Source organism: Macaca fascicularis, chromosome 10, assembly GCF_037993035.2.
Source record: "Macaca fascicularis isolate 582-1 chromosome 10, T2T-MFA8v1.1".
NCBI classification, from domain to species: domain Eukaryota; kingdom Metazoa; phylum Chordata; class Mammalia; order Primates; family Cercopithecidae; genus Macaca; species Macaca fascicularis.
In genome coordinates, this window is record NC_088384.1 from 22,357,768 (window position 1) to 22,497,753 (window position 139,986).

General features: G+C 50.7%; 5 protein-coding genes across 53 annotated transcripts in view; 2 read left to right on the forward strand and 3 right to left on the reverse strand.

The window, feature by feature from the left end:
* RASL10A (RAS like family 10 member A) overlaps positions 1–2,711 on the forward strand; it is a 2,747-nt gene extending 36 nt beyond the window's left edge. The window contains exons 1-3 of one of the 2 annotated variants that reach the window (XM_005567674.4): positions 1–633; positions 1,691–1,815; positions 2,099–2,711. The exon at positions 1–633 is cut by the window's left edge and continues 36 nt beyond it. In XM_005567674.4, the coding sequence (XP_005567731.1) occupies positions 415–633; positions 1,691–1,815; positions 2,099–2,366 (612 nt within the window). In that variant the 5' untranslated portion in view covers positions 1–414 and the 3' untranslated portion in view covers positions 2,367–2,711. Of the gene's footprint in view, positions 634–1,690 lie in introns of both variants that reach the window. The other variant, XM_015457325.4, reaches the window with a different exon arrangement.
* Positions 2,712–2,858: 147 nt separating this feature from the next.
* GAS2L1 (growth arrest specific 2 like 1) lies at positions 2,859–8,593 on the reverse strand. 2 transcript variants are annotated; one of them, XM_005567675.4, is made up of 6 exons: positions 8,462–8,593; positions 6,881–7,532; positions 5,098–5,205; positions 4,910–5,006; positions 4,644–4,815; positions 2,859–4,181 (listed from the first exon to the last, which is right to left on the reverse strand). In XM_005567675.4, exons 2-6 carry the CDS (start codon positions 7,511–7,513, stop codon positions 3,146–3,148), a joined length of 2,046 nt encoding a protein of 681 aa, XP_005567732.3. In that variant the 5' UTR covers positions 7,514–7,532; positions 8,462–8,593; the 3' UTR covers positions 2,859–3,145. The 2 variants fall into 2 exon arrangements, with proteins under 2 accessions (XP_005567732.3, XP_045219791.2); XM_045363856.2 differs by having other exon boundaries at positions 6,881–7,560.
* A 6,094-nt stretch (positions 8,594–14,687) lies between these two features.
* On the reverse strand, positions 14,688–47,465 carry EWSR1 (EWS RNA binding protein 1). 12 transcript variants are annotated; one of them, XM_045363857.3, is made up of 18 exons: positions 47,398–47,465; positions 43,585–43,621; positions 43,406–43,457; positions 41,977–42,100; positions 41,546–41,560; positions 36,997–37,183; positions 32,798–32,965; positions 28,878–29,089; positions 27,206–27,386; positions 24,411–24,448; positions 23,836–23,868; positions 23,407–23,525; positions 19,348–19,477; positions 17,441–17,563; positions 16,246–16,408; positions 15,811–15,947; positions 15,287–15,539; positions 14,688–15,086 (listed from the first exon to the last, which is right to left on the reverse strand). In XM_045363857.3, exons 1-18 carry the CDS (start codon positions 47,408–47,410, stop codon positions 15,047–15,049), a joined length of 2,025 nt encoding a protein of 674 aa, XP_045219792.1. In that variant the 5' UTR covers positions 47,411–47,465; the 3' UTR covers positions 14,688–15,046. The 12 variants fall into 12 exon arrangements, 10 of the variants coding, with proteins under 10 accessions (XP_045219792.1, XP_005567742.1, XP_015312435.1 ...); XM_005567685.5 differs by having other exon boundaries at positions 15,811–15,908; positions 24,411–24,445; positions 41,546–41,563; XM_015456949.4 differs by having other exon boundaries at positions 24,411–24,445; positions 41,546–41,563.
* Positions 47,466–47,765: 300 nt separating this feature from the next.
* On the forward strand, positions 47,766–55,517 carry RHBDD3 (rhomboid domain containing 3). 19 transcript variants are annotated; one of them, XR_012418878.1, is made up of 9 exons: positions 47,766–47,999; positions 48,169–48,321; positions 48,921–49,115; positions 49,352–49,501; positions 50,071–50,260; positions 51,374–51,757; positions 54,526–54,692; positions 54,778–55,065; positions 55,156–55,517. XR_012418878.1 is itself a non-coding variant. In XM_045363869.2 (9 exons), the coding sequence occupies exons 4-9, from the start codon at positions 49,352–49,354 to the stop codon at positions 55,331–55,333; spliced, it is 1,353 nt and encodes a 450-aa protein (XP_045219804.2). In that variant the 5' UTR covers positions 47,766–47,999; positions 48,169–48,321; positions 48,921–49,115; the 3' UTR covers positions 55,334–55,517. The 19 variants fall into 19 exon arrangements, 12 of the variants coding, with proteins under 12 accessions (XP_045219804.2, XP_045219805.2, XP_045219806.2 ...); XR_012418879.1 differs by having other exon boundaries at positions 54,925–55,065; XR_012418881.1 differs by lacking the exon at positions 49,352–49,501 and adding an exon at positions 49,823–49,878.
* Positions 55,518–55,802: 285 nt separating this feature from the next.
* Positions 55,803–109,332, reverse strand: EMID1 (EMI domain containing 1). Of its 18 annotated transcripts, XR_006690073.3 has the most exons (17): positions 109,119–109,332; positions 99,757–99,870; positions 99,163–99,266; positions 89,611–89,694; positions 88,288–88,349; positions 84,803–84,923; positions 84,436–84,528; positions 84,262–84,351; positions 83,540–83,686; positions 82,506–82,595; positions 82,308–82,360; positions 81,763–81,825; positions 81,617–81,661; positions 72,552–72,596; positions 61,138–61,222; positions 60,075–60,165; positions 55,803–56,584 (listed from the first exon to the last, which is right to left on the reverse strand). XR_006690073.3 is itself a non-coding variant. In XM_065522310.2 (16 exons), exons 1-16 carry the CDS (start codon positions 109,217–109,219, stop codon positions 56,457–56,459), a joined length of 1,389 nt encoding a protein of 462 aa, XP_065378382.1. In that variant the 5' UTR covers positions 109,220–109,332; the 3' UTR covers positions 55,803–56,456. The 18 variants fall into 18 exon arrangements, 16 of the variants coding, with proteins under 16 accessions (XP_065378382.1, XP_045219795.2, XP_045219796.2 ...); XR_012418877.1 differs by lacking the exon at positions 72,552–72,596; XM_065522310.2 differs by lacking the exon at positions 61,138–61,222 and having other exon boundaries at positions 84,436–84,486.
* Positions 109,333–139,986: the final 30,654 nt, after the last annotated feature.

Below are 139,986 nucleotides of genomic sequence, written 5' to 3' on the forward strand. Positions count from 1 at the left end.
CAGAGGCTCCGGGAGGCACTGCTGCCCCCCGCGCCCCGCACCGCTGCGGGACCCGTGCCGCGAGGAGGGCGGACTTCGGGGCCCCGCGCGGCCGCCGGCGCCTGGGTTGGCGCTGCGGGGCGGAGGCAGTGTCTGAGCGCCGCTCCGGGTCTGCTCTCTCCCGAGCTTCGGCACCCGCCCGAGCCGCTCGCGAGTCCGCCACCTGTCTGCCCACTCCGTTGTCTGTCCGCCCTCCCGCCGCCAGCTCCGGCCTCGGGCCTGCCCTCTCCGGTCTCCGTGTTCCGGGGTCGACGAGAAGCGCGGCGGGGCCGGGGCGCACCGGGCAGGGCGCGCGGGGCGCACGGCCGGGGGGCGCACGGCGCGGCGCCGGCCCATGAGGCTTTCCAGAGCGGAGAGCGGCAGCGCCGGCCGGCCATGGGGGGCAGCCTGCGGGTGGCCGTTCTAGGCGCCCCGGGCGTGGGCAAGACGGCCATCATCCGCCAGTTCCTGTTCGGTGACTACCCCGAGCGCCACCGGCCCACGGACGGGCCGCGCCTCTACCGACCCGCGGTGCTGCTCGACGGCGCCGTCTACGACTTAAGCATCCGCGACGGCGACGTCGCTGGCCCCGGCTCGAGCCCTGGGGGTCCGGAGGTAGCGGCTCGAGGAGCGGGCAGGGGCGTGTGACAGCGTGAGAGGTGTGCGTGCTCGGTGCACACGTGCGTGTCCGCGTGGAGGCCTCGGGCGCCTGGCTGTGCTCCGGTATGGAGGGATGTGTGTGCTTCCTGGGATAGTTGAGTTTCAGCCCTTCCCGCCGACATGGAGACTCCCAAGCCCAGGCTGGAGGCAGGGCGATTTTGCCCAGGGGCGTTCCCTTGCTCCTGAGAGCGACTCCACCTTTGCCTGCCTCGGCTGGGGGGTGTGGAGCAGCTCGTGGTGGTGCATAGCGGTGCCTTTCCGCGAGTGTGGCGTTTTGTGTTTGGGGCCTTGAGCAGAGCTACAATGGGAGAGACTGGGGTCAGGAGTAGGGGTGTACTTACTACGGGGGCTGGTGGAGGGGTTCATTCTCTGCCCCCTCATTCCTGTGCCCTGGAGCGAAGGCTCGTTTAGTAATTTGTGCAAAGTAAAGGACAGACCTCCGACCCTACAGCAGTGAAGAAGAAAGAGCAGACAGGATTAAGCAGGGCTTCCTGGAGGGGGTGGCATTTGAGCTGAACCTGGAAGACCGAGTGAAGTTCTGAGTAAAGGGAGTGGCAAAAGCATAGCAGGTGGAAAGACCAGCAGGTGCTTACGCCAGGGGTATAAACGGTTACAGCTGACAACGTGGGGGCGTGGTGGACCACGGGGCTCCGGGCGGCCACGGGCTTTGGAATTAGTCTTAGAGGCAGTGGTAAGCACTGAAGGCATCTAGGGAGGAGAGTGGCCTGAGCCGAGTTGGGGAAAGCTGAAAAGAGGAAGATTCTGGGTAAACAGAGGGGAGACCAAGGATGTAGGAGGGTGGCTGACAGGCTCCAGGCACGATTTGGAAAATTTTACCCTGGTGGTCATGAGGAGACAGGGCCCGGGAAACTTGGGGGAGGGGCGCAGAGGGCTGGATGGAGGTGATGTTGGCCTGAGGATGAACTAGGTTTAGCGTGCAGGCCCCTGCAGAGGGTTCGAGAGCGGGAGAGTGGAAAGGAGGCTTCCGCAAACCCTGGCCTCCTGTCCCCAGGAGTGGCCAGACCCTAAGGACTGGAGCTTGCAGGACACGGACGCCTTCGTGCTCGTCTACGACATCTGCAGCCCGGACAGTTTCGACTACGTGAAGGCCCTGCGGCAGCGCATCGCGGAGACCAGGTGGGGGCGCGGCAGGTCTGGCGGTGGGGAGCTAGGGCAGGTCTGGCCCGGCCTTTGCCTGAGGGGAGTGTGTAGGGTCTCCCAACGTCGTGGGCCGGGTCTTAGGCCTTCGCCCGTGGGAAGGTCTTCAGCTGTATGTGCTCTTTTGCCCACATGGGCCTGGAGTTCGGGGAGGGCCTCTGGCTGTAGGAAGGGAATGCGCCTGCGTGTGTATACCCACTGGGGGAATTCTCCGGCCGTGGGGTCCCCGGCACCGCGTCTCTCATCTCCATTCGGCCCCCAGGCCGGCGGGCGCGCCCGAAGCGCCCATCCTGGTGGTAGGCAACAAGCGAGACAGGCAGCGGCTGCGCTTCGGACCGCGGCGCGCGCTGGCCGCCCTGGTGCGCAGGGGCTGGCGCTGCGGCTACCTCGAGTGCTCGGCCAAGTACAACTGGCACGTGCTGCGTCTCTTCCGCGAGCTGCTGCGCTGCGCTCTGGTGCGCGCGCGCCCTGCACACCCGGCCCTGCGCCTGCAGGGGGCGCTGCATCCAGCGCGCTGCAGCCTCATGTGACCCAATTGGACAGTGCCATCCATGGGCCCCACCTTGTGACTGGGACAACCCGGGACGTGGATTGGACAGGATCGCCCAACTTCACTGGGACTGGACAGGGCAATCTCTGCCCTGATTGGATGAGGCCTAAGCGACGGGCCTCTTTTTGAACCTCATTGGACCCAACCAGGTCCCAAGCTCCATTGGAGATGACCAGTCCTTTCTGGGACCTCAGTGGGTCACAATCCCACTGGATGGAAAGGATTTGGCTATGAATTTGGAAACGCGAGGCCTGCTCCTGGAGCTTCACTGGACATATTCTTTATGCCACTCCTATCGCAGGATAATAAACGGGAAAATAATTGAGTGCACCTGGGATTTCTGGGCTGGGCGGGATAACGCTTTAAATCTAGAGGTCAGAGCTGCCAGGCTTGACCTCCAGGCAGTTAACTTCAGGGTCCTCGAAAAGGTCTGAACGGCCCCAACGCGGAGTCCCCAAGAAACAGACAGGTGGCTGGAGCAAAACTTTACTGTCAGAGGCTCTGCTGGGCCACAGGTCTTCAGGACACCGGGCTGGCCCGGCCTCCTCTAAGGCATTCAATAATATTAGTAATTAAATAGCAACGCTCATCCCCCAATCGGAATGTACAACAGAGGTCCCATTGTGCCATGTGGTCCCAAAGGATCTGGTCCCATGAGGTCTCGTACTCAAGAGGCAGAGGGGGCTCCCTGATGCAGAGGGGTTAAGGCCACAAAGGAAAAGGAGAAGGGATGGGGTCTGGGGACAGTGAGCTGGTCCATCACATCCAAGAATCTGGCTCAGCCCTTGGGGTGACTGAGTGCAGGGCATGCCAGGTCCCAAGCTCTGCGGGTCCGGAGGGGCGGCGGGGGCCCCGAGGCGTGGGGATGCGTGAGGGTTTACGGTCTGGCTGTGTGTCCATCCGACCCCGTGCCCAGGTCCTCAAGGGTTCGGGGCCAGCCAGGGAGCTCCCAGGTGCATCTAGTGGCCCCCCCATGCCAGGGCAGGGGCTGCCTTCATCGGAAGAGCTGGAAAGGGCTTGGCTTCGCGGCCCAGGCAGGCCATTGGCCGTCCGGCCAGAGTCCCCAGGTTGGCCACATTTGCCACCCAGGACGCTGAGGGACGAAGAGGAGGAACTGGAGGAACAGTAGGCAGAGTCAGGAGCTGGAGGGTCAGGGGCCCGAGCTGGGTCAGGGGCTGGTCCAGTGGGGGTCACGCTAGCAACAGCCTCAAGAGCCCGGGCATTGGCCAGGAACTCCTCTTCCAGGCGCCGAAACAGCTGCTGCTCCTGCTGCGGGTCGAGCTGCAGGGGTGTGCGGAAGATGCTGGCCGGTGTGGTGCCCAACTCTGGACTGGGGCTGGAGACCCGTGAAAGCCGGGGTGCTGCAGGGCTGCGGGCACGGGGAGTCTGGGGGGTGCTCCTGCCCGAGCCCCCAGTGCCCCTGCCCCTTGGCACCCATGAGTGCTGCCCGTCTCGATCCCTGCGCACAAGCAGCACAGCCTGCTCCTCGCGGCTCTGGCTCCGGGCCCGCCGGGCAGGGCTGGGGGCTGACAACTGGGCTCCCCTGCCTCCTGGGGCCCCCCGGGGCCGGCCCCGATCCAGCCGGTCTCGGGACTGGCTGCGCAGGGCAGGAGGCCGTCTCGGAGAGGCCGGGGTGCCTGTGGTCAGCCGCCGGCTGGGTCGCTCCCTCCGGGGGCCAGTGCCTGTGTCATCACTGCGGGTACCAAGGGGGCCGCTCTGGGCGGAGGAGGCTGAGGAGTCACTGTCCCCGGAGTAGCGGCGGGAGCGGGGATGGGGGGGCAGCTGATCCCGGGGCCTGGGGCAGGGGGACAAGAGAGACAAATGGGGTACCACGGAAGGACTGGCATGCAGAACAGGCAGGGAGAGGAACAGCAGGGTATGTGGCTGGTGGACGGGGCTGTCAGGGGCATCGGTCTGTCCTGGGGACTTCCAGGGAGAAGTGAGCAGCTTCCTCCAGCCACCCAGGGCCCCAAAAGCCACGGAAGAAGAAGTTTCCTGGGCTCTAGACACCCCCCTTCCCAGAACGGGCCAGAGGAAGCAAGAGCTGGACTGGCTGCCGCCCAGCCACAGGGCCCGCCCCAGCTGTGTTGTTGGTTTGGTTGTGTTGCCATGGAGATGGGAAGCTAGGCCCGCCCCCACCCACGGGAACTTTTCCCAGGGTGTGAGTCACTCTGGCGCACAGGCAACCCGTCATGCAGGCCAGGGCTGACGCCCCCCAACCCTCTGGACCCTCACCCCTCGTCCTCCTGCATCTCACCTGGGCGGGGTCTCAGGCCCCTCCTTTGTGCTTCGTAAGCTAAGGGGAGTCATCTCAGGTCGGGAGCCCCGACGCTCACTCCCGGGAACTGGGCTAGCAGGGCGGGGACTGGGAGTGGGCGACAGCCTCTGCGGAGAAAAGGTACGGACCCTCGGCTGGGGTGGGCGATGAGCTGCAGGGAGAGAGAACAGGCAGCATGTGAGGGACGTAGCCACACAAGCGAGTCCCCTGCCCATCCACCCCCAGCCCCACCGCGGGGCACTGACCGGTGGAGGAGCAGCGGCACGGGTCGTGCTTGTCCAGGTAATGCTCCAGCGTGTCCCAGCCACCACCCACTCGCACCATCACGTGGCTCCTCAGCACCTGCAGGCGTGGGCAGGTCATGGCTGTGCCCTGGGCACCCGGCAGCCCACCACCTTGGCTGCTGCCCACTAGAGGGGCCCCTGGCCCTTACCCGCACAAAGATGAGCAGGCTCGAGTCCCCCACACGGTACTTCCCCTCCGAGACCTTGATCATGGGGAACTGGTCGGGGCAGGTGCAGCGGCCCAGGATCTCCCTCACCTGAGGCCAGAGAGAGGGTAGGGGTCAGAGGTCAAGTCCTCTTCCTGGGGCTTAATGTCAGCCATTCCAGGATCAGGAGGAAGTCAGGCCTTCCAGGGAAGTGGATGGAGGCAGTGTTACCCCAGATGGGGTACAGCTTCTACACATGACCAACCTTTTCTTTCTTTCTTTTTTTTTTTTTTTTTTGAGACAGAGTTTCACTCTTGTTGCCCAGGCTGGAGTGTAACGTTGTGATCTCTGCTCACTGCAATCTCTGCCTTCCAGGTTCCAGCAATTCCCCTGCCACAGCCTCCTGAGCGGCTGGGATTACAGGCGTGTGCTACCACGCCTGGCTAATTTTGTATTTTTAGTAGAGATGGGGTTTCTCCATGTTGGCCAGGCTGGTCTCGAACTCCTGACCTCAGGTGATCCACCCATCTCGGCCTCCCAAAGTGCTGGATTACAGGCGTGAGCCACCACGCCCGGCCTTTTACCAGCTCCCCCTTCTTGGCTCTCTGGGCCCAGGGAGCTCCCAGGATGAGATGATGGGGCTGTGGTCACGCCATGGTCTGAGACCCGGTGAGGAACATCCCACAGCTCCTAGAGCTGGGGAAACCCCAGAGCCTGTCCTCACTCCCCCTTCACCCACTTCCCAGACAAGAAGGCTGGGGCCCACAGGAAGGCCAGGCGGGCTATAGGACACAGGCGCAAGGGGCCCCATGCCCCTGGGTGGGCACTGATGCGGAGGGGTACCACAGACACGTGGGACACACAGGCCACTGGCTGGGTGAGCACGCACCACATAAAGCGCCCCACCAGAGCCAGAGCTGCCAAGCTGGCTATGTGGGCAGCCCTGCCCGCCTCCCTGCCCACAGCGGCAGTGGTGCCGCCAAAGGAAATAAGCAGGTGGAGCCTTGAGTGACCCTAGCCCAGGACAGGGGGTGGGGCCCCAGGCTCTGCCCACTGCCATCCGCTATCCGCCTCCCAGGCAGGCACATTGTAGTCCTGACCTTCTGATAAGAAGGAAACTCTTGGTCCAGCCGTTGGGGGTGGCAGGGGCCACCCACATCCTGGGAGAGGAGAGAGTTGGGGGCAGGGCCCGGCACCTTCTATGCTTAGAATCCTGCAGCTCCAAACAGGATCCCCATCCCAGCAACAGCAGCAACCTGGCTAGGCTTCCCAAGGATGCCTGGGGAGTGGGGAGACCTGCAGAGCCCCCCAGGGTACCTACTGTGTGGCAGGCACCTTGCCCAGGGCTTTCCATGCCTCATCTCAACTGAGCATCACAGCACCCACTCAACCTCGAGCCTCCCTGAGGTTCTGGGCACATCTGCCTAAGACTAAGTGCAGGGAGGGCACCGAGGAGGCGCCCCAATCATGCAGTCCCCCAGAAGAAGGAATGCACAAGCTCAGTTGAGGCACAGTTAGCACACAAAGTGAGGGAGGATCGTGCCAGGAGCCCGCATCCTGTCCCAGGCCCGGCTGGGCTGTGTCATCTCCCCAGCACCTCCCTCACTGTGGGCTACCCATTTCCTTGGGGTCAGGTATACATTCCTTGATTTGGTGCTCAACATGTGCACTCTTTGTGGGGCAGGCTGTTCTGCAGATAGCAGGGTGGACCCTGGGAGGTTCAGGGACAGATCGCAGGCACTAGCTGGGCTGTCGGGTCCCTGGCGCCTGGTGCTGGGGGACTCACCAGCTCGTCGAGGTTGCGCAGGTCGCTGGGTGTCATGCGGGGGGCACGGGCAGGAGTCCCTGGTGCAGGGGTGGTTTCAGTGGTGTCCTCCCCAGCAGCAGGGGCGTTGGGGGCTGGGGGTGCAGCACGCAGTTCCCGCTCAATCTCCTGCTCGAACTGCACGAGGCGTGGGGCGAGCAGGCCCAGGCGGGCCCCACGCCGTGCCACCTCCAGCAGGCATAGCACCACGCTCTTCTCGTTCTTGCGAAGCACCAGGTCCTCAGTCTCAAACATGAGCACCTCCGGCACACCCAGCTCCGTGCGGCACCAGCCGATGAAGGTGGCCACGTTGTCGCGGGCCATGAAGGAGCCAGGCACTACACTGTGTGCCTGGAAGGCCACACCTCGGGCCGGTCGGGCAGCTGCCAATGCACGGGCAGCCTCGGTCACGGCGTTGGCATGTTGGCACAGGGTCGTGCCCGTGGCCAGCCCCGTCAGGAAGCCATCACCACCACCCGGGAGACCCAGGCCGTACAAGGCATTGAGCCACTCGGCCAGGTCCTCCTTCATGGCCTCCACGTAGGCCTCACTGGAGCGAAATGGCCGCACGCTCTTGGCCGCCGAGCCCGCGATGCCCGCCACCGGGTCCGCCATGCCCGGACCGGCCGAGTCACTGTAGGCAGGAACACAGGTCAGGATCGCTGTGGGGACCCAGTAAGGGCTCAGTACAAACTAAGCTGCTGGCCACCTGCACCAGTCTGTCACTCAGGGCAAATGCCTGGTTTACATGTTGGCTCTGGGAAATGTCGGTGCTCCAAGTTTCCTCATCTGCGAAATGGGTACAGTAACATTCCCTGCCTCATGGGACTCTATGGGATAATTTTTATAAACTTAAGGTCCATTAAGTGTTTGCTGTGTGACTTTTTGGGGTGCAAACTGGGGCTTGGCTGGGGCCTCCCTCTCAGGCAGGGAGGTGCCCATTGTGAAGGGCTGGGACCTAGAGAAGTGAAGGCAATGGCTAGGGCCCCCAGAGGACACGAAGGGAACCCAGGTCCTGACCTCAGAGTGGGTTATGTGCATGGCTCAGGGCTGGTGCCCATCCCACGTCCTGCGGGAAGGTCCCCGCACCTTCCTTGGCCCCCCTTCCATAAGGGCTGTGCCATCATTAACAACGACATAGCAGCAGCAATAGTGTAACAGCACGACCGCACTAGGGCTGAGCGGGCGGAGGCATTATCTCCATTTTACAGATGAGGAAACTGAGGCGCAGAAAGGGCCGAGCTCGTGAAGGTCGCAGAGCTGTGGGTGGAGGAGCCCGGGCGTCCAGGCGGCACAGCGTGGCCGGTCTCGGCGATCCAGGGCCACGGCCAGGCCCCGCCTCCTCCAAGAAGCCTCCCTAGCGCCCCAGGCCGGTGCCAGCTGGGCCAGGACTCAGAGCGGCCTCCGCAGGCCCCGCCGGTGCTCGGGCCTGGGCCCAGAGAGGGCGCGGGGCCGCCCAAGGTCACACAGCCCCGGGGAACAGAGGCCGCGGACGTCGCTTCCCGGCCCTCCGCCCCCGTCCATGCGCACCAGGCAGGGAGTGCTGGGGGTCCCCGCGCTCACCTGGCTCATCCCGCGGCTCCGGGGAGCATCGCCCCGGCGGGGGCCGGAGCCGGGCCGGGCCCGCCGCAGGGAGGCGCCGCCCGAGCCGCAGCTCGATCTGTCCCGCGCCGCGGCCTCCTCCTCGCCGCCGTCTCCGCCCCGCCTCCCTGGAATTCGGATCCGGCCCGGAGGGGGCGGGCGGGGCTGCGCGCTCTTAAAGGGGCCGCCCCTTTCCCGAGTCGGCGGGGCAGACAGGGGAAGAGCTGGGGTCTCCCCACGCGATCGGGCCAGGAATCCCGGGTCTTCAAGCGCTCTCGACGCAGAGGGCCCCAGGGTCCCCAGACAACTGCGACCGGCCCAGGCGCCCCAGCCCCACCCAGCCTAGTACCCGGGGCCCCGTCCAACCTCTTTGATCCCCTGGGGAGGAGGTTGGGACCTTTTAATCCTCCACCTCCCCGGACGGTGGGCTCCCCGGGCTGGCGCACAGCACGGCCTGTTCCCAAGATGAAGTCAGGAAGCGATAGCGGCTGGGCGCTGCGAAGTCACCTCCTCCCGGGTGGATCTCCCCTGGCCAGATAACCGGCACCGCCGCGGGGAGGGGAGGATGGCCCTGGTGACTGAGGGCTCCTTGTGCTCACGGAATGCTCGGTTTTGACCTTGAGATGAGGGGAACCGGTTTTACAGATGAGGATACTGAGGCTTAGAGAAGTAGGCAGATGGCCAAGGCCAGAGTTCCGCACAGAACAGGGAACGGGGGCATCGGAGGCCGGCCGGACACGGGAGGGTTAAGCCCCACTAGGCTCTTTTTAAACTGCAGAGGACAGACCGCCGGGATCAGCGGGAAATCCTGCCCCCTGCTGCTGCCGGCTGGGTTGGGCGGGACGCCGGGCGGGTCTGGGCGGCAGCCATGCTACACGGGTGGGGCCGGCCTGCAGGGAAGCGCCGCCGACCACAGCCAGGCTCAGAGCTCCAATAAATCTCCTACTGTGTGCTACCAACACTGCTCTGCGCCCTTGACCTGGACTGGCGTGTCACCTCTGTGAGGGACGCTCATGCCCAACCGGGGCACCGTCAGGAGAGCAGCTGGTGGAGCCGGGATTTGAACATGATTATGATGACGCCCTGGTCCACAGATCAGCAGCATTGGTTGAGCACCTGTTGTTAGCCAGGCCTCTTGGTGCCAGGCACTCACAGACATCATCCCAGAGTCCTTGTGATTTTTTCTTTTCTTTTTTTTGAGACAGTGTCTCACTCTGTCCCTTGCTCAGGCTGGAGTGCAGTGGCTAGATCTTGGCTCACTGCAACCTCCACCTCCCAGGTTCAAGCGATTCTTCTGTCTCAGCCTCCCGAGTTGCTGGGATTACAGGCGTGAGCCACCACATCCGGCTTTTTGTATTTGTAGTAGAGATGGGGTTTTACCATGTTGGCCAGATTGGTCTCGAACTCCTGACCTCAGGCGATCCGCCCGCCTCCCAAAGTGCTGGGATTATAGGCATGAGCCTGTGTGACTTTTTCAAAGTTGTTTTCTCACCTCAGTGCCTGGCATGGCACTTCCTCCAGTGAGGAAGGCAGAAATTAACAATCCTCGAGGCTGACACCTGCATGGCACCTACTGTGTGCTGGGTCGCTTTGGGCACTGGAAATCAACAGCAAAACAGCAGGGAACCAAGCAGTGCCAGCTCTCAGGGCCTGCTGTCCCAGTGGCAGGGAGGCAGCTTCAGGGCAGAGACAGGGATGAGGTGCAGGGGAGACGGGGAGGGAGCTGGGTGAGGGTGTGTGTGTGAGGGGGGCTGCAACTTAAAATCCCTCATCAGGAAGGGAGATGAGGGAGGAAGCCCGGGGATATCTGGAGGGGAAGAGGGAATGGTCAGTGCAAAGGCCCCAAAGTGTGCATGTGTCCAGCATGCTCAAGAAGACTGGGGAGGTGGCTAAGGCTGGAATACAGGGAGGTGGGTGAGGGAAGAGGTAGAGAGATTAGAGAGACCCCAGGGCTGGTTAAGCAGGGCCTTGCGGGCTGTGCCTCTTTTGAAGGACATGGGAGCCATGGAATGATTTAGAGCAGGGGTGGTTGGCTTAGGTCTTTTTTTTTTTTTTTTTTTCTGAGACTGAGTCTGGCTCTGTCGCCCAGGCTGGAGTGCAGTGGCCGGATCTCAGCTCACTGCAAGCTCCGCCTCCCGGGTTTACGCCATTCTCCTGCCTCAGCCTCCGCAGTAGCTGGGACCACAGGCGCCCGCCACCTCGCCCGGCTAGTTTTTTGTATTTTTTAGTAGAGACGGGGTTTCACCGTGTTAGCCAGGATGGTCTCGATCTCCTGACCTCGTGATCCGCCCGTCTCGGCCTCCCAAAGTGCTGGGATTACAGGCTTGAGCCACCGCGCCCGGCGGCTTAGGTCTTAACATTCCGTGGGGCTGCTGTGGTTGGCCAAGGCAGGAGCTGGAGCCTCAGAGGAAACCAGGTGGTGAGAGGGTGTTGGATTCTGGCTGTATCGTGAGGGGAGAGCTGATGTGCTGGTGGATTGGTTGTGTGAGAACGGGGTCCAGGACGACTCCCAGGGCTGAGCACTGGGAGGGCGGGGGTGCTAACACCTGGGGAGGGGAGGGCTGCTGGAGGTGGAGGAGGGTTGTAGGTTTGGGGTGGGGGTGAATCAGGGTGTGGACACTTAACAGTTTCATCTTCAAAATACCCCGATGAGCTATGATACTCTTAGGTGTTCTCATTTTACAATTTGGGGAAATTGAGGCCCAGAGAAGGCAAGGGATGTGTGTAACCAGCAGCTGTGCAGGCATTTGACTCCTGCTTATACCTACCTTGCTCCATTTTGGGGCTGTGGACACGGGTGAAGTTGGACTGAACCCAGGCTCTGTCATTGGTCATTAGGTGGGATAGTGAAGCTCCCTGAGCCTCAGTGGCACCATCTGTAGAATGGGACAGTAGTAGTAGTCACATCATGGGGTTGTGAAAGATAATACCACTACCCAACTCAGTGTGGCCCGGCTCAGCATGTCCACTTCTCTGGGGAGGAGGGATTATAAAGAGATTCCTTCCTCCCTCTGTGGCCGGTGATAAGAGGCCTGTTCTAGACCACAGCCTCCACCTGATTGTAGGACATGTAGTTGCTATGGTGCAGACCTCACTGCGGGGTCAGACCCCTGGCCCAGGGCATGGTGGACCCTAGCTTTGACTCCCTCTGTCGTATGGTGGCCCAGGGCCCGTGGGGCCACGTCTGGGAAAACCTCAGCCTCTGCATGGTCTCCCTTGTTCCTTGCAGGACCAAGAGAAACCACAGAAACTGCTGGAGGCACAGGAGGTTTGGGCTATAGGGACGGTAAGCCCATCTGTACAGATCCTTGAGGCCACCCCCCTCTGTGCACAGAATGCTGTGGCTCCCATATGGGCTCCTTCCGGCCTTTGGCCAGAGGGTACATAGCCAGTTTCTCGCACCCACTGCTGGGTGCCAGCCAGCAGCCTGCTTGGCCTTGGTTGCCGCTAGAGGTCAGACGATGGCTGTGGAGCTTTCAAGCAAAACTCGCATTGTGGGCTACAGCCCTGCTACCAGGCAGCTCCAGGAACCTCTGGCACTGGTTGGATTAGAACTCCTAAGTTCTCCAGCCTGGACTGAGGCTCTGAGCACAGCCCAGGATGAGGGAGGGACTCACAGGAGGCTTCCGGCTGCTGTGTCCAGGTGTGGGCTCAGCTCCAATGACTGCAGCTGGTCAGCTCCTGCTCTGGCTGTGGGACAGGTGACCCCGAGCTGCCTCCAGTGCCCTCCACAAGAAAGACGCAAAATTGGAAAACCCAAGTGGGCTCTTTCCAACCTGCCTGCATCACAATGTCCTCACTGCCGGCCGTACGCCCAGCAGATCTGTCAGGAGTGGGGCAGGAGGGGACAGCATGAGGACCAGCTGTCGTCCCTGTCACAGACTGCACTGTTGGCCCCACAGCTGCTGCTGCAGCCCTGTGCTCTTTCCCGTCGAGCAGGGGAGCCACTCCCTGCGGGCATAGATCAGTCTCCCCATGGACCCCACCACCTTTGCCCAGGCCTGTGCCGTATGGCCTCGTGGGACCTCAAGTTTGTGTTGGAAACTTTTAGTCTAGGTGCTTTTGAGGAGTTTGAGCAGGGTGTGGGATAGATGCCAGCCTTTTGACCTGCTCTGTCATCTGCCCTGCCCACCTCCTTCATGCCCTGGCACCAGCCAGCTTCATGCAGGCCTTTGAGACAGGCTCGGAATCCATGCTGCCTGAGGGCATCTGTGCCCAGAGGAGTCCAGAAGTTTCTTTGGGCTGACAAAAATAGACTTATCTGCTGTAAACGTCTCTACCAGGGCTATTTAATGCCGGTGACAAACCCCTCTCAAGGTAGGGACTAAGGGTCCTCCTGGGGAGCCTATGCAGCCAGAGTCTGACGGATGCTTGTGCAGCAGCAGCTTTCAGAGCAGGCTGCTTGTCTTCCCTTAGTGCTGGCAGCGTGCGGGTCATGTCAGAGCACCCATCCTATCAGAAGCAGGTGCCTGTGTACAGTGGGTGGTGGGAGGGTGAGTGTGCGGGGTCTGGAGGGCAACGACCCTTAGCTCAACTCGGCCTCTCAATGGCAAGTCCTCCCTTGACCTCTCTGTTCCCATCTCAGCTGAGGTGTGGCTGTCCTGTGTTACCTGCCTTGAAGGTTATTAGGAATTAAACACATGGAGGTACTTAGTGCAATGCCTGGCATGACACAGGGGCCCAGTGATTCCCTAGTCAAGTTTGGGCCTCATAAGTGTGTGTGCACCTTGGCTCTGACACATCAAGGCTGAGGTGAGAGCGTCCTTGGCCCCTTGAGGAACAGTGCTGGACTGGCGAGCAAGGCAGAGCAGGGCAACTGGGCTCCCAGGGGTCTTTTGAAGCATGGCAAGCATGCTTGGAGCCACCAAATGGTTTTGAGACTGGAGACGACCTCCTGTGTCTAGCTGGTTTGGGCCAAGTGTGGTGGCTCACGCCTATAATCCCAGCACTGGGAGGCCAAGGTGGGATGATCACTTGAGCCCAAGTTGAGCCCAGCCTGGGCAACAGTGAGACCTGATCTCTACAAAAGCATCAAAAAAATTAGCCGGGTGCTACACCTGTAGTCCCAGCTACTCAGGAGGCTGAGGTGGGAAGATCGCTTGAGCTCAGTTGAAGCTGATTGTGCCACTGCACTCCAGCCTTGGTGAGAGCAAGGCCATTTCCAGCCACAACAAAAACCACCACAAACCTTGGTCTGGCTTCTAAGGAAGGGCTGGAGACACTGAGAGAAGCAGGGAACCCAGTGAGGTGGTGTCATGGGGGTGGGGGGCTGTGGTGGTTTGCACTGTCCTGGATTTGGAAGAGAGTTAGGTTGGGGGCTGGGGTTTGAGAATAGGTCATGGATGACCACAAGGTTTGGGGCAAGTGTGTTTGCTGACCTGGGGTGTAGGGAGGATGGGGCAGGAGCAAGCCCTGCTCTACACCCATCATGCACCCAAGCCGAGTTGCCCTAGGGAGAAAGGGCTGAAGCCAGAGTATGGGAAGGACAGCCAGGCAGTGTGGGGCTCAGGGAACCCAATGCTAGCCTTGGGACCATCCCACATTTAGGGATAGAAGAAAAAGGAAGCAATGAAGGAGACAGAACAGAGAAGGAATGACCATTGATTTGGCAACATTAGAAGTCGTTGGTGACTGAGAGGTGTTTTAGTGCTGGCAAAGAATGAAGTGGGTTCCAGAAAGGGAGGAGGCAGACATGGCTCTTTCCATGTGTTTCCTGTAGAAAGAGCCAGGAAGATGGTTTGGAGGGAGGGGTATGATGGCTGGTTAAGAGAGGGTTTTCCAAATGCAGAGAATCAAACACATACTAGCACAGGAAATGACCAGGGGAACAGCAGAGGTGTACGCAATACTTGTCCAGAAGTGCTGGGATGAGAGGGCCCGACCCAGTCCGCCTAAGAGGGATTGTCCCTCACCCGAGGGAGCAGTCCCTTAGACGCTCCTAGTGCCTGATACCACGGAAGGCAAAGTTATTTCCAGGTCTTCCTGTGCCTCCCTTACCTGGGTCTCTCCTTGAACCTTTGGACACTAGTGGGTCTCTGAGGGTGTGTCAGGGCCAGAGTCTGTTTCCATGTCACAATCGCTTTAGATTTCACCTCACACGACCCCTGAACAAACCATTTATCTGGAAAGCACCCCTCTCCTGGGTGGGGTGGGAGCACGCTCCCAGCAGACACGCAGTGACTGTGGAACAGAGGCCGAGAAGGATAACTGTTTATAAACATTTTGAATTTTATTTAAAAAAAAAAAAAAACATCACAACCATGAACATTGTTACAGTTAGAGGCCCTCTTGGTTCTCCACAATGATACTGAGCATGCTCACAAGGGGTTCCCATTGTTAAAGTCTTAGTTAAACAACCATTTTTAAAAGAAGGAAAAAAAAACTCCGCACACTACCATTTAACTTGTTTTAATGTTTCTTCACAAATGGTGAAAAATACTAAAGTACAGACAAGGAATAATCATAATGTTGTGGCCAACATTATAAATATGGAATTATAAATTTAAAACATTTTCTGGTTTAAAAAATAAATCTGGTAGTCAATGCAGCTCTGCGGGGTCTCTGCATCTAGTAGGGCCGATCTCTGCGCTCCTGACGGTGCTCGCCTCTGCAAGGCAAAGAGGGCTCTTTGGTTAGAATGGGGAGGGGTGAGGAAGCCCTTCCAGAGCCCCCAGGTGCCCCTTCCTGACTCCTCCCAAGCACTGGCACAAGCTTCCTAGTGCCATGGGAACTTGCTCCAACCAAGCTGGGAGGGGCTGTCCTCTCACTGTGCCTGGTGGCCCACAGCTGCTTTTCACCAGCACTTACTTATCCATTTTTCCAGGTCCTCCACGTCCTCCTCTTCTTCCTCCCATCTGTTCCATCAAAGGTCCAGGGGGCCCTCCAGGGCCACCTCGTCTTCCTCCACCAAAGCCACCTCGGTCCATGCCCCGGCCACCACGGAAGCCACCTCTGTCTCCACCACGGCCACCTCTGAACATTCCACCGGGACCACCACGATCCATGAGGCCACCTCTTCCTCCCCGCATGCCACCAGGGCCACCTCTGCCACGATCACCACCTAAGGTGAGAAGAGCAGGGCGAAAGCAGTCAGTGGGTGGCTGCAGAGGCCCTGTGGACACTGGAAGCTGCTCTGCTTCCTTCTCTCTCACCGCAGAAACAAACCAGACACTTCACTCAATCTCAGCATCACGCTGACAATTTAGAAATGACGACAGGACGACAACTCAAGGTTCTTAAGCAGACGGCAGCTGTAGTTTACCAAGCCCACAGATAAGAAAAGAGGTTTAGCATCAGGAAGCTGAGGGGACACTCATGAAACCTGCACCTACCCGGGGGCGGGAAGGGTGGCGGGAGGAAGCCTTCAGGCTTTGGGGCCTTACACTGGTTGCACTCTGTTCTCCAGGCGAAGTTCTGGTTTCCACAACCCCTGCATACAATTACATCACAGCAGAAATCACCAATTGAACTAAGGAAGATAAACAAGGAAAGGTGGTGTGTGAACAGGTACACACACTCACTATCAGGATCTATGTACACCCAGGTTTTAGGGCACAGCCTAAGGCAGCAGTGCGCCCACAACACAGGTCAAATCAATCTTCAGAAGGCTCTGAAGCATCCAGGGAATGGCTGACTAGTGCCCCTAACCAGCCATCAGGGTCATCATTCTGTTCCTCTAGACAGAGCAATCTGCTCTAGAGTGGGGATGGGATGAGGGAAGAGTGGCTTCACTCGTAAGGTATCAATTTGCCAAGACAAGTACATACGGATTGGGACACTGCCAGTCTCCAGCTCGGTGCTGGACGTTTCCTCCTCCGGAGGGGTTCCCTCGGGAACCCCGGGGTCCTCTTGGAGGAAAGCCTCCTCTATCTCCTCCACGGCCTCCCATGCGACCCATGGGTCCCCCAGGACCTCCTGGGCCTCCTGGACCTACAACAAGAAATAGCAGATCATTTCTCTGTAGCACCAGATTTGCTATGGGAAATAAAAATCACTAAGTAAACCCACAGATATCACTGTTGTCATTTCCCCATCACCCGTCCCATATGTTTCCGAGTGGCTCAGGCATCAGCCCCTTCCCTGTGATGAGCGTGTTCCACGTGCTCTACAGGAAACAGAGCTCCAATTCTTTTTTTTTTTTTTTTTTTTAGACAGAGTCTGGCTCTGTCACCCAGGCTGGAGTACAGTGGCACGATCTCAGCTCACTGCAAGCTCCGTCTCCCAGGTTCACGCTGTTCTCCTGCCTCAGCCTCCCGAGTAGCTGGGACTACAGGTGTCCGCCATCACGCCCGGCTAATTTTTCTATTTTTAATAGAGATGGGATTTCACTGTGTCAGCCAGGATGGTCTCGATCTCCTGACCTTGTGATCCGCCTCCCAAAGTGCTGGGATTACAGGCATGAGCCACTGTGCCCGGCCTTTTTTTTTTGAGATGGAGTCTTGCTCTGTTGCCTGGGCTGGAATGCAGTGAAACAAGATCTTGGCTCACTGCAACCTCCACCTCCCAGATTCAAGCAATTCTCCTGCCTCAGTCTCCCAAGTAGCTGGGATTACAGGCATGCACCAACATGCCTGGCTAATTTTTGTATTTTTAGTAGAGTTTCACCATGTTGGCCAGGCTGGTGTCAAACTCCTGACCTCAGGCAATCCGCCCGCCTCGGCCTCCCAAAGCGGTGGAATTACAGGCATGAGCCACCACACGCGGCCAAACTCCCACAATATATAAGGAGCAGGCAAATCTATACAGACACAACCAAAGCCTAATAAATGGCAGTCTGGAGGTGAGAGGCAGTGTGGCTTCCAGCCTCCCGTGTTCTTCTCCTCTTCCTTTTACACCCACAAACGTTCAAAGTATTGACTCTACACACAATTTTGTATTTCTTCACTCTAGTAATCAAGTTTCTCAAGGGTAGGGAGTATATTGAAAACCTTTTAATGCAACATAGGAGATCAAAGAAAGTACCTCCGCGGAGTGGTGGTGGCATCCCTCTGCCCTCACGGGGTGGCATACCCCCCCTCATACTGTTCATTGGAGGCTTCTTCCGAGCAAGAGAGACTTTAAGTTTGCTCCCTTGAAAATCTTTCCCTGGAATAAGACAACAGAACATCAATTACTCCCCTATATTCCCTGTTCACCAACTAAACGACATCATCAAATGACCACTCCCAGATGCATTAGGTCTGCCCCTCCTGTAATCTTCTCTAAGATCTTTACTGACAAGGCCAGAAAAAGGCTTTTTTGAGATGGGGGTCTCACTCTGTTGCCTAGGCTGGAGTGCAGTGGCAAGGCTCACTGCAGCTTCAATCTCACAGGCTCAAGCAATCCTCCAAAGTAGCTAGGACTACAGGCACGCATCACCATGCCTGGCTAATTTTACAAAATGTTTTGTAGAGGCAGTCTCTTGCTAGGTTGCCCAGGCTGGTCATGAACTCCTTGGTTCAAGCAATCCTCCTGCCTTGGCCTCCTAAAGTGGTAGGATTATAGGCAAGAGCCATCGTGCCTGGCCAGAAAAAGGCCATACACTTAAATATACTTAAAAACCTCTCTGCAGCCTGGCCAACATGGCGAAACTCCATCTCTACTAAAAAATACAAAAGTTAGCTGGGCAGGGTGACATGCACCTGTAGAGTCCAGCAGCTACTCAAGTGGCTGACACACAAGATTCACCTGAACCTGGGAGGCGGAGGTTGCAGTAAGCTGAGACTGCTTGTGCCACTGCACTTCAGCCCGGGTGACAAAGTGAACTGGCTCAAAAAATCAAAAACACAAGCAAAAAAATACTGTCTACCAGAAGGAGGAAAATAAGCTGGTGGGAAGCTGACTGTATGGCGAAGAAAAGAGAACCAGGACTTGTTATTTGACGCTTTCTTTGAGACAGAGTCTCGCTGTTGTCCAGGCTGGAGTGCAGTGGTGCAATCTCAGTTCACTGCAGCTTCAAACTCCCCGGGCTCAAGTGATCCTCCCACCTCAGCCTCCTGAGTAGCTGGGACTATAGGTATAGGAGTGCGCTACAACACCTGGCTAATTTTTGTTTTTTTTTTTTTTTTTTTTTTTGAGACGGAGTCTCGCTGTGTCTCCCAGGCTGGAGTGCAGTGGCGTGATCTCGGCTCACTGCAAGCTCTGCCTCCCGGGTTCACGCCATTCTCCCGCCTCAGCCTCCCAAGTAGCTGAGACTACAGGCACCCGCCACCACGCCCGGCTAGGTTTTTTTTTTTGTATTTTTAGTAGAGACGGGGTTTCACCATGTTAGCCAGGATAGTCTCGATCTCCTGACCTCGTGATCCACCCGCCTCGGCCTCCCAAAGTGCTGGGATTACAGGCTTGAGCCACCGCGCCTGGCCTAATTTTTGTATTTTTTGTAGAGACAGGGTTGTGCCATGTTCCCCAGGCTGGTCTCAAGCCCCTGGATTCAAGCGATGCACCTACATTGGCCTCCCAAAGTGCTGGGATTACAGGTGTGAGCCACTGGACCTGGCCAAGTCGTTCAATGCTTTCAAGTTGGTTTTGTCTGAAGTGAAATCCCAGCATTAATGTCAAGGCCTTATTTAAATATATATATTTATCTATATGCAAATGTACACTGGCTAAGATGTTCTTTTGAAGGGTTTTCTGTACCTTCTGATAATCTGCGCTTAGAGAAGTGTTTGCCACTTTTAAACAAGGTTGATTTGTAATACTAAAGCCTGAAAATAAAGGGATCTCCAAATCCAGGGTCAATGGCTGGGTCCTAATACTACTGAAGGGAGATCAGCAATCTACTTCCCCCAGAAAGGGATGGAAGGTCTTCTTGCTCCCGTGGTTCACAAGTTCCTCCCTCCTGCCATACTCTATAGCCAGGGAGATTAAGAATGCCAGTGAGTACATCTTACCGTCAAACCATTCCACGGCAGCCTTGGCCGTAGGTGGGTCTTCATAGGACACTGTGGCATCGCCTTTGGGCTTTCCTGTTTCCTTGTCCAGGTAGATGTGGATCATGGGTTGCCCAGTTCTCTTGTTCATCTAGACATAGAACACCATAGTTAGGCATGACTAGAATATACTAATTTGGGAGAAAAAAGTTCGGCAAAATCCAGGAAGAGTACCAATTTTTCACATGTAGTAGTCATTAAATGTCACTGTTTCTCCGCTTTAAGTTTTTCAGAATTTTAAGTTATTTTCTCTTCTATCCCTGCTTTATCATAAAAACCAAAGTAGACCCAAAGTTACAAAGTGTGGAAGTGAACAGGATAGGCCCCACTCCTTCCTTAGCCATCTTCTGATGCTGGTTCGCCTGCCCTGGCATTTTCTTTTTTCTTTTTTGAGACGGAGTCTCACTCTGTCGCCCGGGCTGGAGTGCAGTGGCACAATCTCAGCTCACTGCAAGCTCCACCTCCCGGGTTTACGCCATTCTCCTGCCTCAGCCTCCTGTGTAGCTGGGACTACAGGCGCCCGCCACCTCGCCCGGCTAGTTTTTTGTATTTTTTAGTGGAGATGGGGTTTCACCGTGTTACCCAGGATGGTCTTGATCTCCTGACCTCGTGATCCGCCTGCCTCGGCCTCCCAAAGTGCTGGGATTACAGGCTTGAGCCATCGCGCCCGGCTGCCCTGGCATTTTCTATGCCCAGACAGGTACCCACTGAGCACAGCCACCTCGTAGGGGTAGTCAAGCTTTGATACCACCACATAAGACAAGAGTGGCACAAAGAAAATTATCCTTAAACCATGAAGTATAGTGTACAGGCTGTGAGTGAACTACAGGGATTCTCGGTTAGTCTAACACAGCCACTACTTCCTCCAGTTAGAAGAGATGATTGTCTTTCAGCTGAGTATCAGATGTGGCTGACTTGAATTCAGGAGCCACCTTGTATAAGAATCTTCATGTGTACTTTTTTGCATTAAATATGCACACCACCAGTTTAGTCTGTAATTGTTTATATATATCCAGTAACATGTGAGAGCAATCTAATTATAGGGCTTAAAAAAGATTACAACAGGATATATATATAGATACCTCTCACTTAAAAAAAGGAACATGATACCTGAAGACGGAAAAGAAAACACGGCAAAACTGTGGTATAAATAATGTGGAAATGCATTTTTTTCTTTTTTATGAGACAGAGTCTCACTCTGTTGTCCAGGCTGGTTTCAAACTCCTGGGCTCAAGCAATCCTTGGGATCCTCCTGCCTTGACCTCCCAAAGTGCTGGAATTACACCTGTGAGCCACTGTACCCAGCTTGGAAATCTATTTTAACATCTTTATTTCCAAAATGTTGACGGTAAATACTACGTTTCTTAACCAGGATAAACTCCACATTCCTGAAAAAAACTACATATTATATACATATTAAAAAGCAGTCTTTTTAATATGCTCACACCTGTAATCCCAGCTACTCAAGAGGCTCGAGGCTTGAACCCAGGAAGCAGAGGTTGCCGTGACCTGAAATTGTGCCACTGCATTCCAGCCTAGGCGACAGAGTGAGGCTCCATTTCAAAAGAAAAAAACAAAGGGAGTCTTGCATAGGGTAGAATATGACAGCAGACACTAAAAGCATTTTACTTTTGAGGTGTGTGTGTTATCTGTGCACAAACAACTACAAGTAGGGAGAAATTGCCTTATATAAGATTTACCAAAATCAACTTTCTTTTTTTTTTTTTGAGACGGAGTCTTGCTGTCTCCAGGCTGGAGTGCAGTGGCATCATGTCAGCTTACTGCAACCTCTGCGTCCTGAGATCAAGCGATTCTCCTGCCTCAGACTCTCGATTAGCTGAACAGGCATGTGTTACCACACCCAGCTAATTTCTGTATTTTAGGAGAGACAGGGTTTCACCATGTTGGCCAGGATGGTCTTGATCTCTTGACCTCATGATATGCCCACCTCGGCCTCTCAAAGTGCCGGGATTACGGGCATGAGCCACCGCACCCGCCCAAAATCAACTGTATTTCTACACAGCAGTAATAACCAGAAAAGTGTCATTTAACGAAGACCATTAACCACAGCAACTTGAAAATAAACGAAACTAGAAGTAAAGCTAGTAAAATTTGCAAGACCTTTAAGGAAATCGGCCGGGCGCGGTGGCTCAAGCCTGTAATCCCAGCACTTTGGGAGGCCGAGACGGGCGGATCACGAGGTCAGGAGATCAAGACCATCCTGGCTAACACGGTGAAACCCCGTCTCTACTAAAAAATACAAAAAACTAGCCGGGCGAGGTGGCAGGCGCCTGTAGTCCCAGCTACTCGGGAGGCTGAGGCAGGAGAATGGCGTAAACTCGGGCGGCGGAGCTTGCAGTGAGCTGAGATCCGGCCACTGCACTCCAGCTTGGGCGACAGAGCGAGACTCCGTCTCAAAAAAAAAAAAAAAAAAAAGGCCTTTAAGGAAATCGATAGTCTTTACTGAAGATCTAAACACGCTGGGCACGGTGGCTCACACCTGTAATCCCAGCACTTCGGGAGGCCGAGGTGGGCAGATCACGTGAGGTCAGGAGTTCAAGACCAGCCTGGCCAACATGGTGAAATCTCATCTCTACTTACAAAAATTAGCCAGGAGTGGTGGTAGGAGCCTGTAATTCCAGCTACTCGAGAGGCTGAGGCAAGGAGACCCGGGAGGCAAAGGTTACAGTGAGCCGAGATTGCGCCACTGCAATCCGGCCTGAGTGAAGGAGTGAGACTCTGTCTCAAAGTAAAATAAAATAAATAATAAAATAAATAGGGATAGGCCAGGTGTGTTGGCTCACGTCTGTAATCACAAAACTTTGGGAGTTGAGGCAGCAGATCACCTGAAGTCAGGAGTTCAAGACCAGCCTTGAAAAACATGGTGAAACCCCGTCTCTACCAAAAATACAAAACTTAGCCGGGCATGGTGGCGGGCGCCTGTAATCCCAGCTACTCAGGAGGCTGAGGCAGGAGAATCGCTTGAACCCAGGAGTCAGAGTCTGCAGTGAGCCGAGATCGCGCCACTGCACTCCAGCCTGGTGACACAGCGAGACTTTGTCTCGATAAATAAATAAGTAAATAAACAAACAAATGGAAAAATAGAATCTTTAGGGGAAAAAAAGATCTCTCAGTATTACAAAAATGTAAATTACTGAAATTACTTCATAGATTTAGTAAACATCCAATTGGGGTTTTAAAGTTTTGAAGTTTATGGGGTTCATAAACGAACTCAAAAATACAGAAGAGCAAGAACTGAAAAACAGTCAAAATATTAAGAATTAGCATAAAGACATAATAATTTGAGGTTGGGTGCAGTGGCTCATGCTTGTAATCCTAGCAGTTTGGGAGGCTGAGGTAGGTGGATCACTTGAGGAGGCCAGGAGTTCAAGACCAGCGTGGCCAACAGGTGAAAACCCATCTCCACTAAAAATACAAAAATCAGTTAGGCGTGGCAGCATGTGCCTGTAAGTCCAGCTACCTCAAGAGGCTGTGGTGGGAGAATCACTTGAACCTGGGAGGCTGAGCAAGACTTAGTCCCTAGGCGTGGAGGAGGGAAGGCTGGGCGTAGTGGCTCACACCTGTAATCCCAGCACTTTGGGAGGTGCCAAGGTGGGCAGAACACCTGAGGTCAGGAGTTTGAGACCCACCTGACCAATATGGTGAAACCCAATCTCTATAAAAAGACAAAATTAGCTGGGTGTGGTGGTGCACGCCTGTAATCTCAGCTACCGGGGAGGCTGAGACAGGAGATTCGCTTGAACGGAGGTTGTAGTGAGCCAAGACTGCGCCACTGCACTCTAGCCTGGGCACCAAGAACAAAACTCCATCTCAAAAAAAAAAAAAAAAAAAAAAGGCTATTTTTTTTTTTTTTTTTTTTTAAGGAACAAACCATAAGATATCTAGAAAGAAGTCAGGCAAAAGCAACCTTAGAAAACAACTCTCAACATCAATTCACTCTCTTCAAAATGCTCGGCGGTTTAAAGTTTTGCCAGACGACCTGGTTATGCTTTTACTGACCTTAACAACCCCACATTGCTTAAAGAAGTCTGCCAGATCATCTAGAGTCACATTGTCATTTAATCCTTGTACATAAATTGCACTGTTGTCAGAGTCTTCATCTGGATCTACAGGTGGGCCTTTCAGAGAAAACAAGAGAATTATTATCATGCATCTATAGGGGTTTCTTAACTATCTGATCACTACTGCCCAAGGATATTCATCATAAATCTAAGAAAACTACCAAGCATACTAAGAATGCTATTAAACTTTCGGTTTACTTCACTTAAGGCCATTATAAGTAGATGCTCACAATAAAGGATTCCCCAAACTGTCCTTGACAGCAAGAATATCACGCTGGTCTATAAGGCTGCTGAACTCTAGGCATGCATTTACCTCTGTACCATTAATTTATAAAGCACAATATGAAGTACAAGAATTCAAAATTACCTAGATCAAGATCTGGTCCTTCATCCATGGGTCCTGCCAACCAGGAAAGATCATATAAAATATTATTAGTGCACGTCTTGCAAGCTACAAACCTTACAAACACACATAGCTATCTAATATACCACCATTTGATGGGGATTCATTAAATTCAAAATGACCCGCACTGCTAAAATGGAGCAGTGCCTCTTTAACATTTGTGAAAGGTTTGCTAGGGTTTGCTTTTTTCTTTGCTGGTTTGCTTCTAAACCATTAACCAAATACACTCTCAATGCTTATGTGCCAAATCAGTGTTAAATTTAAGTCAAAATTTTTCCTCTAAATAAACCAAATTTAAAAATTTATTCTCCCCCATATTACAGAAGCAGTTACTCAATACTTCAAGTTACCCTTTGTTTTGTAACCATAGGTTAACCTTATTACCCCTAAGACAATGCCGGCAGTACCCATTAGTCTCTTTTGTATAGATCATTTTTAAACCGCTTATGAAACTAATAAAAAAATTATAGTTTTCTAAAAACTGACTGCATTTTTTTTTTTTTTTAAAACACTATCTATGGTAATACTCAAAAACTTACCACCAGGCTTATTGAAGCCACCTCGCTCTCCAGCGCTGCTGGGGGGATAAACGAAGAAATGAAGGCCTTTCCCTTTAAAAGCCAGTACCGCTCTGAGCCTTGGGGGGGCTCGTGGGGAAGAAGGGCACTGGCTAAACACATCTCCAAACAATGCATCTCTCTCATCTTGTCACTATGCCTTTCTTCAGGGCAGCTTGCTCAAATTTCCTCAATATACAACCTTGCTTGTCTGATTGTACACACCAGTGTGGTTGGTTCCTTTCATTTCGGGGGCTGGTATTAATAGTGCAATACTTGGCAAATTAGGAAGAAAAAATAGATCCCAAACACCCACCCCATCAGGTGAAAAACCAGAAGAGCTTGGTATAGAGGGGAGGAGCAAGTGGGGGTTAACTGCTGTGATAAACCTTTCCATGTTCATAAAGGTGCACCCTCAACCTCTCCCAAGGGAGAGCCAAATGAGGCCCAGGGTTTCCTAACAAGTCACAGTATAATAAAGCAGGAGACAACCACATTAAATTCCTACAACACACATCAGAGGACGCATCCAGCCAATCTTCAGCATAAAGCCATACATCTCAGGGCACGAATAGATTTAACAATCGCTGTGAAAGGAGAATTTACAACAAATACCAAGGCTCAGCGGACTGGGGGTGCAACTTTATAGACATATCAGTTAGAATAATGACTATGGCCATGTAAAATTACTTAAAGAGGGGAAGGGGAAATATGAATTGGACTTTAGGAGTTAAATTTTGTTTTCTTTAGAATTAAATAAAGGCAGCTCCCCAGTGGGAGGCCCTGAGTTTTTTCTAACCAGTATTGCACCTTTAATACCTGAATACACAATTTCAAGCTGTTGCATGCAGCTTTGTTTCCTTTTTAAAAGTACACACCATAAAATGTTCTCTCTCTTTAAACACAAAAGTTTACACTTTAATGTTACACAATTCTAGAGTATTATACCTCCTCTGGTTCATTACCAAACAACAAGTATGCAGTTACCAAAGTTACAGAAGGATTCCATTTATACAATGAATACATTTTGTTAAAAATATTCTATGTATATTTTTCCTCTCCATATGGACACCGTGTCTAGTCCCACTTTTCATTATGCTGCCGGCTGAGTACTGAGTACGGGTACTTTTTAAGTATTGAAGTGTATACAAGGCTCTCACTTTGTAACCTGTAGCATATAAATGCGACAAAGCATGTTAAAAAGTTTCCACGTTTAACAGCCAATGAAAATATCAAAATACTGAGGCAATGAAAAAGGGCATGTTAACAACACTGAGTGCCTTACCTGCAGAAGACACTGAAAACCATCACCACACCACAATAAAAAGGGGGGACGAGGGAAATGCCCCTGGTCTATCCCCACAGGATCCGACAGACTGCTTCACAGTCTGTTGTAAAACCTATGGGGAAAGCCATGGTCTCTTCTATGGCTCCAAGAGAGACTTCTCATCCAGAAAGAGGGGCCCCCTCTACTAGCAAAGTCTAGCACAATTAGTAGGATTATAACTTCTGGAGTATTTAAATAAACTTGAAATTGTTTTTGCAATTTAAAAATACTAGGAATTCTAGGTGATTTGAGACGTGATGATAGTACTTTCAAGTGTCTATGTCTATTTTAAAACATCCAAAAAGAAGTGAAACCTTTATAATATTTTCCAAATCAGAAGATTGAGTTTACTTCATACCAAATCATTAAATTTTTGCCTGCTGTCAAATGACTTTCTTCCAATAAAGATTTCACTAAAGACTTAAAGTTATGCAGAATATGCAAAATAGTACTTTCAGTAGTGAAGAGTATTTGCTAATATGGAAGTTAAAGATCAACTTTAATTTTGAAGTTCATTCTATTTAAAAAAAATACTATTTAATTTTTCCTAGAATAGTGGCATACCAAATCAAATGTAAATATTTAACATTCTGCATAACTTTTTTTTTTACTAGTTTATATAGGGACAGAACACACACAGAACTAAGCCTTCTGGATTATGTTAACCACCAATATTATAGCTCACCTTCATCAAAGTACAGACACCAGATAGGGAAAAGGGGATGGGAGAAGGGAGGGGAAGGGCAGGCAGAGGTAGTAGGGTTATGTCATTGATCTAAACAAAGTTTTCTAAACCAGATTGTGCCATCAATCAAAATGGTCAAACCGATTTAGACTTTCAACATCGCCAATAGGAAGTGAGCCTATAATTATATACATTACTCTGCAAAATGCTATTGGATTTTTCTGTGCTCCATCCAAACTCTATGTATCAGGTGCACCTCAGGCTATAGTTTAAGGATTATGGGACCAAAATCTTCATTATGTTCAACGATTCTGAGTACAAACAGAAGTTGGGGACAAACACTGTGGAAAACAGCTGCATTCCTTTTCTGCAGTATATACACCAGGTATTTCAAGTCAACCATTCAAATGCAATTAGTTAAAAACTCAGGGTCATTAGAAGGGTTGTGTGTGTTCCATCCCAAATCTATTACCCACAGAGGCTTCTCACCTCTGGAAACCATGAAGGGAACTGAAAGCTATGGTTTCAAAACCATTCTTTGTTCTCCCCGACCCAACGAAGTATACTGGCAGGGAAAGAAAATAAACTGCCACTTAATGTATGCCACAAAGATGACATTTCCATGTTTTAGAAGATGGCTTGAGCTCAACAGATTGTCCATGGAAATGCAGAAATTAATTTCTTATGTCTTTCAGTCCCTTCTTTCCATTGAAAATCCTATGGATGAAACAAAATTAGGTAAAAGGAGAAAAGGTTTGCTCTTACCCCATTCCACCGCGTCCTCCTCCCCGCCCACCTCTGCTCATGCCTCCACGATCAAATCCCCCTCTTCCCCTGCCCCGGTTATCAGGGCCACTCATGCTCCGGTTCTCTCCTGGTCCGGAAAATCCTCCAGACTCCTGCCCATAAACACCCATGCTACTGGGGTGGTCCTGTCGGAATGAACCTGAGGAAAGAGTCACATCTGTAAGCCATGGACCAGCATTTACACTACTGCCTGATGTACTTTCTCCTGGAATAACAAAATCCTCAATTGCAAGGCACTAACCAAGGCACCATCTTCTTTACATCACGATAAAGCACCCCTAATGTGTAGGCTCTTTTAAGTTCAACAAAACTGCTGGTTCATCACAGCTGAAATAACCTTACATAGTTAGCCTAGAATAAACCGCTTCTGAACAAAAAAAAAGCCCTCTCGCTAATATATAGTTTATAGGGTTCTCTATCCTAAGATGTCTCCAAAAGCAGCTTTTGAGCTATACTCAAGAAATGAAAACAGAGCCAGGTTTCTCAGGGCTTTAGCACACTGCTAGGGGCTCAACTACATAAATCAACACTACTCCTTTTCAGTTGCTGAAAAATCCCCGTGGATGGAACGTAATTTAAAAAGACCAACAATCATGGTACAAACTAAATTCTGAAGATAATTTTGTGTTTTTGGTTACCTCTCTCCACACATAAGAACTGCAAATATTCTGTGAGGTGGATTCTTTTTCCCCCCTTTTCCTTCCCTATTTTTTTTTTTTAAAAAAAGAATCTTTATTTATTTTTAAAAAGATAGGGTCTCACTATGTTGCCCAGGGTGGTCTCAAACTCCTGGTCTCAAGTGATTCTCCTGCCTTGGCCTCCCTCAAAGTGCTGGGATTACAGGTGTGAGCCACCGTGCCTGGCCTTTTTTCCCCTTAAAGGATATAAACAAAACAACAACAAAAAAAACACATAGCTTTTATTTGACTATCAAAATCATAGTGGCCTGCAATAGCTGCCTCCCCACTTCACATTAATGACTGATAGGGAGGCCAAAAACGATCTTGGATTTACTCACTGCATACAACCTCCCCAAAGATAGCAAGACTAGCAGTCTAAAACATCTTTTTCTGATCAATTATAGTATCTCTCTTCTTTTTGGCAAGGCATACTAAAAACAATTAAATGGGAAAAAAGCACTGAAATCTTCACTGGGACATCCAAGATGTTAGCTGGAATGTCATGCCCTAAAGATGTGTCCTGGATTCCAAAAGCAAACAATAGTAAAGAGTATTCCCCCTGTTCAAAAACTCCAAACACAGCTGGCGTGGCAGTGGCTCATGACTGTAATCCCAACACTCTGGGTGACTGACGCGGGAGGATCACCTGAGGTCAGGAGTTTGAGACCAGCCTGACCAAAATAGTGAAACCCCGTCTCTATGAAAAATAAAAAAATTAGCTGGGCCTGGTGGCGGGCGCCTATCTCAACTACTCGGAAGGCGGGGGCAGGAGAACTGCTTGAACCAGGAGGCAGAGGTTTCAGTGAGCTGAAATCCCACCACTGCACTCCAGCCTTAGCCCCCAAAGTGAAACTCCCTCTCAAAAGAAAAACAAACAAACAAAAAATCAACCCCACAAAAAAACTCCAAACACAATCATTCTTATTTGTTTTTCTCTCTTAGCAACTCACTCTGCTGCCCGTAGCTGCTGCTCTGTTGGCTATATTGACTTGGAGCTTGACTGTAGGATCCAGTTTGGGGTGGGTAACTAGTGGGAGGCTGCTGCCCATAGCTGCTTTGTTGACCATAGCTACTCTGCTGTCCATAGCTGCTCGGTTGCCCATAGGTGTTCTGCTGAGAGTAACTGCTCTGATCATAACTAGTCGGCTGTGTAGAAGAATAGCTGAAAGAGAGGGGAAAAAAAACAAAAAAACAACAAAAAAAAACCCCAGCTTTTTAGAAAAAAGAGGCTTGTTATTTCAAATCCCCTGAATAAAAGAGACATTCACAGCATGTGACACAGACATCCATAAAACAGTAGTTACTTTCTACACATCAACAATTTGAATTTCAAGTCAGCAAATATTTTTGTGTTCAAAATAAAACATTAAATGGGAGGGGGAATTTTTTTTTTTTTTCTTTTTGAGACAGTCTTGCTCTGTCTCCCAGGCTCGAGTGCAGTGGCGCAATCTCCGCTCACTGCAAGCTCCGCCTCTCGGGTTCACGCCATTCTCCTGCCTCAGCCTCCCGAGTAGCTGGGACTACAGGTGCCCGTCACCACGCCCGGCTAATTTTTTCGTATTTTTAGTAAAGACGGGGTTTCACCGTGTTAGCCAGGATGCTCTCGATCTCCTGACCTCATGATCCGCCCACCTCAGCCTCCCACAGTGCTGGGATTACAGGCGTCAGCCACGGTGCCCAGCTGGGAGGGGGAAATATTATAACCACCATCTGTATAACCCTTAAAGAGTTTCCTCTTAATCTCCACTCCCATTTAAAACAATGGTCATTTTCGGGCAGGAGCGGAGGCTCACACCTGTAATCCCAGCACTTTGGGAGGCTGAGGCAGGCTGACTACGAGGTCAGGAGATCAAGACCATCCTGGCTAGCACAATGAAACCCTGTCTCTAGTAAAAAACACAAAAAACTAGCGGGGCCTGCTGGCGGGTGCCTGTAGTCCCAGCTACTTGGGAGGCTGACGCAGGAGAACCACTTGAACCTGGGAGGTGAAGTCTGGTATTGGCTCATGCTTGTAATCCCAGCACTTTGGGGGGCCGAGGCAGGTGGAACATCTGAGGTCAGGAGTTCGAGACCAGCTTGACCAACATGGTGAAAATCCATCTACTAAAAATACAAAAATTAGCTGGGTATGGTGGCATGCGCCTGTAGTCCCAGCTAGGTTGCAGAGGCAGCGGTTGCAGTGAGCCAAGATAGCGCCACTGCACTCCAACCTGGGCAACAGAGCGAAACTCCGTCTCAAAAAAAAAAAAAAAAGGGCCGAGAGCACTGGCTCACACCTGTAATCCCAGCACTTTGGGAGGCAGAGGCGGGTGGATCACCTGAGATCAGGAGTTCGAGACCAGCCTGACCAACATGGAAAAACACCATCTCTACAAAAAATACAAAATTAGCCAGGTATGGTGGCGCATGCCTCTAATCCCAGCTACTTGGGAGGCTGACGCAGAATCACTTGAATCCAGGAGGCAAAGGCTGCGGTGAGCCAAGATTGCACCATTGCACTCCAGCCCGGGCAACAGGAGCGAAACTCCATCTCAAAAAAAAAAAAAAAAACCCACAAAAACAAAAAAAGTCAAAACCACAAAAACAAAAAAAAATCATCTGGTATTAGGCTTCACAAATCATGATATGAAACAATAAGGATACATATTTTAAAATCCGATTAAACTACACCAGGAAGTTCGAGGCTACAGGGGACTATGACTGTGTCACTGTATCCCATGCCTGGACAACAGAGTGAGACCTGGTCTCCAAAAATAAACAAACAAAGAAACAGACTAACAAAGCTTCTAATACACCACATCCCTCACCATTGCTGTATGAATTCAGTAGTGTCTCACTGTGTACCTATCCAACTTGCCAGATTAACTACTCTCAACACAATAGGTACGAACCTGCTCTGTGGAAGAAGAGTTGTAAGCCCTGCCCACTTTTGCTCCAAGCTGGCTGTAATGAGAGACACCCAATCAATTCTACTTGTTCCTAAACCTGTTCACATCTGCTGCAAAAAAATGAAATAAGTGCAAAAAAGGGAACTGCTACTTCTAGCAAAACTTTTAAGGCACAATTCAAACAATTTGAAAACCCACATCTAATTAAACATGGGTTAAAAAACTTGCAGGCTGGGCATGGTGGCTCACACCTGTAGTCCCATAATCCCAGTACTTTGGGAGGCCAAGGTAGGCGGATCACTTGAGGCCAGGAGTTCAAGACCAGTCTGGCCAACATTGTGAAACCCTGTATCTACTAAAAATACAAAAACTGGGCCAGGTGCAGTGGCTCATGCCTGTATTCCTAGCACTATGGGAGGCCGAGGCGGGCAGATCACCTGAGGTTGGGGGTTCAAGACCAGCCTGACCAACATGGAGAAACCCTGTCTCTACTAAAAATACAAAATTAGCTGGGCGTGGTGGCACCTGTCTCTAATCCCAGCTACTCGGGAGGCTGAGGCAGGAGAATCACTTGAACCCAGGAGGCAGAGGTTGTGGTGAGCCGAGATCGCACCGTTGCACTCCAGCCTGGGCAACAAGAGCGAAACTCCGTCTCAAAAGAAACAAACTGGCTGGGTGCAGTGGCTCACGTCTGTCATCCCAGCACTTTGGGAGGCCGGGGCAGGTGGATCACTTGAGGTCAGGAGTTCCAGACCAGCCTGGTCCACATGGTGAAACCCTGTCTCTACTAAAAATATAAAAATTAAAAAATAGGCCGGGCGCGGTGGCTCAAGCCTGTAATCGCAGCACTTTGGGAGGCCGAGGCGGGCGGATCACGAGGTCAGGAGATCGAGACCATCCTGGCTAACACGGTGAAACCCCGTCTCTACTAAAAATACAAAAAGAAATTAGCCGGGCGTGGTGGCGGGCGCCTGTAGTCCCAGCTACTCGGGAGGCTGAGGCAGGAGAATGGCGTGAATCCGGGAGGCGGAGCTTGCAGTGAGCCGAGATCGCGCCACTGCACTCCAGTCTGGGCGACAGAGCGAGACTCCGTCTCAAAAAAAAAAAAAAAAAAAAAAAAAAAAAATTAAAAAATAAATAAATAAATAAAAATTAGCCAGGTATAGTAGTGAGCACTTGTAATCCCAGCTACTCGGGAGGCTGAAGTAGGAGAATCGCTTGAACCTGGGAGGTGGAGAGTGCAGTAAGCTGAGATCGTACCATTGCACTCCAGCATGGGCAACAAGAGTGAAACTCCATCTCAAAACAACAATAAAACAAAAACAAAAATGAGTCAGGCGTGGTGGCGTGCACTTGTAGTCCCAGCTACTTGGGAGGCTGAGGCATGAGAATCCCTGGGAGACAGAGGTTGCAGTGAGTGGAGATCGTGCCACTGCACTCCAGCCTGTGCAACAGAGTGAGACTGTCTCAAAAAAGAAAACTTGGCCAGACAATAATAATAATAAAAATAAAAATAAAATGAATTGCCCAAACATTAAAAGGTTAGAGCATGAATGAACCTTTATGCATTAGGTAAAATGTAAAATGTGATTTATAATGTAAAAGGTGATTTATAATGCCCTGCACTTTACTTATCCTAACTGCATTGGGGAAGGTGGCTCTTATGGTTCTATTTACATGCTTTCATATACTTCTGCTTCTTATCTGAGTTAACTAAAACAGCAAAAGGAAGAACCTTAAAGGAAGAACTTAGAGTGATAAAAATGTTTTTGTCTGTATTTAGAAAGTTTAGTTATTAGCTGCCAGGCAACACTACGGGACCCTAGAACTGAGACTTTAATGTAACTAAGTATGATCAGATGACTTATTACTCCGACAGTCAGACAACATACCTTACCTGAAGAGGTCAAAGCAAGCTGGTCAACAACCTGAAAACAACTGTTTTGTCACTGTTTTTGTTTTGCTACAGAAAGTAGACTGACCTGGTAGGAGGGTAAGATGGAGGTGCGGTGACTGGCTGCATGGGGTAGCTCCCAGGTACCTGGGGATAACTGTAGTTACTCTGTCCATATCCTAGGCTGGGCTGGTTGTAACCCCCTGTGCTAGACTGAGGTTGACTAGTCTCAGTGGGCTTGTTTCCATCCTGTGGTCTAAGAGGAGAAATAAAAAATAAATAAAATTACACAGTGACTTTTTTTGTGTGGTCTGCCAACCACAAAACTCCTGGGTAAGAATGCTATAAATCCATAAGCAATAAGCAATGTTATGATTAAGCCTGGAAATAAATACAATAAATACAATCCTAAAGTAAACTACATCAAACTGAGTGCTGGTCCAACTATATTTGCTTGAAGACAATGCTAAGAAAGGGGAAGAACCAATTATATCCACAGAAGAGACATTAATATGTGCCATTCATCACAGTAAAAGCTATAAAAGAGCGTTGTGATATTCTGTCCTACCAGTTTAGGTGATCCGGGAGACGTGATCTGTTAGGGAATAAATGCTTTTTCTCAAAGGGGACTGCTGAAGACTAGAAACTAACAATAATGTAAGTTTTAGTTTGGAGTAACATTTACGTAAGTCCATGGCATCATAAATTTAGAGAATTTGCAGGTTTATGATTCTTATTTATTAAAAACAGACCAGGGCAAACATGGTGGCTCACATCTGTAATCCCAGCACTTTGGGAGGCTAAGGTAGGAGGATGGCTTGAGCCCAGGAGTTTGAGACTGGCCTGGGTAATATAGGGAGACCCCACCTCTACAGAAATAGAAAAATGTTATCCAAGTATGGTGGTATATGCCTGTGGCCTCAGCTACTTGGAAGGCTGAGGTGGGAGGACCGCTGGGGCATGGGAGGTGAAGGTTGTAGTGAGCTGTTAATCGTGTACTCCATCCTGGGTGACAGAGAGACTCCATCTCAAAAGATGCCGGGTGTGGTGGCTCATGCCTGTAATCCCAGCACTTTGGGAGGTCAAGGCAGGTGGATTGCCCGATGCCAGGAGTTCGAGACCAGCCTGGCCAACATGGAGAAACCCTGTCTCTACTAGAAACACAAAAAAATTGGCCTGTCGCCTTGGCTCACACCTGTAATCTCAGAACTCTGGGAGGCTGAGGCGGGCAGATCACGAGGTCAAGAGATCGAGACCATCCTGGCCAACACGGTGAAACCCCGTCTCTACTAAAAATACAAAAAATTAGCTGGTTGTGGTGGTAGGCGCCTGTAGTCCCAGTTACTCGGGAGGCTAAGGTAGAAGAATGGCGTGAACCCAGGAGGCAGAGCTTGCAGTGAGCCGAGATCACACCAGAGCGAGACTCGGTTAAAAAAAAAAAAAAAAAAAATTACAAAAAATAGCTGGGTGCGGTGGTGGGCGCCTGTAATCCCAGCTACTCAGGACGCTGAGGCAGGAGAATCACTTGAACCCCAGAGGCGGAGGCTGCAGTGAGCCGAGATTGTGCCATTGCACTCTAGCCTGGACAACAACAGCGAAACTCTGTCTTAAAAAAAAAAAAAAAACTGGCCGGGCGCGGTGGCTCAAGCCTGTAATCCCAGCACTTTGGGAGGCCGAGGCGGGTGGATCACGAGGTCAGGAGATCGAGACTATCCTGGCTAACATGGTGAAACCCCGTCTCTACTAAAAATACAAAAAACTAGCCGGGCGTGGTGGCGGGCGCCTGTAGTCTCAGCTACTTGGGAGGCTGAGGCGGGAGAATGGCGTGAACCCGGGAGGCGGAGCTTGCAGTGAGCCGAGATCACGCCACTGCACTTCAGCCTGGGAGACACAGCGAGACTCCGTCTCAAAAACAAAAAACAAAAAACAAAAAACAAAAAAAACCCAAAAACCCAAAAAACCAACCAACCAACCAGAAAAAATCATTTACTAAACGGAGCTGCATAAATTAATCTAACTCGGCTCCAAGTCTCCATAATGGAAACACCAGAGTAAGGCAAAGAGACCCCTCCCAACTCCCTGCTCGGATGAACCTGGAAGTATGTATCCCTGTTAAATGATGAAAATTAATCTCAATTCCAAGGAAAACTCCAGGGGTTTCTATTACCTCTTGGCCCTAACAGTTTACATCACAGCTGCAGCAGACTGAGTTAGAGCTATTAGTATTTTAAGCAAAGCCCAAAGAATCAACAGGCAGGCCAGGCCAGGTGCTGTGGCTCACACCTATAATCCCAGCACTTTGGGAGGCCAAGGCAGGCAGATTACTTGAGGTCAGGAGTTCGAGACCAGCATGGCCAACATAGTGAAACCTTGCCTCTACTAATACAAAAATTAGGCGGGTATGGTGGTGCATGACTATAGTCCCAGCTACTCGGGAAGCTGAGGCAGGAGAATAGCTTGAACCTGGGAGGTGGGTGCACTCGCCACTGCACTCCAGCCTGGACAACAGAGCTAGACCCCATCTCAAAAAAACCAACCAACCAACCAACAAAAAAACCCAGGAAAACCAGAGAGGGTGTGAAGTACTAACTTTTCCCAAGCTGAAATAGGTCCCTTATCAAACCCCAATTCATACATAAAACCCTCCAGATATGGCTTGGATATACTGTTGCATCAGAGCATCAAATGGGACTTCATATGTCTGATGACACTCCGAAATGAGGCCCTTCCAGGAATGAGCCACTAAGTTTAACTTAGCTACCGCAAAGGCTGCCTACCAAGTATAAATTATCAAGTGGCTCTGATTACTCACTATGCATTTTAAAAGTAATTTCACGAGTGTTTGTCAGAGCTAATTTCTTACCCCTAGAGCAGGTAAGTCTAGGTTAGAAGTTGATTTCTTGTTTATTCCCCAAAATGTCTTCTTTCTAACCAGAATTCAATGTACCTTCAAGACTGTATACAGAAGCCACCTAAGTGACTGTCTGAAGCAAAGACCTAAAATCTTTTGTTAAGTAATAATTAACAGTTTACCTGCTAACCAGTCATGGGGTATGAGCTCTGTGCATCCTACAGCAGGGTACCCAGTTAAGAATTTTTATTTGCCTATATTTAGATTATTAAGCCTCTACATAATGTAGAGAAAATCATGTCAACTGCTTAAGCTGAGGCAGTGATGTTTTATTTCTCAAATATGGGTATGTTCTTTCCAGACAATTAGGTCATACGACCATTTCTTGGCTCACGTGATGCACCCCTTCCCCTCCTGCCCGTGTGAACTACCATGTTTTTCCCAAAGAGAAAGCGGTTATCCATTTACAAGGTCAATGAAACCAAAAATAAAAGCATCAAAAGTACAATTCTATCAGTCATGCTGCTTTGAGTGAAAACACACTCTTTAAAACAATAGCCTTCTCCTACCCAAAAAGGTCATTGTGAAACCAGAGAACCTATTCAGTGCCATTACTCATGCTGGCCCTTGGATGGCACCATTTCACCTTTTTTTTAGATGGAGTCTTGCTCTGTCGCCCAGGCTGGAGTACAATGGCGCCATCTTGGCTCACTGCAACCTCTATCTCCCAGGTTACAGTGCTTCTCCTGCTCAGCCTCCCCAGTAGCTGGGATTACAGGCATGCGCCTCTACACCCAGCTAATTTTTCTGGTTTTTCTTGAGACGGAGTCTTGCTATGTCGCCTAGGCTGGAGTGCAGTGGAGCAATCTTGGCTCACCGTAAGCTCCGCCTCCCGGGTTCATGACATTCTCCTGCCTCAGCCTCCCAAGTAGCTGGGACTACAGGCGCCCGCCACCATGCCTGGCTAATTTTTTGTATTTTTTAGTACAGACAGGGTTTCACCGTGTTAGCCAGGATGGTCTCGATCTCCTGACCTCGTGAACCCCCTGCCTCGGCCTCCCAAAGTTCTGGGATTACGGGCGTGAGCCACCATGCCCAGCCAATTTTTTTGTATTTTTAGTAGAGACGGGGTTTCACCATGTTGGCCAGGATGGTTTTGAACTACTGATCTCATATGATCCACCCACCTTGGCCTCCCAAAGAGATGGGATTATAGGCATGAGCCACTGTGCCCAGCCAATTTCACTGTTAAATGCAGAATATTTCTGTGGTATGTTCTATCACATCAGTTACTATAATGTAACAACAGTGAACATCTGAGAGTATGTGAAAGCAACCATTAATAAGGAACTAATCCACAGATTCCTTTAAGTGTATGTAGTTGGTTTCTTTCTCTCCAACATGAGACTGACGCATTAAGGGGACCGTGGCCTTACCTTGTAGGTGCAGTGGCTGCTGGCTGCTGCCCATAGGCTGGATAAGCAGGCTGAGTGCCATATGCAGACTGAGCTGCATAGGAGGCCTGGGTGGTGGTGACTGTAGCAGTGGTGGTATCATAAGCACCAGTGCCATACCCCTGGACAGGCTGGCTGTATGCCTGGGGGGCAGTTGGAGTAGTATAACCTAGAACAAAGGAGAGCTGCATCAGATTTCAGGCCCCCTCAAAGATCTGCCTACACACTCATTATCACAACAATTTGTAAACCACTTACTTTTAAACCATCATGATATTGAATCCCTTTAAATATTCCCCCTTCAGCAATAGTAGCAACAAACTACTATTTAAAGCGTAAGTTCTCTGAATATACCTAGTTTTTGGTAAAGTAACCGTCTCATTTGCTCTAAAACCACACCTAAGAGAAATGGCATGTCATGCTACAGAAAGCAGGGTTCCTTCTGACCCCTCTTGAACGCTGTGAATAGGAGACAAGTCTGTTTTTGCCAAGTCTGTACTAATTTTGCTAGCAGGTCTTCTTAACAAGTTTCTGAACAAACTTACACGCCCCAAAATGCCCTCAAGCAGGAAAAAAATATCCCAGAAAAAAAGGTAAAAGGCAAATGACATAGCATTTTAAAATAATTACAAAATAATGATCCAGGTACTAGTTCTAATACTAAAACCTGTAATTTGGGTAGTAATTAATCACTTTCTTTTAGTTCCAAGCACTACATCACGTGAAGAACAAGCTCAATTACTTAAGCACATGAATAATAAAGATAAACTATAAATTATAGTTGCTTAACACAGGTTAAACTTTTTTGGTTAATTATTTCAAATTAAACTTCAATACTGCTCCAAACATTTAAAAGGTAATATTTTCACATCATAAAGCAGATTCCTGCCTGGTTATCAAGTTACTCAGCTCCATTCCTCTCTTACTTACCTACCACAAGCAAAAGGCCTTTTCCTGCTCAGCAATATTGGAGGTAAACCCTAGAGTCCCTCTTTCCCTTCAGTACTTCACTAATCAGGTGTCAGAAAAGACCTGCTCTCACAGGTATGCTGCAAAGCAAGATGCACTCTCTCCCTAGCTCCTGCCTCTATCAGACCAGGCAGGATCCATGCCTTTCCCTTTGGGACCTGGGCATGGAGCATGACCAAAACCACAAAAGTCTGTAGCTCCTAACTAGAGTCCCTTTTATTGTAAGAAGTGTTACAACCATTCCCGGTGCTGGGCTCTTCTTCCTCAAGGTCAATGGGTACAATTAAGCCATGCAATAAGAAATTTGGTTTACACTTTGGGATGCTGAGGTGGGAGGACTGCTTGAGTTCAGCAGTTAAGATACCATCCTGGGCAATACAGTGAGACCTCGCCTCTTCAAAAAATAAACAAACTTAGCTGGGCATGGTGGCATGAGCCTTTAGTCACAGCTACTTGGGAGGCTGAGGTGGGTGGACCGCTTGAGGCTGGGAGGTCAAGGCTGCAGTAAGACAAGATCCAGCCTAGGCAACAGAAAGAGACCCTAACTTAAAAAAAACAAAGCTTTGGTCTAGGTGCTGGCATTTATATCCATCAGAGAAAAAAAAGTCTAAATCTCACTGAAGAAAAAGTTTCTGTATTTAAAATAAATCCTGAATCAAGACTGCCCATTTTAGTTAAGATTTAGGGCCTTGAAGTGTCCTCACATACCAGCCAAAAACAAGTATCAGTTTCCTTTTGTAAAATCACCTTTTGTAGCACAGAGTATAATAATACTCTTTTCTTGGCCGGGCGCGGTGGCTCAAGCCTGTAATCCCAGCACTTTGGGAGGCCGAGACCGGCGGATCACGAGGTCAGGAGATCGAGACCATCCTGGCTAACCCAGTGAAACCCGGTCTCTACTAAAAAATACAAAAAACTAGCCGGGCGAGGCGGCGGGCGCCTGTAGTCCCAGCTACTCGGGAGGCTGAGGCCGGAGAATGGCGTGAACCCGGGAGGCGGAGCTTGCAGTGAGCTGAGATCCGGCCACTGCACTCCAGCCTGGGCGACAGACCGAGACTCCGTCTCAAAAAAAAAAAAAAAATAAAAAAAATAATAATACTTTTCTTCTCTACCTCAAATATTAAAAGGAAATTCTGAAATCATACACAGAGATAGTAATTTCCTTGTCAAAATTGCTGGGTTAAAATGTATATGAAAGCATACATAGTTTCTTTCAGAAAACAGGAAGCCCCAAGCAAAAAAAGTTTTTGAGTTAGCATGTTGTTCATCTGAACTGCTTAAGTTTTTTGCAGAGTCCTAAGGTCAACCACATAAGGCATTCATTTATTTAAATTTAATTAGAATCTAATACCATCTACCCTACCGTTCATACACCGATTACTCCCCACTACATGACAGAACACCTATAAGATTTACAGGGAGGGCAATTAAAAAAACAAAAAACTAAAAGTGATCAGGGCAATAACTCATGTCATAAAACTACGCAGCAACAGTTAGGGCCTTGTCATGCTAAGGATTACAACAATAGACACTGGGTTAATAAATAATCTTTTAATTAATCTGTAGTACCCACAAAAGCAGCCAAGCAAAATGAACAAAAATCAACAGAGCAAAATGATTTAATGACCAAAAAAAAGACCAGTGGCAAAAAAAGAAAACACACCTACTATGTGCTGACAACTCGAAGGAAAAAGGTGGTAAGAAGTATTACACAAACCGACCAAAATTTTTGTTCAATGTAAAAATTAAAAGTTTTTAAGAATTCCATTGTATTGACGTTATATAGCCCCTTTCTTCTGATGTTTAATTTTTAAAAATCCTAGAACAGTGTATTTTTATCTATTCCCTCCAATGATTATCCAGTAACTTTTATGTTCAAAGGCAGCATGAGGTAAGGAAAAATGCAGCTTGTGTGCTTGAAATCACTCACTACCGATTAGACTCCTGCTTAGTTTTGTTCACACAGTTTCCTTATCAGGCTTAATTTTGGTGTTTTTTTTTTTTTTTGAGACGGAGTCTCGGTCTGTCGCCCAGGCTGGAGTGCAGTGGCTGGATCTCAGCTCACTGCAAGCTCCGCCTCCCGGGTTCACGCCATTCTCCTGCCTCAGCCTCCTGAGTAGCTGGGACTACAGGCGCCCGCCGCCTCGCCCGGCTAGTTTTTTGTATTTTTTAGTAGAGACGGGGTTTCACTGGGTTAGCCAGGATGGTCTCGATCTCCTGACCTTGTGATCCGCCGGTCTCGGCCTCCCAAAGTGCTGGGATTACAGGCTTGAGCCACCGTGCCCGGCCAATTTTGGTGTTTTTATACCCCAAAAATTCTTGGGAAGATTAAGGGAGATAAGGCCACCCCATAAACTGTGAATTCTATACAAACATTATTAAGTGCAATCTCCAGCTCATCAAAGCTACTAGTCTCTATACTAGAGTGACCTGTACTTTTCAGGCCCACAGTCATGATGGAGCTTTTTCAACCAATGACAATGGGATACATGGCTCTAGAGAACCATTAATTTGCCTGTAAATCACTCCGTCTCATCCCTGTAAAATGATCTAAGGATTCCAAAGGTTAGATCTAGGCCACATTAATTTTCACATCATACTTGTTTTAAAAAATGTAATAGCTTTAATACATGAAGTCTATCTCACAATTTCAAAATTCTATGCTAAAAAATCCAAACTGCATAAATTAGTTCCAGCTCTTCCCACAGCTGCAATGAACACCACTACAAAGTTTAGATAAACATTTCCCATCCTATTCAAGAAACGCCCTAGACGGGTTAGGAATTACTTCCCATCAAAATCAGGACACTGGTACTCAATGAGATAAATTACAGACAAGTTTTTCCCCTTAACTGGACTATATATAATGCAGAACTAAAGACAGTTTGAAAATAAGAGCTCTGGTATCTTTAAGACTTTATTAAACAGTCCTTTGTAATAGCAATAATAAAAGGGGCGGGGATAGAGAGCCTGAAACATTACACAGCACTGAACACAAAAAAATTATCATAGATTTTTCATGTATCCCACCCAACCTCAGCATCAGAATACCATTTCTTCTAATTCTTAGAATAGTTTATTTTTTCGTTTCTTGGAACAATGTTATATATATTCAAGACATATCATGGATTAAAATAATTCATAACACTTAAAACAGAAAATAAAATGTGTCTGGACTGGAAACCAACCAATAGACAAACATGATACATGCAGGGTGGCAGTCTGCTCCTCTACATAAATCTCATCATGCAATCTATCCTTCAGGGAACAGGGGAAAATCAGCTGGGGAGAAATCATCTGAAATACCTTTGGGAAGGTAAATAACTATTATTAAGGCTTGAAACAAAGTAATATTAAATAAGAAAACCTTTCCCAAAATCATATAAAGAATAGGACATGGATCTGCAAATGGCACCTGAAGCAGTTTTTCATTAGCACCTTACTGTGTGTGATGTTAGAAAGTTTGGGTGTTAAACAAATGAAAACACCTAAAGGATTAACATTACAGGGTTAGACAAGATGGAAAGCATTTCCCATGCAAGAATGAGCAGGATAGTCAAACCTGTACTGGTCCCTTCTACTGTGGAAAGCACAAAACAAAAAGTAGAGGGTACACTATCAGATGAAGCAAACATGTGAAAACCAGTTTGATTTTTAAGCAGCTCAATTTAAGAAGGCTCATTCTTACTCAGTATTAGCATTAGCAAAATCTTTTAAATAGTCTCCATTTCGTCGTGAGATTATTCAATACACTGTATAAAACAGTTAAAAGTTCTTTTCTCTCTTGGAATTTATCCCACCCACATTCTATTGGAAATCTCTCAAGACTATAAGAGTAGGAAAGAAAGAGAAAAAATACCTCTTCCTAAGAATAAAGGATTCCCCAGATGCCAAGGTATGGACCAGAATATACATCCAAAAGCATGACTAATAAACTTCTTAGCCAATGCCCTAGCCAAAACGACCCAAATACCTCTCCAAGGCAGGCCTTACCAGTGGGAGGCTGTCCATAAGAAGTTGCATAGGCGGTCTGCCCATAGGTTGCAGTGGTCTGAGCCTGGGTATAGCTGACATCAGTGGGCTGTCCATAGGTTCCATAGCTTTGTTGCCCATATGCCTGCTCCAAAAAAATGAATGCAAGAACTTCATATATCAACTTTTGTATTTTAGCAATAAAAGGGATTGCTAAGTTTCTAAATTGGAGAACCAAAGTAAAAAACATTCCTTTCTAGAAGAGAGAGAAAAAAAAAAAAAAAAAAAAGACAAATAATCACAGTATCATGAGTTATCCCTTATCTAACTCACTCATATTATGGTAAAGTTAGCTATAAAAAAAGCTCATTAGATAAGTAGGCAATGTCATTCACAGCTTCTCAGAGGGGGAAAAAAGATAATCAGGCAAAACCTCAGTTAACTATACACGAGATTAACAAGACAGTCTCAAGGGAAGAGCAATAAGGGCACAGGTGTATTAATTGCCAGCACTTAGCGTAGCACAGTTTTAGTGATTGGAAACAAAAGGTAGGAAGACAAATGAACAAAGAGAAAGCAATGAAGAGGGCTAAAATCTGTCAGAAAAAATTGAAAACCAGATTTTCAGCCTGACAAAAGACTTTAAAACTACTACACCACTTCAAAGAAAATGAACCAGAACGCTGTATGTCCTCTTATGGTGGGCACATCAGGAGTACTGTCTTTTGAACTTAGACATCAATAATACTTAAAATCAGGCAAGGAATAAGCTGTTCTTTCAGATATTAGCATGATTATTCTCTAGGTTTGTTTAAATGACCAGTCAAGTAAGATCTGCCAGAGACATCACATTCTGCCTGTCCTAGAACATGTTTCCAAGGCAGTTATTAGTATCCATTTTATGGTATGGATCATTTCAGAATCCAACATCATCTTGAGAACACTAGAAGGCTAATTTCTAGAATCTGTTGGCCCAGGCTTTTTAACAGACTCTTCACTGGAAATCAGGAGCTCCTTGGCTAGGTCACCAGTTTTTAGAGCTAATCCCACCACTTACTGTACGACCACTGGCAAGTTACTTGATATCTATGCACTGCAATGTTCTCCTCTGCAGAATGGTCATATCATCCTTGTCCTTTGCAGAACTGCTATGATGAATAAATTCACTAAATTTAAACATAATGAAGAAGGACCAAGCATGGAACAGGGCACCTAACTTGAGAAATCATACTAAAAAGTTATAGAGAGCCAATTATCAGCCTCTGAATGGTTTCATTTATGATGGCAGAATGGAGTCCTTCACACTCCCACTGTGAAAGCTTGAAATGCCTGGGTATTTTACTATCACACACACATTACTCATTTGTTTCACTGGATAACTGAAAGATAACTAGATAATTTACTGATTTTACTTAGAGGTGCAGCTACATATAATTATCTTAAAGATTACCTGGGTGGTCTGTGCATATCCTTGAGTGGGCTGGGCGGTGTAAGCACTGTAGCTGCAAAAGAATTAAATGCAACAACTTGAATAGAGAACATTCAAATACCACCTCTACAATTATAGAAGGCTCCATACTCAAAAAATATTAATCACAGACAAAATGCGGTTATAGAAGACTGACTTACCCCTGCTGCGCTGCAGCTTGGCTATAGGTACTGTAATCTAGAGGAAAACGAGGAGAAAAAATAGTGTAGTTAGCAGAAACAAGAAGAGAAAAAAGGGGGAAAGAATTCACGTGGCAGAAAGAATTATTTAAACTGTAGGGGGACCTGCCAATACAGGTCCAAATGAGTCCCCCTTATCTCTCAAAACCTAATAGAAAAAAAAGTCTAAGCCAGTTAAACTCAACATTTGATTATGGGACTAGCTAATGAGGTCAAGATCAGCTGATGTGGCAGGTATACTTTGCATGTTCTCATGACCACAAAACCCATCCCAATTCCGACTGTCATTTGAAACACAGATGATCATCAATATCTCAGACTTACAACAGGATCAGAAGTTTTTTCCCTCATATAAAACGGAGGCATGCAACAACAATACAAAGTTTAACACTAGACTGGTTAGGTTAGAACCTACCTCTTCTCAAAAATTAGTTTTCACTCCCCTCCCTTTAGCAAGTTAGACAAACCACCATTCCCTAGCTCAATGACAGTGAAACAGAATGGCAGAAAAGAGGGCAGTCACCACACTCCAGTGTTTTAAAGGGTTTGCTGTGTCAGAACTACATTTGTGCAGCAACTTAAAAGCTAGATATATTATAAATCCTGGTGAAGCAAAACTAAGGCAGAATCCTGAAGACAGGCAAAGAAGAAAAAGCATTTAACCTTTCTGGGAAAAATTTGGCAACACCATTGTCTCTCATACAACTCAAAATGATTTCGACTTTAAAAAGTAAACCTCCCTATAATTTTCCTTTTCCTATGAAATTCACAGCATGCATCCAAAGGTACCAAAAACTCTGGTCCACTGAGGTGTCTACAAGTAGTAAAAACAAAAAGAAAATAGTTTTTAGAGCACTACTGCATTGAAGTTAGGTAAGTTTAGTTTTTTTAAAGGCAGTTAATTATTTTTGAAAATTCTGCCCAATTCTTTCTTCTCCACAAGAATACATATCTTGTTCTGTCTGAAGACAGTTACTGCCATTAGGACGGAAAAAAAGGGGTCCTTTATTTTCCAATCAGAAAGTAGTCCCTTATCCAAAATCAACAATTGACAGCTCTTTATTGCATCCACTTCACGCAATCCAAAGCCAGCCTCACAATCCCTCGGGCGGCCTGAGAGAGCTTTGCTGAATCCATCTCTTCACGTTGGCTTATCTGTCTACCCCTCTATACGTTAGTGGACTACTTTCTTTCCTTTGTACACACTCGTAACTCAAAACCCTGAATCACCAAGAGGATCAAATCAACTGCCCAAAGGCTACCTATAATGAAAAAATAATTTGTTCATGGCAATCTTAAAGGCATTTTCAATAGCACTACAAGTCATACTCTCTGTGACATTAAAACTAAATGCAAATCATTTCTTCCACGTGGCATATACAAAATATACACAGCAATGAATCATTCAATATCAAATATTTTAATCCACGTTTTGTTAAGGTCTTTGAGAAATGATTCTAAATCACCGACATGTAAGTACAGTTTGCAAGACGACTTTTACACAATAGCAGTTATGTAAAACATAAAACTGGCAAAGCTGATATGGAACAACTAATGACCTCTTAACAGTGAGAAACCAAAGGATTCGGCCCTATACTAACTGGTGGGCTATGGAAGGTAGCAAATTTGTTTCATGAACTTAAGTTTATCTTCCTAGAGCACACAAACATCACTGGACCTCAAACAAGCTATTAGGTTGGTGCAAAAGTAATTGCGGTTTTTGTCACTAAAATGGCAAAACTACAATTACTTTTGCACCAACCTAATACAATTACAAACTGGTCAGATTATTCAACAACCGTGTTTGTTTTTAACCCCCAAAAGTGAGCCAAAGACTTCACTAAAAATCACTTCACTGTGATTGAGGGGTGGGGGTTCTAGACTGCAGCGAGTCTTTTCTACATGAGATACACACGAGGAGAGAAAACCTCTATTATTATTAACCCAAGGCAATGCTTTAACACTTTATAGCAGTCACTATGGAAGTTGCTTCACACTACCTGAGTTGAAGTCAGCATGGGACAAATTTGTGGAATGGTTATGCAGGAAGGTCAGAAAGGCTCAAAAGCTTAACAGGTCTAGCCTAACTTCTGTATTTTACAGGAAAGGAAACTAAGGCCCAGATTACTTATGTGACTCTCTGAAGGCCCCCCAGCCAGGCCTAATGTGTTTACTTTGTGTCAACAGAAACCACAACTGTAATTCTAATACAGTACAAGCACATGGTAGTTACTAGTGAACAAGGTTTGAACAAAGTTGACTGAAAAAAAGACATGTCCGGCCATGCAAAAATGTCAACGCACACGTTATGCCTTTTCAGGCTTTTGCAGAGGAGAAGAGGGTGGATAGGGAACCTAGGAAACCACTTTCCACCAGGAGGTTTAGCTGTGGTATTTCAGAGTCCTCTCTTCTACAGGCCTTCTTTGGTATCCCAGCAAGAACACCCAACACTTACCTGTTTACTGACCACACAGATGGGGTGAATTCTTAAACTGTCCTTAAGTTGCTGGATTCTGGACTCTAAAAACTCTGGAGGGTCCAGAGCTTTTCCCGTCTTCCCTCTCATCTTCTCCCACTGTCTCTAAGGCCTGGAATCAGGTGGCCTGAGAATACCCCCAGAGGCAAAAATGCTCCACCCTGCCAATTTCCGCGGGTTAGTGTACCCACAGCTTGCGAACTGCAGGTGGTGGCTAGGCGACACTCTTAAATGCTCCTTCCATCAATGACCACTCTACTCCCATTTAGGAGTTCCCATCCGGGGCTTGCTTTCAAGTGCCTTTAAGATCGCCTCTACTGGCCTCTTTTCCCTCACCTCTGTCGACCTACGAAATCAACAGGCCTGCCGGCCTAACGCAGGCGAATAAACGTGCGAGACCACTGCTGAAATATAATTCAAATGCAGGCTCGGCCTTTTGTTCCTCCTAGGTCAGAGAGGCCAGAAATACCTTCCTGGTAGCATTTCTCGTCTCTCGATCCAGGCTGGTCTTATTATACAACGGATGTCCCTCGGCGTTTGCAGAAAAAGGGCCCTGGGAAGCCACTTAATTGGTTTTGGGGGAGGGGAGGGCGTGAATTAATAAATAACGATAAAAATAGAGAAACCCAAAAAAGTGGCAAACTGGGGGCCCTGGAGGAGGGAAGCACATTCTGTCTAAAGCCCAAGAGGGCAGAAGTTCGGCTTGGGGCTGGAAGACGCCGAGGGGGCAGTTCGGCAGCGCCAGACGCCCCAGCCGACTGGGCCTTAAAGATGACGGGGCTCCCGCTCATAGGCCGGCACCCCTCGGCCCACAAATCCACGGTATCTTTCTTTGCTTTTTTCCCTGGTTTCTCGGGAAACCCTGAAAACGCGGAGGGAGGCCTCACAGGGATAGCAGCCTGCGGCCTCCCCGGCGGTTTCACAGTGACCGGCTCGAGGCCTGGCCAAATCCTCCGCTTCACGCAGGGCCTCGAAGGCCGCAGGCCCCGCCCACGTGGCGGGAGGCCCGGAGCGCAGGGCGCGAGGACCGCCACACAATGGAGGCCAAAGCGGGCCCCGCGCGCCACCGCCGCAGCGAGCCCCCTGCGCGCCGCGGGCGCCGGAAGATTCCAGAACCGGCCCGCCCGGTGGGGGGAGGGGAGAGGAACGCGGATCCCCGAGCTCGTCGGGTCGCGGCGGGTGCCTCAAACCCCTCTCGGCAACTCCACTCAGTCTTCCCAGCCAAGCCCAGAGACGAACGACCCCCAGTTTGGGCGTTCCGGCTACCGCCAGCGCGACCGCAGTTCCACCATACTCACCCGTGGACGCCATTTTCTCTCCTTCCTCCTCGTTCTCTCAACGTCCGTCTCCCTCTCGCTTTCCCTCTAGGCGCCGCACTGCGCAGGCGCAAATCCCGCAACCCCGGGCGCGACCATCAGGCCAGGCCACGGGGGTGGGGTCAGGAGGGATGAACCACCGCTTTCTCGTTCTTCGCGTGCGCAACCCTTGTCCCAATCCTCTCTAAAGAGCGCCCGACGTGACACTCGGGCCAAAATAGCACCTAAGGGGCCAGAGCGCCGGTGAGCGGGTCTCAGTGTGAAACCGGAGAGGCTCTCTTCACGAGGCTAGGTTGTTTGGAATGGTTCCGTCCGCTGGCTCTAGGGACCGTCGCTGAAGAGTCTGCCCTGCAGGCAGACGGAGATCGGCGGGAGGGCTGGGGGAAGGGACCCGGACTAGAACAACTGCTGACTAATCTGCGGGCCGCGGGGAATGGGTGGCGCGCCAGCCGGTCGGCCGGGGTCACGCGGCCGGGTGTGCGCGGAATGGATTCAGGGTTCCCCGATCTCGCCCGGGAGCTAGAGTCCCGACTCCCAGCCCGGGTCCCCGACCGGCCTTTCGGGGTTGCTGGGCGCGCTCTGCAGTGAGTACCCGGGACGCGTGGCCCGGGCCAGCGGGGAAGGGCCCCGAGGCCGGTCGGCTAGGTGGGAGGCCTCGAACGCCGTTTCTGGCCCCGAGACCCCGTCCCCGGTAACGGTCGAGGTGGAGCACGCCCTTTAATCATCCCTCATCCAATACCCTTGTTTCTACAGAAGGGGAAACTGAGGTCCAAGGAAATTGAGTATCTTTGCAAAGTCCCCAGCTGAGTTCGAACCAGACAGATCCTGGGACCCCCTACTCTATCCGCCACCCGGAAGAATCTTCGTCCTTGTCTTTCCATTCTGCCCTCCCGGCTTCCCAGTAAGGTAGGCAGGGCCTGGTGGTGCACTGCCCGTTTCATAGATTGAAGAAAGTGAGGTCGAGGGGGCTCAAGTCCCAGTTCCGAGTGTCCACGGGCAAGCCTTTCACCCTTGCTAAGGCGCCCAGAGCTGGGGAATGGTTGTGAGGTGAGGATACAGGAGGAGGTTTACGGTGGGTGTCTTGGCCCCAAACCCTGCCTCCAGGCAAGGCTGGCCCTGCCCACCTCTCTGGACCTCTAACCCCAGCCCCCTAGCTGGATACCCGGGTCTACGAAGGGCAGGGTTCACCTTCAAATCCCTCAGCAGGACCAGGAGTCAAGCTAGTGTCCTTTTTTCAGTGAACATATATAAAGCACTGGTTGTGTGCTGCGAATACCCTGGGAAAGGTGGGGTTTGATCAGAGGAGCCATGAGCTCAGACCACCTGCCTAGGGAGACAGACTGGTCAAGCTGTGCTCCTAAGGATAAGATCCCTGATGTTGGGGGGCCAGAGGAGGGGAAGGGATATTTGAGCTGGGCTTCCAAGAGTAAAATAGGAGTTTGCCTGCTGGCGAAATGGAGGGAAGGACAATGCAGGCTGAGGAGCTTTCCACATTTTTCCTGCAGGAAACTGGTAGCTGTGGAGAACGCGCTTGGCAGGGGAGCAAATTAGGCAGCCTTCTTGTCTCTCTGGGATCCTGCTTCCTGCCCTGAATCAGCTCAGTGGGAGTCCTGGGACAGAGAGGCTTGACCAGGGACCTACAGGCCCTGGAGGACAGGCTGGATGCAAGAGGAGAGCACAGGGAAGAAGGCCTTGCTTTGGTGAGCAGGGAAAGGCCATGTTTGAGGGCCAAAGCTGGGACCAGCTAGGCTGGAGCAGCCACCTCCATATTGAGGCCTTCTCGATGGGCCAGTTGGTGGCTACCAACGCCCGCCATGATTAGTGGGGATTGCTATGATTTATGGAGCAAGAGTTGTGGGCCAGGGCCTACCTTAGCCTATTCCTTTTTATTTCATCATCCTCTGAGGAAAGGAATTTCTGAATTCCCATTTTATAGATGAGAAGGGAGAGGCTCATCTGTAAAATGAGGCTCATCTGTAAAAAGATGAGGTTGGAAACTTGCCTTGGGACACGGAGCAGAAAGAGGTGGAGCCCATACTGGAGCCTTCCTGTGGAAAGGGGAGCTACGGCCAGAGGGGCTGTGCCAGTAAGGATGCAGGAGGAGGCTTATGGTGGATGGGCTCACCCTCAAAGGGGATGTCTCAGTCCCAGGTCTCTTAGTGTGGCTCAAGGTGTGGGACTCCTGCCCTTCTGCCCCACCCTTCCCCGGTCTGCTTGCCCATTGGCTGGCCCCACTCCAGGGTCAAGGGCAACTGAAACCATCTGGAGCATTAAGGCTGGGCACAGGGTAGGGGAGGAAGGAGGGAGGTAGTAGCCTGAGGGAAGGGGGAGGACAGAAGCGGGCTAGAGATGGCCCTGAATTCGCCCAGGGGGGTGAGGGGCTGAACCCCTCTTTTTGGGAGTTTAGGGCCCATCAGGACTCAGGAGTCTCTATGCCTGTCCCCTGCCAGTCCTTAAACAGAGGTGAGTGGAATGGCAAGATGGCTTATGAGTGCATGGGTTAGGGTCTGAGCTCCACTATGGCCGAGCTGCTGGGCCTGCCTCTCCAGCCTGTTTCCACCTCTGTAAAATAGGGCTGTTGATAAGGTGCTTGAGAGGGTATTGGTGAGACAAAACCTCCAATAACGACTTGTTATTGTTTTCTTTTACCCCCAGCGCACAGCCCTAGGACCACCCTTGACCATCCTCAACCAAGCTATGCATGCCAGGGGCTCCCATGGCCCACTGTCCCCGGCGCTGCCTCTCGCCTCCTCAGTCCTGATGCTGCTGATGAGCAGCCTGTGGCTGGTGGGGGCCGGCCCCAGCCTGGTCCTGGCGCCGGAGCTGTTGCTGGACCCCTGGCAGGGTGAGGGCCAGCCACGTGGACCTTGGAGGAAGCAGGAGACTTGCTGTAGGGCCTGGGCCCAGTTGGCAGGAGCAGCACAAGGCCTCCAGGGGTCAAGCAGGGATGGGGCCCAGTGTCCCGGGGGAAGCGTGGCCTTAGGAGCATGCTCAGCACATCCACAGCCAAGAAGGGAGGCAGAGGATTTGGCAGGGTGGGCTGGAACCTGTGGGTAGGAGTGCTTTTCTCATGGTTTCCCGGTCTGGCAGCTTTTCCTTGAAATAAGAACTAAGGCTGAGCGCAGTGGCTGACGCCTGTAATCCCAACACTTTGGGAGGCTGAGGCAGGTGGATCACTTGAGGTCAGGAGTTCGAGACCAGCCTGACCAACATGGTGAAACCCTGTCTCTACTAAAAATACAAAAATTAGTTGGGCGTGGTGGCACGTGCCTGTAATCTCAGCTGCTCGGGAGGCTGAGGCAGGAGAATCACTTGAACCTGGGAAGTGGAGGTTGCAGTGAGTTGAAGTTGTGCCACTGCACTCTGGCCTGAGTGATAGACTGAGACTTTGTCTCAAAAAAAAAGAGAAAACAACTAAGACTTTCAGCTAAGCATGAGGATGGAGGAGGAGGTGTTGGGGGTTCGAGGAGGGACCTTAGCTGAGCACCTGTTTCCCAATCATAACAACTCCAGTTTGTATTTGAGGACCCCCAATGATGCTCAGAGAGGTTAAGTGATTTGACCAGGGTTACACAGCTTGAGGGAATGGGGTAGCTCCAGGATTGAAGCAGGCCATCTCATGCTCTCAGCCAGGTATGATTTAGTAAATACAGAAGCAGAGTACCTTCATGGTGTCTGGGACATAGTGAGTGCTCAGTTGCAGGTTGTCAGTGCAAAGACTGAGTGGCAGGTGCGGTGTGTTCTGTCTAATACCACAGAGGCATAGCCACAGTGTTTGGAAGTCCTTGGTCCCGTCCACCAATGATGAAGGGCTGACTGTGGGCAGACTGGCTCCTGGGGAGGGGAGGTGGGCTCAGCAGGTGGCCCTGGTGTAGGGTAACCTTCAACCTAGCACACCTGGGACAGCCTTGGATGTTGGGGCCACTAACCTGGCACATAAGCCCCTTCTCTCTCCCAGTGCACCGGCTGCTGACCCATGTCCTGGGCCACACGGCCCTGCCGGGCCTGCTCCTGAGCCTGCTGCTCCTGCCCACTCTGGGCTGGCAGCAGGAGTGCCACCTGGGCACGTTGAGATTCCTGCATGCCTCAGCTCTGCTCGCCCTGGCTTCTGGGCTGCTGGCAGTACTGCTGGCAGGCCTTGGGGTGTCCGGTGCAGCCGGCAGCTGTGGATACATGCCTGTCCACCTGGCCATGCTGGCTGGGGAGGTACACCACCCTAAACGGCCCCGTGGGGCACTGCCACCATGGCTGCCACCGTGGCTGCTGCTTGTCCTGACTCCACTGCTCAGCTCTGAGCCACCCTTCCTGCAGCTCCTTTGTGGCCTCCTTGCTGGCCTGGCCTGTATCCTTTGCCTGAGCCCAGGGCCCGTGGGGATGTGTGGGTTCTGTGGGTGGGTGCCTAGGAAGGAAGTGGCACAAAGGGGTGAAGTCCCAAGCAATACCAAGGAGCCGTGCACACACATTCCAGGAGCTTCTCCAAGTCTTCCTCTGGGACATGCTCTGGGCTGGGACCTGGGGGGGTCATGGCCTGGTGGAGGTGCCAATTACAATGTAAAGGGCTCTGTGGGCTCCCTGTAATATCAATGCCATTCTTCACAGAAATAGAAAAAATAATCCTAAAATTTATATGGAACCACAAAAGGCCCTGAATAGCCAAACCACTCTGAGCAAAAAAATAAAAGTTTAAAAAATTAAAAGCCTGGCCAGGTGCAGTGGCTCACGCCTGTAACCCCAGATCTTTGGGAGGCCAGGCGAGCAGATCACTTGAGGTCAGGAGTTTGAGACCAGCATGGTGAAGCCCCATCTCTACTAAAAATTAAAAACTTAGGCCAGGCACAGTGTAATCCCCTTACGCCTGTAATCCCAACACTGGGAGGCCAAGGTGGGCGGATCACAAGGTCAGGAGTTCGAGACTAGCCTGGCCAACGTGGTGAAACCCCATCTCTACTAAAAATACAAAAATTAGCTGGGCGTGGTGGCATGCGCCTGTAATCCCAGCTACTTAGGAGACTGAGGCAGGAGAATTGCTTGAACCTGGGAGGCAGCAGCTGCAATGAGTCGAGATCATGCCACTGCACTCCAGCCTGGGCGACAGGGCGAGACCCCAGTCTCAAAGAAAACCCCAAAAAACAAAAATTAGCTGGGCGTGGTGGCAGGCGCCTGTAGTCCCAGTTACTTGGGAGACTGAGGCAGGAGAATTGCTTGAATCCAGGAGGCAGAGCCTGCAGTGAGCCAAGATAGTGCTGCTGCACTCCAGCCTGGGCGAGACAGCAAGACTCCCTCTCAAAAAAAACAAAAGCCTAAGTGAATGGAAAGATCTCATGTTCATGGATTGCAATACTTAATATTGTTAAAATGTTAATGCTACCCAGTTGATTTATAGATCCCACACAATTCTTATCAAAATCTCAGTTGTCTTTTTTTGTTGTTGCAGAAATTAGCAAGCTGGTCCTAAAATTAATATGGAAATGTAAGAACCCAGAATACCTCAGATAATCTTGAAAAAGAAAAGCAAACCTGGAAGACTTACACTTTTCAATTTCAAAACTTAAAACTACAAAAGTGGCCGGGCGCAGTGACTCACGCCTATAATCCCAGCACTTTGGGAGGCCAAGACAGACAGATCACTTGAGGTCAGGAGTTCAAGACCAGCCTGGCCAACATGGTGAAACCTCATCTCTACTAAAAATACAAAAATTAGCAAGGCGTGGTGGTGCATCCCTGTAATCCCAGCTGTTCAGGAGGCTGAGGCAGGAGAATTACTGGAACCTGGGAGACAGAGGTTGCAGTGAGCTGAGACTGCACCACTGCACTCCAGCCTGGGCAACAGAGTAAGACTCTGTCTCCAAAAAGAAAAAAAAAAACCGTACAGAATTATAATAATCAAGATATTGTGGTACTGGCATCAGGACAGACATACAGATCAATGGACTAGAATTGACGATCTAGAAATAAACTGTTACATTTACTGTATAGTCAATTTATTTTGACAACAGTGCCAAGTTGATTCAATGAGGAAAAGAATATTCTTTTTAATAAATGGTGCTAGAGGTTGGGTGAAGTGGCTCACGCCTGTAATCCTAGCACTTTGGGAGGCTGAGGTGAGCTGATTTCTTGAAACCAGCAGTTTGAGACCAGCCTATGGTGAAACCCTGTCTCTACTAAGAATACAAAATAATTAGCCAGGTGTGATGGCACGTGCCTGTCGGGAAGCTGAGGCAGGAGAATTCCTTGAACCTCGGAGGTGGAGGTTGCAGTGAGCTGAGATTTCACCACTGCACGTCAGCCTGCGTGACAGAGCGAGACTGTCTCAAAAATAAATAGTGCCACAGTGCTATTTATTGGGTGTTCTGCTTCTGAGAGAGAGAGATTTTTTTTTTTTTTTTTAAATTTTTTAGAGACAGGGTCTCATTTTGTCACCCAAGCTGGAGTGTGGCGACGCTGTCATAGCTCACTACAGCCTCAAACTCCTGGGCTCGAGCGATCCTCTTGCCTCAGCCACCTCAGTTGGCTCAAGCTGGACGTGGTCTCAGCTAATTTTAAAATTTTTTTTGTAGAGAAAGGGTCTATGTTGCCCAGGCTGGTCGTGAACTCCTGGCCTCAAGTGATCCTCCCGTCTCAGCCTCCCAAAGTGGTGGGATTATATAGCTGTAAGCCACTTCGTCCAGCCCTAAGATGATTCATACCTATCGGGGAAAACAGTGCCACTGGAGAGAACAGGCTGGCCCCTGTCCTCTGGATTGGGGACAGGAGTTATCCAGGCCTGTCTGAAGGCAAGAGCAGGTGTGTCTATGGGACTTCTTCCAGGAAGGGTGGACCTTGAGTTACAGACCTGAAAAGGTGCATAGGGTTCTGGGAACAGAGGGGGTCAGGGGTGAGCCCAGGCTTTGGGGTAAGGCATACCTGGCTCTGGCTGAGTAGTTTCAGGCAGATCCCTTTTCCTTTCTGAGCCTCTCCTGCTGACCAGGGTGACGCTATTCCATGCTGGACCACAGTGAGAAGATGGGAGGGAATGGTGGCCAGCACACTTGGCATGGGGCCTGGCCTGTGGCGTGGGCCCACCCCTGGCTGCTTTTGGTTTTCCTTGACTGGCCGCCCTGCCCTGGGCAGACAGACGCAGCTGGGGCCTTCCGGTGGCTGGAACCCTCAGAGCGACGGCTGCAGGCGCTGCAGGAGGGCATTTTGTGCGGGACCTTGGCGGGGTGCTGGCCCCTGAGGCTCCTTCCCACCCCGGGCAGCCTGGTGGAGCTGCCTGTCACCCATCCTGCCGGAGTGAGGTGAGGGTGATGGGGGGGATGCCAGCCCAGGTGGGCACTGTGGCAGGGCTGGCAGTCAGGCCCTCTTCTGTTCCCACTCCCCTAGGCCTCCCATCCCTGGACCGCCTTATGTAGCCTCCCCTGACCTCTGGTCCCACCGTGAAGGCTCAGCCCTGTCCCCACCAGGCCTGAGGCCTGTGCAGCCCACCTGGGAGGGCTCCTCAGAGGCCAGCCTGGACTGGGCTGGGGCCAGCTTCTCCCCAGGGACTCCGATGTGGGCGGCCTTGGATGAGCAGATGCTGCAGGAGGGCATCCAGGCCTCACTTCTTGACGGGCCAGCCCAGGGGCCCCAGAGCGCACCATGGCTGTCCAAGTCCTCTGTCTCCTCTCTGCGGTAAGGTGGAGTGGGCAGAGGGGGGGGGTCCCCTCGTGTAGGGGCCGGTGTGGCCCTGACACTCCCCACTTGTCCCCCCACCCCCCACAGGCTGCAGCAGCTGGAGCGCATGGGCTTCCCCACGGAGCAGGCGGTGGTGGCACTGGCAGCCACAGGCCGCGTGGAGGGTGCCGTGTCACTGCTGGTTGGAGGACAAGTGGGCACTGAGACCCTGGTGACCCAGGGAAAGGGTGGGCCTGCCCACTCCGAGGGTCCTGGGCCTCCCTAGCCCAGGCAGAGAGTGAGGCACAGGCAGGCCCTTGGGTACTAAGGGCTGGGCTGCATGTGGGTAGCCTGAGCTCCTGCTCTGTCTATTGAGGACCACAGTGGGGAGCAGGGGCACCTCTGGAGGCAGGAGAGGCCAGCATGCTGCCCTAGTATGTGTTTAGAATAAAAACCAGTTTGTTTTTCAACCTGGACCTCCTTGGAGGCAGCAGTTGTGTTTGACTCTTCTGTGTTGGCATCAGGGGGATGAATGAATGAGCGAGCACCAAACGAATGACCAGTTGTGGGAGAGCTGTTCCCTGATGTCCGGAGACACAGGCTTCCTGGCCCTGCACCATGTAGCCTGTACCTCCAGGAGGCTCTGTCCTCCAACACAGAGCATTCTTCACCACCCATTTCCAGCTCTCCTCCCATCGTATTCTCATTCCTAGCTGCCCCCATCTAACCACACACTGAGACCAGGCTGCGGGGAATCAGGTAGGGGCCTTTATTGGCCAGCACACATCTACCTCCTGGCATCTGTCACAAGCATTTGTGGGAGCAGGCAGCCCCTTCTCCATGTCCCCATCCCCAACCTGAGATGTGGGAGGGCCTGGGGGCTCAGAGGGGAGAAATGAGGCAAGAAGCCCCTGGTGATCCAGTCAGAGGATTGGGCAGCTTGACCTCGGGGTGGGGAACCCAGCACTGGACAACAAGGAGGGAGGGGCACAGGAGGGCTCCCCGAGGTTTGGTTGGGGAGGAGAGGGAGGAGGACTGCTCCCTGCCCTGTCATCCCTGCATGTGCTAAGCCCCAACTCCTGAGCCCTCCTGTGTCCCTCAGTGCCTTTGGGCCTGGATACTCAGACAGCAGATGAGACGAAGCCTTGTACCTCTACCCCTCCTTGAAGGCCTGCCTCCCCCCACTTCACAGAGGGAAACTGAGGCCCAAGCCTCTCCTCTCAGCCCCTGCTCAGCCTCAGACATGTGTATGGTGCCAGGACTGAGACCTGCTTACCCCTAAGGCCTAGATGGCAGAAGGGACCCTGAGGATATTAATAAATATGGACGGGCGGTCCCTGGAGGCAGCTGGCCGAGTCCAGGTAGGAGGGGAAGCCTGGCCTTGTCTGCCCCAAGGGCCGCCACCGCCCTCAGCCTCTTTCGTCCCGGCTCCTGGGGGCCACGATCCGGTAGTTGGCTGCATGTCCGCCCCTCTTGCCCCGAAGGAGGCTGGGGGTGCCTGTGCCGGCAGGGCCTGCCCCAGACCCCATCTCTGGTTCTGCCGGAGGGAAGGAGAAGGAGAGAGGCCACATCAGGGGGGTTCATGTGAGGTACCCACCTCCCCTTGGCCCTCTAGGGGGTGGCAGAACTGGGCACCCTCTGCCAGGTATAATCCACCCTGGTATCTGGCTGCAGAGCTGTGGGAAAGGGGGTCTACAGATTGGGGTCTGTCAGGACTTACCAGCCCCCCCAACCCAAGGAGAGCACTCAGCGCTTCTGTTTGATTCCTGCTTTGTCAAGTGGGGTTAACCACACCCGCCGCCTTTAGGAAGTGTTTAGCATGCCGTGAATGCTTCACGTAAAGGCTGCTGCTTTTTTCGATTCATTTTGGGGTGGAGGTGTGCCCTGAATCATCCCTATGTGGTAGCTGGGTAAACTGAGGCTAGGGAACAGACTTGGGCTAGGCCACCAGTTGGGGGGAAGGGCTTAGGAGGCCAGGCTCTGCCACTGACCTACTGTGCAGTCTTGGGTGAGCTGGACCTCTATCAGGGTCTCAGTCGTCTCATTGCTAAAACAGGGCAGTTCCGGACGGAACCGGAAAACTACTCATCTTTCAAAACCAAGGGTAGGAGCTATCTCCTCCAGGAAGCCTTCTGTGACTATCATCTCAGCCCTTCCCGAAGTAAAATGAGCAGGCCAGGCAGGTCAGAATAGGCTGTTTTTCTAGGGGGAGATGGACACTCAGGGAGGAGAGGGCCATGGGGGAGGACTCGGCTAAGCCTCCATAGGACAGATACTTGGGTTCTGGTGAACACCAGGTTCCCATTGAGGGCACTGCTAGGGAGTGGGCTATCCCCTCGTAATCATGACTGTGCCCTGACCCTGTGTGGCCCAGCCACCCGTACACCTCTGGGTTGAGATGAGGGCTCTTGGAGCAGACAGGCATATGTGGTCACTGAAAGGGACATTCCATGCCTTAACTCAAGGAGCATGGGAGGGGAACGGCACAGAGCACTGGCCCCAGTGCCAGCTAGGATCATGTACTGGTCCTATTCTGGCAGTTATGTGGCCTTGGACAAGTCGCAGAACCTCTGAGTGTCATCTGGAACGTGGGGATAAATAGTCCCGTTTTTACACCCTTGTGATACATGTGTTTACCATGACCAGGACTGGAAAGTGGTTTTCACAGGAAATGCTGGATTATTATGGTTACTAGGTTGGTGTCGCTTCCACCCAGGTCTCCTGCAGGTCTGGTCCCTGTGAGTTTGTCACAATCAAATTTGGGGCCCTAGATGAGTGGCAGAGTCAGCAAACTTTTGCTGGTGAAGCCCAAAGGGCCAGCATGTTAGAGGAGAGACCTGGGGTGGACCCCTAGCCTGACCATTCCCATTCCTGTGACCCTGAAGCAGTCACAAGAGCCTCCGAGCCTCTGTTTCTTCATCTGTAAAATGGCCATGGCATCGCTCACCTAGCAGGCTTACTACTCTAAGAGACTGGAGATGATCCATCCAGCCCAGGTGGGCCAGACACGTGGCAGCTGATACTATTATAATTATTGATTATAACCTAAACAGGAACCCCATCTGGGTCTTCAGTAGCACCTGATGTGTATGTTGGGCCAATGGGGAGGGTCGCATCTCCCACTCCTCCGACCTGTCCCTTCAAGCCCCGACCCAAGCTGGCTCGAGGGGCCACTGGCAGTGGGTGTGGGACTTTTGAGGTGCCTGGCACTTTTCTCCCTGGGCTGTCAAAGACAGAGCTGGCCGAAGGCAGGGACAGATCCAGAGCCATGGTGGCCCAAATGTGTCCCTTCTGGCTCCTGCCCCAATCCTCAGAGAGAAGGTGGGGACACCTAAAAAGGTTCTGAGAGCCTGAGATTTGGTCCTTGGCCCCTCTCTGTAAGAGGGGAGGAGGTCTGGGAGCTAGGCACTGAGGTTTCTAGAAGTTAGAGAAGCATGGGGCACTGTGGGAGGAGCTTTGGAAGCAGACTCCACACCCTTCCCAGCCTCTGGGCCTCTGCACAGGCAGGACTCTCTCAAGGCTGCCCTGCCCACTTCCCCACCTGGCACACTCATTGGGATCTTCCAGGACCCAACACAGAGTCCCCTCTTCCAAGAAGCCTTCTCTAACCCCTAGGGACAAGTGACTGTTCCTCACCCACATCCTTCCGTGCTCCCCTACCCCATATCTCTGTAGATATGATTCCCTGCCACTCATGGCCAGCTCCCCAAGGCCGGCACCTATCTATACTCCAGAGTGCCAGTGCCCAACCAGGCCTGGCTTTCAATGAGTGTTCTCTACGGTTTTGCTGGATGAAGGAGGCTGGGCTCTAACCTTAACTCTCCTTCCTGCTCGGGACCTAAGTTTCTCAGTCTTTTTGTTTTTGAGCAAGAAGGGTCAGCCTTTGGCAAAGAGGATATTGGGGAAACAATCTGAGGTTTTCTTTTCTTTTCTTTTTTTTGAGACGGAGTCTCGCTCTGTCTCTCAGACTGGAATACAGTGGTGCGATCTTGGCTCACTGCAACCTCCGTCTCCCGGATTCAGGTGATTCTCCTGCCTCAGCCTCCCGAGTAGCTAGGATTACGGGCGCCCACCACCATGCCTGACTAATTTTTAGTAGAGATAGGGTTTCGCCATGTTGCCTAGGCTGGTCTCGAACTCCTGACCTCAGGTGATCCGTACGCCTCAGCCTCCCAAAGTGCTGGGATTACAAGCGTGAGCCACTGCGCCCAGCCTCTCAGTCTTTAAAATAGATGCGAGGTTGGACATGATGTGGAGGCCTCTGTGCACTGTTGTGAGATGGGCTGTGAGATGGTGTGGCAGGGCAGGTGAGGAACAGAGCTCAGACCATCAGGCAGCCAATCCCTTCCTTTCTTCAGGGCCAGCCACAGGCTCCAGTTTCATGAGGAAAGACCTCAGCTTCATTCCCAGGAGCCAGACGCAAGGCGGGGTACCACCCACTGGTGTCTAACCAACTCCTGTGCTACCCCATCCTGCCTTCTAGGACCTTCTCGATCTAGGCCCTGCCAGATTCTGTCGCTTCTAGGCTCCTTCTGGTCTCTTGGCCTTCGCTCATGCTGTTTCTCTGCCTGTTCACTCTCCCCAGATCCTTGCCCTTCAGGTCTCCACTTAGATATCACCCTCCAGGAAGACCTCCCTCAACCCCCTCCAACCTCCTCTGGGCCAGGTCAGAGGCACTTCTGTATTCCCATGGCTGCCTGTACTCCCTTCCCTGCAGTGTACCTCACCTTGGGTTTCTCTACCAGTGTCAGGGTTCTCCTGAGCGCCCCCAGCACCCTACACTCCTCGAGGGCAGGACTATGTCTGTCTTATCTTGTGGAGCCTGTCCCAATAAGGTGCCTGGCACAGAGCAGGTATTCATTCACTCGAGTGACCAGAGCCTTCTCTCTGCCAGGCACCATCTGCTGGCTGGCTGGCTGGATGAAGAATGAGTGTCCGCTGGCCTGGGCCGAGCATTGGAAGGCACCTTCTGCATGCCCAGGCCCTTCCTGGAAGAGGCTGCCCCTGCCTGCCCGCCCTGCCATTACCTGGCCAGATGATGGCTTCCAGCAGGGTGACCCGTCTGGCCAGGAGCTCCAGCTGAGCCTGCTGCTGCAGGAAGCTCTGTAAGCTAGGAGCCTGATGGGAGATGGAGAAGAGCAGACGGTGCGAGTCTGGCCTCTGAGGGCTGGGCTGGGAAGCCAAGCCGGGAGGGTGGGAGGGCACTGCCAGCTACCATCAGGGCAGGAGCCTGGGAGTGAGTCTCAGTACTGAGACTTCAGTCTCCCCTCCTATGGTGGGGACAGGGCTGGCCTGGATCCTCAAGTAACCACATGGGTGGGGAGTTTCTGGGTGAATGCTTGGGGTGAGAGCCTGGCTCTCTTAGTCCCCTAAAGGGACCAATAGAACACGTTAGGAGGACCAAGGGGAAAACTGCAAAGGGGACACCTGAGGCCAGGAGGGTCTGCCTTGTGAGAGCCTCTGGGGGATTATGGGAGAGGAAGGTCAGAACTGGTAGGTAGTGCATTACCCAGAGTCCCCTGGGGCCTTAGCCTGGCTCTGTCACCCACAGTCCCCTGCCCTTCTGGAGTCTTGCTCCACGACCTATTGTCCTGCGGGCCTGACTCTGTTACCCATGATTTCTCTACAGCTGAAGGCTGACTAGAGTCTGGATCCATTACCTGTAATCCTGTTGCCCTGAGCTGTGATTTGGTTACCCATGATCCCTTGCACTGCAGGAGTCTGGCTCTGTTACCCATAATCCCACTGCTAGACTGGAGTTTGGTTCCATTGCCCATAATTTCTTCCAAACTTGAAATCTGTTATCTCTGGTTCCCTGCAGGCCTAGAAACCACATTACCCATAATGCCTAGAGGCCCAGGTCTGACCACAGCAGTAGGGCCTGGGTTTCTAGGGTACCCCTGCACCCATGGAGGAGGGAACCAGTCATTGAGGGATGGGTGGTTGTGGTCTCTCAGGTCCATGCTTGCCTGGGACAGGCACCTTCTCCAGTCTCATGACTGGGCTCAGGCCAGTTCCACCCCAGAAGGGCTTGGGGAAGGCTGGCAGGCAGGGGCTGGACCGTCTGTCCATCTGTCTGTCTCTACTCACCATAGAGCCCAATCATTGTTTCCAAGATTAAAACCCTCTCAGCTAAAATCTTCAAAGCCTCGCGTAGTTGGTGCAACCCCTCCCCCTGTGGAGGAAAGAGACAGATGCAGCCGTGAAGGGGGCAGGGGAGGGGACCCCGCAAAGCCCGTCAGTGGCCCATGCCCCACCCAGGACATGCACCTGCAGCCCCCACACTACCTGCCACAGCCCAGGGTCCATGGACAGCCAGAACAAGACCGGTTGAGGACAGGAGGGGGACAACAAGGCAGGCGGAAGGAAGCAACCCCTGCGGGACCTCCCAGAAGGTCCCGTTGGATCCCAGCTGGCTGCTCTCCTACACTGCCGCAAATCCTGCTGCGCTGAAGGTGGGGCGAGCCAATCTTCAGGGGCAGAACGGCCACCCCAGAGGCTGCTGGGAGTCCTCCTGTCTTCTAATGTCTGTCACTCAGCACCAGTTGCTCTCCCAACACCTGCATGACTATATTCCTTGGTCACCTATATGTTTATTTACTTCACATTCTTTTTGCTGTAAATCACTACATTAGCCTCACCCTAATTACTCTGATCAGTGAGCTCAGGCTAGTTACCAGTATTTTCACTTATGCCCAAATGAATATATGGATGTTCCTTGACTTGCAATGGCGTTTCATCCAGATAAACCCAGTGTAAGTTGAAAATATCGTAAGTCAAAACCGCATCTTTGAGACGGAGTTTCGCTCTTGTTTCCCAGGCTGGAGAGAAATGGCATGATCTCGGCTCACCACAACCTCCACCTCCCAGGTTCAAGCGATTCTCCTGCCTCAGCCTCCAGAGTAGCTCATGCCCTACCACGCCCGGCTAAATTTGTATTTTCAGTAGAGACAGGGTTTCTCCATGTCGGTCAGGCTGGTCTGGAACTTGGCCTCAGGTGATCCGCCCGCCATGGCCTCCCAAAGTGCTGGGATTACAGGCATGAGCCACTGTGCCCAGCCAATAAGATTTTTTTTTAAGAGACAAGGGTCTTGCTACGTTGCCCAGGCTGGTCTCGATTTCCTGGCCTCAAGTGATCCTTCTATCTCAGCTTCCCAAAGTGTTGGGATTACAGGCGTAAGCCACCATCCCTGGCCAAAAAAGTGCATTTTGACATACAATATTTTCAACTTACGATGTGCTTATTTGGAAGTAATGAGGAATATACTGAAAGCCTATATTGCTTTTGCACAACTGTAAAGTTGAAAAATTGTAATTTGAACCATCATAAGTTGGGGACCATCAGTGTGTCAATAAAATTAGACAACGTTTGAGTTACACTGCTTTTGGAGAACTTGCGCTTAAATGCTGACAAACCTGAGGCTCAGGCCTCTGCCTCTTCCCCAGCAATTCACGCTTTGAACTCCCTGCCTGGAAAACAGTGCTCACCTCTCCCAGGGCTTAGACTATGCCAGGTCCACATTCTGGCACATCCTGATGCGTCGCCCTCAGCCCAGCCCTCTCCTCTTAGCAGTACAGGTCTGCTTCTCCCTGTCTCTGGCTCCCAGAACCCTGGCACTGGGCTCACAAAGCCCCTCCTCCAAGGCCACCAGCTCTGGGGCTCCCCACTCCCCAAGTGGTGCCAGCTGCTACCCAGGGCTCATGCCAGAGACCTCATCTCTTCCTCCCCATCTGCATCCTTTCCTTCCCCAGCATACAGTCCACAGTCTTGACAACACTCCATACTCCCTCATTCCTTCCTCTTTCCTAGTCCAGAAACAAAGCTATTTCCAGAATGTAGATCTCTCAATTCCAGCAGCATGCCAGGATGACTAATAGAACTATCCCAGCCCTGATGACATCTGGAAATCTCTCTTGGTGTCCTTTACTCAGTACAGATAAGTGAAGGGATGGACAATATGTATAATTGTATAATTACAAGCCAACCCTTTAAGGTTGTTGCTTCTCACAAAACCATCGGAACAACTGAGAAGTCTCTCAATATGTCCAACATGAGCCTGCTCGCTGGGGCCGACCCTTGTGATCCAGCTGTCCTGTCCACATCACATGGATTGGGCGACCCTCAGGCTGCTGAATGGCCATTTCAGCCTGGGGGTCCCAGGGTCACCACGGGCTGCATGCCAAAGTAATCCCCCTTTGAGTATTGCAGGGGCAGGATCTAAAAATGAATGACCTTCACTGGGCACAGTGGCTTACACGTGTAATTTCAGTGCTTTGGGAGACCAAAGTGGCAGGATCACTCAAGGCTAAGAGTTTGAGACCAGTCTGGGGACATAGCAAGACCCCATATCTACAAAAAATTAAAAAATTTGGGTGGGCACGGTGGCTGTCATGTAATCCCAGCACCTAGTGACACTTTGGGAGGCCAAGGTGGGTGTATCACTTGAGGTCAGGAGTTCTAGTGCAGCCTGGCCAACATGGTGAAACCCCATCTCCACTAAAAATACAAAAATTAGCTGAGCATGGTGGCGTGCACCTATAGTCCCAGCTACTTGGGAGGCTGAGGCAGGAGAATCACTTGAACCCAGGAGGCAGAGGTTGCAGTGAGCTGAGATCACACCACTGTACTCCAGCCTGGGTGACGGAGGGAGTATCCATCTCAAAAAAAAAAAAAAAAAAAAAAAAGAAAGAAAGAAAAAATATTAGTTGGGTGTGGTGGCGCACACCTGTACTTCTAGCTACTGTGGAGGCTGAGGTGGGAGGTTCACTTGAGCACAAGAGTTTGAGGCTACAGTGAGCTATGATTGTGCCACTGCACTCCAGGATAGGTGACAGAGCAAGATCATGTCTCAAAAAAAGCTGGGGTGCCTGGCATGGTGGCTCACACCTTAATTCTGACACTTTAAGAAGCCAAGGTGGGAGGATCACTTGAGCCCAGCCAGGGCAACATAGTGAGACCCCATCTCAAAAAAAAAAAAAAAAAAAAAAAAAAAAGGCCCAATACAGTGGCTCATGTCTGTAATCCCAGCACTCTGGGAGGCTGAGGTGGGTGGACTGCTTGAGCTCAGGAGTTACAGACCAGCCTAGCCAACATGGCGAAATCCCATCTCTACTAAAAATACAAAAATTAGCCAGGCATGGTGGTGTGTGCCTGTAGTCCCGGCTACTTGGGAGGCTGAGGTGGGAGGACTGATGCCCAGGAGGCTGAGGCTGCATTGGGCCGAGATTGTACCACTGCACTCTGGCCAGGGCGACAGAAACCCTGTCTTAAAAAAAGAAAAAATTAAAAAATTAGCCAGGCGTGGTGGTGTGTACTTGTAATTCCAGTACTTTGGGAGGCTGAGGTGGGAGGGTGGCTTGGGCCCCTGAGGCGGAGGCTGCAGTGAGCCATGATCACGCCACTGTACTCCAGCCTGGGCAACACAGCAAGACCCTATCTCAAAAAATAAAAAATAAAAAAAAGATGATCTTAGCCGGGCACGGTGGCTCAAGCCTGTAATCCCAGCACTTTGGGAGGCCGAGACGGGCGGATCACAAGGTCAGGAGATCGAGACCATTCTGGCTAACACGGTGAAACCCCGTCTCTACTAAAAAATACAAAAAACTAGCCGGGCGAGGTGGCGGGCGCCTGTGGTCCCAGCTACTCCAGAGGCTGAGGCAGGAGAATGGCGTAAACCCGGGAGGCGGAGCTTGCTGTGAGCTGAGATCCGGCCACTGCACTCCAGCCTGGGCGACAGAGCCAGACTCAGTCTCAAAAAAAAAAAAAAAAAAAAAAAAGATGATCTTAAAAAATTCCAGGCTGAGCACGATGGCTCACGCCTGTAATCCCAGCACTTTGGGAGGCCGAGGCGGATAGATCACCTGAGGTCAGGAGTTCAAGACCAGCTTGGCCAACGTGGAAAAACCCTGTCTCTACTAAAAAAAAATATATACATATATACACACACACACACACGTATATATGTATGTGTATATATACGTATATATATGTGTATACATATATACACACACGCAAAAATTAGCTGGGTGTGGTGGCACATGCCTGTAATCCCAGCTACTCAGGAAGCTGACGCAGGAGAATTGCTTGAACCCAGGAGGCGGAGGTTGCGGTGAGCAGAGATCATGCCATTGCACTCCAGCCTGGGCAACAGAGCAAGACTCTATCTCAAAGGAAAAAAAAAAAAGATGAAAAAAATACTCCATTAGGCCATTCCCGGCATGGACAATGGGACAAGCTGACATGAGCCTCCTAACGAGGTACAATAAAAGGCACCACAAGTGCCCCTGCCAAGAGTATTTAGCCTACATCTCATCATGAAGAAACAATCAGACAAATTTAAATTGTGGGACATTCACACAAAGACAAAGTCAAGAGAAGATGAAAAAGGCAGGAGGCCTGTTTCAAAAGAGACTAGAAATGTGGCAACCAAACGCAATGTGTGAAAACCTTGATTAGATTTTAGATTTGACTGATTGATTGATTGAGACAAGGTCTTGCTCTGTTGCCCAGGCTGGAGTGCAGTGGTGTGATCATGGCTCACTGTAGCCTTAACTTTCAGGACTCAGATGATCTTCCTGTCTCAGTCTCCCAAGTAGCTGGGACTACAGGTGTGTGCCACCACACCCAGCTAATTGGAAAAAAATATATATATTTTTTTGTAGAGACAGGTGTCTCCCTATGTTGCCCAAAATGGTCTCAAACTCTTGGGCTCAAAAGAGCCTCCTACCTTGGCTTTCCAAAGTGCTGGGATTATAGGCATGAGCCACCTTGCCCAGCCAGATCTTGGACTTTGAAAAAAAAAGAGCTTTAAAAGGCATTTTGGGGGCCAGGTGTGGTGGCTCACACCTGTAATCCCAGCACTTTGGGAGGCTGAGGCAGGCGGATCACCTGAGATCAGGAGTTTGAGATCAGCCTGGCCAACATGGTGAAACATCGTCTCTACTAAAAATACAAACATTAGCCGGGCATGGTGGCAGGCACCTGCAATCCCAGCTACATGGGAGGCTGAGACAGAAGAATCGCTTGAACCCAGGAGTCAGAGGTTGCAGAGAGCAGAGATTGTGCCATTGCACTCCAGCCTGGGCGACAAGAGTGAAACTCAGTGTCATAAATAAATAAATAAATAAGTAAGTAAATAAATAAAGGTATTTTGGGGGTCAGGCATGGTGGTTTACGCCTGTAATCCCAGCACTTTGGGAGGCTGAGATGGGTGGATCACCTAAGGTTAGGAGTTCGAGATCAGCCTGGCCAACATGGGGAAACCCTGTCTTTACTAAAAATACTAAAATTAGCCGGGCATGGTGGCACACGCCTGTAATCCCAGTTACTCAGGAGTTGGAGGTAGGAAAATGGCTTGAACCTGCGAGGCGGAGGTTGTAGTGAGCTGAGATCATGCCACTGCACTCCAGCCTGGGTGACAGAGACTCCATCTCAAAAAAAAAAAAAAAAAAAAAAAAAGGCATCCGGGGACAAGTGGTAAAATTTACAGGTAAGTCACATATTAAATGGCATCATTTTGCTAAATCAATGTTAGCTTTCTTAAGTATGACGATGGTATTGTGGTTATGTGGGAGAATGTTCATGTTCATTCACGGTGCACGCTGCAATGTTAGGGGAAACGTGGCTGGGTTTTGCAGCTTACTTTTAAATGAATTTGAAAAAAAGATCTATAAATATATAAGAGAGAATGACAGAACAATTGTGGCTCAATACAGTCATATGTCACGTAATGATGTTTCAGTCAGTGATGGATCGCATATCTCCATGGTGGTCTCATAAGATTATAATGGAGCCGAAAAATTCCCATTGCCTAATATTTACTATATTTTACCTATTTACTTATTTATTTTTCAGAGTCTTGCTGTGTCGCCCAGGCTGGAGTGCAGTGGCATGATCTCATCTTACTGCAGCCTCAACTTCCCCGGCTCAAGCGATCCTCCCACCTTAGCCTCCCAAGTACCTGGGACCACAGGCACATGCCATCACACTCAGCTAATTTTTTTATTTGTACAGACAAGGTCTCACTACATTGCCTAGGTTGGTCTGGAACTCCTGGGCTCAAGTGATCCTCCTGCCTTGACCTCCCAAAGTGCTGGGATTATAGGTGTGAGCCACTGCACCTGGCCATATGCTATACTTTAAATTGTTATTATAGAGTGTACTCCTTCTACTTATTTAAAAAACAGTTAACTGTGAAACAGCCTCAGGCAGGTTCTTCAGGAGGTATTCCAGGAAAAGGCATTGTTATCACAGGAGATGACAGCTCCACGTGTGTTACTGCCCAGAAGACCTTCCAGTGGGAGAAGAGGTGGACATGGAGACAGTGATATTGATGATCCTGATCTTGTGTAGGCCTAGGCTAATGTGTGTGTTTATGTCTTAGTTTTAGCAAAAACATTTAAAAAGTCAAAAATAAAAAATAAAAAAAAGGCCAGGCACGGTGGCTCATGCCTATAATTCTAGCACTTTGGGAGGCTGAGGCGGGCAGATCACTTGAAGTCAGGAGTTTGAGACCAGCCTGGCCAGCCCACATGGTGAAACCCCATCTCTACTAAAAATACAAAAAATTAGCTGGGCGTGGTGGCTCATGCTTGTAATTCCCGCTACCCAGGAGGCTGAGGCAAGAGAATCGCTTGAACCTGGGAGATGGAGGTTGCAGTGAGCTGAAATCAACCATTGCACTCCAGCCTGGGCGAAAGAGGAAGACTGTCCCAAAAAAACCCAAAAACCTTTTTTTTTTTTTTTTTTTTTTTTTGAGACGGAGTCTCGCTCTGTCACCCAGGCTGGAGTGCAGTGGCCAGATCTCAGCTCACAGCAAGCTCCGCCTCCCGGGTTTACGCCATTCTCCTGCCTCAGCCTCCCGAGTAGCTGGGACTACAGGCGCCCGCCACCACGCCCAGCTAGTTTTTTGTATTTTTTAGTAGAGACGGGGTTTCACCGTGTTAGCCAGGATGGTCTCGATCTCCTGACCTTGTGATCCGCCCGTCTCGGCCTTCCAAAGTGCTGGGATTACAGGCTTGAGCCACCGCGCCCGGCCCCAAAAACCTTTTATAGTGTATTTTTACTATACCTTTTCTATGTTTAGATACACAAATAATACTTACGATTGTGTTGCAGTTGCCTGTAATATTTAGCATAGTAACATGCTGTTTAGGTTTGTAGCCTGGGAGCAATTGGCTACACCACACAGATGAGGTGTGCCGCAGGCTATCCCATCCAGGTTTGTGTACGTATATTGTATGATGCTCATGCCACAACGAAATCATCTCATGACATATTTCCCAGAACATATCCCCATTATTAAGTGGCACATGGCTGTAACAATAATTGGTCCATCTACAGGAAGGGCAGAATGACATTCATTGTACCAACTTTTCTGTATATCAAAATGCAAAATGGCTGGGTTCAGTGGTTCACACCTGTAATCCCAGCACTTTGGGAGGCCGAGGTGGATGGATCACATGAGGCCAGGAGTTCAAGACCAGCCTGGCCAACATGGTACAACCCCATCTCTACTAAATATACAAAAATTAGCCAGGAGTGGCTACAGAGTCCCAACTACTCAGGTGGCTGAAGCATGAGAATTGCTTGAACCCAGGAGGCAGAGGCTGCAGTGAGCTGAGATCGAGCTGTTGCACTCCAGCCTGGGTGATAGAGAGAGACTCTGTCTCAATAAAAAAGGAAAAAAAATAAAATAAAAATAAAAAAATAAAAATACTGGGGAGGCCAGGTGCAGTGGCTCACACCTGTAATCCCAACACTGTGGGAGGCTGAGGTAGGAGGATCACTTGAGGCCAGGAGTTTGAGACCAGCCTGGGAAACACAGTGAGATCTTGTCTGTATTTTTTTAAAACATAAAAATAAAAAGAAAAATCTGGGCATAAGTGTTTTTAAAATCCATTGTTTGGAACTCCCTCAGACAGATGGCCTGATGTTTGCATTGATGACAAGCCAGTCTCCTCCAGCCTGGCCTGCCCTCTGCACTTCAGATCTAAGTGTCTGGGCCTGCTGGACGCCCCTACTTGGCTGTAACACAGACTCCTCTCGTTGGTTCACAGACAAAACTCAGCCTGCTTGCTTCTCCTGGTTCTCTTTTGCTATTTGAAGTCTCCCTTGACTCCTCACTCCCTTTTGCAGCCAAACCAGCACACAAGTGTCTTTTTGCTCCATCGATGGCTGTCTGTCCTCACTGGCTCCCACCCCCTGCCCGGCTCAGACTCTCACCAGGATGACCACAACAGCTCCCTACCTACTGTCTTCTGCTTTTCCCATCCATTCGCCAAGGCAACCGGGGGGATTTTTGCAAATAAATAAAAAAAAACCTGACCACATCATTCCCCTGCTTCTCGAGCCTTCAATGCCTCCCCACTGCCCTAGAACAAAGCCCAAATTCCTGAATGTGGCCTCCTACCTTTGGCCTCTGTTCCACTCTCTGCCTGTCACAATGCCACTCCAAGTATTTTCAGCTCCTCAAATATCCAAGGCTCCCTCTTGCCACAGGGGCTATGCACCTGTTGTACCCCCGCCTCTGCCTGGACACCCCGTGCCTGGTTAATGCACCTTTCAGGCTTCACCTGGCTCCTCCGGGAGGATGCTAAAGTGTGAAGTGTTTATAAAGTTGACAGTCCTGTAGCTGCTGATTATAGGTCTTTTTCACCCCACCTCACTGTCACCACCCTGAGGGTGGGGACTGTGTCTGAATTGCATCTGTGTCCACAGTGCCCAGCCCCAGGTCTGGTGCCCATGGAGGAGATGCTTGGGGAATGGTAGCTGGTTCTCTGGACCTAGGAGCTTAAAAGTCAGGGCTCCAGTTCCCGCTCTGCCAAGGATTCTCTCTGCAGACTCGGGCCTCAGTTTCCCTGTCTGAATAAGGGGTAAGAGCTTCAATCCAGGTGGGCAGGCCCAGAGTAGTCATTCCAGTTCCTGCAGTGCACGATCATGACCACCAGGCGTCACTGCCGGGCCACAGCCAGAATGCCCGTCTGCACGCTGCACTAAGGGAGTTGGTTGGTGAAGTGTACATAGGAGCCCTCCGGGACCTTGCCAGCACTGAACCTCATTCCCACCTGTCCCCAACAGAGCTGTTCCCCCAGCCCCCAAAGCCTCATGCAACCCCCAGCCCAGCAGGTCCCCTCCCAGGCAAGCAGCAAGCAGGGGCAGAAATGCAGGTAGAAGAGGGGCAGGAAGGTGGGTGGGCAGGGGCCCTGCTACCTCTTGTGGGGAGCCCACAGGTGGTTCTGGGTTCAAGGACTGGTCTAGGGTGGCCAGGGCATCTTGCCGGGGGTTCTCATGAAGGGAAGGGACTGCCCAATCTCTCCCATCCCTCCTGGGCTGGGTGGTAAATGTGTTCTCAGACCAATGGCCTCTGGGAGAGGCCAGCAAGTAGCCTAGGGGAGGCAGAGGGTCAGGCACGCATGGGTCTACCTGACCCCAGCTCAGCTCATGCCCATACTGGCAGTTTTAAGAGGCTCTGGAGCTACGGAGGATGGGCATGGGGTAGGAGGAGATTCAGGGCAGCAGGGGCCAGGAGAGGCTAACTGGAGAGGTAGCAGGTCCCCAGAAGTCATAGGCAGCACAGGGGAAGACTCGTGCAGGGTAGGGGGCTCCCACGGCTGTATCCATCACTGACCCCACAATCAAGAACTGAGAGGGCAAGGCAGGCACGGGGTGCCACCCACATCCTCACTAACTTGTGACTGCCAGGAAGTAGGGTGTCCCATCCAGACTGCATGTGGAGGGGGAGTCACAATACCACCCCCCAAAAAGAGCTTCCTAGTTGTCTCTCTCTTCTGAAGGAGTGCCTGCCTCCACTCTGTCCATTTTCTAGATGTCTCCCCTGTCAGTGATGGCTTCCAGATGCCTGTGTCATGGGGCTTTTGGGTACGGTGTGTTTTAGGGTCCTCATCTTTCTCCCACTTCTCTTGGGTGAGTAGATTTCTAGGTCCTGACCCGAAAATCCCTTCCCTGAAATGATCTCCAATGATTGTGAAGGTTTCTACTTTCTTTTCTTTTCTTTTTTTTCTTTTTTCTTTTTTTTTTTTTTGAGACGGAGTCTCGCTCTGTCGCCCAGGCTGGAGTGTAGTGGCCGGATCTCAGCTCACTGCAAGCTCCGCCTCCCGGGTTCACGCCATTCTCCGGCCTCAGCCTCCCGAGTAGCTGGGACTACAGGCGCCCGCCACCTCGCCCGGCTAGTTTTTTGTATTTCTTAATAGAGACGGGGTTTCACCGTGTTAGCCAGGATGGTTTCGATCTCCTGACCTCGTGATCCGCCCGTCTCGGCCTCCCAAAGTGCTGGGATTACAGGCTTGAGCCACTGCGCCCGGCCTCTTTTTTTTTTTTTTTTTGAGACAGAGTCTCTCTCTGTCGCCCAGGCCAGAGTGCAGTGGCACGATCTCAGCTCACTGCAACCTCTGCCTCCTGGGTTCAAGTGATTCCCCTGCCTCAGCCTCCTGAATAGCTAGGACTACAGGTGCTCACCACCACGTCCAGCTAATTTTTGTATTTTTAGCCCAAAACTTTTAGGCTGATTTTGTATTTTGTATTTTTGTATTTTTTTTTTGTATTTTAGAGATGGGGGTTTTGCCACATTGGCCAGGCTGGTCTCGAACTCCTGACCTCAAGTGATCCACCTGCCTCGGCCTCCCAGAGTACTGGGATTACAGGCATGAGCCACCGCACCCCGGACGATTGTGAAGGTTTCTAGGACCCCACATTAATCATGAGATTTTGGGGTATGTGGTTTCTAGTTCCCCCTTCTTGTCCCCCTTCTCATTTACTCTGTCTCCTGTATATGTGAGAGTTTCTAGGCTTCTCTTCTCATCCATCATGGGTCTCCTATGTATGTGATGGTGTCTAGGACCTTGTGTAAACTATAGGTCCTTTAAGTATAGAGAAGTCTAGGTCACCTGGCCTCATTAACCACGTTAAACGTGTACATAGCAGTTTCGAGGAGTCTCTTCACAGGCTTTGTGCATTTCCAATGTGTATGGTGGTATCTAGTTCCCCATCCCTTTTACCACGTGGCTCCCATGTACCTCGTCATTTCTAGGCCCCTTTCCTAGGTCCCCTATCCCATGCTCCTGTGTAGATATTGTCTTCGTTCTTCCCTTTGTTCTGCAGACAAGGGAGCAAGCCAAGCCATTGCTGGGAAGGGGCTATGGAGGCAGGGGATGCAGTCTAGCCTGGGTCAGCCCAATCCACCCAGGAGGAACAGGCAGAGCCACCCTGGCCTGGAAAGGCCACAGAGGGAAGGTGGAGACAGGGACAGAGACTGAGACAGAAGGCATGGGGTCTGCTGATGGGGCTGGCCCTGCCCGGTTGGGAGCAACAAGATAGGGGAGGGAGTTGAGGCTGAGAATTGCCAAGGCTTCTGCCTGGGAGACCAGGCTGTAGTGGGGATGTGGATGGGGTGCTCCCACTCCCAGGGCCTCCTGGGGAGGGAATACTCTCTTGAGCACCTAGGGCTGAGAAGGCAGGAAGAGGCCAATGCCAGACCAGAGCTTACCCAGTGGCTCTTCTCACCAGGGTCTCCCTTGGGGCCAGGTTCCCCCTACAAGGGGAGAAAGAGATAGCAGCAGTGAGGAAGGGAAGGAGACAGAAAGGGAGGGGAAAAAAAAGAGGGAGGAAAAAGAGAGGGGAGAGGGAGAAAAACTTAGTGAAACAGACAGAAAGTAGCTCGTATTGGATACAAAGCAAAAACGAACTTCTTAGAAACTGGAGAATATTCAACCCTTAAAATAAGGGAATAGCACTGGGTAAAATCCATATACTTACACCTTTTCCTTAGAGGGTGCACCCCAGCCCTATCAGCCTGGCAAAACAGAGCTTAAGCAGAAAGTTTCAGTTTTATTGGCCTGAGGAGTCAGAGGTTGAGGTTGCCAGAGAAGCAAGCAATTGATGAGAAATACTGGGAAGCAGGGAGCCACAAGTGCGGGAACTAAATCTGTGTAAATGTTCCTTTCTAACACTTGGATGGTCCCTGGATTGCCCTATCACAGGACAACACTCTAAGGAGCCCAGTGGGGGAGAACCAACAGATTGGTAGAACTGACTAAAATTGCCAAAAATTGCCCACCATGTAGGAGACAGAGTTTTGAGTTCAAGTCCAACCAAGTTAGAGGTGCTTGTGAACACCTAAAGCTTTCCAATGAAACTCCAGAACCGCCATGGCTTAGGAATAAAGACTCTATCTCAGGATTAAGGGATTTTTCCTAGGACTAAGAGCAAAACCAGAGATTCTCTCTGATAAAGCCTACAAGTTAGCCTCTAAAAGAGCAAGATGACCCATCAATAATTTAACTGTTCTAGAATAAAACTCAATACTCTTCAGGAGATGCTAACAGAATTTAAAGTCTTTTCAACATATTACCTCCTTTGTCCAGTGTGCAACAAAAAATTACTAGACATGAAGACACAGGAAAATGTGACGCATATTGAAGAGAAAAATCAGCCAATAGAAATAGATCCACAGTCAACCTAGATGTTAGAATTAGCAAAGGAGTTTAAAATATCTATGATTAACATGTTAAATAATCTACTGAAATTGATATCATGGGTGATAAGATGGAGAATTTTAGGAGAGATATATACATTGTAAAAAAGAATCAAATGGAAATCCTGGAAGTGAAAATGATAATACTGGAAATAAAAAATTATCAGATGAAATTAATATCAGATTGGACGCAACAGAAGAAGTAAACAATCAACTTGTACGTAGGCCAATGGAATAATTTAAACTAAAGTACAGAGACAGCCTGTAGTCCTAGCACTTTGGGAGGCCAAGGTGGGAGGACAGCTTGAGACCAGGACTTTGGGGCCAACCTGAGCAACATAACAAGACCCATCTCTACTTTAAAATGAAAAAACAAAAACCAAACAAAAAACCAAGCCAGGTGTGGTGGTGGGCACCTGTAGTCCCAGCTACTCAGGAGGCTGAGGTGGGAGGATTGCTTGAGCCCAGGAGCTCAAGACTGCAGTGAGCTGTGATCACGCCATTGCACTCCAGCCTGGGTGACACAGCAAGACCCTATCTCAAAAAAGTAAAATAAAGAAATATAAAGCACAGAGAGACAAAGATTTTTTTGAAAACGAACAGAACTTCAGTGACTCCTGGGAGAAAATCAGTGGCGTTCCAGAAGGACAGACTGGAGGGCAGAAACGGAAAAAAATGTTTGAGGAAATGTTGACCCTTTTTTTTTTTTTTTTCCAAATTTGATTTAAAAACAAAACAAAACAGACTTCTGGGTTCCAACCCGGCATGTAAAGAGCTTAGAAGTTGTTGGTCAGGTGCAGTGGCTCACGCCTGTAATCCTAGCACTTCGGGAGGCCGAGGCAGGTGGATCGTCTGAGGTCAGGAGTTTGAGACCAGCCTGACCAATATGGTGAAATCCCGTCTCTACTAAAAATATGAAAATTAGCCAGGCGTGGTGGCACGTGCCTGTAGTCCCAGCTCCTCTGGAAGCTGAGGCAGGAGAATCGCTTGAACCCGCGAGGCAGGGGTTGCAGTGAGCCGAGATCGTACCATTGCACTCCAGCCTGGGGGACAAGGGCGAGAGTCATCTCAAAAAAAGAAAGACCTTCGAAGTTGTCATTCCATCTTAATAACAAGTAGAAAGTTGAAAAAACTGAAAAATCAACGGCTCTTCTTAGATCTGTTGGAGAAATGAGGCCACAGGCAAACCACTGCCCCCAAAGCTGGAGAGGCAAATCCAGACCATCACAGCTTACTAAAGCAGAAACCCACAAGCACAAACCTCCAGAGGAACCAGGGCCAGGAGAGGAAAACCTAAACTGTAATTGATGAACTTCTAGAGGCTCCGTGTAGACAGGTCTTAGGGTTAAAAACTCCAGGGGGACCCAGTCATAGGCCCACATCCCTCCTTTGGTGAGTTTTACCTCAAGGAGCTCTACAAGGCCCTCACAGTGAATATCAGAGAAAAATGCCTTGTCCTTCCAGCAGGGGGAGGAGAGGAGGCACCATTTTGAAATAGACCAAAGCATTCTCTTCTGAACAAAGCCTACCTCAGGAGAAACTACTTTACCAGATCCTAACCTGTTGGGATGATCGGACCCAACACCAGCTCATGGGGGCAATAAAGTCCTGCAGAGTCAAAGGAATGGGAAGACAGTTTGAGAGAGAAAGTGGGTCCAGGGGGCCAACACAAGTATGGAGGCTGTGAAGGCCCTGAGCTCTGGGAGCCCACGCTATTTATTGGTGATCAAACAAAGAAACAGGTGGTGAGGATGCAGGGGTTGAGAGAAAGCAATGCATCAAGCACATGATTTACAGCTGTGACAGTTTAGCATTTTCTTTGAAGCATATGGAACATGTTCTGCTACTTAAGGTAATGGGAGTGCTAGAAGCAAGAAGCCAGCAAATCTAGACACATTCCAGAGGCCACGAGGGGTTTTATGCCCTGAGCCCTGGATTCCATCCAAGTCACGAGGGGTTTTATGCCCTGGGCTTAGACTATGGTGCGGCAGGGTAGCTTTCCACCCTTTAGCACGGAGTTTGGTGTTCCAAAGGCCACAAGGGGTTCTTGACCCTGGACCCCAGACATGTTCCAAGGCTCTTTTATGTTATGTCAGACATGCAAGCCCCGCCTCAGCTTCTTTCCCAAAACTCAGCTTTCCTCCCAACACTAACCACTCTGGAGGAGGTGAAATGCCCACTTCCAGCTCCCTCTAGTTTCCATGTGAAGGAAGGGAAATATCCAACTCTAACCCCCTCTAGACAACCTGTCCCACTTAAGAGGAAAAACAACCCCCAAACAAAAACAAAACAAAACAAAACAACAACAACTGAGACACACTGGTGAAGTTCACAGTCCAAGGGCACAAGCTCATCTAAAGACTGAGATCTAGGCTGGGCACAGTGGCTCATACCTACGGTCCTAGCACCTTGGGAGGCCAAGGTGGGTGGACTGCCTGAGCTCAGGAGTTCAAGACCAGCCTGGCCAACATGGTGAAACCTCAACTCTACTAATATACAAAAAAATTAGCCGGGTGTGGTGGTGGGCACCTGTAGTCCCAGCTGCTTGGGAGGTTGATGCATGAGAATCGCTTGAACCCAGGAGGCGGAGGTTGCAGTGAGCCAAGATCGAGCCACTGCACTCCAGTGCCTGGGAGACAGAGTGAGACTCCGTCTCAAAAAAAAAAAAGACTGAGATCTAATCATAGGACTCCAGAACACTTCCCTTCCCCCATACCTTCTCACTACATTACTAAAGGCCTATCTACTGCAGTTCTTTTGAATAGTACATTATGTCTACCTTCCAGTGAAAAATTACAAGGCACACTAAAAGGCAAAAACACAGTTTGAAGAGATTCAACAAACATCAGAACCAGCATCAGATATGGCAGAAATGTTCAGATTATCAGGCCAGGAATTTTAAAAATCTACGATTAACATGCTAAGGGAATTAATGGAAAAAGTAGACAACCTACAAGAAGAGATGGAGTATAAGCAGAAAGATGGAAATTCTAAGAAAGGCCTGGGTGTGGTGGCTCATGCCTGTAATCCCAACACTTTGGGAGGCTGAGGCGGGTAGACTGCTTAAACTCAGGAGTTTGAGACCAGCCTGGGTGACATGGTAAAACCCTGCCTCTACATTAAAAAAAATAAAAATAAAAAAGAGAAAAAAAAAGATATTCTAAGAAATAATTAAAAATAAGTGGTAGAGATAAAAAGCACTGTAACAGAAATAAAGAATGCCTTTGATGGGCTTATTAGTGGACTGGACATGGCTGAGGAAAGAATCTCTAAGCCTGATGATATGACAATGGAAACTTTCAAAACTGAAATGCAAAGAGAAAAAAGGCTGAAATAATAGAACAGAATACCAAGAACTCTGGAACAACTACAAAAGACGTAAATATGCATAATGGAATGCCAGAAGGAGAAAAGAGAAAGAAACACAAGCAATATTTAAAGTAATAATGACAGAATTCTCCCCCCAAAAAATGTCAGACACCAAAACCACAGATCTAGGAAGATTAAGGAACACCATATAGGATAAATGCCACAAAATGACACATACGCATATCATATCCAAACTTCAGAAAATCAGGCTGGGTGCAGTGGCTCACACCTGTAATCCCAGCACTTTGGGAGACCAAGGCAAGAGGATCACTAGAGGCCAGAAAGACCAGCCTGGGCAACATAGTGAGACCTTGCTTCTAAAATTAAAAAAAAAAAAAAAAAAAAATGGTCGGGCGTGGTGGCTCATGCCTGTAATCCCAGCATTTTGGGAGGCTGAGGTGGGTGGATCACCTGAGGTCAGGAGTTAGAGACCAGGCTGGCTAACATGGTGAAATGCTCTCTCTACTAAAAATACAAAAAATTAGCCAGGCGTGGTGGCAGGTGCCTGTAATCTCAGCTACTTGGGAGGCTGAGGCAGGAGAATTGCTTGAACCCAGGAAGCGGAGGTTGCAGTGAGCCAAGATCACGCCATTGCACTCCAGCCTGGGGGACAAGAGTGAGACTTTGTCTCAAAAAAAAAAAAAAAATATTAGCCAGGTGTGGCACGTGCCAGTAGTCCCAGCTACTCGAGAGGTGGAGGCGGGAGGATCCCTTGAACTCAGAAGGCTGGGTGACAGAGTGAGACCCTGTCTCAATAACAATAATAGTTTTTTAAAACACTTCAGAGAATCAAAGATAAAAAATACTGAAGAGAAAACAGAAGGAAAAAATATCTTTCTTGCAGAGGAGCAACAATAAGAATTACATCCAACTGTGCAGAAACCATGCAAGCAAGAGAGTGGAGAGTAATACACAAAGCATTGAGAGGACAAAAACACATCAACCTAGAAATCTTTTTTTTTTTTTTTTTTTTTTTTTTTGAGACGGAGTCTCGCTCTGTCGCCCAGGCTGGAGTGCAGTGGCACCATCTCGGCTCACTGCAAGCTCCGCCTCCCGGGTCCACGCCATTCTCCTGCCTCAGCCTCCCGAGTAGCTGGGACTACAGGCGCCCGCCACCTCGCCCGGCTAGTTTTTCGTAGTTTTTAGTAGAGACGGGGTTTCACCGGGTTAGCCAGGATGGTCTCCATCTCCTGACCTCGTGATCCGCCTGTCTCGGCCTCCCAAAGTGCTGGGATTACAGGCGTGAGCCACTGCGCCCGGCCTCAACCTAGAAATCTTTACCCTGAAAAATTATTCTTCATAAATGAAAGGGAAATGAAGACTCTCAGACAAACAAAAACTGAGGGAATTTTTGTCACTAGATCTGCCTTGTAGGAAACATTAAAAGAAGTTCTTCAGCAGAGTGCTTATTTTATTTTACGGAATGAAGTGTTGCCCAATTCTAGAATCACAAATAAAGCCAACTGGGAAAAAATAAAAGGAGTTCTTCAGAGAGGACAAAAATTATATGTCAGAAACTCAGATTTTACATAAAGGAAGGAGGAGCAAAGCCGGGCATAGTGGCTCACGCCTGTAACCCCAGCACTCTGGGAGGCTGAGCTGGGTGGATCACCTGAGGTCGGGAGTTCGAGACCAGTCTGGCCAACATGGTGAAACCCTGTCTCTAATAAAAATACAAAAATTAGCCAGGCAGGGTGGCGGGTGCCTGTAGTCCCAGCTATTCGGGAGGCTGAGGCAAGAGAATTGCTTGAACCCGGGAGGCAGAGGTTGCAGTAGCAGAGATTGCACCACTGCACTACAGCCTGGGTGAGACAGCAAGACTCCATCTCAAAAGAAAATAAATAAATAAAGCCAAAAAAAGAAAAAAAAAAGAGAAAAAAAGAAGAAAGAAAAAGTGTGGCAGACAAAAATAGGAACAAAGAACAAGGACAACAAATAGAAAATAGTAGCCGGGCATGGTGGCTCACACCTGTAATTCCAGCACTTTGGGATGCCAAGGCTGGTGGATCACAAGGTTAGGAGTTAAACACCAGTCTGGTCAAGAGGGTGAACCCCATCTCTACTAAAAACACAAAAATTAGCCGGGTGTAGTGGCAGGCACTTGTAGTCCCAGCTACTCAGGAGGCTGACGCAGAAGAATTGCTTGAACCCGGGAGGCGGAGTTTGCAGTGAGCCGAGATCAAGCCACTGGACTCCAGCCTGGGTGACAGAGCAAGACTCTGCCTCAAAAAATAAAAAAGATAAAAGCAAATAGTAATATGATAGCTATTAACCCAACTATATAAATAATCACTTCATTTATTTAGTTATTTTTTATTTTACTGATTGATTTATTTTTTTGAGATGGAGCCTCACTCTGTCGCTCAGGCTAGAGTGCAGTGGCGGGATCTCGGCTCACTGCAACCTCCATCTCCCAGGTTCAAGCGATTTTCCCGTCTCAGCCTCCTGAGTAGCTGGGATTACAGGAGTGCACCACCATACCTGGCTAATTTTTGTGTTTTTAGCAGAGACGGGGTTTCATCATGTTGGCCAGGCTGGTCTCGGACTCCTGACCTCAGGTGATCCACCTGCCTCTGCCTCCCAAAGTGCTGGGATTACAGATGTGAGCCAGTATGCACAGACTATTTAGTTATTTTTTAGAGGCAAGGTCTGGTTCTGTCATTCAGGCTGAAATGCAGTAAAGCAATGATAACTGTCACCTTCAACTCCTGGGCTCAAGCAATCCTCCCAGCTCAGCCTCTCAGGTAGCTGAATCTACAGATGCACACTACCACATCCAGCCAGTTTTAAAATTTGTTTTATAGAAACAGGGTCTCATTTTATTGCCCACTCTGGTCTCAAACTCCTGATTTCAAGTGATCCTCCTGCCTTGCCTCCTGAAGTGCTGGAATTACAAGTGTGGGCCACTATGCTGGGCCTCAATAATCACTTTAAATGTCAATGGCCTAAATACAGCAATTAAAAGATGAGGATTGTTAGAATGGACCAAAAAACAAGACCCAACTATATGTTGTCTACAAGAAACTGACTTTAAATATAACCACAAAACAGGTTAAATGTAAAGGAATGGAAGTTAACTGGGCATGATGGTACATGCCTGTGGTCCCAGCTACTCAGGAGGCTGAGGTGTGAGGATTGCCTGAGCCAGGGAAGTTGAGGCTACAGTGAGTGATGATTGCACCACTGCACTCCAACCTAGGTGACAGAGAAAGACCCTGTATCAAAAAAGAAAAAAAACAAAAAAAGGAAAGGGATGGAGAAAGATATAGCATGCTAACTCTAATCAAAAGAAAGCAAGAATAGCTTTAATTCTAGAAAGAGAATTAATTTTAGAAAGAGAAGATTTTAAGTCAGGCACGATGGCGCACACCTGTAGTCCCAGATACTTGGGATGCTGAGGCAGGAGGATCACTTAAGGCACTTCATTCACTATGTGCCCAGGAGTTTGAGTCCAGCCTGGGCACACAGGGAAACCCTGTTTCTATAAAAGAAAAAAGGAATAAAAAAGTACTCAATCCAAAAGAAGACAAGAAAAGAGAAGGGAAAAAAGAAACACAAAACAGAAGGAGTAAATAGAACATAAACAGCAAGATGGTTAACTTAAACAGAACCATATCAATTAATTAATCAATTATACATATCATTAAATATAAATTAACTAAACAGTCAAACTGTTTTTAAACAGCAAGACCCAAGTCATATGATGCATTTCTTTTTTTTTTGAGACAAACTCTCGCTCTTATTGCTCAGGCTGGAGTGCAATGGCACAATCTCAGCTCACTGCAACCTCTGCCTCCCAGGTTCAAGTGATTCTCCTGCCTCAGCCTCCTGAGTAGCTGGGATTACAGGTGCCTACCACCATACCAGGCTAATTTTTGTATATTTAGTAGAGATGGGGTTTTACCATGTTGACCAGGCTGGTCTTGAACTTCTGACCTAGGTGATCCACCCGCCTCGGCCTCCCAAATTGCTGGGATTATAGGTGTGAGCCACAGTGCCTGGCCCACACTTTCTTACATTTAAGAAAATTTATATACATATTTTGGAGACAGGGTTTTGTCATGTTGCCCAGGCTGGTCTTGAACTCCTGAGCTCAAGCGATTCACCTGCCTTGGCCTCCCAAAGTGCTGGGATTACAGGTGTGAGTCACCACACCCGGCCATGATGCACTTTAAATATAAAGTTACAGGTTGAAAGAAAAAGGATAAAAAAAGATATAACATGCAAATGCCAAGCATAAGAAAGCTGGTGTGCTATTAAAAGCACACAAAGAAGATTCAAGACAAGTATTATCAGAGATAAAGATATTAATTTCATAAAGGTAAAATGACCAAGGAGACATTAAAAAACTAAATGTGAATGCACCTAATAACAAAGACCCAAAATACATAAAAATTGACCATATTAAAGAGAGAAATGAACAGATCTACAATCAGAATTGGAGAGATAGAGTGTAAATGAAATACAGAGTCAAAGAGACAGACATGCAGAGGGAAAGAGAGAGATACAAGAAACAGAGAGCCAGAGTGAGAGAGCCAGAGGCAGCCTGATCCAAAGAGGACAATGAGTCTCAGAGACAGGGAGCATCTGAGAATAAATGACAAAACAGGGAGGATCAGAAGTTCTGGTTGCAGGGGATGGAGTCAGAGGAAGAATCTGGGACTATGGGATCCTGCAGGGATGATTGCAGGACAGACAGCAACACTTACCTGCTGCCCAGCAGAGCCTTGGGGGCCAGGCTCCCCACGCAGTCCCTGTGTAGGAGGAGACAAATGGTGTCAGCTGTTGAGGGCTCTGACCTGGGGCCCTCAGGACTCTCCAGAATTCCCCCACCTGGGGCCACCTGAGTACTCACTCTCTCGCCTTTCTCTCCTGGGTGGCCAGAGATTCCTTTGGGTCCAGTTGGGCCTGGGGGTCCCTGAGCAACAAGACAGGGCCTCAGCCTTGTGTTGGGGCAGGATGGAGCAGGCAGGGGCTTGGGAACAGAGGTGTTGTGGGGAGGGTGCTCTAGCTTGGTCTGGGCCTCTGGGTTCTTCACCATACACCAAGCACAGAGCAATCAGTTCATACAGCTCAGTGTTAAAAGATCTGATCCTAGAGTCAGATAGTCCCACCACAACTCACGGAAGTTGCCATGTGCTGGCCACAGCCCTAGGGCAAGAATCCCCACTTTTCTTGGTTTTAGGTGATAACAATACATGGTTTTCATTACTTGGATTGAATAAGATTTATGGAAGGTAGTTTGCATATTAAGTGCTCAATAAATACTTATTGAATGAATGAATGGAAGGATGAATGGATGGATGGATAGATGGATACAAGGGTGGATGATGGACAGATGTATGGATAGATGGAAAGATGGACAGACACATGGGTGAGAGTACAAGGAGAACTACTCACTATGTGTCCAGGACTCCCAGGGACACCTGTGGGGCCAGGAGGCCCAGGGGGACCTGGAAAAAGACAGGATGTCCTAAGGGCCAGAACAAAGTACAATCTCAGGAAGTGCCCCATCAGCTCCCTCCTGACAGCCCCAAACCCTATTCCCTCTGCCATCTATCAACTCCACCCCTTACCCCAGGCCTGGACTCAACTTACCCATGGGCCCTGGAGGGCCTGGAGGCCCAGTGGGTCCCCGGGGCCAGTGGTTGCTGGTCTCAGTGAAGGTGTTGGACAGCAGTGGGTCTCCTGGGTGAGCAAAGATGATGAGTGAGTAGAGCTGGGTAGAGTGGGGTGGTTAGTCTTCACCTGCCACCTCTGCCAAGACAGCTTGGACTGCCCCATGGGGCAGCCTGCAGCATGGCTGGTACCACCTGGGCACCTGCTCCCAGGGTGAGGAGTGTGGAGAGTGCTGGTCTCACAAGACCAGGAAGCAGGGAGATGTGGGTTCTAACCCCACTGCAACCTAGCTGGTGACATCCAGCAACACTCTCCACTTTTCAGAGCCTGTACTGTCACCTGCCAAATGGGAATGACAATAAAAGAAACCATTTATCCACCACCTACTGTGTGCCAGGCTTCTGTACATGGGTGTTACACAGCTCTGGGAGGCTGGCACTGTCATTGTCCCCATTGTATGGATAGTGAGATGGAATGAATGCTGGGATGGCAGAATGAATGACTGGTGTGCACCAAAGACACGATGGAAAAGACGCTGAAATCTGGCGCTCCACACTCTGACCCCTGGCAGTCCATGGGCAGGTCAGGCTGGGCTGCCAAAGGGAAGAAGCCAAGGACGTGCATCAGGGCCTGGAGGAGGGGCCAGGCCTGTGGCCTTGGGAGCTCAGAGCTCGCTTCCTGCTGCCAGGTCTTTTGCTTCCCAGTGCTCTGAGAACTGGATTCCAAGGCTCGGGACGGCCTGATGCCTGGTGGCTCTAAGCACAGGTTCTGGAGGCAGCCCGTTTGAAGCCGTTCCCCTACGCCGGGGCTGTGGGACCCTGGCAAGCCACCTCCCCTCTCTGGTCCTCAGTGTTCCTCATCTGTAAACACAGGAGGACAACAGCGCCTGCTGGAGGACTGGGTCACACCTGGCCTACCATGAGTAGGGCTGGCACACAGAAGGCACCTGGCAGATGGTAGCGGGCACTGTGCTGATGGCTACTCCACCCCCACCTCCACCTGCGGGGACTCATCATGCTGGGAGATCCGGGCATGGGGTGGCCCAACAGGGGTTGGGGGCCCAGGGGGGCCAGGAGGCCCTGGTGGCCCAGGAGGTCCCCTCTCTCCAGGGGTGCCCACAGCTCCAGCCCGGCCAGGGCTCCCTGGGGGGCCCTGTGGACCTGCAATGGAATCACAGGGATTTGTGGGTATACAGGAGGCAGGGAGGCCTAGGGTGGCCTTAAGCGACAGGACAAGGCAGCCTGGAGCGGTGGGCATGAGAGAGGGCCCCACAGTCCATAGACCTAGGCTCCCTGGTTGTCTAACAGGGGGATGAGCACAGCACCCAGTCCTCCACCTCATCCAGGCTGGGTCTTCCTTCCTTGGGGCTCCCAAACCCCCAAAGTCCCTCATAGAAACCCTGGTCACATGGGGCAAGCATTGCTGCTTCTCCTCTGCCCAGCCCTGCTCCCAGCAGTCTGGAAGCTCCAGAAGGGCAGGGACATGTCTGACCCCACCCAGTGACCAGCCCAGAGCCTGCTAAGTGTAGGTGCCCAGGGAATGTGAGTCGAGTGAACGTAAGAGAGGATTTCATGGAGCCCAGGTGTGAACGGGGCACTCCCTGGCGGGGTGTTGAGTGAAGAGGCAAGCAGATGAAAGGGCCCAGGCCATCCTGGCCATGTCAGGAGCGGGGAAGGGCCCACCTGGTAGGGGGGGGTGGCCAGAGGAGCTGTGGAGCAACGTTGCGGGCACTCACCTGGTGGGCCTCTCATCCCCATTGGGCCCCGGCTGCCGGCATCTCCCTTGGGGCCGGTGGGCCCGGGCAGCCCCCGAGCACCGACTTGGTCTGGGGGGTAAAGCATATCAGACTGGCAGCTCCAGATCTGCTCTTGACCCCCACCCTGGCCCCAGCCCCCCTACCAGCACCTACCATTTCGGGGAAGCAGCGGGACCCTCACACTCTCTATGGCTCCTGGCAGCCCTGGGGTAGGGGGGTAGGCAGAGGTCAGTGTCCCCGCTGGGCCTGGAGGAGGGAGACTCATCCAGAATCCCCACTCCCAGTTCCCCCCGACCTCCAGGCAGGGTCTGCTGGGGCTGCTTGGTCTCCAGGGACTGCAGGTTTCAGGAGTCCCAGGAGACGGTCCTCTTAGGCGGGTCTAAGAAACGGGAAATGGGAAGACTGAGGCCCACTAGAGGGTTAAGTTGGGAGTCAGTGACAGGGTGGGGACCAGAATCCCACTTCCCCAATTCCCAACCCACTGCTCATTCCCACAGGCAAGTCTGAGTCTGACACTCACCCAGGAGGCCTCCATCTCCGGGGCTGCCCTGGGCAGGAGGAGGGCCCCAGAGTGGGGCAGGGTCCTCAGGGGTAGCTGGTGTTAGAGGCGCTGGCTGCTCTATGACAGTCAGCATGGCCACCTGAAGAGGAAGACAGGGACGGGGTGGGTACTAGGGTCTCACTAGGACCCCTCCCTATTTTTTTTTGAGATGGAGTTTTGCTCTGTTGCCCAGGCTAGAATGCAGTGGTACCATCACAGCTCATGTAGCCTCAACCACTTGGGCTTAAGTGATCCTTCTGCCTCAGCCTTCCAAGTAGCTGGGACCACAGGGACGCACCACCACACATGGCAAATTAAAAAAAAAAAAAATTATTTGTAGAGACAAGGTCTCGCTATGTTGCCCAGGCTGGTCTTGAACTCCTGGGCTCAAGCGATCATCTTGCCTCAGCCTCCCAAAGTGTTGGGATTACAGGCATGAGGCAAGGTCTCACTAGGGACAGGCCAGCCAAGGGGCACATAGCCAGCAGGGCCCAGCTTGGAGTGGAGCCCCAGGCTCACAGGGGCACAGAGCTTCATTAGAAGTGACAGTGTTTTTCAAAGCACACGATTCATAACACGCATTATGAAAAAGTCATTGACACCATCATTGCCAGCCAAGTTGAGCTTTGTGACTGTCACGGTGCTTGCTGGGCCATGCGATAAGAAGCTTTTCTTGATTTGTTAAAGCACCACAGGGTATGGCTGGAAGAGTTTCACTAATATTTTTTTTTTTTCCAAGATGGAGAGTCTTGCTCTGTTGCCCAGGCTAGAGTGCAGTGGCGCGATCTCGGCTCACTGCAACCTCCGCCTCCCGGGTTCAAGTGATTCTCCTTCCTCAGCCTCCCAAGTAGCTGGGATTACAGTCGTGCGCCACCATACCTGGCTAATTTTTGTATTTTTAGTAGAGATGGGGTTTTACCATGTTGGCCAGGCTGGTCTCAAACTCCTGACCTGAAGTGATCTGCTTATCTCGGCCTCCCAAAGTGTTGGGATTACATGCATGAGCCACCATTCCTGGCCTTTCACTAAATTTGGAAGGAAGTTTGGAAGAGTCGACATGAAATAGAAACCTGGAGGTGTACACAAAGTCCACTTTTGGGTCCACAGTGAGGAAGACTCTGGGAAGCTAGAGGTGTCCCCTCAGCTGCTGAGGACCAAAGAGAGGCCAGATGACCATAAACCAGGGGCTTGGGGATCGTGGGGGCCTGTCCAGAGAAAAGCTGAAACTCTCCGGCAGACCCTGAACCAGGAATTCCCATCACAGATGTGGGACTGAGTTGCCTCTTACGTGGGCTTCTCCTGGGACAGAGCTCAGGGAACTGCTCCTGGAACCCCGTGCCTTGTAACTCAGGGGCCAGCACATGCTATTTGGAAGCTTGTTTTTCCCACTGGATAAATCAGGGGCATCTTCCTTTTTTTAATTTTAGAGACAGGGTCTAGCCCTGCCGTTCAGGCTAGAGTGCAGTGGTGCTATCACGGCTCACTGCAGCCTTGCCCGCCTGAGCTCAAGTGATCCTCCTGCCTCAGCCTCTTGAGCAGCTGGGATTGTGTGCCAGCTGTGTGCCACTAAGCCCAGCTAATTTTTTGTAGAGATGGAATCTTGCTATGTTGCCCAGGCTGGTCTCGGGCTGCAGGCCTCAAGTAATTCTCCTGCCTTGGCCTTCCAAAGTGCTGGGATTACAGGTGCGAGCCACCAAGCCCAGGGTGGAGTGCAGTGGTGCAATATCAGCTCACTGCAACCTCTGCCTCCTGGGTTCAAGCAATTCTCTGCCTCAGCCTCCCATGTAGCTGGGATTAGAGATACCTGCCACCACGACCGGCTATTTTTTTTCTTTTTTTTTTTCTTGAGATAGAGTTTCGTTCTTGTTGCCCAGGCGGGAGTGCAATGGCACGATCTAAGCTCACTGCAACCTCTGCCTCCTGGGTTCAAGCAATTCTCCTGCCTCAGTCTCCCGAGTAGCTGGGATTACAGGCATGCGCCACCATGCCCAGCTAATTTTTGTATTTTTCGTAGAGACAGGGTTTCTCCATGTTGGTCAGGCTGGTCTCGAACTCCTGACCTCAGGTGATCCATCCCCCTCAGCCTCCCAAAGTGCTGGGATTACAGGCATGAGCCACCTCACCTGGCCCCGGTTAATTTTTTGTATTTTTAGTAAAGCTAAGGTTTCACCATCTTAGCCAGGCTGGTCTTGAACTCCTGACCTTGTGATCCACCCGGCTCAGCCTCCCAAATGCTGACATTACAGGGCTGAGCCACTGCGCCCAGCCTAATTTTTTTTTTTTCTTTTTTTTGAGACAGAGTCTCGTTCTGTTGCCCAGGCTGGAATACAGTGGCATGATCTTGGCTCACTACAACCTCCGCCTCCCAGGTTCAAGTGATCCTCATGCCTCAGCCTCCTTTGTAGCCGGGATTATGGGCGTGTGCCACCATGCCAGGCTAATTTTTGTATTTTTAAAAGAGACAGGGTTACGCCATGTTGGCCAGGCTGGTCTCGAACTCTTGGCCTCAAGCAATCCACCTGCCTCGGCCTCCCAAAGTGTGGAGATTACAGGTGTGAGCCACTGCACCAAGCTGTACTTTTTAATTAAAAAAAAAAAAAAAAAAAAGTTTTATGGCAGCGCAGTGGCTCACACCTGTAATCCCAGTAATCCCAGCACCTTGGGAGGCCAAGACAGCGAATTGCTTGAGCTTAGAAGTTCAAGACCAGCCTGGGCAACTTGGAGAAACCCCATCTCTACCAAAAATTTAAAAATTAGCTGGATGTGGTGTTGTTCACCTATGGTCCCAGCTACTCAGGAGGCTGAGGTGGGAGGATTGCTTGAGCCCAGGAGGCATAGGTTGCAGTGAGCTGAGATCTCGCCACTGCACTCCAGCCTGGGAAACACAGGAAGACCCTGTTTCAAACAAAACCAGACGAAACAAAGAATACAAAACATTTTATCTTGAAATAATTTGAGATGCGTGATAGATGTTTTGTTTTTGAAACCAGGAAGATTGTATTATGGATGGGGGTTGGGGGGATAGAGAAAGGGTATGGGGCAGGGGCAGCCAGGAGATCCCACCAGGATCTCTGGGCAGTGTCTTTGCTGATCTGGCTGGGATGGTAATGGAGCCCCATGGGAGGGAGCTCACAGGCCTCCTGGAGGAAGAACAGGCCAGGCTGGCTGTGACTTGCACTTCACATATACAGTCTTCACTGAGTGGATGCTAGTGTCCCCTCCGCTTTACAGAAGGGGAAACTGAGGCACAACCTGTGAGCAGGCTTCCAAGGGAGGGACACTAGAGGAAACCAGGACATGCCTGACAGGGGATGCTGCTCGCTAAGTCAGCTCAGAGCTGCCCTGTGGGTTCACTGAGGGTGCAAGCATGGGGTGTGGGGAAGGAGGAGGGGAGGGTGGGATGGTGGTTGCCCGGACTGGCCTAGGGCAGGGGGCAACCACCCAGGAGAGAGCTGCTCACCCACCTTGGCCTCCAGCATCTTCAGCCGCTCTGTCAGCTCTGATACTTTACTGCAGTTGAGACAACCTGCGGGGAGGAAGGAAGCTGGGGCCAGGGCCGAGGGTCCTAGGCTCCCCCTCAGAGCCCTTCAGTCTCTGGGAGGTGGGATGCAGGGAAGGATCAGATATCTGATGACTCCAACCCATGAGGGAGCCTTAGGCTGGGGAGGGGCTACAGGATCATGGTGGATCCAGGGGGACCTCACCCTATGAGTTCTTTTTGGCGTTGGAGCCTCCAGAGTGGCCTGCTTCTCCTGCAGCAGGACCAGGGACCCGACCCCTGGCAGCCTCTGTGTCCAAAATGACCCCTTTCCCAGAAGCCAAGGAAATGGCAATGAGGTGGGGGCCATGGATGAGGCTGAGGGCTTCCCCAACGACCCCAACCAGGCTCATGGGCTAAGAGTTTAGAGCTCAGACAAGCCTGGGTCTGAGCCTTGACACTGTCCTGCGTGACTTGTCCTCTCTGGAAAGATCCTGTTGCTTCCCGCCTGGGCAGGGCTGGAGCCAGGGCTTGCCAGCTTTGGGGACCTACCCAGCGCAGTCTGGACTGGGCTGGCCTCAAAGGTGCCATCCTCTGAGCCTCCCCCGACCCACCATCCAGCACCCCCCGGTCTCCTGGGTGAGACTCTCGAGAATGACGTGAGTCATTCACAGCAGCTCTGGACATTTACGAGCCTCCCAGCTGCTGGCCCTGCCGAGTGCTGTGCCAGCAGTCTCTCCCCTCCTCACAGGAATGTCACCCCCATTCACACCTGAGGACATGGCTCAGAGCAGGGAGAGGTGAGTGCCTAACTAGCACATCTGGGGTCTAGTCCTGGTGCTGCCCCGACTCCCAGCTGTGGGGCCTGGAGCAGGGCAGGGCAGGGAGGTCAGAGACCTTCAGCTTCCTCCTCTTTAAAAAGGGGACAATGGGAGGGCAGTGGACAGCTGTGAGGTCTAAATGAGCTGCTGATGGGAAGTGCCTGGCACAGGGCCTTGCACACTGCTGACATTCAGAAAAGTGCTGATTACATAAAAAGAGGAAACAGGGGGATTGAACTGGCATCTGCAAGAGTCCAGGGGTCATGGGTCCAGATGTCTGGACCCAGGTCAGATGCCCCTCTGGGGTCCTTTCTGTGCCCCTCAAAGCAACTTTTGTGGCCTGGGGAGCGTGGGATGGGGAGACTGTTACTGTCCTTGACCCTCCACTGCCAGACCTGCTGGCTTTTAGGACAGTTACTAAACTGCCCTGAGCCCGCTCCAGAGCTCCCTCAGCCCAGGGGACCCCAAGAAGCTACCCCAGGACCCACCTGAGAAGGCTGTGGGCCGAAGTGCCATCCGCCGCATGGTATTGCCCGACCACATGGGCTCCAAGGAGCCAGAGGAACCTGCAACTGAGGGATGGAGGGTGAGAGCCCTGCTGGGGTATGATCCTTGCCTCCTCAGGTCCCCCTGCCCACCACTGTAGCCCCAGCAGGGATCCCTACTCCCCTCAGCACAGGACACAGAGGCCCAGAGAAGGAGAGTCCACGTATCTGGGTCACACAGCATGAACTGGGCTGAGCTAGAGCAAGGCTGGCCACCTGATAGGGCTGGGAAGAGGGGCTGGCAATGGGCCGGGGGCCATGGATGAGGCTGAGGACTTCCCCAACGACCCCAACCCCAGCCAGCCTCATGGGCTAAGAGTTTAGAGCTCAGACAAGCCTGGGTCCGAGCCCTGACACTTACTGTCCTGCATGACTTGTCCTCTCTGGACTTATTTTCCCATCTGTAAAATGGGATTCTAAGGCCTCTAAACCTCCCAGGCTGAGGTGAGGCCTGAGGTCAGCCATGAATGCAAAGGGCCCACTGTGCACACACAGCGACTGGCACACACAGTAGGTGCTCAATAAACGGCCGCCGTGACTGTTGCCATCCACACTTTCACTGCCTGGCTTGGTAAGAGGAGACTGAAGTGGATCCAGCCCTGGTTTTAAATGAAAACCAGAGGGAGGCTGGCTGTCTGGGAGGGCAAGGGGAGCCAGTTCCAGGGCCAACCCCTGCTGCCACCCCTCCCAAGGAGGACCCCCCCGCACCCGCCCCAGCCATCCTGGCTGGTCTGGCTTTAGGGGACTGGTTTTCTCCACAGCTGGAGGGATGAACTGGCCAAACCAGGGGCGGGGGCACAGCTGGAGAGGCTGTGGAGCCAGCACTGGCAACTGCCCCCCTCAGCCCCCCAGGCCTTCCTTTTAAGGCCACGAAATGTTGTCTGGGGGGAGACAAGACCCAAATAAGGCATGGGCCTGGCAGCTCGGAGCAGGGCTGTGGGTTGATGCAGGGAGCGAGAGGCGCCGAGAACTCAAACCAGACGAGTCCCTCTGGCCAGCCCCCAGTGGAGGCTGCCAGGCCCTGCTCTGGGTCCCACTGTGGGGCCTCCACTCGTGCTGAGCCTGCATCCCCAGCACACCCTCCTCAAGGGCCTGTGACCTGCCCAGGCACAGGGGGCTAATCTCACCCAGGATGGAGGAAGATGGGTTGCCAGCCCAGGACTGGGGCCGGCACTGGGGACTCCCTGGGGAGGGGAGACATCACTGTGAACCATGCCCATGTGAAGGACCTTGTATAGCTTGGCTCAATCCTACAAGGAAGGTGATAATCAGAACAGACAACTCTTGTTTAGCATGCACCCTGTGCCTGGCACCTTCTAAGCACTTCACATACATAGTCTTAACTGTGAGTGGGTGCTAGTACCACCTCCACTTTCCAGGTGGGGAAACTGAGGCACAGGGCAGCTCTGTGCTACCTCTTCTCTGTTGCCCGTGCTCAGATAGAGGTGGATGAGTAAATGACACTCAACTCCACTTCCTCACTTGGAAGAAATGAGGCAGAGAAGAGAGGCGACTCGCCATCGGTTGTCTGCGGGATGGTCCCAAGCCTGGATTTGAACACAGGTCGGCCTGATTCCAGGGCCAGATTTCTTTTTTTGGTTGGTGGAGGTGCAGGGGCACCCGGCAGGGAGGCTCAATATTCAGCAGGAGTGCTGGTGCCTGAGAAAAACGGCCTCACCAAGCGCTCTTCATTCTTTCTGCTTCCAGGTAGAGACGTGATGTCATTTTAGTACTCTTTTCGGGAAGTTGACCAAAAGAAGCGGCCATCTCTCGCAACGTGGGGATGTTTGAGTTTCCTCTGTGATGAAGCTTCAGCTGCTCTCCCCATCCGCTTCTGCCCTCCTCTCTATTCTGCTGTTGTTTTCTTTTTTCTTTTTTTCCATTGCATTATCTACCTTCTAGCGTGTTCCAGTTTCCCAGGCCACTGCCTGTCCTCTGGCCTCCTGGCTGGAACATCAGCCCCACTAGGGCAGGGACCTTGTCTGTCTTGTGCTCGGCCTACAAAAGTGCCCAGCACCCAGTAGGATCTCATGGGCTTCATGTATAAAACTTTTTTTTTTTTTGTTTTAAGACGGAGTCTCACTCTGTCACCCAGGCTGGAGTACAGTGGTGCAATCTTGGCTCACTACAACCTCCACCTCCCAGGTTCAAGTGATTCTCCTGCTTCAGCCTCCGGAGTAGCTGGGACAACCGGAGCGTGCCACCATGCCCAGCTAATTTTTGGTATTTTTAGTAGAGACAGAATTTCACCATATTAGCCAGGATGGTCTCCATCTCCTGGCCTAGTGATCCACCTGCCTCGGCCTCCCAAAGTGCTGGGATTATAGGCGTGAGCCACCGAGACCGGCCATTTATAAAACTTTTGTTGATGAATACATGAATCACCAACTGAAAATAAATTTCGATCAAGCAAACCAAATATAAGGCAGACACAACTGTCTTGAACGTCAACATAGGCCGGGCACAGTGGCTCACGCCTGTAATCCCAGCACTTTGGGAAGCCGAGGCAGGTGGATGACCTGAGGTCAGGAGTTCGAGACCAGCCTGGCCAACATGGCGGAACCCTGTCTCTATTAAAAATACAAAAATTAGCTGGGGGTGGTGGTGTGTGCCTGTAATCCCAGCTACTTGGAAGGTTGAGGCAGGAGAATCGCTTGAACCCGGGAGCGGAGGTTGCAGTGAGCTGAAAATGCACCACTGTACTCCAGCCTGGGCGAAAAGTAAGACTCCTCAAAAAAAAAAAAAAAAAAAAAAAAAGTCAGCATAAATGGGCCAGGTGCAGGGGCTCACACCTGTAATCCCAGCACTTTGGGAGGCTGAAGTGGGCAGATTGCTTGAGCCCAGGAATTTGAGACCAGCCTGGGTAATATGGCAAAACCCTGTCTCCACAAAAAATTTAAAAATTAGCTGGGTATGGTGGCGCATGCCTGTAGTCCCAGCTACTTGGGAGACTGATACGGGAGGATAGCTTGAACTTGGAAGGTCAAGGTTGCAGTGAGCTGTGATCGTACCACACTGAAAGAGTGAGACCCTATCTAAAAAAAAATAAAATCAGCATAAATGTTTTAATGTCATACTAGAGTGTCCCTGAGTTATTAATCTGTAAACTGGTGGTTGGAAATTCTTTTTCAACCAGTTTGTTTTCGATGTTTCTCCAGGGGCCAGAAAGAATGAGAAAAACAAATAAAAATGTGGTCTGACAGCAGCACAGACATCAAATGCTCAAAGTAATTGCAAATTTAAATTAAAAAAAGAAGAGAGTTTAAAGAAATAACAAAACTGTTCAAAAGACCAGAAAATTTTGAGTTTGGATTCAAGATTCACAAAAAGTTATCCAAAAACTCCCCCAAAATTCTGAGAAATGGACAGAAACATTTTAAGGGATGTAGCAGGTTGTAAAATGACCCTGTAGCACACAAAATTCCAGTAAGGAAGAAGCCACAGATTGTGGGGAGATCTGTCGTTGGACAAAAATGTCATATCCCGGCCAGGCGTGGTGGTTCATGCCTGTAATCCCAGCACTTTGAGAGGCCAAGGTGGGCAGATCAAGAGGTCAGGAGATCGAGACCCTCCTGGCTAACACAGTGAAACCCCGTCTCTACTAAAAATACAAAAAATTAGCCGGGCCTGGTGGCTGACGCCTGAAGTCCCAGCTACTCAGCAAGCTGAGGCAGGAGAACGGTGTGAACCCGGGAGGCGGAGCTTGCAGTGAGCCCAGATTGCGCCACTGCACTCCAGCCTGGGCGACAGAGCGAGACTCCTTCTAAACAAAACAAAACAAAACAAAACAAAACAAAACAAAACAAATGTCATATCCCTCCCATGGGTGTTTGGTCAAAGGCCCTGAAACAGGCGCCTGTGAGCTGAGACCCTCCTCATCTCAGCCTGGTGGTCCTTACTGAAGGGCTCCTCCCTAGCCTCAACCTTGTCCTCCCAGGGAGGCTCTGAAGGCTGGTCCCAGGACCACAAACCCCAGCTCCACTTTGGGAACCTGACTGTGGGCCACTTCCCACCATCTGGGAGGTCCTCACATGCCCTATACACATACATATACACACACACATGCACGTTCCTACCCCATGCCCTCTCCTAATCTCTACAGCTGCTGCACCCATGTCACCTCCTCCAGGAAGCCTTCCCAAACAGGCCAGTGCGCCTACCAGTGTCAAAGCCCCCTCGAAGCTCATCACTCCCTGTCTTGACCTCCACATCTTGACCTCCACATGGTCAGCGCTGTCTGTAGTTTCTAGCCCTGGGCCCCATAAGCAGCTCTTCTTCCCTCTGCCCAGTGCCAGGCCTGAGCTAAGAAGCTTTGTGTCCCTTCTCGGGACCCTCACGACACCTCACGATATAGGACACTGAGGCCCAGAGAGGAGAGGCTTCCGCTCTGTCCTTGCAGTGGGACAAGGGGGTCTGGGATTCCAATCTTGCCCTAAATTGGGGATTAGGGATGTGAAAAGTTGGGGATTAGGGGTATGAAAATCTGGGGGTGTCCCTGGGATCCACCTTCATGACTTTCTCTCCTTGGAGAGAAGCCAAAGGAATGGCTTCCTCATTCACAACCGACCCCCCAGATCTGCTCTGCTCGGTTTAGCAACCACAGGCCATAGGGAGGCAGCCTTCCCAGCCCCAGCCCAGGTCTCCTGCAAGGAATTTACTTTGCAAATGTAAATATTTGCTTCTGGTGGCCAGAGCCAGGGGTTAGGGTCAGAGCTGGGGCTGGGAGCTCCAAGAACCCTCCAGCTCAATCAGGAACCTCCGAAAAGGCTTAGTCTATGTCCGGCCTGGCCGCCTCTTCAGGACAGGCAAAGGTCCTATTCAATTCCTGTGCACTCACTTTATACGTGGCCCATGCCAGGCACTGGGGATGTGGAAGTAACGGTGGCAGGATGCGGGTCAACCTAGCCAGGTGGGAGCACCCAGAGGGCTGCAGGCAGAGCAGTGACTTGCCGGCCACTGCCAAGGCCATGTATGAGAGACAAAGCCGGTGTGGGCAGGGGGTTCAAACAGAGGGAGGGTGAGGTTCAGGGGATCCAGGCAGGGGCTGAGAGAGTGGAGGAGGCAGCCACACAGTTGGCTGGGCATGCAGGATGGGCTGGCAGGAGGTGGGGGTTGCCGGGACTCCCAGGAGTGGGGGTGGCTGGGTGGTGGATGTGGGTGGATTTGCAGTGGTTAGCCCTTGGATTCTGAATCTGCAAAGTAAAGTTCAGACTTAGCACCATACCTGGAGCCTGGTTACGATGAAAGAGATGAGTGTGGAGCGTGCCCAGCCCTGGATGGTAGAAGAGACCAAGGAGCCCAGGAAGGGCCTGGGCTAGAACCTCAGTCTGTTTGTAGGCTATTTTAAAATTTTATATTTAGAGGCAGGATCTTGCTCTGTCACCTAAGCTGGAGTGCAGGGGCAGGATCACAGCTCACTGCAGACCTGAACTCCTGGGCTCAAGCAATCCTCCTGTCTCAGCCTCCTGAGTAGCCAGGACTACAGGTGTGCACCACCATGCCCAGCTAATTTTTAAACTTTTTTTTTAGATAGGGTCTTGCTATGTTGCCCAGACTAGTCTTGAATTCCTGGCCTCAAGCAGTCCTCCTGCCTTGGCCTCCCAAAGTGCCCAGATTACAGGTGTGAGCCACCGTGCCTGGCCCATTTTTAGGCTATTTTGTTGTCAACCTCTGGCAATTGTCCCCTCTCTGGCTCCTCTTCCTGGGAGACAGGGCTGTGAATAACCATGGATGGGGAAAAAATATGTATGCTGGGGACAATGGGACCTATGAGGGGGAAGCAGAGGCAGTCCAGCTCCATGGGGTCCATAGGGAGGGGAGGGGAGGGAGCCCCAGCCTCTCTATCTTTCTATCTGGGAGGAGCTGGGGCTGAGACTGGCTTCCGCCAGCCTCACAGCATCCCAGCTTTCTGAACAGGCTCCCAGGGACATCCTCAGCCAGCACTCTGCAGGGGAAAGACCCCTGGCTGCAGTCAGACTGACCAGGTTTGAGCCCGGCTCCTCAGCTCACAGACTGCTCCCCTGGACAAGGCATTCCCCTCTCTGAGCCTCAGTTTCTGCATCTGGGCCTTCTGTACCATGATGTGATGGCTCCTGTGGCGGGGGTGGGGGGGGGGTATGCCTTGCAGCGCCCAGCACGGAGCAGCTTTCCTTCCCCTTGTCCTGATTATTGCAGGAGGGTCTGGGGCAGGGGGATGCCACAGAACTCAGGTCGGCACCCTGGGGAAAAACCTGGCCACAATACTTGTTTGCTGTGTGACCTTATGTGAGACCCACACCCTCTCTGAGCTTCACTTTCATCATCTGGACAGTGGGGCTGATCTGTCTGCAGGAAGCCTCAAGAGGCAGGGTGTCATGGGGGTTACTGCAGCAGCCCCACTGTCAGCAGAGTCCACCAGCCCAGGTACTCAGGGGGTCAGGCCCAGGCCCAGAAAAGCTGATTGTGGGGCTCAGCCCACCCTCCTGACATGGCCCTGGCATTGCGCCCACCCCTGCCTGGCCCACTTGGTGCATTCTGGCCTTGGTTCTTCCTCACCCATTGTTTCTGATAAGCCCTATTGTTTCTGATGAAAGGGGGCCAGGTGATAGCCTCCGCCAGCCCCACCTCCTGAGGCCTGGGGGCACAGAAGCTTGCTCAGACAGGTCCCGATCCTGGCTCTCACCTGCTGAGTAACCTCGGGCCAGTCCCATCACCTCTCTGAGCCTCAGTTTCTCCATCTGTAAAATGGAGCCCATTCTAGCCCCTTCTCCACAGGTTGCCATGGACATCAAATGAGACAATCCTCATTTGTCACAAAGTGAACATCCCCATTCTGCAGAAAACCAGGGCCCAGCGCTGTGAAGTCCTTCACTAGAGCCCACCAGCCTCACAGAGACTCAAGGTCCGTTTCTTGACTGTGAAGTGGGGTCTCAGAGGCAGGAGGCCATGGAATCCTCAGCATGGGGTGGGTGGTGGGGGCGCAGGACGGGAGCCCAAGACATTTGTGGAGCATCTACCATGAGCCAATCATGAGTGCTACTTCTTCATGCTGGGTGACTTCCAGATAAAGCCAAAGTTCAGAGAGGAGAAGGGACTTGCCCCAAGTCACACAGCAGAGTGCAGCTGATTTAGGGCTGGATTCCGGAATGGCAAGTGTTCCCTCTCCTCCTTTGGCCCACTGCAGGCTGCCCTGGGCCCTGTTGGCCCTTGTGATGCACCTCTATGGCTCCAGGGTCAAGAGACAGCGCTAGGCAGGTGACAAGAGTGGGCACCAGCACGAGAAGCAGCCGGGGAGCCCAGCCTGAACTCAACTGTGGGAGGAAGGGCAGAGACCAGGGTCCCCTGGCAATGTCCCTGTGCCTCCCTGCTCCCCATTCCCAGGACCCCAGCAGAGTTTTCTGGAATAGTGGAAGCATCCACTCACCCACCTCCCTTTCCTCCACAGTCTCCAACATTTTATCCCAGCAATACCCAGGGAGGCAGACTCTTATCATCCTGACCACTTCCCAGGTGAGGACACTGAGGCTGAATGTGGGGGAGCCTGGGCTGCTGCGGGCACACACAGCAGCTTGGTGCCTTTTAGTGATGGTGCCTTTCCCTCCGAGTGGGCAGAAGAAGAATGCCTCCTGGAGTGCAGCACCCCCAAGCCCAGGGCCCTTGCACAATGACTTGCACAAGGCACGGGAAGTCCCCGGCCCAAGGCCATGCAGCTGGTGTGCGGCAAAGCTGGCAAAGCTGGCCCGGCCCAGGAAGCCTCAGGTATCCCATACCCACGCTGGGACCTGAAGGCCCCACAGAGGGAGCTGGCCTGGCTCCATTGCCTGGCTCATGCCCCTGCCTTAGCATCAGCAGAGCCCCCAGCCCTTGGCCTAGCTCCTGGAGTCACGGCCTCCAGCAGCTAGATTCAAGGGCATGGGTGCTGTCCCCACCTGTCCTCTCCCTCACCTGCTCCTTGAAAGCCCCAGAGACCAGGAAGGTCTGCCCTTGGGAGGGGAGCCAGGGACAGAATGGCCTTTGTCTGGGGAGGCCCTGCCTGGGCCCAGGCGGCCCCCATGCCCCGGGGATTCGGCCCTCCCCTCCACGGCTCCTCTGTGATCTCCTTGGCAGCCGCCCCTCCTGGCTGGCCCTCCTGCCCCTCGGCCCCACCTGCCTTCCCCTCTCCCTCCCACCAGCGACAAGAGGGTGCTATTCCTGGCTCCCCTTCAAACGTCTGTCCACCGCTCCAGCTTCCCACATCGGCCCTGTGGCTGCCTCTCTGCAGGGGTGTTTGGCATGGGGTGTCTTGGCACACCCTCTAGCCACTTGGTTTCTCCTCGACTTCACTGGGTACTCCTCTACCCCATGTCAGAACCTGCCAGACCTCTCCCCACTGCGTGGTGAGTTTTGAACACCATCCTCATGGCTGTGTGCCTCTGGGCACTCCACTCCACCTCACTGGACCTCAGTCACCCTATCTGTGAACTGGGCTGTTGAGGGTCCCCAGGAGGTGAAGTGCGCAAATCTCCCAAGAAACACCTGTGAGCTATGGCTTCTGAAAGCACCATGTTCCTTCAAGTCAGAGGCTACATTTTCGCACATTTGTGTTTCTGGAATTGGGGTACGTCCTGAGACTGACGTTCTCGTTCATGTGCTGCTTTGGGGGCCGTGAATGCTTCTGTCCCTTGAGCTGTCTCTGAGCCTGGTTCTCAGGATGATTCTGGGCCAGCCCATCCTCTTTAGCGCCATGCTTGAAAACACAGCTCTTGGTGTTCAATAATCTGCTGCTCATGGGTTCAGCCAGGCAGTGAGGGTGGGAGGGGTCTGGGCTGCTCAGCAGTGGGGCAGGTGCCTGGAGGAGAGGAGAGGGTTCTGCAGGGGAGAGTGTGGCCAGGTTCCTGGGAGGCCCAGGCTGCCTCCTCTGTGCCCCTGCAGGGTGCTCAGCCCCGAGCCACTCAGAGGTACACACAGCGAAGGCAGGTGGAGTGAGAGAAGTCCTTGAGCCTGGAACATGCTCCGCACACAAGGGGCCCAGCCAAGCCCTCGCATCCCTGGAGCCTGGGGAGCGGGTGGAGACTACAGCCTGGCAGACAGACAGAGGTGTGTGCCCCTCCCCTTCCTGAGCTCAGTTTCCTCATCTGCAGGATAGGTAAAACCATTCTTACCTCTCTGACCCATGAACTGACTAAAATGGTTCTCTGCTTCCCTGTAATGTCTGTTACCGTGTCACACGGAAATGTCTGGATGGGCTTTCCCCGAGTGTGGAGGAAAGACTTAGGATGGCATGACTTAAAATGTGAGCTATGCAGCATGTATAAAATTCTTCTGGGGGTCCTGAGAGTCTCCCAAGAGGCAAGCGGTCACCATGGGGGGCAGTGGTGGACACCAAGCACTGACTGTGTTTGAGCCGGGCTCTGTGCAGCTAGCCCCAGCAGGCACGGTACTGTGCATGACTCTCTAACAGTTCACGGCTCCATGCACCTGCAGGGAGGCACCTGGCCTGCTGTCGCGGGGCTCTGGGAGCCAGCCGGGCAGTCCTACCTTCCTCGCAGCTCATTCCCGAGTGCCCAGGGCAGCACCTCCACTCACGGGCAGTCACTGTCTTGTACATCACCTTGTATGTGGGTCTCACCACAGTTCTGTAGCTGAAAGAGTCCCCAGGTGGCCCAGCTGAGACAGGGTCCTCCACGACCTCTCCCACTGCCCTGAATACCCATGGGAACAAACCCAGAACCCCCAGGATCCTCTGCTGCCTCCAGCTCCCTTTGGAGGCTCTCTCCTCCTGCATTTTGGGATTCAGCCCTTCCATTCCCCCACCACCTTGCCACAGGGATCAGAGATTGGATACCAGCTGGACAGGAAGACCCTGCAGGTTGGGCTGGCCTGAGCCCAGCAGTGAATACTCACTGAGTAAAGGAATGCAAGCAATGGTGTATCCCTCCCCCAGGAAGCCCTCCAGCGTGCTTCAACAGCACAGGGGATAGGCTGAGAATGGTGTCAGCTGATGCTACCTTTGCTCCACCCACCCTGGGGTCCAGTCTTCCCCTACACTCCCCATGGAGTCCCCCGACCAGGCCTTTGCCCAAACTGTGCCTCCACCTAGAATGCCATCAGCTCCTTCTCCACCTCATTTACCTGCTCCCCGGACAGCTCATGGGCCAGGGGCAGTTCTGCAGCACTCGCTGAAGGTAGGTGCCATTCTGCACATGGCATGAGATGGTGCGGGTCACCACATAGGAGCACCAGTTCCTGAAACAGACCCAAAGAGAGGATACTCAGGTACCATGCAGGGTCCCCTGCCGGGGACTCTGGGAGGATGGGTGAGGATGTCCGTGTTCTCTTCAAGAGCCCTGAATCCCCAGGCAGAGACCCCCTGAGCTTGCAAAGTCATTTGGGCCCAAATGGCTGGTGGGAGTCTCTGTGGCTGAGGGGTGGATGTCATGGCCCTGGGGGTGGGGCCGTGCTGAGCACTCCTGGTAGGTCTTGAGGAATGAATGGCAGGGGAAAGATGGAAGTGGGCCATCTTCCCCTGAGCTCTCCTTCCCCAGCTTCTCTCCTCTCCAACTTTGACCCATCCAGGCCACTATCACTGCCTGGCTCTTGCCTGGACAACTGCAGAGAGTGGCCTCTCCATCTGCTCCTCGGTCCCTCCCTAGAGGGAATGTCACAGAATGGAAACCTGCCTACATCCTTGCCTTGCCTACCCAACTCCCCAGCCCTCAGGATTTCCTGTGCCCACACCTGCCACAGGCCTTTGCTGGTGCTGGGCCCTCTGCCTGCTTCTCCCTGTGGCACTTCCTACCTTCAAAGCCCAGATGTGACATGGCCTATTCCTTCCATCCCTTCCCATTTCCACCCTGCCCTGAGCAATTCCAGTGGTGCCCTGCCCTGGCTCCCGCAGCATCTGCACACCTGTCACGCTGAATTAAGCCGCCAATTCGTGCCTGCCCACTCCGCCAGCATGCAAGAGGAGAGGCCCTGTCTCACTCATCTCCATGTCCCCTCTGTGGGACGGCTCGGTTGTGTAATCAATGCCCCAAGCCCAGAGGACTGACTTCTCCAAATACCAACTAATAATCAGAATGCACTGCACATATTGAGCACTTACTGTATGCTAAGGGTATTCACACTATCTTCTAATGGTGAGGGAGGAAGGTAGGAAGGTACCCCCACCCTATTTTTACAGAGGGGAAACTGAGGCTTGGGGAGGTGAAGACAACTGCTCATGTCACAGCTGGTGCATAGAGGAGCCAGATTTGAGCCCAGCAACATGGATGGCCTAGCCCAGCCTCTGACTCCATCCCAGAGTCTCAGCTTCCGTCTCCTCATCTCCTTGAGCCACGGTCTGTGGCTCTGTGAAGACCCTGGCCTGGGAACCTGCTGACCCCAGGCTTGAGGGCAGGAAGAAAGTCTGGGAGGGGTGGGGGACCCAGGCTGAGAAGGGTCACCTGAAACCTTCCCTCCTTCTCCAGCCCCTGTGAAAAGCACAGGGCCTGTGACCCTGTGCAGGGCTGAGGGCTGCTGAGCACCTGGAATGTCCCAGCCATCACAGAGATTCCCATGCCAAGCATAGTGCGGTCCCGGCTCGCTGCAGCCCTGCCCCCACCCCAGACCACCAGAAGGAGAAACTCCTGGGCCAGGACCAGGCAACTAACTCAATTTAGGGCCCTGTGGAATTCCCTTCATCTGTCTGTGCCACACCAGAATCAGTGCCGGAAGAGGAAACAACCTAGGTACAGCCCTGGAGGTGGGCTGGGAGAAGGGATGGTTCGGTTTGGCCCATGAAGCAGGAGAAGCTCCACAGAGCCCTCGGCCAGCCATCCCATGCAGACGAGACAGGTGCCTGCTGTGGCACCAACAGAAATGGCACAAAACTGGGAACAGCCTAAACAGCTATGGAGCCACCAGACACGGGAAACCAGATGCTGTAACAAAGCCCGAGGTCTCCACGTGCTGACCTGAGACCCAGTTATCACCCCTGGTTACAGGGAGAAAAAAAGCAAAGACCAATGGATATACAGTGATTGCATTTCTATTACATTAAGAGAGAGACAGAAAGTCGACTATTTATACATGCGGGCACATGTACAGATATGTGCATACAAAGTGAGAAAAAGATGATGCTCTTTTCTCAAACTGCCACCTCTGGGAGCAAGGAGGGCTTTCCATCTGCTCTGTCTCCTACACAAACCATAGCTATGTTTATCATGCTTGCTGCACGCCAGGAGCTGTGCCCAGAGCCTTCTACGTGTTAGCTCAGTTGATTCTCATACTCTATTAAAAAGCCACTTTAGGTCGGACACGGTGGCTCATGCCTGTAATCCCACCACTTTGGAAGGCCGAGATGGGTGGATCACCTGAGGTTAGGAGTTTGACCAGCCTGGGCAATATGGTGAAACCCTGTCTCTACTAAAAATATAAAAAATTAGCCGGGTGTGGTGGTGGGCGCCTGTAATCCCAGCTACTCAGGAGGCTGAGGCAGGAGAATTGCTTGAATCTGGGAGGCGGAGGTGGCAGTAAGCTGAGATCGTACCATTGCATTCCAGCCTGGGCAACAGAGCGAGACTCTGTCTCAAAACAAACAAACAAAAAAAACCCAGCCACTATACAGATGGGAAGACTGAGACCCTGGGGTCTAGGACTTGCCCCAGGAACCCACGATGGGCAACACAGTCAGGGTTGGAACTCAAGTCCCTCTGGCTCCGGAGCTCGCACTCTCAACCCCAGGCTACAAGTGTTTCTCCTAATGAGTAGGTGAAGATTTCAGCCCTTTTGGAGGCTAAGGCAAGGAGGATCGCTTGAGGCCAAGAGTTCAAGACCAGCCTGGGCAACATGGTGAGAACCCCATCTCTATAAAAAAATTTTTTACAACTAAAAAAAAGGTCGGGCGCAGTGGCTCATGCCTGTAATCCCAGCACTTTGGCAGGCCAAGGCAGGTGGATCACTTGAAGATCAGGATTTCAAGACCAGCCTAGGCAACATGGCAAAACCCCGTCTCTACTAAAAATACAAAAGTTAGCTGGGCGTCGTAATGTGCACCTGTAATCTCAGCTACTTAGGAGGCTGAAGCAGGAGAATCGTTTGAACCCGGGAGACAGAGGTTGCAGTAAGCCCAGATGGCACCACTGCACTCCAGCCTGGATGGCAGAGTGAGACTCTGTCTCAAAACAGAAAACCAACCAACAAACAAAAAAACCAGAGCTGTGGTTTTGAACCTGTTAGGGTTGAATATGGAGGGGGGGCAAAAGCCCCTTTAGAAAATTGCTATGAATCGTGGCTCCTCTCCAGAAATATGCATAAAACTTGGTGTATAGGTTAAGGGGATTCAGAGGCTCCTTGGAGCCTATGTGACACTCACTAGGCTGGCCCAGGGGCTTCACGAGTGAAAGAGGGAGGGAAGAAGAGGACAATCTGGGCAGAGGACACTCGGAAGCTCTGGAGACAGGAAAGGGCCCCTGGACACAGAATGAATGCACTATGCCAGTGAGCAGACAATCGCAAGCACACAGTACCTGCGCACACAAATGCACGCACACACATGAACTCACAGGCACACAGGGGCAAATATGCATTGCAATGAGCACGTGCACACAGACACACATAGGCATATGTACACACAATGCATGGACACACGCACGCTCATGCACACGCACACAGATCCACACAAACACAGATACATACATGCACACACATGTGCACATAGGGCAAATACGCACTGCAGTGAGCACATGCACACAGACACACATAGGCATATGTACACACAATGCATGGACACACGCACGCTCATGCACACGCACACAGATCCACACAAACACAGATACATACACGCACACACATGTGCACATAGGGCAAATACGCACTGCAGTGAGCACGTGCACACAGACACACATAGGCATATGTACACACAATGCATGGACACACGGGCCTCCATGTGCACACACAGATCCACATAAACACACAGCTACATACCCGCACACAAACGCACACAGACATGCTAAGGCAAATCCAGCAGGACACTTAATCACAGAAATGACCGTCCTCCCTGCACACAAATCCACACCTGCAGATACAGGGCTCTGTGCCCTCATACATTCACACACACACACACTCATCGGCTCTGTCACACGGACACAGACAGACCAAAGCAGGCCCAGAAGGGCACACAGTCACAGTCAAATCTCCTCCCTGCAAATGCGTTCACATTTGCGCACACACTGACACACCCGCACATGCACACACACACACGCATGCCGTCTCACATGGACGCAGATAGGCTGAAGTTGTGATCTCTGGACATGTCCACACAGGGCCCTGCAGTGCACATGTGGGCACACGTGTACACACACACATACACTCCTCTCACATGTACACAAACAGGTGAAGGCAGGCCCAGCAGGGCACTGTTGGCCATCTTACCACACATATCTATACAGGCACGCACAGAGCCATCTGCCCTCACACACACACGTGGACAACAGCCCTCACATGCCCTGTCCCCAGACTAGGCCGGGAGAGGTGGGCCTGTGATGGTCCACAATAGCCAGAGCTGTCCTTCTTTTTACCAGGGGGTAGCTAGAGAAAAAAAAAAAAACAATATTTTTCCTGCTTCCTTAATAAAAATCTCCACCATTGGTGCGTGAGTGCAGTCACAGCTACTTTGGAGGCTGAGGTGAGAGGATCGCTTCAGCTCAGGAGTTTGAGGTTGCAATGAGCTATAATCATGCCACTGCACTACAGCCTGGGCAATAGAGTGACACATCGTCTCTTAAAAAAAAATCTTGGCTGGGTGTAGTGGCTCAGGCGTGTAATCCCAACACTTTGGGAGGCTGAGGCTGGCAGATCACCTGAGGTCGGGAGTTTGAGACCAGCCTGATCAACATGGAGAAACCCCGTCTCTACTAAAAATACAAAATTAGTCAGGCGTTGTGGCTCATGCCTGTAATCCCAGCTACTCGGGAGGCCGAGGCAGGAGAATCGCTTGAACCCAGGAGGCAGAGGTTGCAGTGAGCCGAGATCGTGCCATTGCACTCCAGCCTGGGCAACAGGAGTGAGACTCCATCTCAAAAAAAATAAAAATAAAAAAAAAATAACCATGTAGGTCCCTGCCTGGTTGCCACAATCTGGACTGTGCTTGAATCCTCTCTTTAGGAGACATGGAGCTGGTGGCCGGCTAGCCAGACCTTTTGGACAGGAGAGGACACTCGTGCCAGGTGGAGTTCAAGTTCAGCCCCTTGCCCCCTCCACCTGGGGATCACTAATAACCACCCCATCCCCCAGCTTGAGGACCCCAGCCCCAGGACTCCTAGCATCAGCCTGAGCTCCTCCACAGGGTCCTAGCCTGGCCCTGCCACCCTCCTGCTCCCCTATCCACCTTCCAGAGGTAGCAGGAGGCTCTTTCTAAAGTGCAGACCTAAGGTTGCCAACACCCACTGTGGGGTTCGCAGCCCACCATGACTCCCTATAGCCCTGCAAGCACCGTTTTCACTTTTTTTTTTTTTTTAGATGGAGTCTCGCTCTGTCGCCCAGGCTCGAGTGAAGTGGCACAATCTCGGCTTACTGCAACCACCACCTTCCAGGTTCAAGTAATTATCCTGCCTCAGCCTCCCAAGTAGCTGGGATTATAGGCACTTGCCACCACGCCCGGCTAATTTTTGCATTTTTAGTAGAGACGGAGTTTCGCCATATTGGCCAGGCTGGTCTCAAACTCCTGACTTCAGGTGATCCGCCTGCCTCGGCCTCCCGAAGTGCTGGGATTACGGGCGTGAGACACCTCGCCCGGCCTGTCCTTCACTTTTTATTCTGTTAGCCTCTCATGCACACTCATGCAGCCCCTTCTCCCATCTCTGATCTTAGCATATGAAGGTCCCTCTGCCTGGAAAACCCTTCCCTCTTGCCCCAGCAAATTCTTATTCATCCTTTGGGTCTCAGCCCTCAGGCCCACACAGGGGTTGGCCATCACCCATTAGCCACTCACAATAGCCCTGGGCTTTACTCACGAAGGTGCTGGAGGAGGGCATGAGCTGGGACCAAGTTTGTGTAGGGCTCAGCCTGAGGACGCTCAGTGATGTTTGTTGAATGACTGAATGATGGAGAATAGGCAGCAGCTCTGGGCAGAACAGTCGGGACCCAAGATGGGTTCCACAGATGAAGTGACCCATCCCCATGTGCTCCATTCCTGCAGCCCCTGGGGGCTTCCTTCCCTGGGGTGTCGTCATTGATAAGCTGCCCAAGAGCTGGATGAGGCTGGGCAGTGGGGTGGGTGAGGGCAGGGGCTGGGAAGAGGTGGCACTTCCCTCCTGGGCCCACCACTTCTGTCCACTCAGCACCTCCAGGTCCCCAGAGGCCCCCAGGAGGGGAGAAACAGGCCAGACCAGCTCAGCCTGGCACCGGCCACCCCCACAAGGGCCCCCCACCTACACCCACACTCCACCCCCTGCCACGAGGGGCCCAGGGGACTTTGTCTACGTAGGGCCCAGGGCTGCGATCCGGAACAGTGATAGGGGCTAATTGCAGGAGGCAGCCAAGCGGGCCTGGGGCCAAGGGCCGTGATGAAAAAGAGAAGAAAGAAAGGACCAGGTGGGTGGGGGTGCTGTGATGAGAGCCAGAGCCCCACAGTGGGGGCGAAGTTCCAGCCCTGGCTCTACTGCTTCCTAAGTTGGTGACCTTGGACAAGGCCCTGACCCTTTCTGGACCTCATTTTGTCCATCTGCAAATGGGGACAGCAGAATTTCCTCCAGTGGGGTAAGCTTCACTCAAAACCCTTAGCACAGCACTAACAGCTATTGTTCATTCCTGTTCCTGGACTGAGGGGCTCAGGCCCACACATGGGCGCCACACCCAGCAGCTGTGGTCCAGGGGCTTCCCTGGGGCTTGGGGACACCAGCACAGTACCTTCTTCACAAGGTCTTCCCCTTGGAATAGGGATTATCAGGTTCTACATTTTACAGAGGGGGAAACTGAGGCTCCAAGAGAAAGCACCTACCCGGGTTACTCCTGTGGGCATCAGCTGGGATTGGAGCCCCCTAGAGAGAGGCTGGGGCAGATCCCTTCCATTTTAGAGCCCTCCATTCTCCCTGATCCTAGGATTTGCCTAAAGGAGGCCGGCACTGCAGGGGCGAGAGGTCTGGGCTGGTGAAAGCTTGAATCCTCAGCTGAAATGCTGAGATAAGTGGTTAAAGGACGCGGGCTCCAGGCTTGGAAGGACCTCAGCATGGCAGGAAGCAGCTCCAGGAGCAGAGGCAAGCCAAGGCAGCTCTGCATAGCCCTTGGGCACCCCGGTTCCGGGGGTCTCCAAGTGTCACCACATTCCTGGGGCTGGGGGCGGCCCCCTGGATGCCTTCCCAGGCCAACCCCTCCCCAGGACAAAGCCTCTTTTCTGCCTCTGGTCCCTTGGCTGCCAAGGGGTGCCTGGGGTGCTGGGGTGTGGGTGGCAGGATGGCTGACAGGGCATGACATCCCCATGCTGTCTCCAGCAACGCGGGGATGGGGCCACAAGTGGAGGTCCTGGTAGGCCACAGACTCCTCAAGCTCCAGGTCTCTACCCCCATGTGACATGACTGATAGCAGGAACCACTGCAGGTAAGGCCCGGTACTGGCCCTTCCCATGAGGAAAGAAGGAAACTGAGAGCAAAACTGAGACCTAGGGCCAGGAAGTGACCCACTTGAGGTCACACATCAAGCCTGTACCAGCACGGAATTCTGTCTCCATTTTGTCCAAGCCTGGAGCCCCTAACTCCTAATCATGACTACAAACCTTTCCTGGTGCCCCCAAGCCAACAATCTCTTTCCCTCTTCCAGGAGGGCTGCTGGATAGAAAAAGCCACTGGATTTGGAAATTGACTGGTCTGGATTGAGGTGCCACTTTTCCTCTGTAGGCCTCAGCCTCCTTATCTGTACAATGGGTGCAATAGTATTGCCAACAGGGCTTTTGGAATGCTCAGGCTACTGTGATGGGCTTCTGTCAACACATGGAGTGACAGCCTCCAGTGACCACCAGATACCTGGTTATAGCCACCATCCTGCTCCCACTCAGGAGACCCTGGAAGGTGAGGAGCCCAGGCTGGGAAACCCTGTCTTGAACTGACTGCAGGGCAGTCTGGGCCTTAAGCTGTGCTACCATCATCCTGAGCCTGACAGTGGGATTTCTGAGTTAATAGTCTTTCTCCTCTTAGCATCTGGGATTCTGGCGGCCCACATCCATGCTCTGGGCAGGTCATCTTCCCTCTCTGAGCCTCATCTTCCTCCTCTAAGAAACAGAATCATAAAAAGCACACCTTCAAGCAGCTGGGAAGATTCTGGAGCTGATGAATGCAGGTAATGGGGCCGACTCAGGCTAACTGTGGTCTGCACACGATAGGTGGTGGCTGTGACATCCACCACACGTCCACCCCTGTCTCAGACAACTGCTCTTCTGGCCTCTGATGCTTCAACCACCTCCATCCTCCAGCCCTGCCCATGTCAACCGCTCTTGCTAGCCCAGCAGGGGCATGCTGGCCCCTGACCACTGGGAAAGGAGAATTTCTGAAAAGAATTAAAGAATTGAGGCCGTAGGGGGTGGGGGCCGTGCAGGCCTTTGAAAGGGATGAAAAGGCCTGGAGAGGCCTGGCTACTCCACATTGTCTGCCTTGGACAACGGCGGCTGGCCTTTAAGAGGGGACCCTGGCAGGGGTTGCAGTCAGGACAGAGGCCAGGGCAGGTTCAAACACTGTCATCAAGGACAGAAAGGCAGATTTGCAACCCAGCTCTTCAATGAATAGCCCATGAGTCTAAAAGATGATGCCAATTCTCTAGGATCTCGGTTTGCTTCTCTGTTGAATGGGGACAGTTTTCCCTACCTCATTCAGTCCTTGAAGGATTGATGAGGACACTATATACAATAATGGGCCCCACCATGTCAGGTTCTGGGAGCTCCTCCGTAAAGGCCAGCGGGGAGGAAGTTCCCAGCCACTAGGAGAGCAGCAGGAAGACGGTGCTCCCTCTTTTCTCTGCCCAAAATGCCAGGTCCCTGGGGAGCCTCCACACTGACCCACTGGGCTGTGAGACTCCACCCCAATCCCTCCTCCGAGGGAGATAAATGGCCTGGGTACAAAACAAAAACAAAAAGAAACAAACAAAAAACAGGAACAGAGTAAAGGGGAGGGGGGTCCACGAAGGGTCGGCTACGGCTACGGGGTGTCATGGGCCTTTCCCAAGTGCAGGGGGAGGGGCCCTAGGGACAGGGGGACAGAAGGGCCAGGGCTTCGTCCTCGTTGCGCCCCTTCCTCCTCCTCTCCGGCTCCGGGGTTGAAAGGGAGGGAGTAGGGGAGACAGGCAGCTCCAACACATGGAGTAGGGGACCCCGCACTCGCCGGAGCCTCAGCCGGACCCTGCCCTCACCCGGGCCGGCACTGAGCCTAGGGACTGGATCGCTCTCCCGATCCCGGCCCTGCCCGGAGGTGGGGACGTGTGCGCGCCGGGACCCCCGGCCAGCGGGGTGCATAGGCGCGGGGAGCCCTTACCTGCGTCCGGAGAACGGGGCTGCCCCGATGCTCCACGCAGCGCCGCCTCTCGGGAGCAGGAGCCCGAGGCAGAGCAGCGCCCAAGCCCGCGGGCCGCCCATGCTGCACCAGGCGCCCTCCGCGCGCGGCCCCTCGCTGTCGCCGCCCCTAGCCTGTCCTCCCCGCCCGCCTGCCCGCGCCGCCAGCCGCCCCGGACGCGCGGAGCCCGGTTCCCAGCGCCGCGGCCGGAGGGCGGGCAGGAGGCGGGCGGGGGCTGGGGCGCTCGCTCCCGGCCTCGCCCGGCCCCTCGGCGAGGCCCCCCGCCCCCTGCGCCGTCGCTGCCAACCCGGAAGGAGCCCGGAGGGGCCCGGGCGGCCCGGGCGCCCCAGCCAGGAGGCCCGCCAGGTGTCCACCTGAGCCCCACACCCTGCGCCGCGGGGCCCTTTTGGGGGCGGGGTGCCAGCTCCGGGGTGTCCTCCCACTAGTTGTAGACTGGGAAACAGGCCCGGGCCACGGTCCCTGACGCAACCGGGACCCGAACCCGCCTCGCCTGAGTGAATGATATCAGCGACTCATCCTTTTTTAACACCTTTGCAGGATCCAGCCCTCCAAGGAAAGCTTCCTGAGCAGTGCGTGCCATGTGTACTGGGCACCTCACGGCGGCCACTTCGCATCCTGTCTCAAGTGAATCTTCAAGCCACTCTGCTGGAACTGGGTGCAATATTCCCATTTTACAGAAGAGAAAACTGAGGCCCAGACACTCACAGTCTCCCTAGAAGGAGATCTGGGTGGACCCCATCAATGCAGGGTCTGTTCTTATTCTCATTTTACAGGTGGAGAAACTGAGCCACAGAGAGGCGCTGTCATTTACCTGAAGCACCATGGCAGGAGTTTGGCAGAGCCTGGATTTGTACCCAGATCACCTGACTTTGGAAAGTACCAGCTCTTAACCACAGCACTTTGGTCAAAGCCTTGATTTCACCATATGTAACAAGGTAAGAATTGGTGTTGTGTGGTTTCCTCATCTGGGGTACATGGATGGGCTTCTGGGGGAAGGGCTCCGCATCCCACAAAGGTATATGTAAGCGTAGTGTGTGTGTGCAGGGGTACATGTTTGTGTGGTATGTTAGAGAGGACCCAGACTCCCATTTCCCAGGACAGTCTCTAACCCCACCTTCTGCCTGCATCGATGGACAGTAATTAGGCCTGGGCTGGGGAAGCCCTTGCCCAGCTTGGCTCTTTCCTGTTATGGCTTGTCCAGACCCATGGTCCCTTCTAGAAACACTCCCCAGAAAGGATCTGCCAGTCACTGGATTGCCCCTCCTGGACTCACCAGGGGCAGGCAGCATAGGCCACCATAGGCAGGCAGGCAGGATGGGGATCCATCACCAGTGTGTCCACATAGAGAAAGCTGATGCCGTCTCAAGGGACAGGTAGTGAGAGCTGTTTTCAAACCCTGCCTCTACTACTTCTGCTCCAGTTAGCTCAGGCAAGTCCTGCCCCTCTCGGAGCCTCAGTGTTTCTTTTGCAGGGAGGACAGTTGTACATTCCTTACAGGAGTGTGGGAAGGATTGAGATATGGTAATGGCCTGTCGCCCCCTCTCCTCTACTACACATGGTCCCCCAAGAGCTCCCACTCCCTCCAATGACATCACCATGGTGCCAATGTTGCCCCCTTGGGGAGCTGTTGCCCTCCTTTTCACATGAAATTTTGGGGCATCTCCTGTGCCATCTCTCTGACCTCCAAGAAACGCAGCTTCATACCTCTCTGGTTAGCCCTTGTTTTTGACACAGCTAGATCAATGACTTAACACCTTGGATAATTCGTCACTCCTGAGGAGCCATGCCCCCAAGAGGATGCCAGACCTGTCTGAAACCCCAATCAAGGGACCCAGATAAAAACCCATCACCCCACGGGGTGCTTTGAGCTGTTTAGGAAGCTCAAACATGCAGCTGTTTAACACATAGCTGTTTAGGAAGGAGAAGCACTGGATAATGTCTTAGAGGGACTGAGAGGTGTCTGGGATGCCAGATGGGTGCCAGAGAATGAGGAGGCACTGCTAGGTCTGTTTGCAACATGTCCAAGATGCTCCTGCGATTAATGGCATCCACATTTCTTTTTTCTTTTTTTTTTTTTTTTGAGACAGAGTCTCGCTCTGTTGCCCAGGCTGCAGTGCAGTGGCGCATCTCAGCTCACTGGAAGCTCCGCCTCCTGAGTTCACGCCATTCTCCTGCCTCAGCCTCCCGAGTAGCTGGGACTACAGGCGCCTGCCACCACGCCTGGCTAATTTTTTATATTTTTAGTAGAGATGGGGTTTCGCCATGTTAGCCAGGATGGTCTCGATCTCCTGACCTCGTGATCTGCCTGTCTCAGCCTCCCAAAGTGCTGGGATTACAGGTGTGAGCCACCGCGCCTGGCCTATGGCATCCACATTTCTTAACCAATGCCATCAAACTAGTGGCAGACTCAGGCCTCTGCAGAATTTTCCCAGCAAGAGACTATCCTGGTAAAAGCTGTTCTCAACATTTTCACATCAGAGAGGGGCCTGTCCTTGCTGAGCCTGGGATTCCCAGGTCCAGGGTATTTGTTTATCACTAAAGACTGACCTTGTGGCTGTGTGACCTAATGGTTACCACCCCACAAGCCCTGTGACCCACAGGCCTGGGTGTCAATTCCAGAGCAACCTCTGTGAGCTGTGTGACCTGAGACAAGTCACTTCCGTTCTCTGAGTCTCATTTCTTTGCCTGAAAAAACAAGCCATGGGACTTTTTTTTTTTTTTTTTTTTTTTTTTGAGACAGGGTCTCACATTGTCACCCAGGCTGGAGTGCAGTGGCTCATTGCAGCCTCAACCTCCTGGGCTCAAGTGATTCTCCTGCCTCAGCCTCCTGATTAGCTAGGACTACAGGTGTGTGACAGCACATCTGGCTCATTTTTAATATTTTTTGTAGAAACGGGGTCTTGCTCTGTTGCTCAGGCTGCTCTCGAACTCCTGGCCTCAAGCAACCCTCCCACATGGGACTTTTTAAGGTCCCTCTGGCTTAAGAGTCTGAGCTTCTGGGAAAGTGTGAAAGCTTCAGGCCTCCCTTTGGTGGCCCTGGGGCACAGCTGAAGCCCCCATTTAAGGGCTCACTTTCCTGTTGGATGACAGCCTGCTTTCTGGTCAGTTGAGTGGAAAGACAGGAAATGCCGTGGGGGTCTGGGGTTTTGATTATTTGAGGTTTCAATGTTTGCTGAAACTGAGAGGAGAGGGGCCAGCTGGCTTGAGGTCTCAGGGCCTGTCCCTGTGGCGGGGCCTCCCCCCTGGGGGCCTGGTCCTTTCCACTGCCAAGACCAGACCACAACCTCCAGTAACGACAGCAGCTTCCGTTCCCCAGCGCTGACTGTGTGCCAGGCGCTGTGCTAAGCATTTTGCTTATATTGTCTGCTGCGATCCTCTCTGCCACCCGGAAGGCAGCCTTATTGTCCCCAGGTGTGGGGCTCATGGCTAGTGAGTGATGGGTGCCTGCCTATGAGTTTACCCACCAGACCACACTGCCACCCACCAGCTGAGCCCTGAAGTGGGGCTTCTTTGGGGTAAGAGATAACTTGGCTCACATATGGGGTCCCATCTTGGGGCTGATGAGGCCAGAGAGAATGCATTGACACATACCCAGACCTGGACCCACACCCATGTGGACCACACGGGGACACACACAGACACCCTCCCAGGGCAGGCCATGGGATCCGGGAAACACAGCCTGTCTGGGGCGGATTCACTGACGCATCCACCCTGGCCTAGTCCAAACAGGAAATGTTTTATCCTCTTAACAAACAACCTGGGCTGCAGCCTCCTTCCCCTGTGAAGTCCCTCGGGGCCGTAGCTGAGGGACTCTCTCCTCCCGCTGTGTCCTACAGGACTGTCTCTCCAGGTTGGGTGTGCCCTATCGTATCAGCCCTGTGCACACACTAGCTCGTGTGAGCCCAGGTACTCTTCCCATATCGTGCCTGTTCCATAGGTGAGGGAGCAGCCCGAGGGGTGCCCAGAGCCCATGGCCGCAGCCCCCAGGGGTCCAGGCCTGACGGCCAAGGCAGCGCCTGGACACCATGAAAGGGAAGGGACTGTGTAAGGCCACAGCCTTCAAAGCTGCTGACCAGACAAAGGACAGGGTCCAAGAGCAATGGCTGCTCTCTGCGCTTTTGATCGGGGGTTTGGCCCTCCTGTCCCTGGCTCTCAGAGCTGGGAGCACCCTGCAGGGCCAGGGTCGGGGGCACTGGGAGACCTGGACAGCCTGCAGCTGCCCGGCCAAGTTATTTATGCTCCATGGAGCTGCCCTTCTCATTCAACCAGCTCTTTCTTTCCCCAGAGAGCTGGGACTGGGGCTGGAAGGGAGTAGTGGGAGGAAGGAAGCTGGCAGAAAATCATAAATTAGGGCTGGGGAGGGCCTTCCTGTCCTCCTCTGGAATCTCCCGTTTTGCATCTTTGAGGTGGGTGCAGGGAGAGGACAACAGAATGACAGGGCCGGACATGAGCGAACACGGCAAGACAGGGCACCTCTTGTTGGAGTGAGGAGACCTAGATGTTCTGTGTGATCTAGAGAGAGTCCCTTCTCTCGGAACCTCAGTTTCTCCATCTGGAAAACGGGGGTGATGTGAGGACTTGGGGACTTTCCTGCAACTGTGCTTTGTTGACTGTGCAGGAGTGGACAAATGAGAGGCTTTCTCCTTAGCAATGTTTGTTCCCCCTTCCCCTCCTCTGGCAATTTCTCCAAATCCTCCCCTTTCTGACCCCCAACCTCTGCCCTACTTGCCTTCTCTCAGGTCCCTTCCTCTGCTTCTCTTTCATCTCCTCTTGCAAAAATGGAAGAACAATATCTCCATATGCAGCATCCACCCAACTAGGGGGTAGAGGGAAGAGCTGTTGGCTCGTTCATACTATAGTGTGAATGACTGATATGTTTAAGGTTTAATGTTGGGAGGAGGGGGAGTTAGCAGGGCTTCCTGCCATTTAAACCCTAAATCGTTGGTAGTGGAACTTCCTGGCTGGTGAGGGAAATGTTTGGTGACCAGAGCCTGGCAACATGGCCTAAGACCTTCTGTGTGGGAAGCTGTCCATCTCCCAGCCCAGTGAGGTGAAGCCCACTCCCGGCTGGATGCATCTGAAAAGGCAGCTGTGTGTCCCTGTGGTTGGATAGATCTGGCAGGAGGGAAGGGCAGACCAGAGAAGCCCCTCAGAGCAGAGGCCCTGGAGCTGCCCACCAGCCCTGCCAGTCCCGGGTGGCACCTGCTGGGTCATGAGCATGTGGGCCCACCCCACTTGACAGCCCCAGGATGAATGGGGAGGTGGTGGTGGTGCTGAGAAGCAGGAGGAGAATGAGAGTGGTGGGGAGACAGAAGGAGTCAGAGACAGAGACAGAGAGAGATAGTGAGAGACTCTCAGAAGAGGACAGTGTGCCAGGTAGCCAGAAAGAAAGGGAGACAAAGTGATCTAGAGAGATGTCTTCATCTTTCATAGAAGGAGACAGATGGAAAGACAGAAAGACAGACTCAGAAAGAGGGACTCTTCGGGAAGAGGATCCTAGGTGGTTGGTCTCAGCTCCGGTAGGAGCCTGGCAGAGGGAGCAGGACTGGGGCACCAGCCCTCCACCATCCCGAGCCTCATCTGTTCTCAGCACTGCACAGACTCTGGCCTCCCTCAGACCCCCATCCCATGCCAAGGGTGGGGAGCCTGTCCTTCCTCCATCGCCCACCCAGGCATCTGGCAATGGCTGCCTGTGGGCTCTGGGCTGCCTGGGGCTGGAATATATCATGCTTGGGTAGCCCCGTTAGACAGAGCACTGGGGCCCAGGGGGAATGGATTCCTAACCTGAGGCTTGGTCCTGGGAGTCTTAGGTGGATGGACAGCTATATAGGGGGAGGGGGACCTGACTACAGATTGTCCCTGCCCCACCATCCGGTCAGCCCTGCAGGGCTAAGTCTGGGTCCTCTTTCCCTGTGTCCATTCCTTGGCTCCATCCCATCCAGCCTCCGCCCCCTTATGGAATGTGGCATTGGTCTCTTTGATGGCCTCTTGCCTCCTCTCTGATGCTTTCAGTCCTGCAGGATCTTCCCAAAGGCAAATGGAGCCAAGCAACCCTGGGAGGAAAACCTTCCAGTCTTCCTGCTCCCCTTAGGCTGAGAACTGAAGGGGGCCCAGCTTGCTTGTCCTCCCAGTGTCCCCAGACCCTGGGACAGACCCCCAGGCCCTGGGTAGGCTTGGGATGTCTCAGTTCCCTAGCCCACCCTGTGCTCTCCGTCTGTCTGCAGGGCTTTCCTGTTCTGTCCCCTCTGCCTGCCAATGCCCGCTTACCCTGCCTGAGCTCACCCTTCAGTCTCAGCTCAGAAATCACCCCCACTCCACCTCTAGAAGGATGTTTCACACCCCCAGCACTGGGTCGTGTGTCCGCTGGGGTTCAGCACTCACAGCATTCTGGGCTGGGGACATCTGTTGATTTGTGTGGTGCCCTGAAGTATCATAAATAGGCATAGGTGCTGAGCCCTTTTTTATAACCTTTCTAAGAAGCTGTACAAGATACATCTGGGTGCACAACAATTTCTGTTTTTTTGTTTTGTTTTGTTTTGTTTTGTTTTAGACAAAGTCTTGCTCTGTCACCCAGGCTGGAATGCGGTGACGCAATCTTGGCTCACTGTAACCTCCGCCTCCGGGGTTCAAGCGATTCTCGTGCCTTAGCCTCCTAAGTAGCTAGGATTTCAGACATGCACCACCATGCCTGGCTAATTTTTGTATTTTCAATAGAGACAAGGTTTCGCCATGTTGGCCAGGCCAGTCTTGAACTCCTGACCTCAGGTGATTCACCCGCCTCGGCCTCCCAAAGTGCTGGGATTACACTGTGAGCCACTGTGCCAGGCCACAATTTCTTTATAGAACAAAAACAAGCTGACTTTTGAACAACATGGGTTTAAACTGATGAGTCCATTTATATGGGGATTTTCTTCGACCCCTGTCACCCCTTGAGACAGCAAGACCACCCACTCCTCTTCCTCTTCCTCCTCCTCCTCAGCCTACTCAACATGAAGACATGGATGAAGACCTATTTCCATCCTAAAAGCACAAATTTACTGAATTGTTACTGAATGCTCTTTTTTTTTTGTTTTTTTTTTGAGATGGAGTTTTGCTCTTGTTGCTCAGGTTGGAGTGCAGTGAGTGGCGTGATCTCGGCTCACCGCAACCCGCCTTCCGATTCAAGCAATTCTCCTGCCTCAGCCTCCCAAGTAGCTGGGATTACAGGCATGTGCCACCATGCTGGGCTAATTTTGTATTTTTAGTAGAGATGGGGTTTCTCCATGTTGGTCAGGCTGGTCTTGAACTCCTGACCTCAGGTGATCCACCTGCCTCGGCCTCCCAAAGTGCTGGGATTACAGGTGTGAGCCACCACGCCCAGCCTTAATGGACTGTTTATGTGATCAGTAAGCTCCTGGTCAGCAGTAGACTATAGTGGTAAAGTTTTTGGGGAGTCAAAAGTTATGTGCACATTTTTGAGTGTGCATGAGGGGGATCAGTGCCTTAATCCCCATATTGTTCAAATGTCAACTGTAATATGATTAATTGGGGAAAATTTTGCAATGTCTAAATCAGATAAAAAGGCTAATTTTCTCCACATATAAAGAGCTTTTACACATCAATAACATTTGGTCAATGACTCAACAGCTAAATCAATAAAAGTTGTGAACAGACGACTAACTCAGAATGAAAAGGCTTCACTCAAAAGAAAAGCAATGCACTTGCATATGGTGGCTCACACCTATGATCCCAGCACTTAGGCAGGCCATGGCAGGATGATTACTTGAGACCAGGAGTTCAAGACCAGTCTGTGCAACATAGTAAGACCCCTATCTCTACAAAAAATTTAAAAATTAGCTGGTTGTGGTGGTGCACACCTGAGTAAGATCGTGTCTTTAAAAAAAAAAAAAAAAAAAGAAGAAGAAGAAAGAGAAAAAGAAGAATTCAAATGAAAGTCACAATGCAAAGCTGATGGTAAGGACTTAACATTTTTGATAAAATGAGTTGGCAAGGGTATGGGGAAAATGTCACCTTTGTGTGTGCCCTCTTTGGAACACAGTTGGTAAATAAATAAAACTGAAAAATGTATATACCCTTTTGACCCAGCAATTTTACACTGAGGAAGTTTCTTACAGGCATATTTGCAAAGAACACAAGGAAATTAACTGTAGTAGTATCTGTAGTAGCAAAAGACTGGAAGCAACATAACTGCCCATTGCAGGAGACTGGTGAATTAAGGTACATCAGCCTGGGCAACATAGCGAGATCCCATCTCTACACAAAATACAAAAATTAGCTGGGCGTGGTGGCACGTGCCTGTAGTCCCAGCTACTGGGGAGGCTGAGGTGGGAGGACTGCTTGAGCCCAGGCCGTCGGGGCTGCAGTGAGCTATGACTGCATCACTGCACTCCAGCCTGGGTGACAGAGTGAGACCCTGTCTAATAAAAAAAAGAAAAATTAAATACATCCATCAGTGGAATACTACATTGCTGTTAAAAAAGAAAGAGAGGCTAAACAAAATGTAGTATATGTATACAACAGAATATTAACCATAAATAAAGGAACAAAGCACTGATACAAAGCTACAACATGGAGGAAACTTGGAAACATTATGCTAAGTGAAAGAAGCCAGACATGAAAGGCCATATATTGTATTCATAAGAGATACCCACACTAGGCAAATCCATAGATACAGAAGACAAATTATTGGCTGCCAGCGACTGAGGGCAAGGGATGTGGGCGTGTCCACTCATGGGTGTGGGATTTCTTTTTAGGGTGATGAAAGTGTCCTGCAATCAGGTAGTGGTGATGATTGCCCCGCTCTGAATATACTAGAAACCACTGAATTGTACACATTAAAGGGTAAATTTTTTGACATGTGAATTATATGTACATAAAGATGAGGTAGATCTAAGTGTTTTGATATGGAACTAGTTTCCAAGATCACCTGTTAAGTGAAGAAAGTTAGTACAGCTGTAAGTAAAGGATGCTGCCATTTAGGGGAAAATTGCAGGAATATACACCCATCAATATTAATATTTGAATTATGCATTCACTTTCTCTAGAAGGATTCACAAGAAACTGACTGCTTTCAGGAAAGTGAACTGACGGACCAAGGGTGTTAGGTTTGTTTGTTTGGTTTTTTTTTTTCTTCTTGAGTTGAAGTCTTGCTCTGTCACCCAGGCTGGAGTGCAGCGGCACAATCTCGGCTCACTGCAACCTCTGTCCCCCGAGTTCAAGCGATTCTCCTGCCTCAGCCTCCTGAGTAGCTGGGACTACAGGGACACGCCACTGTGCGGGACTAATTTTTGTATTTTTAGTAGAGACAGGGTTTTACCATGTTGGCCAGGCTGGACTCCAACTCCTGACCTCAAGCGATCCGCCCACCTTGGCCTCGGGTGTTAGTTTTCATTATGAATCTCTTTGCACTGTTTGACAAAAATTTAGTGCCAAAAAGTATGCATGGCACAGGCACCCTTTGCCCTAAAAATGAAGTGTGTATGTGTCTATGTGTGTGTCTGTATATGTTTCTGTGTGTGTCTGTGGTGTGTGTGTGTGTCTCTGTGGTGTGTGTGTGTGTGTGGTTTGCATGTAAAACAACAGCCCTTGCTATTCCAGGCTCCAGGAGCTGTTGTCTGCAGCCTAGGAGTGCTCCTGAGTGCTGTGTGGAGGTTTCCATGTAGGTTTCCACCTCCAGGAAGAAAGATGGGGCAGAGGAACCACAAGTGTCAGGGCTAACTCAGGAGCTCCTCTGTATGGGGCCCCAGCCCCAGCCCTGGGAGTCTTTGAGGGTGGCTCCTAAGGGAGATGACCCCCTCCATGCTCTCCTAGGAGGAACCCAGTATCCTTGTCCTCAGCAGGCATGGCCCAGGGCTCCCAGTTGCTAGGGACACACCTGAGTGGAGGCTATTCAGGGCTGTGAGTAGGGGAGATAGGGGCTTGAACAGAGGGAAGGGCCTGTCCCAGGAGGTGGGCTGGCAGGTGGCCAGGGTTACCCCCACCCCGGGCCTGCCCTATGTCTGCAAGCTGGGGCCTCACAAAGCCAAAGTTGGCTGTGTCCTGTGTCCTCCCTTGACCCCTTGGAGGGAGGAAAAGGAAGAGAGGGGGAGGGAAAAACAGAGAGACAGACAGTAGTACCAGGAGACAGACACACACACACACACACACACACACACACACACACACACACACACACACACAGAAGGAGACAGTGTTAGAGACAGAGATAAAGGGGTGACCACTGACCCGCTTTCCACTGTGTCAGCCCCGAGCCTTTATCTATGTGACTACATGCATTATCACAGCCGCCCCCAGAGGAGGGATCTGGCACAGGAAAGGGAGGCCAGCGAGGGTGGCAAACTGTTGCACAGCTAGCAGCAGCCAGATTCAAACTCTGGCTGCAGAACGCTAGGGCAGTCGCCAGAACAGTGCAGGTCCAGAACTGGCCCAGGGACCCTGCACTGTCCCCTTTCCCTCCCGACAGGCACCCCTTGGCCCATGTGGGCTGCCTATGCCCAGCCCTGGTGGGACATTCCCAGGGGCACAGCTGACCTGTCTTGGACTCCTCTGGCAAGAGAAGGGTGGCCTGGTGTCAAAGAGGGGCCCAACATGGGGCTAACATTGTAGGGCCTGTAGGCCCAGCTTGGCCAGGAAAATGTTTCAATCCTGCCTGTCCCTGAGTAAGACACTGAGTGACCTTGGCCAAATTGCTTCCCCTCTCTGAGCCTCAATGTGTTCACCTCGAAAATGGGGTAGGGCACTTGTCTTCGGACAAGTTGTTATGAGGAATATCTAAATGAGGCATGTGGATTTCTTTGCCCAGTGCCTGGCACAGACTGATCAGGAAATAGTCCCTAGGTTGTATCCAAAGCATATTGCATATAGTCTGCAGAGTGAGGAATCTTGAGCAGGCTGGAGATGCAAGGCTTGGGACAGCAAGAAGGGTCAGCCTTTGGCAAAGAGGATATTGGGGAAAGAATCTGAGGTTTTCTTTTCTTTTTTTTTTGAGACAGAGTCTTGCTCTGTCACCCAGGCTGGAGTGCAATGGTGCAATCTCAGCTCACTGCAACCTCTGCCTCCTGGGTTCAAGCTATTCTCCTGCCTCAGCCTCCTGAGTAGCTGGGATTACAGGCACCCACCTCATGGCTCCTTAATTTTTGTATTTTTGTAGAGGCAGGGTTTTGCCATGTTGGCTAGGCTGGTCATGAACTCCTGACCTCAAGTGATCCACACACCTCGGCCTCCCAAAGTACTGGGATAACAGGCATGAGCCACCATACCCAACCAGAATCTGAGGTTTTCTAAAGGCCCTTTGCTACCAACTGTCACCTGAAATGCTTCTATTAGCCAGTCTTAAAATCCCTAAAGCAAAGAAAACTCATGTTAAAATTCAAAACTCTTCTCTAGGAGGAATGTATTTACAGAAGACTAGACTGAATCATTCATTCATTTACTGCCCTTTTGTCTTGCTTTGGTCCTCTAAGTACTGTGCCTGCAATTAGAAATCTCCACCACTGGGAGGCGTCTTAAGTTTTGCACCTGCACAGAGATGCGATTTCCCCCCCTTACCCCTGCCCCACCCAACACACACCCTCCTGGATGCCAGCTCTGATCCACTCCTACAAGTTGCTTTTTAGAATAAAAAGGGATAGAGAGGCTAGAGAGACAGTCTTTAGATTAGTGGAGAAGAGTGCTGTGATCAGTTCACAATGTCTGTACTTGGTGAAGGAGTGGAAAGTAGATTCTGTGCCAGGCATTCTGCCGCCTCTAGACTGTGCTTCTGAGTAGACAAGTATGTTTTTCTATTTCATAGTACTTTTTAGAATAAGTGGAACTCTTTTTAAAACACTTGAACCTACATAATAGAACTATCAATCACTGTGTAAGGAGGAATGCTTGTAGGAATTATTTTTGCAATAGAGAAAATATAATTTGAGATTGGATACTTACACAGAGAGAGATTTTAAAAGGCAAACACTGGCCAGGGGGTGGTGGTTCACACCTGTAATCCCAGCACTTTGGGAGGCTGAGACAGGAGGATCACTTGAGGTCAGGAGTTTGAGACCAGCCTGGGCAATGTAGCAAGACTCCAGCCCTAAAAAACATTTTATAGGCCGGGCGCGGTGGCTCAAGCCTGTAATCCCAGCACTTTGGGAGGCCGAGACGGGCGGATCACAAGGTCAGGAGATCGAGACCATCCTGGCTAACACGGCGAAACCCCGTCTCTACTAAAAAAAAAACACAAAAAATTAGCCGGGCGAGGTGGCGGCGCCTGTGGTCCCAGCTGCTCGGGAGGCTGAGGCAGGAGAATGGCGGGAACCCGGGAGGCGGAGCTTGCAGTGAGCTGAGATCTGGCCACTGCACTCCAGCCTGGGCGACAGAGCGAGACTCCGTCTCAAAAAAAAAATAAAAATAAAAAAAATAAAAAAAATAAAAAACATTTTATAATGAGCCAGGCATGGTGGCCTGTAGTCCTAGCTACTGATGCAGGAGGATCACTTGAGCCCAGTAGTTCGAGGTGACAGTAAGGCATGATCATACCACTGCACTCCAGCCTGGGTGACAGAGCAAGACCCTGTCTTTGTAATATAAAATTAAAAAAAAAATTTTTAGGTGCAGCCTTTCTCACTAATCATGAATGGTCAAGAATTCCTGATTTTTTTTTTTTACAATGATGTTAAAGAGAGAAACCTTTTATACCTTTTCTTACCTGCTTTTTCCTATGTGCTCTAAGTCACTCTCATTCTTGCAGATTAGATGGTCACAGCTTCCCTTAGGTCTGCAGCTGTCTGCCTGCTCAGCCTCCGACTTAGTGAGCCAGTTATTGGAAGAAACTATAAAGGAGTGAGAAAGCCTTTTTGGCTGTACTCTTCTTAAGAATTGCTGAGTTTTATAAAACCATTCTTTTTCATCCATAACCCTCAGTGGCTTCTTAGAATCTTTCTTAGTAGTAAAACATTGTAATAGCAATATAATATCATTAAAGCAGTTTTCTTTTAAAAGAAAATAAATCACCCATAATCCATCCATCTTAATATAACGATTCCCCAGAGGTTTTTTTTTTCTTTGGAAGGTTTTTCTGGCCTTCTTTTTTGCCAAAGAAAGAGAGGTTCCAGCCCTTTGAATATCTTTCCCCACTCCCAGGCAGCTGAAAATCCTCCTTTCTCTTACTCTTAGCTGCTTGGTCCTTTGAAGTCAAAGCTGGTTTTATGTCTAATCTGCACTGAATGGGTCATTACTGATGGGCACATGTGGGATCAGAGGGGCCTGACACAGGTTGTCTTCTGCACAGGGCAGAAGCTGTCACAGTTTCCGTCCACACGATTGCTGTGTCACATGCTGTGAACGTAAGTATTAGCAAACGCACATCTGCAGGGCGGGGCACACCAGATATCTTTGGGGACATTATGAGTGTGTCAGTATCTTTTTTTTTTTTTTTGTGATGGAGTCTCGCTGTGTCACCCAGGCTGGCGTGCAGTGGTGGCGTGATCTCAGCTCACTGCAACCTCCGCCTCCTGGGTTCAAGAAATTCTCCCACCTCAGCCTCCCGAGTAGCTGGGATTACAGGTCTGCACCACCACCCCTGTCTAATTTTTGTATTTTTTAGTAGAGATGGGGTTTCACCATGTTGGCCAGGTTGGTCTCGAACTCCTGACCTCAGGTGATCTGCCCACCTCGGCCTCCCAAAGTGCTGGGATTACAGGCTTGAGCCACCGCGCCCGGCCTCAATATCTTCTTTTTAAACATTTTTAAAATTTTTATTTTTTTGAGACAGGGTCTTGCTTTGTTACCCAGGCTGGAATGCAGTGGCACAATCTTGGCTCACTGCAGCCTCGACTTCAGAAGCTCAAGCGATCCTCCTGCCTCATCCTCAACTAGGACAACAGGTGTGCACCACCACACCTGGCTAACGTAAACAAAAACGTTTTTTTGTAGAGATGAGGTCTGCCGATGCTGCCCAGACTGGTCTTGAACTTCTGGGCTCAAGTGATCCTCCCACCTTAGCCACCCAAAGTGCTGGCATTACAGGCATAAGCCACCATGCCTGGCCTTGTATGATATTTGAATTATGTGCCAATAAAGCTGCACATACACATTCAAACAGAACAGATTTTAAAGGTGAGAAATGTTTTCTTGTTTCCAATTTGTTACTTTGGTGACCTCTAATGAATCACTTTTGTAATTAAGTACACACGAGCTGACTTTGGGAGCATATAAACTAAAAATTGGAACAACACAGAGCAGATTAGCATGTCCTTTTAACAAACTGAAAGATATTTAAACATAAAAAGAAATAAATTATACATAAAAAAGAACATACATTATTTTTAATTTAAAAAACACATTCACTGGCTGGGCGCGGTGGCTCACACCTGTAATCCCAGCATTTTGCGAGGCCGATCACCCGAGGTCAGGAGTTTGAGACCAGCCTGGCCAACATGGCGAAACCCCGTCTCTACTAAAATACAACAATTAGCCAGGCGTGGGGGCCCGTGCCTGTAATCCCAGCTACTTGGGAGGCTGAGGCAGGAGAATCACTCGAACTTGGGAGGCAGAGGTTGCGGTAAGCTGAGTCACACCACTGCACTCCAGCCTGGGCGACAGAGTGAGGCCCTGTCTCAAAAAAAAAAAAAAAAAAGTTTTTAATAAAAAATTTTAAAAAACCACATTCACCACCCTTAGGTATCTAACCAAGAGAAATGGAAATAGGGTCACACACAAAAATGCACCTGAGTGTTCACAGCAGTATTATCTGTAAGAACCAAAAAGTGGCAACAACCCAAATGTGTGTCGACAGATGAACTGGACAGACAACATGTGGTCCATCCACGCAATGGAATATTGTTCGGAAGGAATGAAACGTCGACACATGTTGCCACATCGGTGAGGCTTGACAGCACTATGCTCAGTAAAAGAAGCCAGCCGCAAAAGGCCACATGGTGTATGATTCCATTTACGTGAAATACCCAGAATAGGGAAATCTACAGAGACAGAAAGTGGTTGCCAGGAGCTGGTGGTGGGGCGGTGGGGGCTGCGGGAGAATGGGGAATCACTGCAAATGGGTATATGGTTTCTTTTTTTTTTAAGACGGCGTTTCGCTCTTGTTGCCCAGACTGGAGTGCAATGGTGTGATCTTGGCTCACTGCAACCTTCGTCTCCCAGGTTCAAGCAATTCTACTGCCTCAGCCTCCCAAGTAGCTGGGATTACAGGTGCCCACCACCACGCACAGCTAATTTTTTTTTTGAAACAGAATCTAGCTCTGTTACCCAGACTGGAATGCAGTGGCACAATCATGGCTCACTGCAGCCTGGACCTCCTGCCTCAGCCTCCTGAGTAGCTGGGACTACAGGCACCTGCCACCACTTCGAGCTAGTTTCTATGTTTTTTGTAGAGATGGGCCCTCTCTTTGTTGCCCAGGCTGGTCTTGAACTCCCAGCTTCATGTGATCTTTCTGCCTCGGTCTCCCAAAATTCTGGGATAACAGGTGTGAGCCACTGCACCTGGGCACTCACAATTCTCAATTACAGCTACAAAGACCCTTTTCCAAATAAGATCACCTTCACAGGTTCCTGGACATGGACCTATGTTTTGGTGGGGCCCATCCTTCAGCCCACCGCACCTCCCTACCCCAACTGCCATCATCTAAGCTGGGCCACCCTGCCTTGGTCTCCAGCCCTTGCAGACAGAGGAGGCCAGACCCATGTCCCCTGTTACTTGGAGTCTCACAGCGGCTCCCAGGGCATCTGGAAGCAGCTCACACTTGACCTGCAAAGCTCCATGGCCTGGCCCTGCTGGCATCTCAGGCACCCTGTTCCCACCACATTGACCTTTTCCCCAGTTCCTAAAGGGCTCCAAGCTTTCTCTTGCCTCCAGAGCCTCCTCCATGTTGATCTCCCTGTTCCCTCCACCTGGCACTCCTCCAGGCTTCACCTGGGTGCCTTTTGCTTACCCACAAGTCTCAGTTTAGGTGCCCCACCCCCACCCCAAACCTCTCTTCACAACCTGAGATGTTAGGGGCTCCTTGGGGATTACGGCAGGTTATAGTGGTGGGGTTCACCTGGATGCACTCTCTGGACTGGGAGCTCAGCCTGGGCAGGGCCACGTAGCTCATGCCTATCTTGCTCCCTGTAGAATGGCAGTGTTCCTTTTTTTTTGAGACAGAGTCTTGTTCTGTTGCCCAGGCTGGAGTGCAGTGGCACCATCTCGACTCACTGCAACCTCTGCCTCCTGGGTTCAAGCGATTCTCCTGCCTCAGCCTCCTGAGTAGCTGGGACTACAGGCACACGCGAACATGCCCAACTAGAATGTCAGCGTTTCTGAGGGTGGGAGGAGGGCATTAAGGGTCAGATGATCCTGAACCTTACTCTTCACTTTCCACCTCTTCCCATCTTCCTTCCTCATAATCTTGGGGAACATGTTTTTCTCACCTTTAAATATATATATATATTTTTTTTTTTTTTTTTTTTAGAGACAAAGTCTTGCTCTGTCACCCAAGCTGGAGTGTAGCAGCATGATCATAGCTCACTACAGTCCTGTCTGCTGGGCTCAAGCAATCCTCCTGCCTCAACCTCCTGGGTAGCTAGGACATAGGCATGTGACACCATGCCTAATTTTTTAAAATCTCGTTTTTGTAGAGATGAAGTCTTGGTATGTTGCCCAGGCTGGTCTCGAACTCCTGGCCTCAAGGGATCCTCCCACCTTGGCCTCTCAAAGTGTTGGGATTACAGGCATAAACCACCTCACCTGGCCCTTTCTCATCTCTAAAATCTGAAGTTCTGTTTGAATGTGGAAAAAAGAAAAGGAGGAAGGCCTTCCCATCACACACCTTTTCTGCCTGAATTCCCAGGCACTGTCTTTTACTCCAACTGCAATCATTTGCACTTAATTCCTCCAACTTCAAGTTGTTTGAGATCAAAAAGGAAGGAACACAAGAAGGGGATGGGGAATGTGTTCCGGAATAGGAGGAGTTACAGAAACCTCAGGGCCTCTGCTCAGACAGGTGGTGGGATGAATCCCACAGATGAGAATAATCAGCCGTGGGACTCTGAGCGAGTGACCCCTCCCAGGTGAGTCTCAATGGCTCACCTGTAGAACGGGATGATAGCAGCCACCCTGCAGCTGAGGACTGGGGAGTTATGTCGAGTGCCTGGCACACAGCAAGGAAGCACTCAGTATGTGGTGGCAACAGTTAACAATTCATAAAACCGTAGAGAGTATGTGAAATGCCATTTCAGTTTGCAAACATCTCCAATCCCCAGAATGTTCCCCACTGGCCTCCTGGGCAGCTGAGAAGAGTAACAGCATTGGGGGATGGTGTTATGGTTTGAATTACGTCCCCCCCAACACCCCCAAAAGATGTTGAAGTCCTAACCCCTAGGATCTGTGAATGGGACCTTCTTTGGACATGGGGTGTTTGCAGATGATATGTTGAGATGAGGTCACGTGGGTGGGCCCTAATCCAATGTGGCCGTGTCTTTATATAAAGGGGAAATGGGACACAGAGGCAGATGATGTGAAGACACAGAAGATGGCCGCCAACAAGCCAAAGAATGCTGGAGGCTACCCGAAGCCGGGAGAGGGGCCTGGAATAGACTCTCCCTCTCAGCCTCAGAAGGAACCAGCCCTGCCCACACTTTGATTTCAGACTTCCAGCACTAAAATAGCGAGACAGTAAGTGTCTGTTGTTTAAGCCAGGCAGGTTGTAGGGCTTTGTTACAGAGGTGGGAATAAGACAAATCCACCGTCAGAGCAAACTGGGCCTCCTAGGGCCGGCAGGATCCCCCTGGGGCTCTGAGGAGATGGACCAGAGGTCAGTGCCAAGCCCCGCCAGCCCCCAGTCACTGCCCAGGCCGATGGCCAGGCCTGGCTGCTCCTCGGTTCCCCACTGCCCAGCAGGAGGGCACCAGACGCTTCCGGGACAGAAATCTGGGATGCATTTGGAAATCCTGGCAGAGGGCTTTCAAGTTAGGCCCTGTCCTAACTGGGGAACTGCCATCTGGATCCTGTTTGCTGGCCCCTGGCAGGAGAATCTGAGTGGGATTTTGGGGGAGCCATCAGGGAAGGGGGCCACTCCCTCTGTGGCTGGGTGATGTCAGCGGTCGTGGGTGGAATCCTGGCCCTGCCACTTGCTGGGTGACCTCAGGCTGCTCATGTCACCTCTCTTGGCTTTCTCACCTGAAAACTGAAAACTGAGGGCAATCGCAGAATGTACCTTGAAATGTCACCACCAGGATTTACTAGGATCATCAGACTAGCAGGCTGCTTAATGAAGGGGAACTTCAGATTTTTCTTTCTTTCCTTTTCTTTTTTTTTTAACAAATTCTGGTAAGACACATAATGTAAAATTGATTTTTTTTTTTTTTTTTTTTGGAGACAGGGTCTCACTGTGTCACCCAGGGTGGAGTGCAGCGGGGTGATCATAGCTCACTGCAGCCTCGACCTCCCCGGGCTCAGGTGATTCTCCTACCTCAGCCTCCAGGGTAGCTGGGACTATAGGCATGTGCTACTATGCTTGGCTAATTTTTCTATTTTTTTGTTGAGATGGGGTTTCACCATGTTGTCCAGGCTGGAAAACTGACCATTTTACTTATTTTAACCATTTTAAAGCATTTTAAAGCATAAACTTCGGTACATTCGCATTGTTGTGCAACTGTCACCCCCGTCCAGAACTTTTTCATCTTCCGCAAATTAAACTGTACTGGTTCAACACTGACTCCTCATTCCCCCATCCCTCATTCTACTTGTCTCTACAATTTTGATGACTCTAAGTACCTCATATAAGTGGAATTTTACCATTCTACTTGAACTCCTGGGCTTAAGCGATTCCCCCGCTCCCCGCCTTGGCCTCTTAAAGTGCTGGGATTACAGGCATAATTGCACCACCACACCCAGCAAAATTGGCCATTGTTAAGGGCACCGTTCAGTGGAATTAAATGCCTTCGTAGTGTTGTGTAACCATCACCAACATCTATCTCCTGAACCCTTTTCATCTTGTAAAACTGAAACTCTGTATCCATTAAACAATAACCCCCATTACCCCTTTTTTCCAGCCATCACCATTCTACTTTCTGTGTCTATGATTTTGACTACTCTAGGTACGCCATATAAGTGAAATCATACGGTATTTATTATTTTGTGACTGGCTTCATTTACTCAGCATAATGTCCTCAAGCTTCATTCTCACTGTAGCTTGTGTCAGAACTGCCTTCCTTTTCAGGGCTGAATAATATTCCATTGAAAGGATAGACCTCATTTTGCTTATCCATTCTTCCATTGATGGATATGTGAGTTTCTCCACATTTTAGCAATTATGAATAATACTGCTATGAGCACAGGATCTCTTTGAGACCCTCCTTTTGTTTTGGGTGTATACCTGGAAGTGGAATTGGTGTATTTAATTCTTTTGGGTATATACCTAGAAGTGGAATTGCTGGGTCACATGGGTAATTCTATGTTTGCTTATTTATTTATTTATTTATTTATTTATTTGAGATGGAGTCTCACTCTGTCGCCCAGGCTGTAGTGCAGTGGTGCAATCTCAGTTCACAGCAAGCTCCGCCTCCTGGGTTCACATCATTCTCCTGCCTCAGCCTCTCAAGTGGGACTACAGGCACCCGCCACCACGCCTGGCTAATTTTTTGTATTTTTAGTAGAGACAGAATTTCACCGTGTTAGCCAGGATGGTCTCGATCTCCTGACTTTGTGATATGCCCACCTCGGCCTCCCAAAGTGCTGGGATTACAGGCATGAGCCACTGCACCCGGCCCTATGTTTAATTGTCGGAGGCACCACCACCTGTTTTCCGCAGCAGCTGCACCACTTTGCATTCCCACCAGCAGCACGGAAGCGTTCTAATTTCTCCACATGCTCCCAGCAGTGAGTAGTGGGCTGTTCCCTGGCGCTGCCTGACATTCTTTGAGGAGCCTGAAAGGGGCACTTTACTTAGGGATACCGGAACTCCTGGAATCCTGACCCCTTTTGAGTTTCTAAGGTTTCTAGAAGATCCCCTAGGGGAAGCCCACTGTGGGAGTGATGGCCTGGCTCTTAGCCTGGGGTGCACACTGGGCTGGGGAGCGCTGGTTCCAGGCATGCATGGGTGAGGAAGTAGCTGTGTGCGTAAATGCTGTGTGTATATAAACCCGCGTGAACCAAAGTGGGAAGTCGCTGTAATGCTGGGAGACCCAGGCTCATTTGGAGATGTTCAGCAAGCATCTGACATAGAGCCTGGAAGTCTCTCCCTCAAAGGGCTGCATCTGGGCTCCCATTCTGCCATCAACACAGCTAGGCTGGCCGGGCATGATGGCTCACACTTGCAATTCCAGCACTTTGGGAGGCCGAGGCAGGTGGATCACTTGAGGTCAGGAGTTCGAGACCAGCCTGGCCAACATGGCAAAACCCTGTCTCTACTAAAAATACAAAAATTAGCCAGGTATGGTGGCATGTACCTGTAATCCCAGCTACTCGGGAGGCTGAGGCAGAAGAATTGCTTGAACTTGGGAGATGAAGGTTGCAGTGAGCCGAGATGGCACTGCTACACTCCAGCCTAGGCAACAAAGTGAGACTCCGTCTCAAGAAAAGAAAAAAAAAGACAGCTAGGCTAGACTCTGCCTGAGAGAAGCTGAGGTTCCCAGACATATGGCAGGAGGAGGACTGATGCTAGGGAGGAGACAGAGCCTGCTCATGATAGACAGCGGGGGCCGGCCTCCCTGGGCCCTGAACCCCATGGGTATTCCCAGAGGATGCAGCTCTTGGCCCGAGTCAGCCTCACACACGACTGGGTCTGCTCCCTCGAGCCTCCCTACTCCCACGGGCTCAGTGGAGCCTCATGCCCAGCACAGATGAAATAGCTCTTGGCTGGATGGTGGCCCAAAGGGCCTTGTGGTCATCCTTCCGCACAGTGGTCTTCACCATCCAGGGAGAAGGGAAAGCAACAGAGACTGAGAGCCAAGCATGGGGCCTGGAGTTCGGATAGACTTGGGCCACCCATTGGCTTGAGCAGGGACCCCACCTCTCTCAACCCCAGTCTCCTCACCTGTACGCTGGAGCTAATAATGACGGTGGCCGCCTGACCGAGCAGGTGATGATTCAATGGCGCATGTACAACGTCCAGCCGGCACCGGGCACATTGTAAGTAAATGGCCCTGTTTCCATCAGAAAGGAGAACAGCTGCCTGGACTGAATATGCAACAGGACACCCGGAGTGTGTTTTTTGGATGCATCGGCTTGCTTTCTAGCCACTGGCCTCTTCTAGAAGTTGCACACAGATAAAAGGTCCCAGTTAATGAGGATTCTGGTTAAAGTTTTAAAATTCACAGCAAGCCCACTCCGCATAATAATGTATCAGAAACACAACAATCCTTTAATCTAGAAGGAATTAATTGCTGGGCCCAGAAATTCAGGGCACGCTGACAGAATCCTTAATTTCTCGAGCTGATAGTTTCAAAAAGCGACTGATTTTAGACTGGCTTCTCTGTAGAAGTACGTAAGACTCCCACAGTTCCAACAAAGGGCGAGATTGTCCTGCTGTCTAACTCAGTAAGAATCATGTATGTGGGGTCTGAATTAATGTCAGCTCTGAATTTTTCCTGCTGAGTGGAACGTGGTGGACTTTAAGCCCTAGGAGATTCAATGGCAGCTCTGTGGTCTGGGCATCCCAGGCATCATCCAGGGAATGTCCTCACTCGTCTCACGTATGTTTACAGAGCGCCTACTCTGAGCCCAAGCTCAGGTTCTGTGTTGGAAATGCAGGAGCCAGCGCGACCAGCCTCAAAGACAGACTCACACAAACCCACGGTCAGATAACTGCATGACTGCAAGTCGTAAAAAGGAATGAGGCAGGGTGTCTGAAAGGACATAACAGGCTGGGCACAGTGACTCACACTTGTAATTCCAGCACTTTGGGAGGCTGAGGCAGGAAGACCACTTGAGGCCAGAAGTTCAAGTCCAGTCTGGGCAACACAGTGAGATCCTGTCTCTGCAAAAATTAAAATATTAGCCAGGTATGCTGTGTATGCCTGTGATCCCAGCTCCTCAGAAGGCTGGGGCAGGAGGATTGCTTGAGCCAGGGAGGTTGAGGCTGCAGTGAGCCCTGACTGCATCCTTGCATTCCAGCCTGGGTGACATAACAATACCCCATCTTTAAAAAAAAAAAAAAAAAAAGAGAGAGAACAATAGGGCCCTAATTCAGATGACAGGGCTTGGCAGATAGGGCCACAGATCTTATAAAATGTTTTTATTTATTTATTATTATTATTTTTTGAGACAGAGTCTGGCTCTGTCGTCCAGGCTGGAGTGCAACGGCCAGATCTCAGCTCACTGCAAGCTCCGCCTCCCGGGTTTACGCCATTCTCCTGCCTCAGCCTCCCGAGTAGCTGGGACTACAGGCGCCCGCCACCTCGCCTGGCTAGTTTTTTGTATTTTTTAGTAGAGACGGGGTTTCACCATGTTAGCCAGGATGGTCTCGATCTCCTGACCTCGTAATTCGCCCGTCTCGGCCTCCCAAAGTGCTGGGATTACAGGCTTGAGCCACCGCGCCCGGCCTATTTATTTTTAATTTTTATTTTTAGAGACGGAGTCTCGCTCTGTTGTCCAGGCTGGAGTGCAGTGCTGCCATCTCGGCTCACTGCAAGCTCCGCCTTCCAGGTTCACACCATTCTCCTGCCTCAGTCTCCCGAGTAGGTGGGACTACAGGCACCTGCCATCATGCCCGGCAAATTTTTTGTATTTTTAGTAGGACGGGGTTTCACCGTGTTAGTCAGGATGGTCTCAATCTCTTGACTTCGTGATCTGCCTGCCTCGGCCTCCCAAAGTGCTGGGATTACAGGCGTGAGCCACCACGTCTGTAAAATTTTTTTGAGACAAGTTCTTACTCTGTTGTCCAGGCTGCAGTGCAGTGGCATGATCACAGCTCACTGCAGCTTGGAACTCCTGGGTTTAAGCGATCCCCCTGCCTCAGCCTCCTGAGTAACTGGAATTACAGGAGTGCACCACCATGCCCAGCTAATTTTTTTTTTTTTTTTAAATAGAGACAAGAACTTGCTATGTTGCCACAGGCTGGTCTCAAACTCCTGGTCTCAAGCAATCTTCCTGTCTTGGCCTTTCAAAACCCTGAGACTGCAAGTATAAGAAAAGAAAATCTTATAAGCTGAAAGCTGAAGGATGAGGGCAATTAATTGATGAAGTATGATGATCCAGGTGTCCCTGGGTGAAGAAACAACCTCTACAAAGGCCCTGAGGTAGGAATACGCCATTATAGGAGTTAGGAGCTGTTCTCAGGGAGCTGACAGTGATTGAGGCCTATGGAACAAGAAAAGAAAAATCATCATCTTCATTGTCACTATCACTACCATTGTCAGATAAAGGTGAAGTCTTACAAATACTTCATATGGGGCCAGGTATGGTGGTGTGTGTCTGTAATCCCAGCACTTTGGGAAACCAAGGTGGGAGGATTGCTTGAGGCCAGGAGTTTGAGACCAGCCTGGGCAACATAGCGAGATTCTATCTCTGCAATTTTTTTTTTGAATTAGCCTGACGTGTTAGTATGGGCTTATAGTCACAGCTACTCAGGAGGCTGAGGTGGGAGGATTGCCTAAGCCCAGGAGTTTGAGGCTGCAGTGAGCTATGATGGCACCACTGTACTCTAGCCTGGGAAACAGAGCGAGACCCTGTCTCAAAAACAAAACAAACAAAAAACCTCATGCAGGATCAAATACACCAGGCCCTGTAAATATTCCCAGGGGAATCTCAGCACCATTTAGGGCCCCAAAGGGAACATCCTGGGTGCAGACTGGGAGGTAGGAGACAGCCAGGTAAGGACACAGGCTCTGGGTCAGATGACCTGGCTTTGCATCCTGACTCCCCTCTTAAGGCGGGAAAGAAGGCCCCTCCTCTCCCCTCTCCTCCCCATCTCACTCTGTCACCCAGGCTGAAGTGCAGTGATGCAATCATGGCTCACTGCAGCCTCGACCTCCTAGGCTCAAGGGATCTTTGGACCACAGGCACGTGCCACCACGCCTGGCTAGCTCTTTGTTGTTGTTGGTGGTGGTGGTTTTTGTATTTTTAGTAGAGATGGGGTTTCCCCATGTTGCCCAGGCTGGTCTCGAACTCCTGGACTCAAGCAGTGCACCCACCCCTGCCTCCCAAAGTGCTGGGATTACAGGCGTGAGCCACCGCGCCTGGCCTGTAGTTACAATAAACTGTACACACTTAGGAGGGTGTACAGTTTCATCAGTTTGACATGTTTTCACCTGGGAAATCATCTCCACAATCAAGATGGTGAATATATCCACCACCTCCGAAAGTTTTCTTATTCCCCTTGGTCACCCACCTCTCTCCCAATTCCCAGGAAAACACTGATCTGCTTTCTGTCACTATAGATTATTTTGCATTTTCTAGGATTTTTCTTCATTTTCTTAAGAGACAGGGTCTCACTCTGTTACCCAGGCTGGAGGGTTGTGGCATGATCATAGCTCACTGCAGCCTTGAACTCTCAGGCTCAAGCAATCCTCCCACCTGAGCCTCCCAAAGTAGCTGGGATGACAGATGCATACTGCCACACTTGGCTAACTTTTATTTTTTATTTTTTGTAGAGATGGGGTCTCCCTATGCTTCCCAGGCTGGTCTAGAACTCCTGGACTCAAGCAATCCTCCTGTTTCGACCTCCCAAAGTGCTGGGATTACAGGTGTGAACCGCCTCACCTGGCCTATAGAGTTTTATATAAATGAAATCATACTGTATGTACTCTCTTTTGGTCTGGCTTCTTTTATGCAACATAATTTAAGCTTCATCCATGTCGTTGTGGATATTACTAATTCATTTCTTTTTCCTGCTAGGTATGTTTCACAACTTGTTTGTCCACTCACCTGCTGATGGACATTTGGTTGGTTTCCAGTTTGGGGCTATTACAAGTAATGCTGCTATGAACATTTGCATATGCATTTTTATATTGCCATACGTGTTCATTTCTCTTGGTTAGATACCTAGGAGTGGAATTGCTGGGTCTCAAGGTAATTGTATGTGAAGTATGAGAGAAACTGCCAAGCTGTTTATCTTTTTTTTTTTTTTTTGAGACGGAGTCTTGACCTGTCGCCCAGGTTGAAGTGCAATGTCATAATCTCGGCTCACTGCAACCTCCGCCTCCTGGGTTCAAACAATTCTCCTGTCTCAGCCTCCTGAGTAGCTAGAATTATAGGCATGCAACATTATACCTGGTTACTTTTTGTATTTTTAGTAGAAATGGGGTTTTGCCATGTTGGTCAGACTGGTCTTGAACTCCTGACCTCAGATGATCCACCTGCCTCAGCTTCCCAAAGTGCTGGGATTACAGGCATGCACCACCACGCCTAGCCCAAGCTGTTTTTCAAAGTGATTGTAAAACAGTACCTAAAAGCTCTAGTTGCTCCACATCCTTACCAACCCTTAGTATTGCCAGTTATTCAAATTTAAGCCATTCTAATAGGTGTGTAGTGGTCTCACCGTGATTTTAATTGGTATTTCCCTAATGACTGATGCTATGGAGCATCTTTTCACCTGCTTATTTGTCATCCATACGTGTTTTTTTGATCAAGTGTCTGTTTCAATTGTTTGTTCCCCATGAGCACTCTTAAAAATTCTTTGTTTTCATATTACTGAGCGTTGAGAGTTCTTTATATATTCTGGATATGTCTTTTTAAAATCAGATATGTGATTTATGAATATCTTCTTTCAATCTGTGACTTGTCTTTTTATTCTCTTAACAGTGTCTTTTTCTTTTTGAGACAGGGTCTCGCTTATCACCAGGCTGGACTGCAGTCACATGATCATGGCTTACTGCAGCCTCAACCTCCTGGATTCAGGCTATCCTCCCACCTCAGCCTCCCAGGACCACAGGTGTGTGCCACCACACCCAGCTAATTTTTTGTAGAGAAAGGGTTATGCCGTGTTGCCCAGGCTGGTCTCAAACTGCTGGGCACAAGCAATCTACCCGTCTCAGCCTCCCAAAGTGCTGGGATTATAGTTGTGAGCCACTGTGCCCAGCCAACAGTGTCTTTCAAAGAGCAGAGAGAGGTTAAATTTGATGATGTCCAGTTTGCACCTTTGTTGAAAATTGACCACATATCTATGAGTCTGTTTCTGGACTCTTTGTTCTGCTTTATTAAACTACTTGCCTATTTGTACACCAGTGCCACACCATCTTCGTTGCTGTGCCTTTATAATAAGTTTTAAAGTTAGGTCATTTAAGTCCTTTAATTTTGTTCCTCTTTTTCAAAGAAAGTTGTTTTGACTATTCTTTTTTTTTTTTTTTTGAGATGGAGTCTTGCTCTGTCGCCCAGGCTGGAGTGCAGTGGCACGATCTCGGCTCACTGCAAGCTCCACCTCCCGGGTTCATGCCATTCTCCTGCCTCAGCCTCCCGAGTAGCTGGGACTACAGGCGCCTGCCACCACGCCTGGCTTATTTTTTGTATTTTTTAGTACAGATGGGGTTTCACTGTGTTAGCCAGGATGGTCTCGATCTCCTGACCTCGTGATCCGCCCGCCTCAGCCTCCCAAAGTGCTGGGATTACAGGCGTGAGCCACCACGCCCGGCCTGTTTTGACTATTCTAAGCCTTTGCATTTCCAATACATTTTGTAATCAGCTTGTAAATTTCTACCAAAAAAGCCTGCTGAGACTTTGACTGAAATTATGTTGAGTTTGTAGATTAATTTGGAAAGAATTGACATATTGACAGTATTGACTCTCTCAACCCATGAACATGGTATACCTCTCCATTTATTTAGACCTTTAAAACTTTTTCTCAGCAATGTTTTGTAGCTTTAATTGTACAGGCCTAACATACTTTTTTGTTCTATTTACTCTATTTCATATTTTTATGCTACCATAAATAGTATTTTTTTTAATTTCAATGTCCAGGTATTTTTTGCTAGTAATATATTTTTTATATTGACCGTGTATCTTTCAGCATTATACTCATTCATTAGTCCCAGCAGCTTTTTTGCAAGTTCCATCAGATTTTTAACTTAAATGAACTTTTTTTTGGCAAATAAAGGCAACTTTTCTTGTTTATATACATCTGAATGTCTTTTATTTCCTTTTCTTGCCTCAGTATATTGGCTATAATCTCCAATACAATGTTGAATAGAAGTGGTGAGAGTAGAGAGACCAGTCCTGTTCATGACCTTAGGGGAAAAACATTAATGAACCCTAATGTTCATTATAGGGTTTTGTTTGGTAGATGCCTTTTATTAGGTAAGAAGATTCCCTTCTATTCCTGGCTTGCTTAATTTTTTTTTAACAATCAGGAACAAATGTTGGATTTTGTCAAATGTTTTTTCTGCCTTTATTGAAATTATCTGATCGTTTTAATTTTTTAGTCTGTTAATATGGTGAATCACACTGATTGATTTTCCAGGGTTAAAGCCACTTTGCAGTCCTAGGAGAAACGCCACTTGGTTGTGATGTACAGTTGTCTTCCCTTATCCATGGGGGATGTGTTCCAAGACCCCTAGTGGATGCCTGAAACCTCAGATAGTACCAAACCCTATATACACTATGTTTTTTCCTGTGTCCAGTGGTTAACAACCATTTATGAGACATGGAAAAAAAAAAAAAGCAGGAAAGTGTGACCAGATATAGGAAAAAGAAAAGCAGGCAACAGAAACTGCCTTTAATCTTCAGAGTATACAAATTCGGTAAAAAAGAAAAATAAAGAAAGAAAGAAACTTCCCTAAGAAGGTCCAGATATCATACCTATGATAAAGTCTAATTTATAAATTAGGCACAGTAAGATATTAACAACAATAATAATAAAATAGAACAATTATAACAATATACTGGAATAAAAGTTATATGAATGTGGTCTCTAAATGTTTTCTTTTACTATATTATGGGTAGCCAAAACCGCAAGAAGTGAAACTCCAGATAAAGGGGGACTATTGTATGTTTTTTTAAATATACAGTCATGAGTCATTTAATGATAGGGATATGTTCTGAGAAATGTGTCATTAAGTGATTTCATCATTGTGTGAACATGACAGAGTGCTCTCATGCGAACCTAGCTGAGATAGCCTACTACACACCTAGGCTATGTGGTGTAGCCTTTCTCCTAGGCTACAAACCTGTACAGCATGTTACTGTACTGAATACGGTAGGTAACTGTATCACAGTGGTATTTGTGTATCTAAACATAGAAAAGGTACAGTAAAAATACAGTATTATAATCTTTTTTTTTTTTTTGAGACAGGGTCTCACTCTGTTGCCCAGGCTATAGTACAGTGACGCTATCTCAGCTCACTGCAACCTCCGCCTCCTGGGCTCAAGCCATCCTCTCACCTCAGCCTCCCATGTAGCTGGGACCACAAGCACAAGCCACCATGCCTGGCTAATTTTTAAAAATTTTTTTGTAGAGATGGGGTTTTGCCATGTTGCCCAGGCTGGTCTTGAACTCCTGGGCTCAAGTTACCCACCTGCCCTGGTCTCCCAAAGTGCTGGGATTACAGGCATGAGCCACTGCACCTGGCCCAGAATTATAATCTTATGGGATCACTATTGTATATTTGGTCCATCATTGACAGAAATGTCATTATGCAGCAAATGACTATTACATATTCAGAGACAACTTATGGTATAGTGGTGTGAGGAGCTCCACCTACCCTCTGCCCAGAGAAATAACTATAACTGGTAAATATTATATGAAAAAACAACCATTTAAAGTCTCTGGAAATTGTCCTGAGGTCACACAGCAAATGAAGAAACATTTATTCAGAAAAATCGGCCGAGACCAGGCGCGGTGGCTCATGCCTGTAATCCCAGCACTTTGGGAGGCCAAGGCGGGCGGATGAGGTCAGGAGATCAAGACCATCCTGGTGAACATGGTGAAACCCCGTCTCTACTAAAAATACAAAATTTTTTTTTTTTTTTTTTTTTTTTTTTTTTTGAGACGGAGTCTTGCTCTGTCACCCAGGCTGGAGTGCAGTTGCCACATCTCGGCTCACTGCAAGCTCCGCCTCCCAGGTTCACGCCATTCTCCTGGCTCAGCCTCCCGCGTAGCTGGGACTACAGGCGCCCGCCACCTCGCCCGGCTAGTTTTTTGTATGTTTTAGTAGAGACGGCGTTTCACCATGTTAGCCAGGAAAAAATACAAAAAAATTAGCCGGGCGTGGTGATTTGGCGGGTGTCTGTAGTCCCAGCTACTTGGGAGGCTGAGGCAGGAGAATGGCATGAACCCAGGAGGCGGAGCTTGCAGTGAGCCAAGATCGCACCACTGCACTCCAGCCTGGGCAACAGAGCGAGACTCTGTCTCAAAAAAAAAGAAAAAGAAAAAAAAGAAAATCAGCCAGGCACGGTGGCTCACACCTATGATTTCAGCACTTTGGGAGGCTGAGGCAGGTGGATCATGAGGTCAGGAGTTCGAGACCAGCCTGGCCAATGTGGTGAAACCCGGTCTCTACTAAAAATACAAAAAAATTAGCCGGGCATAGTGGCACATGCCTGTAGTCCCAATTACTCGGGAGGCTGAGGCAGAAGAATTGCTTGAACCCAGGAAGCAGAGGTTGCAGTGAGCCAAGATCACCAAACTGCACTCCAGCCTGGGCAACAGAGTGAGACTCAGTCTTAAAAAAAAAAAAAATCTATTAAATCTCAGAACAGTAGAAAAGTGAGAGCCTGTGGCATTTGAGCCATGGCCCATTCTCTCCCTTCCCCGCCCCCCAGCTCAGTGAGATGGAAGTTCTACTCCAGGTGGATGCAACCAAGAACACAGGTCTCCCTCTCCTCAGTCTCAGCTGAGGGGCCAGAGTATCTCCCCAGGAAGGGCATGACATCAGCATTTCTCATCCACCAAGTCCTGTGTTCTAGATACTCCATTCTAGGCAAGAGTGGCTGAGAGGTCTGGGGTTCTCCTCCTCTACCCAGCCCCACTCTGTAGGGTGGAAGCTCTGCCTTAGGTGCAGCAGGCCAAAAAAATGCCTGGTTGCATTTGCCCCAGCTCATTCATAGGATAGAAGTTCCATGTCATAAGTGGCAAGTCAAGACGATCAGAAGCTACTGCCCCATCCAGCAGCCTGTTCATAAAGCAGGGGTGTCATTCTTTGAGAAGGGGGCCATTCTCCCTGCCTCCAGTCCAGAGCAGTTGTGCAGAGGTTTTGCCCAGAGAGTAGCAGGCTGTAAAAGAACAGAGAGAGCCTAAGCTCTTCCCAAGGGAATTGACTTCCTTTGGCGCTGAGTGTGGAGGAGTTCCAGCTTAAGCGGAAAAGCAATGGAGATTTTGGTAGTAAGCAATTTTGGTGGCAAGCAATTATGAGGAGGCTAGTAGCTTGTCAGATTAACAAGCTAAACTATAGGGTAGCTACTGAGAAGAACGCTCCTGGAATTGTAACAAACCTCAAAGACTGGCCTCAAAGAGTACCTCTGCAAAAGGGCCTGAATTTAACTGAATCACATGTGGAGCAATTTATACTCCAGGGCACTATTGAAAACAATAGAGCAATTAGTCATCAGTGGAGGCTAATAGCTGGGTATGATTCCAACAAAGGCAGACAGCTTGACAAAGAAATCATAAAAAGAGACAAAGAGACCCCTGCTAAAACCACTGTCACCCAGGGTGACCCTGGTCATGCCCAAGGCTGCTTTCTCTGAGGAGTGAAACCAGAAGCTGCATACTTAGGAAAAACAGACTTCACTAGAATAGTCCAGCTAAGTCACTAAACAAATAAACAAGCAAACAAAACAAGCCCCAGAAGGTGAGAGTTCAGTAGAGTGCTACAGTATATTCTGTAAAATGTCCAGTGGTTAACCACCATTTATGAGACATGAAAAAAAAAAAAAAAAAAAGCAGGAAAGTGTGACCAGAGAAATATAGGAAAAAGAAAAGCA

Coding starts and splice junctions, on each gene's coding strand:
- GAS2L1 (XM_005567675.4), bottom strand. CDS start 7,513: ATGGCGGACCCGGTGGCGGGCATCGCGGGCTCGGCGGCCAAGAGCGTG. Junction 4,816..4,909: donor GTGCCGCTGCTCCTCCACCG/GTCAGTGCCCCG, acceptor CTCTCCCTGCAG/CTCATCGCCCACCCCAGCCG. Junction 4,182..4,643: donor GGGCCTGAGACCCCGCCCAG/GTGAGATGCAGG, acceptor CCCCTGCCCCAG/GCCCCGGGATCAGCTGCCCC.
- EWSR1 (XM_015456948.4), bottom strand. Junction 43,458..43,584: donor CAAGCTGCAGCGCAGCAGGG/GTAAGTCAGTCT, acceptor ATTCTTTTGCAG/CTACAGTGCTTACACCGCCC. Junction 17,564..19,347: donor TGCCGTGGAATGGTTTGACG/GTAAGATGTACT, acceptor GTCTTATTCCAG/GGAAAGATTTTCAAGGGAGC.
- EMID1 (XM_045363859.3), bottom strand. CDS start 109,219: ATGGGCGGCCCGCGGGCTTGGGCGCTGCTCTGCCTCGGGCTCCTGCTC. Junction 82,596..83,539: donor TGCCCGGATCTCCCAGCATG/ATGAGTCCCCGC, acceptor TTGCTCACCCAG/GAGACCCACTGCTGTCCAAC. Junction 72,597..81,616: donor AAGGCTCTGCTGGGCAGCAG/GTAAGTGTTGCT, acceptor CTCCCCTTGTAG/GGGGAACCTGGCCCCAAGGG.
- RHBDD3 (XM_045363869.2), top strand. CDS start 49,352: ATGAGAAGGGAGAGGCTCATCTGTAAAATGAGGCTCATCTGTAAAAAG. Junction 54,693..54,777: donor ACCCATCCTGCCGGAGTGAG/GTGAGGGTGATG, acceptor CCACTCCCCTAG/GCCTCCCATCCCTGGACCGC. Junction 55,066..55,155: donor TCCTCTGTCTCCTCTCTGCG/GTAAGGTGGAGT, acceptor CACCCCCCACAG/GCTGCAGCAGCTGGAGCGCA.